This window comes from Dipodomys merriami, unplaced genomic scaffold (assembly GCF_024711535.1).
Source record: "Dipodomys merriami isolate MVZ:Mamm:240054 unplaced genomic scaffold, mDipMer1.0.p SCAF_932, whole genome shotgun sequence".
NCBI lineage: Eukaryota > Metazoa > Chordata > Mammalia > Rodentia > Heteromyidae > Dipodomys > Dipodomys merriami.
In genome coordinates, this window is record NW_027206549.1 from 78,143 (window position 1) to 222,321 (window position 144,179).

A 144,179-nucleotide genomic window follows, 5' to 3' on the forward strand; every position below is an offset into this window, starting at 1 on the left:
AGTGGGCGAAAGACTTAAAGAGAAGCTTCTCTGAAGAAGAAAGAAGGATGGCCAATAGACACATGAAGAAATGTTCAACATCCCTAGCCATAAAAGAAATGCAAATCAAAACAACATTGAGATATCACCTCACTCCAGTTAGAACAGCAAAAATCAAGAACTCTAACAACAACAGATGCTGGAGGGGATGTGGACAGAAAGGAACCCTACTTCATTGTTGGTGGGAATGTAAACTTGTTCAACCACTTTGGAAAGCAGTATGGAGGTTCCTCAAAAGACTTCACATAGATCTCCCCTATGATCCAGCAATCCCACTTTTGGGCATTTACCCAAATGTTTACAAACAAGACCACACTAAAGCTACCAGCACAACTATGTTTATTGCAGCATTATTTACCATAGCTAAGATATGGAACCAACCCAGATGCCCCTCAGTTGATGAATGGATCAAGAAAATGTGGTATATATACACAATGGAATTCTATGCCTCCATCAGAAAGAATGACATTTCCCCATTTGTTAGGAAATGGAAAGGTTTGGAAAAAATTATATTAAGTGAAGTAAGCCAGGCCCAAAGAAGCATAGGTCCCATGGTTTCCCTTATTTGCAATATCTAGTATAGGTATGAGTCAAGCGGAAAAGGTCAGATAATGTGATGTTAGGAAAATGAACCCTTAAATATGTATTTTAATGTTTTCGTTTCTTTCATGCATGTATTTCTAATGCATTTATAAGATTATTTCTTTGTTGCTTTGTATGTCCCTCCCCCACAGTGTAACCCCCGTTTTCACTATATTTGATGTCAATATAACATGTGGAGTAGATGGGGACAAACAAGTCGTTTAAGGATTCAGGTGGACCTGTTGCAACAATGAGAAGTACAAAATGTCATGTCAAAACCAGCTTTACAATGTCGGTGTGGGGGGGGGGAGGGGGGTATAATTGGGTGGGGGGAGGGGGGAGGCGGGGAAGGGAAGTGAAGGGTAAACAAAGGAGGAGGCTGCAATGCTTGGTAAGAAATGTATGCATTATCCTGCCCATGTAATTGTAGCCCCTTTGTACAGTATGTTCTCAAATAAAATAAAATACAATTAAAAAAAAAAAGAGTCTCAGAGCTTAGATTATAAAAAAGAACACAGTAAAAGACAGATTGCCCATGCAAGCCAATCCAAGATGGTACCCAATATTAGCACTTGTTCTTTGTTCATTTAACAGTGTCCTGTGGCAAACCTGGCAGCAGGGGGTGCTGTGCCCCTATGATTGATCTCTCCCTGTTTTAGGGCCTGATGTGAGGATGGACAGAAGAGATCAATCATAGTGATAGATGGTTGGTGATTCTAAGTGGTTCTGAAAGAATGTTAATTTTAGGTGCTGGATCTTGGTAAATGGAGTATTACAGAATGTGATCAAGTGACACTTGAGGGCTTTTGTGATATCATGTTCGAGATTTCCTCTGCCTGGCGTTTGCAGTGTAGAATTTTCTCTTGAGAGATTTCTTTAGTCTGATATCATTCCTGCAGATACCAACCAATGCTGCTTCAGATGAGTTTGGACTTCCTTGACATGTCTATCTTGAGTTGAAGAGTATCAACCTTGGTGCCCTGGTTTAATGAGTCAGATGACACTGGAATTCAAATGTGTGTGTTTTGATCAGGGAGCACATTATACCCATACAGTAACCATGACAGGATATAGCACTTCACTGCCAAATGCCTGTGCTTTAGAAGAACCATCCAGGCACAGATGAAGAATCTCCTCCTTACTGTCGGGGATTGAGGCTGGCATTCCAACCCCTCTAAGAAACTCCGAACCTGTCTTCTTCACATTAGGAAAAAAGCACTGGGGACAAATGCTGGCTTTGGTCCTTGCTCTGAGAAGTTCTGACAGGAGTGACTATGTGTCTTAATTTATTCCTCTGTAAATAAGATTCAGAGCTAGGCACTAGTGGCTCATATCTGTCATCCTACTTACTCAAGAGGCTTAGATCTGAGGATGCATGTTCAAAGCCAACCCTGGGCAAGAAAGTCTGCGAGACTCATCTCCAATGAACCACCAGAAAACCAGAAGTGGTGCTGTGGTTCAAAATAGTAGACCACTAGCCTTGAGCAAAAGAGCTCAGGGACAGCACCCAGGCCCTGAGTTCAAGCCCCTGACAAAAATATATTAAATATATAATAATAATTATTATAAATAAATATATAAATAATAAATACATAAGAACAAAATAAGGATTCAGGCGGACCAGTTGCAACAATGAGAAGTACAAGTTGTCATGTCCAAAACGAGCTTTACAACATCGGTTTGGGGGGGGAATGGGGGGGAAGGAGAAGGATTAGGATTGGGGGGAGGGGGGAGTCTGGGAAGGGATGTGAAGGGTAAACAAAGGAGGAGGCTGCAATGCTTGGTAAGAAATGTACACATTATCCTGCCCATGTAATTGTAACTCCTCTGTACAGTATGTTCACAAATAAAATAAAATTAAATTAAAAAATATTTCATTTCAAACCTGTGTTTGCAATATTTATTTTCCCCTATCACTAAGGAGCTGAGCTAGCTTTTTGGTAGGTAACAGGATTCATTTCTCTTTTTATTCTGTATCCATTAATGAGTTACACAGAGTATTCATTTTGGAATGAAGGCTTCTGTGGTACCTGAGGAGTATTTTAATGTCATGAAAGAGTGACACTTGAATACTGGAGTCTGACTCGAGGCTGTCATTTAATTTATGCACATACTTCACAATCCCAATTAAGTGTTCTCAGCCTTGGATTCCTTATTATGAATGAAGCAACTTGGTAAGACATTACACAAAACATGCAACCAGCACAGCAACCCAGGTAAAGAAAGATCACCTCTCATCCTAGCTACTCAGGAGGCTGAGATTTAAGGATTGAAGTTCAAAGCCAGCCCGGGGAAGGAATGTCTGTGAGATTCTTATCTCCAATAAACCACTAAAATAAAGTCAGAAATGGAGCTGTGTGGCTCAAGTAGCAGAATGCTAGCCTTGAGTAAAAAAACTCAGAGACGGTTGCCTAGGCCTTGAGTTCAAGCCCTAAGACTGGCACAGATAAAATAAAAAATAAAAAGCTGATCTCTGTGAAAGGATGAACAGAAAAATCCAAAGGAAAAGCTGGACATTTCAGACAGCTGCCAGTAATGTCTGCTACTTTCCGTGAGTTTAAATGTTTTCTAGAAGCTAGAGAGAACAAAGCAAGACCACCCTTTCCTCTGGTGCTTGGTAATGTCATTTTATGAGCTGCTACTAAAGCCCTTTTATTGAACCATGAATCATGAGTGGAGGTGTGGTTCAAGTGGTAGAGTGTCAACCTTGATCAAAAAAAAAACAGCTAAGCAAGAGCACAAGGCCCTCAATTCAAGTCTTTGTACCATCACACAAACACACACACAAACACATAGTACATGATTTCTGTGTGGGTGGGGTGGGGTGGGCAGGAGCTTGAACTCAGGGCCTGAATGCTGCCCTGAGATATATTTGGCTCAAGGCCAGCTCTCTAGCACTTGAGTCACAGCTCTTCTTCCGGTTTTCTGGTGGTTAATTGGAGATCAGAGTGTCACAGACTTTCCTGCCCAGGCTGGCTTTGAACTGTGATCTTCGAATCTCAGCCTCCTGAGTACTTAGGATGACAGGAATAAGGCACCAGAACCCAGAAATGGGCTCTCTCTTGTGTTTTTTTTTTTTTTTTTTGTAGAATCAAAGAAGTGTAGGAAGATGATAATAGAGACTGTGGCAGATGTATTCCAATACACCCATTTTCCTGATGCAAAACTGAGACCTGGTGAAGATGGTAGATGTGACCAAGATTTCCTAGTAGGATATGACAGGACCTGGGACTCAAGGCGAAGTTCTTTGGTTCCTGATCAGAAAGTACCAGAAATGTGCAACCAGTTTGGTGCACATCTGGTCTGAAGGGAACTAGTCTGCACAGGTGCAGGGCAGGCAGGGCTGGATAAGGCAGAACTGAAACTCGTGGGTTTGCTATATATAGGCAAAGGACCATGACTGTGGCAAACCGGGGCGGGGGACGGAGTGGAGGAAAGATGATGGGGGTGCTGAGTTGGGTGCTCCTCAGATGGACGGACCTGAATCATCCAATTAAAACTGAAGCTGATGCCCCACAGGCTGCACGCAACCCAACATTTGCATTGACTTGCAATAACATTTTATTAAAGAAAGAAAGACAGAAAGGAAGAGAGAAAGGAAGGGAGAAAGGAAGGAAAAGAAGGAAGGAAGGAAGAAAGAAAGAAAGAAAGAGAGAAAGAAAGAAAGAAGGGAAGAAAGAAAGAAAGAAAGAAAGAAGGGAAGAAAGAAAGAAAGAAAGAAAGAAGGAAAGAAAGAAAGAAAGAAAGAAAGAAAGAAAGAAAGAAAGAAAGAAAGAAAGAAAGAAAGAAAGAAAGAAAGAAAGAAAGAAAGAAAGAAAGAGAAAGAAAGTTTCAAATATAACAACCTTGTTACAGGCATCCTGACAGCTGTCTGTGGCTCTCCACTGCCCCCTAGTGGCCAGTGCTTTCAAGTGTCTAGAGCCTTGGTTTCTTCAGGGCTCTTTCACAAGCAGCCCAGCGGTTTCTTGTTAATGTCTTTAACAGTATTCAGGGGGACTAAAAAAAAAGTGATAGAGTCTACAACTTTGACCAGGGAGACACCACATATATTTCAAGGGCATGCTGCCACTAAGGACTATGAGATTGCTAATAAATACTGCTGAGCTGTAAGCTTAGCTTTTGTCCATGGCCTTATGGAACCCAAAGTATTTCTGAATCCATCTCACCCACTATCAGAGAAACATGCTCTCCCCAAGATATGTGCCTATGAGGATATCTCTAAGAACTGTACACATGTGTTCCAAAATTCTTCCAAATAGACACTTCCTTTGATCCAGAAGTGATATTGCCTCTAATTATTTAACTCAGGAAATCCGTGGAGAAAGAGTATAGCTCAAGAACATCCATCGTGGTGTTTTTGTTTTTGTTTTTGTTTTAAATAGGATAACAGACATGGAGGAATTCTTTCCCTTTCCAATAAAAGGAAACTCTCATTGTGTTATGATATTTCAGTCTGAGTGACTCAAATCCACCAAATAATGAAGTACTTAATCACATGAGAAAATATCCCAGTTATGCAGTGATTAGAAAAAAAAGTGATTTGCCTAACAACATTGTATATAATAGTACATGGGTTTCTGAACAAAGTTAGTGATTGGGGATTGGAAGGCTGTAGAAAGGGCAGGAGATGAGAGGCATGGAGGCTCATGTCTACTATGATCACTCAGGGTGGGTAGACGGATTCATCTGTCTTTGCCTGAGAGAGGATGGGCGCCATGTGTTTGAATGGTCTATGCTCTGCCTTGTCCCAGGTGAGCACATTCTCTGCACTCCTGAGCATGGTAGCTCCTTGGATCCATATGGAAGCTGAGAATTCCTCACTTACTCAGATCATTCAGCACAGGCTGGCTTCGCCAAGATCAAATTACACAATGTCTATGGGTGAATTGAACATGCAAATTAATTCTGTCTTGTGTTCAGGGGGAAATTAAAAAGAAGATCATCTGAGCTGAGAGGACACAAATGGAATCATCACTTCGGTTTACAGGGAAACAAGATGCCATTTCTGGAGAGCCCTAACTTCACCATTTGCTTTCAGTCTACTGATGCTTGATACTTCCCATCCCAGGATGAGGCTTTTGATCACAGGCCAAGCAGGTCATCTGATCACACCTCCTTTAAGAGTAAGTTCTCCCTAGAGGTTCCCAGGCCCTTCCCCACCAGTGTACAACCAGTGTGTGTATGTGTGTGTGTCTGTGTGTGTCTGTGTGTATGTGAGAGAGAGAGAGAGAAAGACAGAGAGAGAGACAGAGACAGAGAGAGAGACAGAGAGAGAGACAGAGAAAGAAAGAAAGAATATGCAAGTGTCCCTCTCTATCCTCACCCCCTCAAGTCTGTAGTCAGTGCACTGGTCCGGGTATATGCCAGACCTGAGGCACAGAAGAGCCTTGTTCCTATCCTGGCTTATAGGTTGCTGAGGTCCATGCTCCAGCGGAAGCAGGTGGTCCGGGGGAGGAGCATGTGTCTGGGGGAGGCTTGCTGCTTCTGTTCAGTCTGTGCTTTTACCTGATTGGACGAGGCTTATCCTGCCTAGGGAGCAAAGTATGCTTTGGAGAGTCTACAGAGTGTTAATCTCATCAAGAAACCTGGATGACAGAATGCTTGAACAAGTATTTGCATTCTCCAGGGCCTGGTCAAGTTAACCTAGCATTAGTCACCACACATGGATTATAGAATTTCTCCAGTGATATTGTGTAAGGTCCTTCCTTCCTTCCTTCCTTCCTTCCTTCCTTCCTTCCTTCCTTCCTTCCTTCCTTCCTTCCTTCCTTGCTTCCTTGCTTCCTTCCTTCCTTCCTTCCTTCCTCCCTCCTTCCCTCCCTTCCTTCCATTCCTCCTTCCATCATTCCTTCCTTCCTTGCCACTTCTGGGGTTTGAACTCAGAGTTTAGGTGTTATCCCTGTGCTTTTTTGCTTAGCACTTTACCACTTGAGCAACAGCACCGCTTCCAGCTTTTTGTTTGGTCTTGTGGCTTGAACTTTAGACCTGGGCACTGTCCCTGAGCTCTTTTGCTCATGGCTAGTGATCTACAACTTGAGCCACAACTCCACTTCCAGCTATTTTGGTGATTCATTAGACTTTCCTGTGCAGGCTGACTTTGAACACCAATACTCAGATCTCAGCCTCCTGAGTAGCTAGGGTTACAGACATGAGCCACCAGCCCCAGATTTCCACATTTGATTCTTCCCTGAGAATATTTGTTTTGCTTTGGTTTTTGTTTTTCTTAAGGCTAATGTTCCATCACTTCAGCTACAGCTCCACACCCAGTTTTTTTTTAATGATTCCATGGAAATAAGAGTCTCACAGCCTTTCTTGCCAAGGCTAGCTTCAAAGTCCAGCCTACTGGATGTAAAGAGTATCTCTCAGAACAAAATCAGTGAACCTGGTAGAGACGTTCTGAAAACGTGTCTTGGGCCATACAAGAGGCACCTGAGGAAAAAGAATCAGTTCAAAAAGTGTAGAGAGAAGAAAGATTCTCAGCCCCAAGATTCTGTGTGGTGGGATGAGGAGGCCAGCATAGCCAGAGCACGGGGAGATGAGGCTCTCAGGAGGAAGAGCACAGTGAAATCATGTCCTAAGGTTTGTCTTGAGGGTGTTGGACTGAGGTTCAAGTCATGTGATCAGACTTCATGGCCTGACCATCAGTAGTGACTTGTCTTAGAAATAAGACTCACATGTATCAACACTGCTTTTCAATTGCCTTCAATTCTCCAGGAGATCCTGTATACCATATTTCCCCTCCCCTTTACTCAGTTTCTTTTCTGGGTAGATCTTTCTAAAATAAATTCCTATCTGTAGAGGAAGTCTGAGTGCTAGTCATATGAAAAGCAAATAGACGCTCACGATTGACCACTGAAATATTTTTTTTCAGTTATAAGTGAATTCCTTAGAAATTTTATTATAAATAAATTCCTCATTCAGGGCACATCTGGCTATAGAAGAAATCCCAGGATAACAGCTCCATTAGGATGATGGTCTGCCTCTTAGCAGACCATCACTCAACTATTTAATGATCAGCCAAATAGATATTAGATAGTTGATTTAATTCTTTTTTCCAAAAGAGGCAATAAAGCTATTTCATTTTTTGCCATTTATTTTCCATTTAAATCTACAGGATGGAGGAGGTGGTAAAGATGAGAAAGTAAGTTTGCTGAAGATTCTTATAATTTGGATTGACTCAGCTGAGTGGAATGTAGAGATTTTTATTATTGTTAATTTGCTTTATTATTCTTTTAGAGGTGATGTACAGAGGGGTTACAATTACCTGAATCAGATAATGAGAACATTGCCTATCTTTTTTTCTTTCTTTTTTTTTTAGGGGGTCCGGTTGTGGGGCTTGAACTCTGGGCCTGGGCACTGTCCTTCAGCTCTTCAGCTCAAGGCTAGCGCTCTACCACTTGAGCCACAGGGCAACTTCTGGCTTCTTTCTTTTTGCTTATGTGTTGCTGAGGAATCAAACCCAGGTCTTCATGCATACAATGCAAGCACTCTACCACTGAGCCACCTTCCCAGCCCCAGAACATTGCCTTTCATAGAGTGTCTTCTGTTCCCTTTTTCTCTCCCAGGCCCTCCCTCTCATCTCCATCTGTGAATTGTATAGTTCACTTTCATCCGTGTCCAGTGAGTTCTATGGCTGCACTTTTCACCCCTTTTCTCTTGAATTTTGTACCCTCCCCCAACACTTACGAAGTTGTACACTTGAATCCACCATACATAAGATAAAGAATATAGAATCATCCATAATTAAAAACAAAAAATCCTTTTTTTCCAAGTCTTAGAGTTTGTTTTATTATGTATATTATTTTATATAAATATGGAAAGGCACTTATGCATTGTGCCTTTGAGTTTCTCTCCTAAGAGTAGCGTCTTTTGTTCTCCCTGTATGTGCGTCTCTAGAATCCTGTATAATTTGTCATATTCCAGTACATTTTAGGTCTAACTTCAGCATATCAGAGAGAACATGCAACTGTGTGTTGACTTACCTTATTAACATGATTTGCTCTAGATCCAAAAGACACCTTCACACCTATGTTCATTGCAGAGCTATTCACAGTGGCCAAAATATGGAAACAGCCCAGCTTCCCCACATTAAATGAGTAGATCAAAAAAAAAAAAACCCAATTGTACTTACACACAATGAAATTTTAAACAGGCCTTAGGAATTTCGAGATTTTTCTGTATGGCCCAGCCCTAGTAAAGAACCATCTGGATCTTGTGATAATAAACCTGTCCTCCATCTGTGGTAGCTTTTAGGCTAAAAAAGGACCAATGTTTACCATTTATAATCCATTGTAGTCAAATATTTTTGTTTGTTTTCTTGATCTCAAATTGAAAAGCCAAGTACTGATTATTTGGTGGTCCCATAAACAGATGGCCTTCCTTGTACTAGTGAATCTTTGGTGTTTGTTTGCTGTGATTTACCATGGCTCACAGGCCAAGACATCTCTCTCTGGCTTTGCTCCTTTAATAGGGACTATGCGTTGCTCTGAGCAGGACTTCTATAACTCTATATGAATCTGTTTCGAAGAGAAAGATCAAACATTTGCTTGTATATATTTGACACTCTGTAATATTTTATTATATAACTATATATACATATGTATGCATATAATTTATACATAGTAGATTAAATATGTCTGTATACATATATATGTATATATATGTGTGTGTATGTATGGTGTATGTGTGCTCGTAATAGGACTTAAACTCAAGGGCTATGTGCTTTCTTTTTTCTTTTTTGTTCAAGGCTGGCACTATTCCAATTGAGCCACAGCTCCACTTTTAGCTTTTTGGTTCTTAGTTGGAGATAAGAGCCTCATGGTCTATTCTACATGGTCTAGCTTGGAACTATGATCCTCATCTTTCAGGCTCTTAAATAGCTAGGTTTAAAGGCATGAACAACTAGCAGCAGTCCTATTATATTTGAATTGAAATACAAATGTAAAGAACAAACACTTGTAGTATTTTCAAATCAGTATTTTTTCTTTTCTTTTTTTAAAATTTTATTTTTTATTGTGAAAATATCGTACCCACGGTATAACCCCTGCTTTCACTGTATTTGATGTTGGTATAATTGGTGGAAGGGAAGGGCAAAAACAAATCGTTTAACTAGGGATACAGGTGGACCCATTGCAACAATGAGATGTACAAGTATCTTTTCATTTACACTAAAACACACTGCTTTTCAAATTGATTTGTTCTGTTATTCCAACTCACTTACCAAGGAAGGAAAGGAAATGGAAAAGGAAACATTGAATACCAATGAACCTCTGAATATACCAAGGCTCAGGCCTGCTAGCTATTATTTCTTTGCTAGGAAATATAACAGGATATAGTCTACAGGTAAAGCAGGAGAACAAGCTCTCCACTGAGGCTGCAGAAAGGCTGATGAGGATGGGGCAAACAACTTTATCTAGGAAGTTTTACAAAGTGTTGGATGTGGTAGGCTGACTCTGGTGGATGTGTAGTCAATGTTAGAGGACATCCATTGTAAAAGGCCATATAGAGATGAGGAGGATAACTGAAGGTGAATATGTGGTTAGAGAGGCTTGCTTTCTTGAATATAGATGTTTATATAGTAGGTTTTATACTGTTGAAAATGAGACAGTTAAGGAAGGGATGCTTATTTAATGTTTTAGTTCCAGGAATTGGAAATATTTAACATTATCTTTGAAAATTGATAGTGAGATAAGTGTATTTACAATTTCAATTCCAACATATAGTCTTTCCCAAAAAGTGGTTGTTCATTCTGAATCAGTTTAGAAATGAACCACCATAATATATTTGAACAAACAAAAATAATGACCTAACAACTTGCCATGCATGGAATTAAAAAATATGTAACAAGGCTCATGTCTGAAATCCCAGCTGCTCAGGAGGCTGAGATCTGAGGATAGCTGTTTGAAGCCAGCCCAGACAGAAAAAAAATTGTGAAACTCATATTACCAATTAGCCTCCAAAAAAAAAAGTAGGAGACTGATGTGTGGATCAAGTGGTAGAGTACAAGCCCTGAGTAATATGGTTCAGGGACAGCACCTGGGTCCTATTTCAACCCTCCGTATTCATGCAAAACAATAAATTATGTGAGTAAAGCATGTGGTGTATATTAGAGTTCTCATTTCTTATGCCATTCATAGTATATATAACACAAAATTCAGTTTTGTACAGGTATTAATTATAGTTACTATAGTAGTATCAATTATTATAAACATATTATACATATATTACTTATAGATTACATAACATTAATGATATTATAATATATTATTCCTACATTATTAATAGTAATTATAGTAATATCAGTAAAATAGATATATGTTTTAGAAAAGGGAGTAAGTTTTCTTTGGTATAATGAGGAAGTAACAGTCACAAAAATTTTTCCTTTTAGATTATATTTGTATAAATATTTCTTTTGCATTCAAGATGCTGAATGTTAAAAGCATGTTTTCTTCATATGCACTGGTGTCATTGGCATGGAGTTGTTCTCCTAAAGCATTTACTCCAGGCAGCATAAACAGTGGAAGCTTGAATGATGGTCATTCAGGAATTTCTTTAGAAAATTAACCAATCTTGATTTGATTACTAACAAATTTGTACCCAATACCTTTTTCATTTATAAATTATTTTCCTTCTATAGCAATTTCATAGCCATTAGAGCTATAATTAGAAAAATAATGTAGATTCTTCTGTTCCTTATCTCTTAAAAGGTAATGTGACATTCACAGAACATCCTCAGATAAGCATGATGGAAAACTGGATTTGAATTCTAGGTCTGCAACTGGTCAGTCTCAAGTATTTGGGAAATTTGGTTGGCTTTGCCTGCCTAGTTCTTTAGATAGAAAAATAGATTAGATAGATAGATAGATAGATAGATAGATAGATAGATAGATAGATAGATAGATAGAGCTATAGATATAATGAAGTATTTAATAAAAAGCACAGAATCTTTTCTCAAGTATGTATATTTACATTTTGAAAAAGTAATATAAAAAGGGTAGACATTATTAAATGTATTTCTTTAAAAAAACGAGTGCATGTCAGGAATAACTTCCCTTCAGCTCATATAAGAAGATGAGTAATTGTATCTTTTGTATGTTTGCCATATGGTATTGCATGAATTTTCAAAAATTCATGTGCATTTTAAATAATGGTATTTATTTCATAGTCACAAACCAAATAATTGGAGTGGATGACCCAAATGTCTTATTTCAGTTGCCTGAATCAGATTCACAAGAGTCTAAATTTCCTAGTTATGAACATTTCTCCATGCAAACTTAACAACATAGAATGGAGTGTGAAGGTAGAGCCTTTATATATATTAGAGTAACATGCACCTACACTTGTCTGCACTCATGAAACACTGATATATTACAATTGTGTTCATATCAGAAATATACTTTAGCTTAAAGTAAAATGAGATGGGATGTATACTCTCAACCAAAGAGCAATGATCACCCACTGCAATTTTTCTCAGTGGGAAAACCCTCCCATGCATTTTACTGACTTAACTTGTATTTTGTGCTTTACAATTATTGGAGAGGTCACCTTATGTCTACATACAATGCTGTAGCAGCCTTAGCTGACTTTCAGTTGTACCTCCATTCTTACGATCATGGTCAGCTCTGTAGCTGTAATCACATATTTAGTGGACATTTGATCTTGTCAAACCCTGATTTAAAATCCAGCTTTCACGTCTCATTGTCACAGTGTTAAAGATATCCCTCCTGTAGATTTATTTTATCTCCTTGTATTCCAGACACTGCCTTAGATGTTAGATTTTAAAGTAGAATTTTTGTACATTTTTTTGTAAAAATACTGTACAGAGAGGTCACAGTTAAATGACCAGGGTAATGAGTACATTTCCTATGGAGCATTGTTGCCTCGTCTTTTGTTTTTTCCCCTACGATCCCTTCCCTCCCACCTCCACAGCTACTCCCTCCCTCCCCCTCACCAGTTTTAAAGTTCATTTTCAATGGAGTGTCTTATACATCTCATTGTTACAAAAGGTCAACCTATATCCCTATTTAAGCATACTTAATATCATCTTATATGGTCATATATCCATAGATTTTGACCTTTTCTGCTTCTCCTAGAAAGAAGTAGAAATTTGACTTTGCATTTGATCTGTTGAGGTATAGTGATGCCTGATGAACTGCATATATATATATATATATATATATATATATATACATATATATACATATACATATATATATAAATAATGTTAATAATGTGATATTTTGACATATATTTGTTTAATTTTACAATTGAGGAAGTAAATACATATCACTTACAAAACTTTTCATGCTGGAAGTGGCACAGTAGCTCAAGTGGTAGAGTGCTCGCCTTGAGCAGAAGAGGTGAGGGACAGCGCCCAGGCCCAGAGTTCAAGCCCCACGACCGACAAAAAAAAAAAAAAGAAAAAAAAACTTTTCATGCACTTTCGTATTGTTTTATTTTACAATTGAGGAAGCAAATGTACATCATTTACAAAATTGCTTTCATGTACTTTGGTATTGCTTTGTTGTGAACTTCCTAAATGCCAGGCATGGCAGCACATATTCAAACTCCCATCACTTCTGTGGCTGAGACAAGGCTGGAAAGTTCCAGGCCATCTGGGACTACAGAGCAAAAAGAGAAAAAGAACCTTCCAAAAGTTTTATTACATACTTTTTACACTTAGCCATTATGACCACCATAATGGAACTCCACTTCTTCACTAAGGACTCACAGGATGACTGCTGATGATTGGTATCTTGCCAGGTGCTCATATATGTTTGTGTATCTTCTTTGATAAAGTGTGTTTCCACAGTTTGTATTGAGGAGCTCAGAATATCAGTTCTGTCCACAACTCTGGAACAGCAGAGATGAAGGGATACCTGGCCAATGAACTGAGAAATTACAGAGAGGGAAAGGAAAGAGGGACACCAGGGGACCCAAAGGCTCACCACCAGTTTTTGGTGGTCCTGCTTAACAAACTTTTTATCCAACTTAATATAGGGGTGTGGCTAAAGTTATTTGCACAAATTAGGTCATCAATCTATCTTGTGTTACAACCACTAACATGAGGTATACTTTGTATAAATAGTGACAATTAACTCTCTTACTGTTAGGGAGCAGAAGGGAGGAATACATATTTTAGCCATAAAATATCTTGTCTCATCTCCAAGATCTTACTATTTTAGTGTCCTGACAGCTGTATCTTAAACACACTTAAGGTAGTAACTTATAGCACTATCTTGCCTTGATGATTTGACTTTTCCAGGGTACATATCTCAGCCTTCTGAGTCTTGTTTAAGATGGCTTTCTAATCTTTTATCTCTTTCCAGATCTCACTGCTCAGCTCTAGAATCCCTCACAAGTAATCTTACAGTTGTATATTTTTGGAAAGGATTTTTTTTTCTAGGATAGGCTTCACTTTTTAAACTCTTAAGATTCCCTTTCTCTCCCTGTTCCTGTATCTTCCCCTTTGTGTGTGTGTTTGTGTGTAGGTTGTGACTGTGTGTGTGGGGTGTAGTAATGAGATTTGACTCGAGCCTTGAAGTTTTGGTGTTTACACTCATGCCTGATGCTATACCATGTGAGCCAATGTTCCACTAGGCCTTTGACTGATCAATGGAACATCAATGTCTCATGGATTTGGCTACCCCAGCAACCTGTGAGCCATGATCCTCCAATCTCAGCCTCCTGGGCATTTAGGAATAGGGATGAGCCACTGGTATCCAGATGTATTGCCAAGTGGTTTTTGGTTTTGTATTGTTGTTGTTGTGTTCATCCAAAATCTGTAAGGAAAACAAATCATTTATCATCAGGACTATTCACATAAAATATGCAGTGTTGAAAGATTAATTATGTTTGTCATCCTGTATGATTTTTATCAGTTTACAGATACAGTATGTAATTTGAATTTTTGAATTCTATTGTTGGAAACAGTTGAGTCACATATATAATTTCATTGTTCTTGATTTGGTTTTATAATGTGTTGTTTCAGAACAGAGTGTATTAAGGCTTAATTTTGCACTACTGAAACAAGACTTTTATGATTATTCAATGTCTTGTAAATTATAAGTTAATCATTTCTTGGCATCATGTGTGTGCCCGGTAGTTTCCTGTAGTCTTTCCAAGTGTTTTAGGACACAATGCCAGACACTTTTCTGAAAACATTTGAATTTACTGTTCTGACAAATATGTAAGATTGTACTTTATAATTCTCCTGGGATTTTCACTGTACTTCTCTGTACTCTCCAGTGATAAATTCATGTGACAGTTATGTTGATTTTCTCCCATGTTACATTCATCATTGCATCTTGGGAATTACTAGTATGCACTCCTGTTCTTCAGTCCATTCACGCCTTGGCCTGTATCCCTCTCACAGCAGAGAGCCATAGATTGGGAATATTTCCTTCGCTGTTTATCTTGGACATCTGTCTTTATTTTCTAGCAATATATTAATTGAATTCACTCTCTAAAGTCTAATAATGCCTTGAAAATACTGTATTTCCATGGCTTTTTTCTTGTTATTTGGCTTCAGGGAAGAATTTAGGTCAAGCAGATTGCAAACAAGTCTCAATAAATGTTATTCATTAGATAATGTTAACTTGATGGTCTGACTGCCTGCTTCCTTTTCATTGTTTATTTTTCAATGTAGCCGTTTATTGTAGAAAATATTTCTGTGCCTATTTAATATTAATTCCTACTGTATGCAGTAATTAATTTTATTTCAACATCAACTCACAGTACCCTGTGAATTTCTTCAGGGTATTTTTTTAGGGTACTTCACATTCTTGGATATCTTTTAACCATCAATGCCTCCAATGATAAAGGCATATTGCTTAAATCACCATTTTGATCACAAAAGGAAACCATACTGCAATCTCACTATATGGCAAGCAATTTTCTGGTTTTAAATTATTTTAGATTAAAATTGATGTTGCAAGAATGAACATTCTGTGTATAATTTTATTATATTTTCCTAATTATTTAGTGTTAGTATATGTTCCAATATAGAAGTATAAAGTTAAAGAATTACTATTACTTTGTTTAGATTAAAATTTCTAAAATGTTCAGAGGAAAATTTCTATTTATTCACAATTTTAAGTCAATAGAGTGTCCATTATGACTAATGGAGAGAGTTTAAAATTTTTGTGTTCCTTAAAGGAGTTGCTGGGTAATCAAATCCAGTGATTCATGTGTCAGTCTACTGTGTGCCTATGAGCCTGACGTGGCCTGTTGTTTTATTCTCACTCAATTAGAATAAAGAAAAATTTCAGTAGGAAGAAATTACTTGGTTAGTTTATCCAATATCTCTCATACATACAGAAATAGAATTAACTCTACACTGGCTGAAAATGGTGTTCTTGCATTATTTTTATTAGTAGTTGCTGTTTTTTTATAGCCTCTCCCTTCCCCCTTGAACTCCTGCCTCTATCCTATCCCCTCTCACAAGCTCAACTTGACCCACTTCCATTCAGCCCCTCTTTTGCAACCCTGTCCTGCTACACCTGAAATCCCACCCTCAATTAACCTACACCGTAGTAGCCCTGCTATAAACTTTCAAAGCTCTGTTTGCAACCAGCCTCCTTCCTCAAATCCCTGGTCTGCTACTTGGAAATCCCTCTTCCACTCCATCTACTCTTTTCTCTGCCCCAAAGAAACATATCTCCTCCCTCAATACCCAACTTGTTCTACCCAGAACTTCACTTCCATCCGGCTCCTCCCTTGAATCCCCACCCTTATTCTCTGGATGCCCTGCCCCTACCTAACCTAGTCCCTCCAAACCCACCCTTCCCTTTAAGCCTACCCTCAACCAGCCTTCTCCCTCAAGCTCCTTAGAGGCTCCAGGGAACATTTCTCCCCTTTGCCCTTCCCCCACCCCATAACTAGCCTACTCCTACAGCCCAGACAACCCTTTCAAAGCCCTTCCCTGAACTACACTCCTCCCATGAAGCCCTGTCCTGCTACATCAAAATCCATCCGCCACCCTATATTTGCCCTTGAAGCCCTGCTTTGTTTCACTAGAAGCTACTGGCACAGACCACCTCATCCTTGGAAAGCCCGAGTACTTCACCAGATACCTCCCTACCTTTCCATCTATTCTCTGTAAGTCCTGCCATTCTCCCCCAATAATCCAACCCTCAGCTGAGCTCCTCATCCAACCCCTAGTTGGGGTTCTCTGTGGAATCCACACTCCACTCCACAGGATACCCTGCATATAATTATCTTAAACCCTTGTAGCCTTACCACCTTCTGAAAGCCCCACCTCCAACTAGCCTCATGGCTCCAAGCCCTGCCCTTCTCCACCAGAAAATCCCACCATCCTTGCTCATTCTGGAAGGCCACATTGTTCCACTGGAAACCATTCCACCAGTTGGCCTCCTTCTGGAAGGCTTACCAGGCTTGACTGGAAGCACCTGTCCATCCCTATTCCCTTCTTTGAAGGTTTGTCTTGCCCTACTGGAAACCCTGCCCACAGTAGGCTTACTCCTTAGATATCCTGCCTCCTAACACTGAAGTCCCCACTCAATCTTACTCCATCTCTCCAAGTCTTGGCTGGCCTCACCGAAATCCCCACCCTAACTAGTCCTTTGGATCCTCAACGCCCTGTCCTGACAAGGCTCATTCGTCCATTGCTGCCCCCTCCTGCTCTGCCAGAAATCCTTCCATCTTACCACATGCCAGAAAGTATGGGGTTTTCCACCAGAAATGCTGTCCTTTACTAGCCCACTCCTTCATAACACTGCTTCCCTCTCAGAGCCACGCCCCTCAATAAGCCTCTCCCCGTCAGCCCAGCCTTCCTCCACCAGAAAGCCTGCATTCCATCAGCCTCTTCCCTCAAATTTCCCACCCTGCTCTACGGGAAATCCCATTTTACATATCCCATGCAGGCCCACAGCGTTCCACCAGTAACCCCTCCTCTAAGTAAACTCTGTGAGAGCTTGAGGGTCCGGGAAGTCCTGCCCCATGCTGATTCCATCTTCATGCACGCCAGGCCACTTGGGGGAGAGGGGTCAAAGGGTGGCTTGGGGGACAGGCCACCAGATGTAGCAACAGCGGTTTCTGGGGAGGGGATGGAAAGAAGGAGATGCCACAAGAGACACATGAGAAGAGACATGGCTCCTGGACCAGAGCTGTGCCCAGCTCTCCTCAGGCTTGAGGAGAATCTGGGATGGCCCGAGGAGGCTGGATCAAGGAGATATCTGGGAAATCCCAGGCTGTCAGAGAAGGCTGGAGGAAGTCCGGTCAGGCAGGGAGACCTGGGGAAGCCCTAGACAGCTGAGAGGACTGCACAGAGTTGAGAGGCCTGTGAGGAGCAGGGAGGCCTGCAGAGAGCTGAGAGGCCTGTGAAATGCGGAGAGGACTACAGAGAGCCCAGAGGTTTGTGAAGAGGTGGAGAGGCCTGTGGAGAGGCAGAGAGGCTTGCAAAGTGGCCAATGGAGAGTGGAGAGGCAAGGCTTGCAAGGAGGAGGAAAAAGGAAAACAACTTGCCCCCTGGAGGTTGCAGTTGTTCCTAATTCTAGTAACCTAGGGCAGGGTTGCAGACACATTAGTAAAACACCTTTGACATCTTTAACTGTGCTTATGTGTATTTTCTCGCTCACAGGTCATTACATCTCCTCGCTTGCAGCCCCATTCTTCTCTTAGCTGGGACTGAAAACAACATCTTCCCTGGTAATCCTGCCGTTTTCCTCTGAACATGGCTATCTCTGAGCCTCCTTCCTAAAGCCTTGTCCTGTTCCACTGGAAACCCCGCCCTACAAACCCAATACTTCCTACCTCCTTCCAAATGTCTCAAAGCCCTACCCAGACTGGCCTCCACTCTCAAAACCCTGCCCTGCTCTACCACAGAGGCTGTGGCAAAGCAAGCTCCTTCCTGGAAAACTCAAGAGGGGTTGACTGGAAACCCCACACCACCTCAACCACGAAGGTCTTACCTAGTAACTGTTTTATTTCAAATGTGATTTTAAGTTGGTATACAATTCATATTACTCAACACGATAAAACAGTTTTACAAAAAGGGAACATCCAACTGTGATAGCTATTAGATGCCTTAGTCTAGTTTGGGGTTATGGTACCAGACAGATACATATTGTGTGAAAGAATTATCTTATATTGTAAAGCTTTCTTTGCAGGTATTATTAATGTTTCATAAGTGATCATTTTATTTCTAGAAAATTTATGCACATTTGTGCCCATTAACTTTAAGAATATTAGTTATTTTGGTTGAGGAAAGAGTATTAGAGTGCAAAATCTGACTTTCACCTCATCTGTTTAATGAATAATTTCAGAGTTCCATTCCATACTATGTACTGGAGTTTTAATAACAGAAGTTCTCTAAATTCCAGAATGAACTTTCAGATTCTTCCTTCCACTAAGGTTCCCTTTGGGAAAAAATGAATTGGGATTATACAGCTAAAATGTTAGAAATAAAAAAGTATAATTATATAATTATATAGTTATATAATTATAACAGGTGAAGAACCACCCAATGTGTCTTTCATTTTCTAACAAAAGGAACTTAAGGATATTTAACTATAGACCTTCTGAAGGCTAAAATACAAAAATATAAGATATGCCCTGTGTATTTCTGAAAACAAAACCAAAACAAGGAAAGACAATAATGAAGCAGAAGGGAATTAGGAACGTTGTATGTGTGATATATAACTGGAGACTGTAAGAAATACAATGAATCAGGTAAAAATACCTTTGGTCAGAATGTCTGTTTCATTGTAAATCTTACTTTTGTTAACCTCTGACTGAATATTTGTTTCAGCAGTGATATGCCCAGGAGCTGTGTGGTTAGGCAGTTTCATCATTGCAAGATCATCAGAATGCTGGTCTCCCACACACTTTACCATACCTCCTAGATATGCAATCCTGTTGGTCCAACACTTTAAGCCAGTCCTGTGTTTTATCAAAGTATGTATGTTATTGGTTTATTTAGGCTTTATTTTTGTTTATTTAGATGTCCTCTGGTCCAGGAGGAGGCATCAATAACAGTTTGTTAGTGGTGAACACATGTATGTATCCTTGGCTGAAATCTGCTCTTGTTTTATCTAGGCTGCTCCTAGAAATAAATAATGACAATTATATCTAACATGGTATAGTGTCACTATTAACATCTATCACATGCTGACTATATGTTTTTTATATTTCTTTTTACCACTCTCTCTCTCTTTCTCCCTTCTTACTTCTTTCTTCCTTCCTTCCTTATCTCCTTTACTTCCTTCCTTCTTTTTTCTTTCTTTCTTTCTTCCTTCCTTCTTTCCTTCCTTATCTCCTTCACTTCTTTCCTTCTTTTTTCTTTCTTTTTTTCTTTCTTTCTTTCTTTCTTTCTTTCTTTCTTTCTTTCTTTCTTTCTTTCTTTCTTTCTTTCTTTCTCTCTCTCTCTTTCTTTCTTTCTTTCTTTCATTCTTTCTTTCTTTCTTTCATTCTTTCTTTCTTTCTTTCTTTCTTTCTTTCTTTCTTTCTTTCTTTCTTTCTTCCTTTCTCTTTTAATTTTAATTTAGATATGTTGTTTGTTAGACAGATATTCTACAAATAAGGACACATCAACAATCTTTTTTATTTACTGACTTTGCTCATACATTATCAGTTTTGTTGATGGCAAAACAGAGACTAGGCTAAGCTCATTCTTACCTTGGTCTGCCAATTAGCTGGGATCACAGAATGCATTTCAACCTGCCTGGCTTTAGGGAGATATGGAAATCTTATTACCTCCCTTCCCAGACTGATTCTGAATTGTGATCCTCTCAAATTTTACTTCTTCAGTTAACTATGTGACCTTCAATAGCCTGCCCTCTCTATAGGTGATCCAAATGAATGGTTAAAGGTAATAATAGTCTCTTTGTGCCAGTCTTGGGGGTTGAACTCTGGGTCTAGTCAATGTCTCTATGATCTTTTGGCTTGACACTTGATCCACAGTGACACTTCAGGTGTTTTTCTGTGATTAATTTTGGAGATAAGAATCACACAGTCTTTCCTGCCCTTGCAGGCTTTGAACCATGATCCTGGGGTCTCTGCACCCTAAGTAACTCGGATAACAGGGGCAAACCACAGTTGCATGCCTGCAATTTGAGTTTAATCACTGGCATAAATATTAAATGTAGGGTAAGATTGAAAATATAATTACAATAGTCAAATATTTTAGAAAGTAATTTTGTTTCTCATTAGTAGCTCATCTTTACCAGAACTAAGGGATTATTTTTCTGTTTGTCATCTTGTATGTCATTTGGAAAATTAAACTTCATGTCTTCAAAGTGGGATAAAGGATTATGAATGGCCTTATGTACCAGTTCACATCTATGATCACTATCAGAAATCAGAGATCAAGAGTATCACACTTTGGACATAATCTGGACAAAAGCTTACAAGTCCCAATCTGCACAAATAAGTGAAGCATGGTGACTCATGCCATTAATCTCAGCAACACAAGAGACATAGGTAGGAGTATCATGGTCCATGCATTGTCCACACAACAAAGAGATTTTAAGATAACCTAAAATCACAAAAGGCAAGAGGTACCAAAAGATTAGAGTTATAAACAATAAATACATGTAAAATTAAATGCATATTTAAAATCATTAATTTTAATTGGAAATTTGATTTCATACCTATTTCTCCACCATTTTTGTTATTTATGGGCCTGAATTCTAGGCCTAGGTGCTGTCCCTCAGCCCTTCAGCTCAAAGCACCTGCTCTACCACTCGAGCCACAGCGCCATTTTCTTTTTTTTTTTCTGCTAATGTGCTGCTAAGGAATCGAACCCGTGGCTTCATGAATGCAAGGCAAGTGCTCCACCACTGAACCACCTTACCAGACCCTATTTCTACACCTTTTATGTCTTCATTAGTTTGCCTTTCTGCTCTTGATTTCACTTCCACATATGATTACTCGATTCCTGGTGTTTATTTTATTGGACTATAAGTTAGTTTTCCTAATAAATTATATAATTTAATTTCTAATATGAATCTATCATATTTCACTCCTTACAATTATGTGCCCCAAGTTTACCCAATTGTCTATTGTATATTTATAGATTAATTCTGTCTTCCTCAGGTGAGAGCAAACACACATTCTTAGTTTCTTTTGGCTTAACTTAATCTAGTTTTCACCAGGTCTTACCATTTCTTAAAATGATGCAATATCATCCTTTCTAATAGATAAGTAAAATTCCATTTTGTATATATTCCACCTTATCCTGGTTTATTTTTCAACTGAGTGAAAATGTCTAAATGTCATTTCTTGTATTTGGTGTGATCCATCTCTCAATGTAGCATTTAAATTTGCATAACTTTTGTCTTTTTGTGTTTCCATGTGTTTAATGTTTTGCTTTTTATGCTTTATGCCATTTCTGGCATTTGCATTAAGGGACTTGCACTCTCCTTTGACATTTTGCACTCAAAGCTGGCATTCTACTACTTGAGCCAAAGTTCCGTTTCTGGATTATTGCTGGTTAATTGGAGATGAGAGTCTTATGAACTTTCTGTCCAGCCTTGCTTCACACATCAGTTCTCAGATATGCATTCAGAATATCTAGGATTATACACAAATGTCAGCCTAACCAGGGAGATTCTCTGTGTTTTACGTTATTCCTGTTATCTTACTGATATTAAGTAAATGGCAGCAACTTGTTATTATTTCCTTAATATTGTGCATGCAATCTATTCTATAACAAAAACTGCCTTTATTCATTCCTTGGCCTGATGGCTTACATTTTTATATATGTCATTATATAAACCATTAGTTCAATATGATATATAAATCTGCTTTTTTCTGTCTGTTGTGGGTCTCTCTCATGGACTTTCCTGCTTGGACTGGCTTTGAATTGCGGTCCTCAAATCACAGCCTCCAATATTATAGGTGTAAGCCACCAGTGCCTGGCTTAGAAGGACTTCTTTTTTTTTTTTTTTTTTTTTTTTTTACTCTCATTTTACTTTCTTTTTTTTTTAATTTAATTTAATTTTATTTGAGAACATACTGTACAGAGGGGTTACAATTACATGGGCAGGATAATGCATACATTTCTTACCAAGCATTGCATCCTCCTCCTTTGTTTACCCTTCACCTCCCTTCCCAGCCTCCCCCCTCCCCCCCACCCAATCATACCCCCCTCCCCCCCCCACACCGACATTTTAAAGCTTGCTTTGACATGACATTTTATAGTTCTCCTTGTTGCAACAGGTCCACCTGAATCCTTAAACGACTTGTTTGTCCGCCTCTCCTCCACATGTGATACTGACATCAAATAAAGTGAAAGCGGGGGTTACACTGTGGGGGAGGGACATACAAAGCAACAAAGAAATAATCTTATAAATGCGTTAGAAACACATGCATGAAAGAAACGAAAACATTAAAATACATATTTAAGGGTTCATTTTCCTAACATCACATTATCTGACCTTTTCCGCTTGACTCATACCTATACTAGATATTGCAAATAAGGGAAACCATGGGACCTATGCTTCTTTGGGCCTGGCTTACTTCACTTAATATAATTTTTTCCAAACCTTTCCATTTCCTAACAAATGGGGAAATGTCATTCTTTCTGATGGAGGCATAGAATTTCATTGTGTATATATACCACATTTTCTTGATCCATTTATCTACTGAGGGGCTTCTGGGTTGGTTCCATATCTTAGCTATGGTAAATAATGCTGCAATAAACATAGTTGTGCTGGTAGCGTTAGTGTGGTCTTGTTTGTATACATTTGGGTAAATGCCCAAAAGTGCGATTGCTGGATCATAGGGGAGATCTATGTGAAGTCTTTTGAGGAACCTCCATACTGCTTTCCAAAGTGGTTGAACAAGATTACATTCCCACCAACAATGAAGTAAGCTTCCTTTCTGTCCACATCCCCTCCAGCATCTGTTGTTGTTAGAGTTCTTGATTTTTGCTGTTCTAACTGGAGTGAGGTGATATCTCAATGTTGTTTTGATTTGTATTTCTTTTATGGCTAGGGATGTTGAACATTTCTTCATGTGTCTATTGGCCATCCTTCCTTCTTCTTCAGAGAAGCTTCTCTTTAAGTCTTTCGCCCACTTATTTATTGGGCAGTTGTTTCTTTGAGGATTTGTTGTTGGGTGGTTTAATTTTTTGAGTTCCAAGTATATTTTAGATATGAGACCCTTGTCTGTTGTATGGCTAGTAAAGATCTTCTCCCAATCGGTGGGCTTTCTATTGATCTTGCTAGCTATGTCATTTGCCCTGCAGAAGCTCTGCAACCTTATGCAATCCCATTTGTCCAACCTTTCTTTGATTTGTTGTGTTTCCGGGTCTCTATTCAGAAAATTTCGGCCTGAGCCAAGTAGACCTAGGGTTTCTCCTATTCCATCCTGTAATGTTTTCAGAGTGTCTGCTTTGAGTTCAAGGTCTTTGATCCATTTGGAGTTGATTCTGGTGCAGGGTGATATATAAGGATCTAGCCTTAGTTTTCTACATGTAGTTAACCAATTTTGCCAGCACCATTTACTGAAGAGGCTGTCTTTCTTCCATTCTATTGTTTTAGCTTCAGAAGGACTTCTTAAGAACTAAAAAGAACATGAAGGCCTATGAAGAGTGATTTTCTTTATTGAAATTCCAGGGTCTGAATGTCCCCAGACTTTTGCGTTCAGCTGTTTGTGAGTGTCCAGACCCCACACTGGTCACACATTAGTCAGACAGATGTGTGGAAAATGAGCCAAAGAAACTGGGCCTCCCTTTCCATTGCTCTTTTGAGATATAGTGGTCATTTTGCCTCTGTCATGAGAGTCTCATTAAGTCTGGTTCTTCAGATAAGCTGTATGTATAGTTCATTTTCAACATGGTTTCTACTGAGTACCACTGCTGCATTGGTTCACTCCATGTCTCTCCATATTATTTCCCAATCGACAGATCTCTTGGAACCATCTCTTCACTGTGATGGTAATTATGTACTGAAAGTGTGGATTCTTTCGCTGAAGTTGATTACGATGAGATTTGTTACTTTTTATTTGTTCTGAATATTTCAATTTGAGTTTCCCAAATGTTTGTTGATAGATTTCTAAAACCTTTGTTCAAAATAGCTTTCTTTTTTTTAAATTTTATTTTATTTTATTTGAGAACATACTGTACAGAGGGCTTACAATTACATGGGCAGGATAATGCATACATTTCTTACCAAGCATTGCAGCCTCCTCCTTTGTTTTCCCTTCACCTCCCTTCCCAGCCACCCCCCTCCCCCCCACACAATCATACCCCCCTCCCTCCCCCACACCGACATTGTAAAGCTGGTTTTGACATGACATTTTGTACTTCTCATTGTTGCAACAGGTCCACCTGAATCCTTAAACGACTTGTTTGTCCCCATCTCCTCCACATGTTATACTGACATCAAATAAAGTGAAAGCGGGGGTTACATTGTGGGGGAGGGACATACAAAGCAACAAAGAAATAATCTTATAAATGCGTTAGAAACACATGCATGAAAGAAACGAAAACATTAAAATACATATTTAAGGGTTCATTTTCCTAACATCACATTATCTGACCTTTTCCGCTTGACTCATACCCTATACTAGATATTGCAAATAAGGGAAACCATGGGACCTATGTTTCTTTGGGCCTGGCTTAGTTCACTTAATATAATTTTTTCCAAACCTTTCCATTACCTAACAAATGGGGAAATGTCATTCTTTCTGATGGAGGCATAGAATTCCATTGTGTATATATACCACATTTTCGTGATCCATTCATCTACTGAGGGGCATCTGGGTTGGTTCCATATCTTAGCTATGGTAAATAATGCTGCAATAAACATAGTTGTGCTGGTAGCATTTTTCGCAGCCCCCAAGAAGGTGGATAACATGGCAGGAACTCCCAAATACCTCTCAGTCCTATCTCTTAAGGTTAACGGACTGAACTCTCCAATTAAGCGACATAGACTGTCTAGTTGGATTAAAAAACAAGACCCTTCTATCTGCTGCCTGCAGGAGTCACATCTTGCCCGTAAAAACAAACACATTTTCAATGTTAAAGGCTGGAACAAATCTACCAAGCAAACGGCCTTCATAAACAGGCGGGAGTTGCAATCCTAATATCAGATAAAATAGACTTCAAATTAAAATTTGTGAGAAGAGATAAAGAAGGTCAAAATAGCTTCAAAGGACATGACCCTGTGCTCATTTCCAATCTGTATTGTATAAACTTTTTTGTCACAAGTCACAGTTTAATCTCCAGCTTTATGACTTGCTTACAAACAAATTATGAGAAAATTTTAAACAAATGCATAAGTAAAGTTGGCCAGGCGCTAGTGGCTCACTCCTGTAATCCTAGCTACTGAGGAGGTGGAGATCTGAGGACCGCGGTTCAAACCCAGCCCAGGCAGGAAAGGCCATGAGACATATATCTCCAATAAACCACCAGAAAATTGGAAGTGGCACAGTGGCTCAAGTGGTAGAGCACTAGCCTTTAGATGAAGAGTGGAGGGACAGTGCCCAGGCCCAGAGTTCAAGCCTCATGACAGACAAAAAAGAAAGAGGAGGAGGGCTGGGAAGGTAGCTCAGTGGTAGAGTGGTATCCTTGCATGCATGAGGCCCTGGTTTCAATTTCTCTGCACCACATAAGCAGAAAAAGCCAGAAGTGGCACTGTGCCTCAAGTGGTAGGGTGCTAGCCTTGAGTTGAAGAGCTGAGGGACAGCACCCAGGCCCAGAGTTCAGGCCCCATGAGCGCCAAAAAAAAAAGTAGATAGTTGTCTCACCCCCAAGTTAAATCATTACTTACCTTCAATGATAATAAGCTTATCTTGTTTCATTTATAATATACCTCACCTACTCTTCTCCCTCCTTCCCAGTATTATTTTAGAGAAAGTATATGACCATTTTATTCATTAATACTTCAAAATATAGATGTAAAACAATATTACCAAGTGTTGTTTCTCCAGTTTTTTTTATTGCTCAGTTTTTAGATACTGTCATGTTACTCAGACTAAGTAGTGGAGTAGAAGGGTGCTTTAAGTATTTACAAGTACTCTGTTAGCAAATGGAATATTGTCCCAATTCTTTGCATTCACCAGGTAGCTGATTGACTAATTTGTACTTCATCCTACACAAAAAAGTAGAGGGCATATGGCTTCTTGAATAACACTAGTGACTATTAATAGATCAACGCTGTGTCATTTGTTTTTATCATCCCTTCAGAAAGCTATGGTGAAGGTTTTTGTTTTCCTTCTTATTCTAATGAATTGAACTTCACTAATATTTTACCTGACTAAGCCATTCTTTGTCCAGCATCCTTATGTTCATGTGACCCACGTCCCTGTCTCCCTTACTGTCTCTGTCATGTTGGGTCTTCTTTTTTTTTTTTGTCTTTGGTTGGTCGTGGGTCCTGAACTCTGGGCCTGTGCACTGTCCCTCAGCTCTTCAGCTCAAGGCTAGTGCTCTACCACTTGAGCCACACCCATTTCTGGCTTTTTCTGTGTATTGGTGATGAGGAATTGAACCCATGGCCTCATGCATACAAGGGAAGCACTCTACTACCACTTAGCCACCTTCCCAGCCTTCCTGTTGGGTCTTCTTGAACCCTCCAACAAATGCCTTGCACAGCATTAACTATTTGGTACATTTATTTTAAAACAGTAAGTTTCTTCAAAATTAACTCCATAACCCTGTCTGGAGGCCTGAATCCTATGTTTGAAAGCATAGTCTGTAAATCTACATTATAAAGGGAAATCTTTAACATTGTTTAAGCAACAGAAAGCTCACAAAAAATTCTCTATCCCTGCCTTTGTCTCTTCATCTGATAGTGCATATCTTTTAGAAGTCAGCTTCTTCAACTGTTGGGTCAAACCTTCCAGAAGGAAAACTTGCAGATATTACTTTTGGGCATAATCTAAACTTATCTGCCAGTTTTGTTTAAGTAGTAGGTTCTTCCCTCTCCTGATACTGGACAAGGGTTTAGTTCACTGCCACAAAGTGGTCTGCTGAATCTGCTCTTCTCATACTTGGGACAAGTATGTGATGTTATTTCATGGTACCATATGTCTGTGGAGTGTCATGAAGTAAATTTTCTAAATGTCCTTTTCCTGGCTTTCTAGAAGAATATCACTGAGAAAGATCATAAGCAGTCCCTGCAGCTCACATTCCATTCACTGTGCACATATTTTAGGTAAGTTTGATTCTCCTCGATTATTGAATAATTCTAACCTCTGTAGTTATTTTTCTTTAATTAGTCCTTCCTTCTGTGCTTTTGGAGTAGTGCTTCTTCTACCCAGAATTTAGAGAGTTTCTCGAGTTCCTACTAGGCATGAGAATGACTAAAATAGTGATAGACTGATACTCTTCTCAAGACCTTAATCCAAGGCCCTTATAAGACAAGGTAGTATTGAACCCAGTGAAAACTTCTTCAGACCTTCAGTCTCTAATTAAATATCAAAGACAAAAACTAAAACCAAAAGAGTTTGGGGTCCTCAGTCTTCCATTACAACAACTGAAAATGCAGAGTAGTAATGTGTAGAAAGAAACATTCCAGGAAGAGAGTATATGGAGACTTACAGTCCCATCAGAAAAGCAGATGGGACTGCAGAGTTCCTTAATTGAGGCACAGACTCTTGAAAGAGGGAGGGAACTGAGCATCTGCTTACAAGTTGGACTATCTGGTCTGGATGACAGATTTAGGGCTATTTGTATAAAATGCTTTCAGAATCAGTTAACGAAGATGATATGATAGGTCCTGGAGGTGTTGCATGAAGAACATTTGAAGATACAGGGATTGTTAGCCTGGATTGTTGAGTTACCAGTCATGATATCAGATATATTGAACACTGATATCAATGTAATTTATGTGCCTGTGCTTTTGGAAGGATATATGGACAGACAGTGGCATATTCCTAGTTGTAACTACCATTTGTCTTCCTGACCCAGACCCCTCTATTTCATAGAACTGATGCTGACACCTCTCTGTGTTCTTTATTTGAACCTGACCAGGAAAAGCCTCTTCCTACAATCAGGTGTGAGTTTGTGTCCTTTCAGTGATAAAGATCCAGGTGGCCTTCTACTTATACCTGAGAAAAGTGACCTTGCTGGCATGAACATTGGTGAAGTCCTAGCTGTCATGAATACCCTCCTTTGTGTGGCTGCTCGAGAGGTACATCCTGTTTTCTTCTCCATTCTTTACCTCATGCTTCTTTAAGAGTATTTGATAAGACATTTATTGTAGGGGTTTTTTGGAGGGTGGGTGGGATTGATGGTACTGAGTTTGAAATCACTGCCTCATTCCTGCTAAGCAAGTGCTCTACCACCTGAGCTGTGCCTCCTAGCCCTTTTTACTCCTGTCATTTTGAGGATAGTGTCTCAGTTTTTGCATGGTCTGGACTGAGATCCTCCTGGTGCTGGTCTCCAAAGTAACTATAGTGGCAAGAGGTACACCCAAAGCTATCCTTTAAGGTAAGATGTAGTGAACTTTTTCTGAGTGTTCCTTGAACTACAGCTGCGATTATAGCATGATCTACCATACCTGGCTACAGTCTTAACTTTTTTAGTATTGTTTTTGCCATCACATCAGTTTTCTCTCATATGTCTAGACTATTCTGCCCATCTCTGTGTCCTCCTTAAAATTCTCACTACAAGATCATTGATATGTGCTGTCTTTCCAGTTCACCACGGATCATTCTGATCTCCATTTTTATTTCTGCCATTTTCTATAATTTCTCTTTCTCTTGTAGCACATCTAAATCCTGCATATTCTTCAATCTCTAAAAACTTCTTCAAGCTCTTACCATTCTCAGTCAAAGCCACTGGGCGAACACTTCAGGGTTCTCACAAGTTGATAGAGACAGGAGCTCAACATGCTGGAACAAAACTGAAACCTGGCTCTTCAACTGGGCCATTCAACTCTGAAATCTCACTGACTGTCCAAGAGAGTTTCCCATAATCCCTTACCACTGGGACATCAAGTACTTGACCTTTCTTCCCTTTCTCTCATCTGTGATACAGAGGACATTGCATATACAATTAAACTTTCTAGGCCAGAGATTATTGCAGCCACTGAATTATCTTCTTGTAAAAGCAAGCATTTATGGTTATAGGGAGGGAGATAGAGTTACATTAGGAGAAAAAAAAGTAAAAATGGTCTAAATTACAGCAAGTCTGAGCTTTTTGCTCATGTCTGTTAGTTCAACAATGCCTACCCAATGCCTGTTGTGTTGGAGGCCCCACGTTAGATACAGAGGATACAATGATAGAGGAACCCAAACAAATGTGTGATTACATAGTTTTGTACATAATTCAGGCTGTCAAAGGATGAGCACAGGTCTAGGGACAGGGAATGCAACTAGGGAAAAGCATTTTGGAAAAGAATTGCTGAGCTCAGGGAAGGACTTTGAATAGGCTTAAACAAGCAAAGAGGAAGTTAGAGACATTTCAAATGGAGGGAGGTACACCTACAATGGGCCTGTGATAAATGGGAAGGAACAGGTTACTAAAAAGGGGATGATAATGGGTAGATTCTGAACACGAGGTATTCATGGTTTTATTGGCCTTAAGGTGGTAAGACCTAGTTGCTCTCTCAATATAGAAATTGTGGCTAAATTGAGCTGCAGAGTTGAGGGATAGCGCCCAGGCCTAGAGTTCAAGCCCCACAACCAGACCCAAAAAAAAAGAAAGAAAGAAATTGTGGCTAAAGATTTGTAACCAGTAACGAACAGGAAGTCATGATTGGGGACTGCCTCACATCAGTCATGGGCATCTTGAGCAAATCTACAAGGAAGGTAACCAGTACAGTAGGAAGGAGTATCAGGAAGAAATTCTGGCAGAGAAAGGGAAAGAACTAAAAAAAAAAAAAAAGAAAGGGAAAGAACTTAAAGAGGGCCAGAGTTTGCAGAGCCTGAGTTTCAGTGGAGGGGCTTTGCTCTCCAAGTGGTAACTGGGGAGTGATCCAATAGAGACAGTAGAATGGGACTGAAGGAAAAGCAAAGCCACAGCATGAAGGGACCATTTCAAAATGTGGTTCACATACAAAAGAATAGATATGGAGGGACAATAAGTGAAAACAACTCTCTGTAGTATCATTCTTAAGTGTGTGTTCACAGGTTCCTTGTTTTCCCTTCTAGTTATCCCTGTACAATGTGTTGGTTATTGCTTGGTTTTTTTTTTCACCTTGATAGCATACAATCTTCTGTGAAATATTTGATTTGTTTAACAATGTTTTGGAGTTTCATTCATGTGTTGTCACTTGTATTCACTGGTGTACCACAATAGTCTCTTTATGGCATACCATAATTATCTGCTTAACTTGGCGAGGCATATGGGTTGATTCTAGTTTAGAGGAATTAATTACAGACAGTGCTAATATTAGCATATTTCATAGTTTTTTGTTTTGTTTTGTTTTATTGGTTGTGGGGCTTGAACTCTGGGCTTGGGTGCTGTCCCTCAGCTCTTCAACTCAAGGCTAGCACTCTAACATGTGAGCCACAGTGCCACTTCTGGTTTTCTGGTGGTTTATTGGAGATAAGAGTCTCACAGCCTTTCCTGCCTGGCCTGGCTTTGAACCACAATTCTCAGATCTCAGCCTCCTGAGTAGGTAGGGTTATAGGTGTAAGCCACCAGCATTTGGCACTTCATAGTTCTTCTTTTTCTTCTTTTTCTTTTTTTGGTGGTCGTGGGGCTTGAACTCTGGGCTTGGGCACTGTCCCTGTGATCTTCAGCTCAAGGGGAGCACTACCACTTGAGCCACAGTGCCACTTCTGGTTTTCTGATGATTTATTGGAGATAAGAGTCTAACGACTTTTCTGCCCAGGCTGGCTTTGAATTGCGATCTTCAGATCTCATCCTCCTCAGTATCTAGGATTATAGGCCTGAGCCACTGATGCCCGGCTACTTATAATTCTTCTTCTTCTTCTTTATTTTTTTTGTATGTCGTTCATAGGGCCTGAACTCTGGGTCTGGGTGCTGACACTCAGCTCTTCAGCTGTAGACTAGCACTCTACCACTTGAGTCTCAGCCCTACTTCCAGATTTTTCTGCTTATGTGGTGCTGAGGAATCGAACTGAGGGCCTCAAGCATGCAAGGCAAGCACTCTACCACTGAGCCACCTTCCCAGTTCCAACTTCATAATTCTTATGTGACAGACCCTCTGGAGGTTAGATGCCCCTTCAGAGAAAGTCCAAAGAACAAAGATGACAAAGAGTTACAAAAAGATCATGAATTATTTTCAAGTAGGTTTTTAAAATAAAATAAAAAAGTGAGAAAATCCCATCTTCCCTTCCAATATATAGGCACAATTTTTTTTTCAGGTACACAAAAAATCAGACACAAATTGAATGGACATTTCTAAAGTTTGGGCTCATTAGTATACAGGTTCATCTTCAACAGACATTTTTAAGCATTTTCAATGGTAGGAAGATTACAAGCTACTTGGCTACTTCTTTCATTTAGAAATTCTAAATTCTGTAGTCATTTAGTCAATTCTCCTAACTTAAAATATTATGTTTTCTAAAAACATCCTTCTTATAGAGAGATTCCACACAGTGGTCCAATTTCAATCCTTTGTAAATTACGCTTTTAAAAATTAAAGGTTGGGCTGGGAATGTGGCTTTGTGCTAGAGTGCTTGCCTAGCATCCAGGAAGCCTGCGATTTGATTCCTCATTACCACATATATAGAAAAAGCCAGAAATGGTGGTGTGGCTCAAGTGGTAGAGTGCTAGCCATGAGCAAAAGAAGCTGTGGGACAGTGCCCAGGTCCTGAGTTCAAGCCCCAGGACTGGCAAAAGTAAAAATTTTTAAAAAAATTAAAGGTTTCACCAGGTGCTAGATTACAGCTAATCAGATAGCTGAGATCCAAGCCAGTATGGGCAGGAAAGAATATAATAATTTTTTTTTTTGGATCCGGTCATGGGGCCTGAACTCTGGGCCTGGGTGCTGTCCCTCAGCTCTTCAACTGAAGACTAGCGCTCTACCACTTGAGCCACAGTGCCACTCCCGGCTTTTTTCTTTTTGCTTATGTGGTGCTGAGGAATCGAACTCAGGGACTCATGCATGCAAGGCAAACGCTCTACCACTGAGCCACCTTCCCAGCCCAGAATATAATAATTTTTTTTATCTCCAATTAACCACATCTTTTCCCCCCACTCCCCAGAAACGCCAGAAGTGGAGATGTGGTTCAAGTAGTAGCCTCAAGCAAAAAAGCTGAGGGACAGCACTCAGGTCTTTAGCTCATGCTCCAGAACTGCCACCAAAAGAACAAATAAATGCTTCTATTCTTTTTAGTGATATATATTTACCATTTAAAAACAATATGTAGCTCCTAGTTCTTCAAGTACCTTGACACTGGTCTTTAGCCTGAAATTAGACATACTTTTCCAAAAATGAAGAGCTAACATTTAGTGAGATCACTGCCCCCAGTCACACAATATCAGTGATATCACAAGCAATGCTGTTTTTGTTGTTGTTATTGTTGTTTAAACCTAATAAAGAGGTCACATGACTATAGCATAACAATTTTTGATGTTCGAATTTATATTTTCATTTTCAAATGAATTGCTCGAAAATGTGATTTTCCTATTGTCCTTTAATGATGGATTATCTTTATTTTTTCCATATTTTATTATCAATTTATGGTACATGGTAGATTTATTTTGACATGTCCATATACTCATACAATGTGGGGGCTGGGAAGGTGGCTCAGTGGTAGATTGCTTGCGTTGCATGCATGAGGCCCTGGATTTGATTCCTCAGCACCACATAAGCAGAAAAAGCCAGATGTGGCGTTGTGGCACAAGAAGTAGAGAGCTAGCCTTGAGCTGAAGAGCTGAGGAACAGCGCCCAGGCCCAGAGTGCAGGCCCTATGACTGACAAAAACAAAACAAAATAAAACTCATGCAATGTACCTTGATCAAACTCACACCTTCTTTTCAACTCTCCCTCAACTCTGCTAGCGAGAGATTTGATTGAAGACTCAGGAGAAGGGCCCAGAGACAGAAGATTCATTACGAGAAAGAGATGAACAATAGGGTGGGCGTCTTGGGGTGCAGAAGATGTCTTGTGGAGCAAAAAGAATATTTATAGGTTCCACAAAACTGCAGAGCAATAGGGAAGTTTTCCTAACACCATTTTTCTTGGTTCAATTCTGGATTGAAAGCTCTTTCATAACTTTGCCCCATACACATAGTATTTTTTTGTTTTTGCTTTGCCAGTGACCACTGCTTCTATAGAGATATTTCCTGCCCAAGTTCGGGGAACACCTTATTTGGACATTTCCTGTTTGTCTGTTTCTTTGTAGTGTGAGCTGATGATGCTCAGTGAGGCACCAGGGGAAGTTGTCTCTGTGCTTTTTTCTGTTCTGATCTGTGCAAAGTAGCCTGTTCTCCTGGTGCTATCTGCAACTGAAGAGCAAAGATCTGGAGCCAAAGATCTTACTGTGGACATTATAGAAAAAATGTGAGTATCAATACACAATCCATGAAAACAGATAATTATAACTCATGCATCAAGGATGTATATGGCTAATTTCAGTTCAGATCTATAGTTATTTCTGCTTTTGTTTTTGTTATTTGGAAGGTTTTGTTTTGTTGAGACCATATCTCACTATGTAGCTGATGAATGTCCTGAACTTGTGACTCTCTTGCCTCAGCCTCTCAAGTGCTGAAATTACATGCCTGTGTCACCACCTTGTTCAGCTTATTTTTGTCTTTTTTTGTGCCATTTCTGGGTCTTGAACCTAGGGCCTGATTGCTGAACTTTATTACCTAAGGCTAGTGCTCTACTTGAGCCACAGCACCCCTTCCAGGTCTTTTGCTTGTTAATTGGAGATGAGAGTCAAGTTGGCATAGAACCCCAGTCCTCATATCTCAGTCTCCTGAGTATCTAGGATTACATGCATTAGTCACCAGTGCCTAGCCTTCTTATCTTTTTTTTTTTGTGGGGGGAGGGAGGTGCCAGTACTTGAACTTAGGGCCTAGGCACTTTCCCTTAGCTTTTTTGCTCAAGATGAGGACTCTGACACTTGACACAGTTCCACTTCTGGCTTTTTGCTTGTTAGCTAGAGATAGAGTCTCATGGACTTTCCTGCCTGGGCTGCCTTCAAACTTTGATCCTCAGATCTTAGCCTGCTGAGTAGCTAGGATTACAGTTATGAGCCATTAGCACTAGTGTTTTTATTTAGAATTTGGTCCTTCTACTGCCTAGTCATTCTCTTTGCAATCATACAGCACTCTTAAATGATATTATTCCATGTCAGGGGAGTCTTCCATCTCTGTTAATCATCACCCAGAAAAGAAAGTATTGAGTCTTTAAAATCTATGACTTTTATAAGTCACTGAAAATATTGATACTTGTTTCCTGTAAATCGACCGAAAATTGTATGAAATCCAACAGATGGTGAGAAATTGACTGTTCACTTCTGCCAAATTTGGTCTCAGCAATTATGACAAAATGCTTAGAGTTCTGGATCAGGCCACTTAGGCCTTGGCTTTAGATCAAAACCCTTGATTCATGGACACATTGTAAACTAAAGGAAAGGGAAGGGTAAGAGCTGACTCATTTGGTCATTTTTTCTTATTTTTCCCTTTTCCTTCCCCCCTCCCTTTTCTTTTCCCCTTTTCCTTTTCCCTTACCCTCTCCCTTTCTCTTTCACTCCTTCACAGTACTGGTATTTGAATTCAGGGCTTTGTGTTTGCTAAGCATGTATAAGTCAGCCACACCCCTTTTTTTACTTAACTTATTTTTCAAATAGAGTATTACATTTATGTCTGTGCCAGCTTGGACGGCAATTTTCCTATTTGTACTTCCCAAATATCTGGAACTACAAATATATAATCATATGTTCAGATTTTTATTGGTTGAAATGTGGTTGCTCAAGATGAGTTCTCTGAAACTTCTTGTCTAGGCTGACCTTAAACTGGAGTCCTCCCAAGTAGCTAGGACTACAGGCAGCACCACTTCTTTTTAGATAAGTTTTCACTGTGTAGCCCATACTGGCCTTGAACTTGCTGTCTACCCAGACTGCGCTTGAATTCTCAGTTCTTCCTCAGCCTTCTGTGTGCTGGGATCAGATATAACTTAGAGTGATATCTCCACTTCATTGAAAAGCAACACAAAAAATCACCTTAAACTTAACTATCACTCATACCAACTACTGAAGTTTTCACTGCTTTTCCCTTTCAGAGGTAATTAGATTGACATTGTTCATTAGGATGATGCTTAATGTTCTTGTGATCTGCTGTTCCCTTCTCCCTGTTTTGGTAGTCAGCTTCTATAGCCCTCCCTAGCTTTGCCCTTGGTAATAATGTAGTAAATGATGTTTTTACCATATAAAATATTAACTACTTTATGTTTTGATAGATATGTGACAGTTTCTGGTAAGCATGAGAGTGATTTTGGAATCCCTTTTGTCACAGTATAGTGGAAAAAACATAGTAGAAAAACTGTGTAAGGCTGGGAAGGTGGCTCAGTGGTAGAGCACTTGCCTTGCATGCATGAGGCCATGGGTTCGATTACTCAGCACCACATAAGCAAAAAGAAAAAAATAGCCAGAAGTGGCGCTGTGTCTCAAGTGGTAGAGTGTTAGCCTTGAGCTGAAGAGCTGAGGGACAGAGCCCAGGCCCAGAGTTCAGGCCCCACGACCAGACTCCCCCCCCCAAAAAAAGAAAAACTGTGTAATTCAGTGTTTTCCATGGCAGCTCATGAACTGGTAAGGAGAAGTGGCTATTTTCAATAACCAGGAGGGGGCTGGTGGAAATACCAGCATGTGCAGTGAATACTGAGTACTTCCTTCATCTTCCTTTAGGTCATCTTTCTCCTAGACTTCTGTTCTTTGGACATTTCACAATGTACTCTCTTGAGAGAGTTCAGTACCTTAACAGAGCTGTTGAAGAAGCTCTACAATGACCCTGAAGGAGGACTGAGCAAGGTAACTTCAGTTGGCCCTGAACCTATTTTGCTTCCTCTCTTCAGAGAGATATGACTCTACCATATAAAACCTACTGGACTACAGATATATACAAATAAATTGCCTCTAGAAGCTTTATTGGTATTTTTGCCAACAGGGATAGTAAATATCATCTTGATTTGTCATTAGCACAAGAAAGGAGGCCAAAAAGCTGTATATCCAATCATTTTATCCAATCATTTATCCAATCATTTTAGGTTATATTAAGTTACATAAAATCTATGTAAATAAAGGCTGAAACTTTTGTCTAGCCAGGTGCTTGTAGCTCATACCTGTAATACTAACTACTCAGGAGTTGAGATCTGAGGATTTCAATTTGAAGCCAGTGCAGGCAGGAAAGCCTGTGAGATTCTTATTTCCAAATAACCAGTTGGGGGGGAGGGGGGCTAATGAGGAGGGGTAGGCTTGAGCTGTGGCTGAAGTGGTGGAGTGCTAGTCTTGAATGAAAAAGCTCAGGGAGAGCACCAAGACCCTGAGTTCAAGCCCCATGGCAGGCACACACACACAAAAAATGAAGTCTAAAAAAGAAAATGTACATGGAAAGACAAATAAAAAGGTTTAGTATTTAAAAGAATTATCTCCCACACTTAATTTTTATTATATAAGATTTTTTCACAGTCTTTTTGAGTTTCATAACTGCCTGATGGTAATAGAAAGGGCATGTACATTTAGCAGATCTTTTTTATTTTCTCATTTTGTTTTTTGGTGTAAGACTGGAACTCAAACTTAGTACCTGTTGCTTTGGCTCATTGGGTAGTGCACTACCAACCAACTAATCCATGCCTCCAACCCTGATGTTTTTGTTGGTTGTGGGGCTTAAACTGAGCCTGGGCACTGTTCCTGAGCTTTTCAGCTCAAAGCCAGTGCTCTACCACTTGAGCCACAGCATCCAATCTTAATCGTTTTTTTTTGCCAGTATTGGGGCTTGAATTCTGAGCCAGGGCACTATCCCTTAGCTCCTTTTTCTCAAGACTAGCATTCTACCACTTGACCTATTTCTGGCTTTTAATTACAGATAAGACTTTCCTGACAAAGCTGACTTCAAACTGCAATCCTCAGATCTCAGTCTCCTGGGTAACTAGGATTAGAATCATGAGCTAAAAAGAAAACTTTATTTTTTAGAGGAAAAAAAGAGTGGTCTTAGACATGCCAAGGTCCTAAGTAAAAATGTGAGCTGTTTAAACTTTTAATTCAGTGTTTTTCTCCAGTGGAATTCATACTAATACTTATTTTTAAAAATAGTTGTGTCACTGCTAAAAGATAAAAGCATGAGTCCCTAAAGTATAATCCTAATGCACTTCTGCTGAGTGATAGATGTCTATTGATCTCTGCGTAGACAGGAAAATCAGATTAGCCTGTATAAAATTTCATCAGGGCTGTCAAAGCCTGTGATCTACAGCACTGATAGTTTATTTTGACAGTTGGTTGTGTAGTAATATCTGGAATTTTCTCTTACTCATTTGTCTGCCTAGCTGGATGTTGAGACCTGGCAGCAGGAACAGCCTGTGGTATTACATATATGGTCCAAGAAATCTGCCCATAACTATGAAAATAACTGCCATGAAGTATCTGTCTTTGTTAGCCCAAGGGCAACCTATTTTGAAGTGGAATTTGATGAGAGGTGTGAAACCGAAAAGCGCTAAGACTCACATGTTTTTTCTTCCAAGCAATAGTGGATCAAAAACAAGAGAAAGAATATAATAGAGATTATGCCTTCACAGGTATGATTATCTGGAATTTACAGACTCTAGAGGTGGGAAGACACACTGACACAAAGTTGGTACTTATAAGTGGCCTAAGGTAAGTCATATTCCCCAAACAAGGTAAATAAGTACTTCTGTAGCAATTCTTGTCCTTTTTCCAACTTTAGAGCAATAATGGTATGGTGTGTAGAAAGAGAAGGACTAGCTAGGCTCTGGTGGCTCATGGTCATATTGTTCAAAATCCTAGCTACTCAGCAGGTTGATATTTGAGGAATAGGATTTAAAGCTAGCCTAGGTAGACAAATCTAAGAGAGCCCTATCTCAACCAGCAAAAAGCCAGAGTGGAGACATGGCTTGAATGGTACAATGACAGCCATGAGCAAAATAGCTGAAAAATACTCAAAGCTCTAAGTACAAACCTTAATACTGGCACATTTCTAGAATGTAACCACACCCATATTTCTAAGGGTTGCTTTTATACTCTACTTGTAGAAAGGAACAGTTACACTAGAGATTATGTAGCCCACAAAAGCTAAAAATTTAACTATCTGGCTCTTCATAGGAAATTTGCTAATACCAATGTTGTCCAGAATAAATTAAAGAGCTGTTAATCTCTGAGTTCAGAAGGGCCAGTGGATCCAAGAGAAAGACTTAAACCATGGTGAAAGCTAGGAGCCCGGCTGACAGATCTGTTTAATATCTGGGCTGCAGCCTGCTTCAGACTGTTTACTTCTCTCTCCTATCAAGGGTCTTGGTTGAGAACAAAGAACTGAGCCAGTGATCACTGGTTGAGCAGATAGTCACTTGAGTTTTAGAAAGCTGAGCAGCAGTTTTCTACTAATTCTGCTTTCTAAATGTAGTTGTGAGTTTTGTGTTTTGGTATCATCTGTGTACATTTCTCTCTTAATCATTTTGAACTTATAGAAATGGAGACCGCTTTTAAGATTTTTTTGAGTCACAAAGAATATACTTAACTGCTGAGTTGTTGCCTCCTTCCATCTTGTTGACCACATGACTTTTTTTTCTCTCTAGAACGTGACGTTTAAGGATGGTGCTCTTTCATTCTGACAGCAGTAATAATGAATGGGGCTACAAATTCACCGTCACTGCCTATGGCCTGCCTGATGTTGCCGTGTCTTGTGGGTTAGACTTGCAACTCCTTGTTTCTCGACTAATGGTCCGCCTTGACTCCCAGTGCATGGCACTCAACTCTGTGCATCGTAAGTTCACAGTCTTGTCCCTTCCTTTTTCATTACAACTGTGTTGAAGAGCAAGGTAGGAACTCTTTCTCATAGGTGGTCTCCACATCACGAAAGAGCAAGGTATTAATAATGTTTCTTTTTAGTTTTCTTTAAACCAAATCAAAACAGTTTACCCACTGGGCACCATTGGGAAGTTTCTTGACTCAGGCTTTGGCCCTATCACAAAGTACGCTGTGGATGCCCTCTGTGGAGGACAATTGGGGAATTGCTGTTTATAGCAGCAGCATAGTCATTTTTAGAGATTTAAGTATACTCCAAGTAGATGGTAGAAATATAGTCATTTAATTGTTGTTTAAGTGAAATTTATGTGAACATAAATAGGTATGTGAATATATGTATTATCGTAAATTACATTAATCAACTTCGTATCATTTGTTCCAAGGGATAGATTCATAGAATAAATCTTTTGGAGTGTTTTATATCTATATAATTTTTTAAACATTTTTCTGATTGTAAAATCAAATATCATTCATCCTAAATGGTCATTTTCTGTTAGGATTTTAAAAAGAGTTAGCTAAGGAAGAACAGCAGCATGTACGTGGTATTCAGGTAAGGAGTAGGTTTATTCATCATTCCAGCTGACACCAGACCATCTTGGTCCTCAACGTGGTGGGGAAAGGCCTGGGAAAGAGAGCTTGAAGAGCTGAGAAAGAGAGAGAAAAGAGCTAGAAAAGAGCTAGAAAAGAGCTAGAATAGAGAGCATCTGGGAAAGGTGGGAAAGAGAGAGCGAGGAAAGAGAAGAGACCTGGGAAAGAGAAGAGAAGGAAAGAGATGAGAAAGAGCTATAAAAGAGCAGAGAAAGGTCATCTGGGCCTGAGCTAGACCTTATCTAAATTATGGGCGGAGAAATTTGTGGCCACATCAAATTCAGATGTCACCTCAGCAGATGCAGATGTGACCTCTTCCATTTGTGCCAGTTGCCTAGATAACGCAAGTACTGGGTACAAAATTTGCTGCGAGGAGGGTGGAGTCTGCTTGCCATCTAGGAGCAGACCTTACACTTTCCAAAGCTTGTGTGTCTAATTTCCCTTAGTTTCTTTTTTAAAAAATTTTATTGTGAAAATACTGTACAGAGGAGTTAAAATTACATTGGCAAGGCAATTAGTACATTTCTTATCAAGCATTGCTGCTACCTCCTTTGTTTCCCCTTCCCATCCTTCTACCTTCCCTACCCTGCCAAAGTTGGAAAGTTCGTTTTTCAACATAAGGATTTGTCCAACTCTTGTTGTAATAGGTCCACCTATATCAGTATTTAAATGGTTTGTTTTTGCCCTTCCACTCCACAAATTATAAAAACATCAAATACAATGAAAGCAGGGATTATACCGTGGGGGACAGACATACAAAGCAACAAAGAAATCATGTTATAAATATGTTAAATACAATTGCAAGAAAGAAAAAAAACATTTGACTACTTATCTTGGGGTTCATTTCATCTAGCATCAACTTATCTGACCTTTTCTTCTTGTCTCAGACATAAACTAGTAGTTCATAAACTGACAAATAAATGTAAGGAAGCCAACAAAAAAAATCAGTTCCTCTCATCTGATGATGCCTCTACAACAATGAGGAAAGAGTTCATCCTGCTAAGGAACTATGATAGGATATCAAAAAGAGAATTCATTCTTCTAGGTCTTCCCTATTTTTTCAATGTAACTTAAATGATGTAAAACACAATATACCGCTCATCAGTTTTGCACATTTTTATATGGACTTCACCTCAGTCTACAACATTCCTTCATTATTCTATTCCTGATATTTTTACACTACCAAGACATAAGAACATTTTCATACAATTTTTATTATAAAAAAAACTGTACAGAGGTGTCACATTTATGGGAGCAAATAATGAGTACATTTCTTAACAAGCATTGTTCCCTCTTCCCACCATCCCTTCCCTCCCACCTCCACAAATACGCTCCCCTCCCCCCTCCCCCTGACTAAATTGTAAAGTTCATTTTTCAACAGAGTGTCTTGTGCATCTCATTGTTACAATGAGTTAACCTGTATCCCTATTTAACCATTTTGTATTTCCCTTCCCCTCACCAAATTAGAGAAACATATACACAGGATGTAGGTGTACCAACTTCAAATACAATGAAAACAGGGGTTATAGGGTGGGGGAGGAACATATACAGAAAGAAAAAAAATCACATTGCACATCATAAGTACGTTAGAAACAATAACAAGAAAGAAAAAACATACTTGTGTCCCTGTCTTAGGGTTCATTTCCCTTAATATCATCTTATCTGCTCATATGCACATAGCTTTTGACTTATTCTGCTTATCTCAGACATATATTAGTTATTGAAAATAAGAGAAACCACGGGACCTATGTTTCTTTGGACTTGGCTTACTTCACTTAATAAATTTTTTTCCAAGACTTTCCAATTCCTAACAAATTGGGTGATACTATTCTTTCTGATGGAGGCATAGCATTCCATTGTTTATATACACCCACATTTTCTTGATCCATTCATCTACTGAGGGGCATCAGGGTTGGCTCTATATCAGCTATTGTAAATAATGCTGCAGTAAACATAGCTGTGCTGGTAGTTTTAGTATGGTCTTGTTTGTGATCATTCGGGTAAATGCCCATAAGTGGGATTGCTGGGTCATAGGAAAGCTTCATATGGAGTCTTTTGAAGAGCCTCCATACTGCTTTCCAAAGTGCTTGAACAAGTTTACACACACACCAAGAATGCAGTAGAGTTCCCTGTGGACAGATGCTCTCCATCATCTGTTGTTGCAAAAATATGGAACATTTCACTAATTTGCATGTCAACCTTGCTCAGGGGCCATGCTAATCTTCTCTGTATTGTTCCAATTTTAGCGTATTTGCTGCCTAATTGAGCACAGAACATTTTTTATATATAAAGTGTAATTTATTTTCTTAAACTAGACAATTCAAAAAAAAGTAAGTTCAAAAGAATTCTTGTGAAATTTTAGAAGCATGTATTTCTTTTTTTTTTTTTTTTGTTAGCAATACAACAAACTGTTAGTACCATGCATTTCTTACATAAGCACACATTTAAGAATAAAGTCAAGACTGGCATGTCAAAAACAAAATAATTCCAGATATTTGTTGTTCAAGAGATGTGTAGGAGGAGGAATTCAATTGTTCTATACAAGGCACCTGTCATAATGAACACTGCAGCAAGTGTTAAGGTTGTTAAAAGTTTTAAATTTTAAATGTATTTAATTTTGGGAATTTGCATATATATGCCAAAATTAGGACTGTTTGGCAGGTCATAAACTTTTCTATAAAGTATTTAAGGTTTATGGTATTTTAGCGTATTTGCTGCCTAATTGAGCACAGAACATTTTTTATATATAAAGTGTAATTTATTTTCTTAAACTAGACAATTCAAAAAAAAGTAAGTTCAAAAGAATTCTTGTGAAATTTTAGAAGCATGTATTTCTTTTTTTTTTTTTGTTAGCAATACAACAAACTGTTAGTACCATGCATTTCTTACATAAGCACACATTTAAGAATAAAGTCAAGACTGGCATGTCAAAAACAAAATAATTCCAGGTATTTGTTGTTCAAGAGATGTGTAGGAGGAGGAATTCAATTGTTCTATACAAGGCACCTGTCATAATGAACACTGCAGCAAGTGTTAAGGTTGTTAAAAGTTTTAAATTTTAAATGTATTTAATTTTGGGAATTTGCATATATATGCCAAAATTAGGACTGTTTGGCAGGTCATAAACTTTTCTATAAAGTATTTAAGGTTTATGGTAGCAGACATATGGTACTAATTATGTACATTTCAGAGTTTATAGAAACATTACCAATAAGAAGTTGCAAAGTCTTTGCGTAAAGAAGCAGAGTGAAGAGTTAAGACTTTGTTAACTATATAGTTTCTGTTTAATTTTTAGGGCTTCCTTACTTTACATGTTAGTGAGGAACAAATGATGATATAAGCCATATACAAATGATGAGATGAGCCATAAAAAGTAATCTTAGTGAGTAATTTTAAAGACTACTCATAGCCTATAAAACTCTTTTTAAGGGGCTGGGAAGGTGGCTCAGTGGTAAAGCGCTTGTCTTGCATGCTTGAGACCCTGGGTTCGATTCCTCAACACCCATAAACAAAAAACAAGCTGGAAGTGGTGATGTGGCTCAAGTGGTAGAGTGCTAGCCGTGAGCTGAAGAGCTGAGGTGCAGCACCCAGGCTCAGAGTCCAGGGCCACGACCGGATCCAAAATAAAAACCAAAACAAAATCCTCTTTTTAAACATCATAATCTTAGCCAGTTTTAAATGTACAGGAATATGAGAAAGTAGTAAAATCTAATATGTAGAACACTGGTAATTGTTTGTTTTTTTATTTGATTAATCATTAATATTTAATTGTCCGTTTTCTTTATTTGTTGCATTGTTTTCCTTTTTGTAATATAATACAACTTTTTATAAGTCGTCCTCAGGAGGTACTTTGAGAAGCTTACTGGGATGGCCAAAGCATTTTTTATAGGTGCATGTGAGTTTACAAAGAAGAAAATTAAGACAAATTATTTATTAAAAAAATTATCAAGTACAGTCTGAATTAGAAGGGATGATAAAGGTCCACACCCAAAATCTTAGCCTTCGTCTGAAGCTGCGGTATTACAGAGTTGAGACCACAAAAGTGAGAGACTGTTTTTGTGTTTTTTGTTTTTGTCAGTCTTGAGGCTTGAACTCTGGGCCAGAGCGCTCTCCCTGCACTCTTCAGCTCAAGGCTGGCACGCTATCCCTTGAGCCACAGCACCACTTCTGGTTTTCTAGTGGTTTATTAGAGATAAGATTCTCACGGACTTTCCTGCCTGGGCTGGCTTTCAACCGGGATCCTCAGAACTCAGCCTCCTGCATAGCTACGGTTACAGTCCTGAGCCACCAGCACCCAGCATTGTTTTGTTGATTTTTATTTTGTTGGTCATGGGGCTTGAACTCTGGGTCCTGGGTGCTGTCCCTCAGCTCAAGGCTAGCGCTACCATTTGAGCCTTCGTCTTTTTCTACTTCTGTAGTGCTGAGGAATCAAACCCAGGGCCCCATGCATGCAAGGCAAGCACTCTCCCATTGAGCCACCTTCCCAGCTCCAGAAAGACTGTGCTTTAAAAAATCATCTAAACAATATTTGCTTTCTGCTTTGGGTTATATAATGAAATATATGAATATCTTTTTATATTTTTGTGAATTGTCATACTTCTAAATTTATGCTAACTTGAGCCACTTTATCCTTTTCAAAGTCATGAAATATCTCTGAGAGTGTTCTTCTGGGAAGATTATATTTGCACTTATAATTTCTTCTGAGTCATTTTTATTTTTTTATTGTGAAAAAACTGTACAGAGGGATTACAATTACATGGGCAAGATAATGAGTATATTTCTTATCAAGCATTGTAGCCTCCTCCTTTATTTCCCCTTCCCATCCATTCCAAGCCTCCCCCCCACCCAATCCTCCCCCCACCACCCACCAAAGTTGTAAAGTTCGTTTTCGACATGACAACTTGTACTTCTTATTGTTGCAACGGGTCCACCTGTATCCTTATTTAAACGACTTGTTTTTCCCCTTCCCTTCCACAAATTATAACAACATCAAATACAGTGAAAGCAGGGGTTATAATGTGGGAGAGAGACATACAAAGCAACAAGGAAATAATCATATAAATGCGTTAGAAACAAATGAATGAAAGAAAAAAACATTTAAATACGTATCTTAGGGTTCATTTTCCTAACATCACCTTATCTGACCTTTTCTGCTTGACTCATACATATACTAACTATTGCAAATGAGGGAAACCATGGGACCTATGTTACTTTGGGCTTGGCTTACTTCACTTAATATAATTTTTTCGAAGTCTTTCCAGGCCCATATCAAGCATTGAAATAGAAACAGCAATAAGAGACCTTCCATCTAAGAAAAGTCCAGGACCAGATGGTTTTGCAGCGGAATTCTACAAGGCCATCAAAGCAGAGCTCACACCAATACTCCTCCAACTCTTCAATGAAATTGAAAGAGAAAGTTCACTACTGAACACATTCTATGAAGCCATCATAATCCTCATCCTAAAACCAGGCAGGGAATCATCATTTTTATTTTTTATCAAAATCATTTTATATGTTATATTGATGGGTTATCATACATCAGATACCTTCAAATGTACATGAAGAGTCTAAAGATAGCAGTATGAATATTCTCATACAGCTCTTGTTTATCTGTTATGTACTTTCAGTATTATTGTACTTCTCTCTTTCACCCTTTTTCATTCATGGTCTTTCTCTTTCAGGCTCCATGTCTGCTACTTAGAATTTCAGCTGGTCTATTATCCCTCAGGATCCACTGGTTTTGTGGGAACATGATAGGGACCAACAGTTTCCCTTGCAGTTTTTAACAATTATAAGATTGACGTGATATTATTCTTTGCCATTCTAAATGGCAAAACAACAGATCTAGGAATTCCTTTTCACTTTTCTTCTGTTATAAATTTTATCTCATAGGAATCATTGGGATAGGTAAGATATTTTGACTTGAGACCTAAAAGTTCTTTTTCTTTTACAAATAACCTTTGTCTTTGATTATCAGTAAGTAACTACATGTAATGAAAACAAAACTATCCTATTGTAAGCAGACCGAAGTTGTTCACAGGGATGAAAAACAAGGTAATGGGGCAAGTGAGAACAAAGGATACCCATCATAGAGCACAGCTCCTCAGAGCAGTTTAACATGTACACTTTGTGAGAATGACAATGTGCTGGGAACTATTGATTAAATCACTGAACACTGATTTATATATATGTACATATATTTGCATATGTATATTTATTTATATATGCATATATGTATGTATATGCCCTTATATATGTACACATGTATGTTACTATACACACAAATTCACACATACATATACACATGTATACATGCACACATGGAGAAAGACACATATTTACAGCCAACACAAGTTTCATTAGTTGTTGACTATGCCTTAGATGGAATGCTTGGAACAAAATATGTTGAAAATATATTTGTCTCCATGAGTTCTTTTACCACTCCTCTTATCTCTTAAAACTGGTAGGTTTTGACAGATTCGACTTGCAAAATGCAGTACAAGTCACTTAGGAATCTCAGTAAGTAAAGAACATATGGTGTCTCCCAGCTCCCTACAGAATGCTTGCTCTTATAGACACTCTTAACAACCAAAGTAGCAGGAAAATATCCTTGTAAAGAATAAAGTTATACATCTCATTGTTGCAATAGGTCCACCTATATCCCTAGTTAAATGATTTTTTCCCTTCCCCTCCACAAATTATACCTACATCAATACAGTGAAAGCAGGGGTTATACCGTGGGGGAGGAACATGCAAAGCAACATAGAAATCATCTAATAAAAATGTTAAAAACAATTTCATGAAAGGCAAAAAAACATTTGAATACTTATCTTGGGCTTCATTCCCCTAACATCAAGTTATCTGACCTTTTCTGCTTGACTCAGACATATACTAGTTATTGCAAATAAGGAAAACCATGAGACCTATGTTTCTTTGGGCCTGGCTTACTTCACTTAATATAATTTTTTCCAAGGCTTACCATTTCCTAACAAATGGGGCAATGTCATCCTTTCTGATGGAGGCATAGAATTCCATTGTGTATATATACATTTTCTTGATCCATTCATCTATTGAGTGGCATCTGGGTTGGTTCCATATCTTAGCTGTAGTAAATAGGGGTGCAATAAACATAGTCGTGCTGGTAGCTTTAGTATGGTCTTGTTTGTGATCACGTGGGTAAATGCTCAAAGTCGGATTTCTGGGTCATAGGGGAGCTCTATGTGGAGTCTTTTGAGGAACCTCCATACTGCTTTCCAAAGTGGTTGAACAAGTTTACACTCCCACCAACAATGTAGAAAGGTTCACTTCTGTCCAAATCCCCTCCAGCATCTGTTGTTATTAGAGTTCTTTATTATAACCATTCTAACTGGTGTGAGGTGGAATTTCAATGTTGTTTTGTCGAAAAACGAACTTTACAACTTTGGTGGGTGGGGGGATGACCGGGTGTAGGGGGAAGATGGGAAGAGATGGGAAGAGGAAAGAAAGAGTAGCCAACAATGCTTGATAAGAAATGTACTCGTTATGTTGCCCATGTAATTGTAACTCCTCTGTACAGTATTCTCACAATAAAAAAAATAAAGTTATAAGGCGCTAAATAGCATCCTTCCTTGAGCTCTTTTCCAAAAGACAGCATCAATTCCTAAGCAGATGAGTGAGTCCTCAGAAGACTGGCCCTCAGACCAACATTTAACCAACCCATGTGAAAAGTCCTATGAGAGAAATGCTGACTGAGGTCTGGCTGATTTCCTGGCCAAGAAAATAAGAAAAGAAGAAAGTATTTTTAATGTATTAAAGTTTGAGAATAATTTGTAAACTGTCAATAATTGTGTAGAAAACAACTATACCAACTGACAAAAAATGATGTGCTCTTGGACTTGGTGAGTGATTTTACATGTGTCTACACAAGTAGAATCAGCATAAATCAAGCCAGTATTTCTTCATTTAAGATATGAGGAAAAGATACAGGTTGACCCATTGTAACAATGAGATGTACAAGACACTCTATCAAAGAGGGGGTGGAGGGATGAGTTGGGGAGGTGTGAAGAGAAGGGATGGTAGGGGCAAAACAAAGGAGAGGGTGCTCAATAAGATATATACTCATGCTGGGCGCAGGTGGCTCAGGCCTCTAATCCTAGCTACTCAGGATGCTGAGATCTGAGGATCTCGATTTAAAGCCAGACCGGGAAGGAATTCCAAGAAATTCCAGCTTTTTTCTTTTTGCTTATGTGGTGCTGAGGAATCGAACCCAGGGCCTCATGCATGCAAGGCAAGCACTCTACCACTGAGCCACCTTCCCAGCCCCTGAGAAATTCTTATCTCCAATAAACCACCCAAAGACAGGAAGTGGCACTGTAGGTCAAGTGGTAGAGTGCTAGCCTTGAGCTGAAGAGCTGAGGACAGCGTTCAGGCCCAGAGTTCAAGCCTCATGAACGACAATAGAGAAAAAAAATAAAATGTACTCATTACCTTACTTATGTATCTGTATCCCCTCCATACAGTATTTTTACAATAAAAATATATATTAAAAAGATACAATGAAAACTTCTGTACTTATAGGAAGTTGTATTTGTCACTCAATATCAGTAAGGTATTGGTTTTAGGACCACAGGCATATTAAACTTTGGATACTCAAATTCTCTACGTGAACACAGTATATTATTTACATTAGAATCTGCCCACAAACTAGTGCAGAGTAATTGCTATGAAAATTTTTACTACATTCTATATTTGTAATGAAAAATAAAAGTATATGCACTATCAACAGATACAATTTTTTCAGATAATTTTTGTCCACATTTTGTGGATGGAATTGGGAGAGCAATTTTGAAAAGCACAAATTTCATCACCAAGACCGGTCTGCAAAACAAGGAGCTAATACAGCATCACTGAATAGTATGGAACGCCAAGGAGAAGTACTTGAATTGAGACAGTATCAGAAAGTGTAAGCACACAAGGACTTTTTAGAAATGCAGCTGCTAGATTTCTCATGGAGAGCTTTCATAACACTTTGTGAAACACAAGTCAGAACCTTACTGAAGTGTAGATAGTTTTCCCTCAAATTTCTCTCATGCTCGGTCATTATCAATCAACATATAGCTAATCATGAATAATCCTCTAATAACAAAATATTGATGGAGTATTTATATGCAGAAAACCTGGGAAGGCTAACTTTTTTCAATTAGGACAGTTGTATTCTATGATCCAGCAGAGAGGAAACTAGGTAAGCATCCATTTACAGTCTTCTGAATAATTCTGCTTCTGACAACATCAGTTATTTATCCATACCTGTGCCGGAGTGAGAGGCTTTTAAAAGACTTTAATGATTTTAAATTTAAATTTAAATGTGGAATGAAATTAGTTCCAATAGTGCATTACATTAAGATATTTAGAAACAACTGAGAAACCTAGAGATCTATAAGATTTTTTTGGAAGTGAAGGGATATTGGAATTTGGTTCTTTATATTTTAAGCAATTTGCAAAAAGAATTGGCAAATAAAATTTACATTTGCAGCAGACTTGACACTTATTAAATTTTGTATTGAAAAGAGCGCAGCCTCAACAATATATTAATGCTATCCTCTTATTTATCTTTAAAGGTTTATGCTTCTGGTCTCTTAATATTAAAACAAAACTTTTTTTTAATCTTTAGCTAGTAGTCCAAAAGGGTTTTGCTTCATCATGTCAGTGTTGAATAGAGTGTATTTATGTATGTACGTATGTTGAATAGAGTGTATGTTCATTTCAATGTACAATACATCTGGATCATTGTCAAACTTTCCACTTTTCTTCCTTCCCTTACGCCAACCCAACCTGTTTTCTACTTATATTCTCACATATATACTGAAGTATGCCCTGACAGGGACTCCAGCTGGTACAGCTTCTTTCCTGGCTTTGCCTTTGTTTTAGGGATTTTAGAGAAAAAAACCCTCTAAACAAGGTTAACTCGACCTTCCAACCAGCCCATTTCTTGCAATGGAAAGAATGCCTCTATGCTCCTCTCCCCTTAACAACCTTACCCACCTTGATTGTTCAGTTAAGGACTGACCCATAAAACAGATAGGTTGTAATCTGGCTCCAGCTGGTGACACCACATGCTTTATGATAAACCCTGCCTTTTGCACATGCTTACAGTAAACTCCACCTATTAGCCAACTGTGTGTGGTCTGGTATGGCCGTACAATCCTTTGTGTGTGTTACGATCCCATTGGTCACCTGCGCGTGACAAGGCTTGACCTCATGGATTTTGTCTTTAAAAAACAAAGAATGGGGGCTGCTCCAGGTTGTAGTATCAGCTCCCGAGCCTGTGCTGAGGCCCTGGCTGGTCAGTGTAGGAACCTCAATAAAGTTGATTCCTTATAAACATCTTTGTTGCAGTGGAATCTGTCACTCCAGAAGATTAGGTGGGCTTGCCTGCCCTGAGTAGGGGGTCTTCCTACTACATTTAATGAGGGCTTGTCCAGGATAGAGCTCTTAGCCACTCCAACCTGAGGGGGATTGAAGTCCCTGGCTGGTAGGACAGTGTGTGAGCACTTGGCTGTTGGAGAGAAGTTCCGAGAAAAGCCTCGAGGTAAGCGGGGTCGACCTAGGTAGAGAAGGCGCCAGAGTGAGGCCAAAAGTAGGGTGAGGCTGGACGCAGCAGAGTCCCCTATGGCTGAGGAAGTCCAGGGACACCTCGACCCCTCAATTCTACCTGTCCTAGCAGTCCTAGTTGGACGGGAGCTTGCTTAAATATTTGTCAATTATGAAACTGCCACTGACCACCTGCAAGTGGCTCCAGTTAGATCTCAGCCTCAGGCCTTGCTCAGGGGGTCTGAGCATAGGGGAGAACTTGTCAGTCTTAGGGACCACTGCTAAGGACATTTTTTCCTTGCCTGAAGATGACTGGGAATTCTTCTCCACCTTGGAATGCCCCTAGGTCAACTTTTGCAAGAATCTAAAAGAAAAATCCTCCAGAGGTGAGTGGAGGGGGGTGGGGTTAGAGTCCTCTTTTTAGTGAATGGTGGTGAGATGTTGTCCCATTCACTGAGAATTGATTTTGTTTTTGTGGCCACTTGTCTGCCTTGTTTACTTCAGTGTGTTTTCTGTTCTATGTTTTCTGAGGTAGGGAAGTTCTGGGTGAGCATGATAGGCTCATTCAGCAGACTCTGCATTCAGCTTGCTGAGTGAGAAGAGGGCAGAATTCTGGTAGGGATGTACTGGGGACCCGTTAGTCCCCAACTCATCCTTTGGTTGTTGTCTACTTTTGTTTTAAAATTGGGACCAGTTTTAAGTGTGGATCCTTCGTTTTTGTGTTTATTTGTGTTTTTGTTATTATTTGAAGAAGAATGGCCAATAGACACATGGAGAAATGCTCTAGCCATAAAATAAATGCAAATCAAAATAACATTGAGATACCACCTCACCCCAGTTAGAATGGCTATAATCAAGAACTCTAATAACAACTGATGCTGGAGGAGATGTGGCCAAAAGGGAACCCTACTGTATTGTTGGTGGGAGTATAAACTTGTTCAATCACTTTGGAAAATTGTATGGAGTTTCCTCAAAAGACTGCACATAGATCTCCCCTATGACCCAGAAATCCCACTTTTGGGCATTTACCCAAATGAACACAAACAACACCATACTAAATCTACCAGCACTACTGTTTATTACAGCATTATTTACCATGGCTAAGATATGGAACCAACCCAGATGCCCCTCAGTAGATAAATGGATCAAGAAAATGTGATACACACACACACAATACACATATATGTATATATATATATATATATATATATATATATATATATATATATATATATACATATATACATATATAATGGAATTCTATACCTCCATCAGAAAGAATGGCATTGCCCCATTTTTTAAGAAATGGAAAGACAAAAAAAATATAATAAGTGAAGTATGCCAGACCCAAAGAAACATAGGCCTTACGGTTTCCCTAGTTATTTGCAATAACTAGTATATGTCTGGGACACGTAGAAAAGGTCAAAAGCTATATACATATTACCAGTTAAGATGACATTAAGCAAAATGAACCCCAAGATAGGGACATAAGTAATTTTTTTCTTTCTTTCTATTTTTTTCTAATATATTTATAAGGTACCTTGTGATGTTTTTTGTTGTTTTGTATGTCCATTCCCCACTGTAGAACCCCTGTTTTTACTGTGTTTAATGCTGGTATAATTTCAGAATGGGAAGGGAAAAACAAAATGTTTAAATAGGAATATAGGTTGACCCATTGCAACAATTAGATGTAGAAGACACTATGTTGAAATATGAACTTTACAATTTCAGCAGGGGGGTTGTGGGGTGAGATGGAGGGGAGTTGGACGAGGAGTTGTGAGTGTAGTTGTTGAAGTAGGAGGGAAAGATGGTAGGGGGAAAAAAGGAGGAGGCAACAATTATTGATAAGAAATGTACTCATTACCTTGCTCATGTAACTGTAACCCCTTTGTACAGTATTTTCACAATAAAACTTATTAAAATAATAAAAAAAAGAACGGCTTTTGCAGAACTCTGCCAGGTGTTTCAATAAATCATCATTCCTCAGTTGACTGGGGACTGATGATAAACTGACTCTGGGCTCTTCTCCTTGTGATTCTCTCTTCTATTCATCTTTTCTCTCTTTTCCTCTCCTGAAGTAGCACGTGACATTCTATGTTTCATCTTTTGATTTCTGTCCTTATAAAATGATAAACATTGGATTATGCTACACCCCAATGGGCAGTATAAATCCTGGCTGTAGCTCATAAATTTGTAGTGGAGACAGACACACCAGCCAATTACACTAATGCAATGTGAGGTTTTTGTTTATTCTTGCCAAATTTTGATGTTTCTGTTTATTAAATCTTTTTCAGGTATTTAGTTGATTCTGGTATAGGTCTATTGGATTAGAAAGATATGGACCTTGCAGTTCTGAATGGTACAAAGGTAGTCACAGGCCTGTGAGGGTGTTGTTCAATGTGCCTTTACACAGGGAGCTGTGTGCTAACATTCATGGACTAGGAGAGAGTGCACTTCATGTGAGAAGCATCTTGTGGACAGAAGACTCACAGCACAAGAGTGAAAGTCACTCTGGAGAGTCCATGTGCAGGTAAATTATTAGAGAACCATGGAGAAACAAGAAACCACAGCTTAGGGCTGGGAATTTGCTTTCCCAGACCCTATTCTGTGATTAATAAATGTGTCAAAGCAATTCTCACACAAGTAAGTGAAATATTTGCATAAAATTTCCAGCCAGAAGAAAGCCACAAATAACATCAAACCAAATGTGCACAAAAAATGTCCAGACAAATTGCAAGTCAAAAACTTCTTCAGCAGGTTGCAGGGCTCACATCTATAATCCTAGCTATTCAAGGGACTGAGATCTGTGGATCTTAGTTCAAAATCAACACAAGCAGGATAGTTGGTAAGACTCTTATCTCCAATAAACTACTCAGAAAAAAAAACAGAAGTGGCACTTTGGCTTAAGTGGTAGAGTGCTAATCTTGAACAAAAAGAGCTCGGGAACAGTGCCCAGACCCAGAGCTCAAGCCCCATGCCTTACAAAAAACAGAAAAGAAAAAATCCCCACAACTATTCCATTGAATTTCTCATTGAGGTGAGACACTGGAACAATGAAATACTTCGAGATTTAAACAAAGGCATGCACCTTCCAGGAGAAATGGGGATTGAACACCTACTTACCAAATGTGAGACTTGCCAGATACCATTACGAAAAATTGTGTCAAGACTTGTAAATAAATGGGCAAATACAGAATGTAAGCAAGCAGGGGAGCACAGGGGAACATGAAGATCCTGAAGCTTGCACTAAGTGAGGAATTTATACTTGTTTGCTTCCTGTCACTCTGGTGTCAGCAAGTGACAGAGGTCAGTGCATGCTGACAGAGTTGTGACTCCAGGCTTAGATCCTTCTCCAGAAAACTTTTCTTTTTGTGGGGCTTGAACTCTGGGCCTGAACACTGTCCTTCAGCTCTTCAGCTCAAGGCACAAAAACATGTACAAGAGAAGAAAGTTAGGAAGTTAGGAAGTTGGAAAGAGGGAAGGAAAACTCTCAAAAGAAGATCAATCACCTAAACAAAGGAGGAGGCTGCAATGCTTGGTAAAAAATGTATGCATTATCCTGCCCATGTAATTGTAGCCCCTCTGTACAGTATGTTCTCAAATAAAATAAAATAAAATTAAAAAAAAAGAAGATCAATCATACAGTACCTTAGAATGCTCATACAAAATAATTGCGGCAGAAGTGGGGAAGATCGCGACGGGGCAGTAGGGAAACGCCACAGCTCTCTCCAACCAAAAAGAGAGTTCAAGTTCCAACGCTTAATCTCCCCAAGAGACCGACAACAACAAAAAGATGAACACTCAGAGAAAAACCAGAGGCAGAGAATAACAAAAAAAGAAAGAGAGGAAAAGAAGAATTTCAGAACAGAGAAAAGCAAAGACTCCTCCCAAAACCTTTACTGGCCGCGCAGCAGTGTGCCAAGCCGCCAGCCAGCCTGCCCGGCGGGGGCTGCCGGAGCCCGAGACACACAGGGGGCCACTTGCAGATCACCAGGTACTGGTTTGCAGAACAGCGGATCGCCAGGAACAGAGAGTCTCCGGGAGTCTCCACGAGGATCCCACCCCCACCCCTCACTCTCCACCGGAGCAGAGAGGCTCCATCCCACCAAAGCCGCTCGGCACCAGCAGTGCGACAAAGGGACCTGTCGACAGACCACCTGCCCGATCACAATCGCAACGACCTGGCGGGGCCGCCCGGGCCCCAGAGGCACCGCGAAGAAGCTGCCTGAGCATGGACACTTTTGACCCGACAGCTTCGACAGAGGCAGAGACAGAAAAGAATCACACAGAGCCACCACCACCCAACCCAGCCTGCAACCACCCCAACTGAACTCGGATTGCAACAACAACTGACGACGTACACCACACAGAAACAACCAGCTCCAGGGTGAGTATCCCACAGGGGAAGTGTATCCCTCAAGGGAGACCAGAGCTGGAGGGAATCCCCAGACCCTGACCTAGACTCCCTACCCCAACACCCAGACCACAGGACCCACTAAAACTGGGAACTATTTGAGAGCTCCACCAGCCCATGGAGCACACTCAGCTGGCCAGGCTAGAGCAAGAGTGCCCTGGAAGGGAACTTAAATGCCCAAGCCAGGAACAGGGCCCCTGGGTCAAGACTACCAACAGTAGAAGAAATTTGAACTGTGTCCCCCAGGCTGTATAACCTAGGTGGTATACACATCAGCACAGGCCTAACAAGTGCGCTCCAGGCTGCATAACCTAGGTGGTATACACATCAGCACAGGGCTAACGAGCATGCTCCAGGCTGGGGCCGGAACCAGGCCCCGGGATCCGGCGCCTGAACAACACGACCAACTCCTCCCAACTGAAGTAAAAAGCTGAGCATATGCCTCAACAGAGGGGAGAAAACCAGGAAACAACACTCCCCGGGAAGCACGCCTGTGACAACAAAAGACCTTGAGGCCCAGGACAAGAGAAGCCCAAACCCCACCAAAACTCCACCCATATACCCTAGACTGGGAATTGGGCAACACAGGCTGCGAGCACCTAATAGTAAGCAGGAGGTCAGACTGTTAAGGTGGCTCAGCAATAGAGTGATAGTCTTGGATGTATGAGGCCCTGGATCTGATTCCTCAGCATCACAAAAGCAAAAAGGGTCAGAAGTGGTGCTGTGGCTCAAATGGGAGGGTGCCAGCCTTGAGCTGAAGAGCTGAGGGACAGCACCCAAACCTAGAGTTCAAGCCCACAACCTGCCCAAAACAAACAAACAAAAACGCATCAGGAGCCCATAGCAGACTCCAGTATTTGGGAGAGTGCATCCAGAGCATCTGTTCTTCACAAGAGCACCCGTAGGAGCAAACACAAGCAGTGTAGGCTGCTCAACCCTTCCAAAGGCGGGAACTGCCAGCAATCTACAGCGGAGAGCTGAGAATCCTAAGTAAGTCAGAATAGCAGCTGGAAATAGGCTCCCAACAGAACCCAGATCAGGCATAGACTCTCTCTACCAATACAGAATCAGCAACCAAGCAAAGACAGACACACCAAAACAAAATTGAAGAGTAGTCTCCTGAACCTCCATGCGAAAATCACAGAGAAATATCACAAGGTTTACCACCACCCAGGACAGCAAGCTAACCTCAAATGCCAGCAGCCACGCAGGGGAGAGCCCCAGTGGGAGCAAAGCATGAATGGAAGACAAAAGCTACATCCAAGGGTTGCTGGAGGCAATGACTCAAGAAATAAAGCGAGAAATTGATCAGAAATTGAAAGAGCACATGGATGAACTAACAAAAGAGATACAGGGTATCAAACAAGAGATGCATGCAAAAATAGAAGCTGCACAAACCTCAGTAAGAAGTGAGATAAACGCCAAATTAGAGGTAATGCATACCTCATTGAGAGGTGAGATCAGTACTCTGAGAACCAACATTGAATCCATAAAGGGATCCATTTCCTCCATGCAAACCACAATCGAATGAACAGAGTGAATGAAATGGAAGGTAGAGTGTCAGATACAGAAGACAGAATACACCAAATGGACCAAAGAGTGACAGATATGGCAAAATCACTCAAATTAAACCAAAGGGAAATTCAAGAGCAAGCAGATAATGCTAAAACATTTAACCTTCGCATAATCAGAGTGGACGAAGGTGAGGAATCCCAGAGCAAGGGAATGCAACACCTATTTAACAAGATAATCAATGAAAATTTTCCCCACCTCAAAAACGACCATCTTAACTACATCACAAAAACTTATCGAACACCCAACAAGCAAGACCCCAGGAGAAACACTTCTAGACACATTATAGTAAAAATGATAGATCTGAATAATAAGGAAACAATCCTGCATGCAGCAAAAATGAAGAAGGAGCTATACTACAACGGGAAAAAAGTTAGAATCACTGCAGATCTCTCCACACAAACAATGAATGCAAGAAAAGCCTGGGAAAGCACCATACGAGCCCTGAGAGCCAATAACTGCCAACCCAGACTAATATACCCGGCAAAGCTAGCATTCACATTCGATGGAGAACTGAAAATTTTAATAGCAAAGAAAAACTAAATGAATACATAAACATTAAGCCAGCATTACAAAGAATTCTAAGAGGGGGGATACAACCTGAAGAAAGCAACCAGGAACTGGGGCCTGCCCCAAACAGGCGTTACTCAAAGTCTAACTGAGCAAGCACAGGAGGAAAGGAAAGAAGAAAAACGTAGGAAAACGGAATGGCAGGGACAACAATGCATCTCTCTATACTTTCTCTTAATATAAATGGGCTGAATTCGCCAATTAAAAGAAAACGAACTGAGGACTGGATCAGAAAACAAGACCCATCCATCTGTTGCCTTCAGGAGACCCACCTCTCAGCCAAACATACAAACTCAGAGTGAAAGGGTGGAAAAGGATCTACCAATCAAACGCCCCCAGTAAGAAAGCAGGTGTAGCTATCCTGATATCTGACAAAATAAACTTTTCATTAAAATCAGTACAGAAAGACAAGGACGGACACTACATATTAATAAAGGGAACAATCCAAGAGGAGGATATAACCATCATCAACTTATATGCCCCAAATTTTGGTGCACCCAGATATGTCAAAAAAATGCTCTCAAACTTACAGAATAAAATAGATCCCAATACAATAATACTAGGAGACTTTAACACACCACTCTCACCAAAGGACAGGTCTACCAACCAGAGGATTGGCAAAGAAGCTACCGAATTAAGAGAGGCCATACTCCAAGCGGAATTAACTGACATCTACCGAGTAGTTCACCCTAAAACAACACAGTACACATTCTTTTCAGCAGCACACGGAACTTTCTCCAAAATAGACCATATCATAGTTCATGCAAGGAACTTAAGCAAATACAAAGGGATCGACATAATCCCCTGTATCCTATCTGACCACAGTGGAATCAAGCTAGCTCTCAATAACAAAGCATACCGCAGAAATTTCTCTAATACATGGAAATTGAACAGCACACTCCTTAACAATGCCTGGATAACAGAAGAGATCAGAGAAGAAATAAAGTATTTCCTACAACTCAATGAAAATGAAAACACCTCACAAAGAAACTTGTGGGACACAGCAAAAGCAGTCCTGAGGGGCAAATTTATTGCCCTCAGTGCCCACATCAAGAGAATGGAGACAGACCAAGTAAATAATCTCATGTTGCAATTAAAACAGCTAGAAAAACAAGAAAAAATGGGACCTAAAGCTACTAGACGAAGCCAGATAACCAAATTAAAAGCAGAGATTAACAATTAGAAAATCAGAAAACCATAACCAAAATAAACCAAACAAAAAGCTGGTTCTTTCAAAAAATAAACAAAATTGATGGCCCATTGGCTAGATTAATTAAAAAAAGAAGAGAGGAAACCCATATTAATAGGATTAGGGATGCCACGGGAAACATCACAACACATACCCAAGATATCCAAACAATTCTAACAGACTACTTTCAAAAGCTATACTCTCTAAAGGAAGAAAATTGGGCGGAAATGGATGCATTTTTAGAGAAATACAAGTTGCCCAAACTGAGCAAAGAAGAAGTTAACCAATTAAATAAGCCAATATCCTATAATGAGATACAGGAAGCTATCAAAAGTCTTCCAACAAAAAAAAGCCCAGGACCAGATGGATTCACAGCAGAATTCTATAAGACTTTTAAAGAAGAACTAATACCCATACTCCTCAAGCTCTTCAGAGAAACAGAGAAGGAGGGAGCTATCCCAAACTCATTCTACGAAGCCAATATCACACTCATCCCCAAACCAGGCAAAGACCCAACCAAAAAGGAGAATTACAGGCCAATCTCCTTGATGAACACAGATGCAAAGATCCTTAACAAGATTTTAGCTAACAGAATCCAGAAACACATAAACAAAATAATTCACTATGACCAGGTAGGCTTCATCCCAGAGACACAGGGATGGTTTAACATATGTAAGTCAAGAAATGTAATCCAACATATCAACAAGAATCATGTCAAGAATCACATGATTATCGCCACAGATGCAGAAAAGGCCTTTGACAAAATTCAACATTCATTCATGCTAAAAGCTCTGGAGAAAATAGGAATAGAAGGAACATTTCTAAAAACAATAAAAGCCATTTATGACAGACCAATAGCCAATATTATACTTAATGGGGAAAAGCTACAACCAATTCTCCTAAAATCAGGAACAAGGCAAGGGTGTCCACTGTCTCCACTCCTCTTCAATATAGTCCTAGAACCCTTAGCCAGGGCAATAAGGCAAGAAAAAGACATTAAAGGGATCTGCATAGGGAAAGAGGAAGTTAAACTATCACTTTTTGCAGACGACATGATACTATACCTCCACGATCTCAAAAACTCTATCCCCAAACTCTTAGAAATCATAAATCACTTTGGCAAAATAGCAGGATACAAAATAAACCCACAAAAATCAGTTGCCTTCTTATACACTGATAATGTACAGGAAGAGAGGGAAATAAAGGGAGCAACCCCATTCACAATAACCTCCCCAAAAATAAAATATTTAGGAATTAACCTAACCAAAGATGTAAAAGAACTATTTAATGAGAACAATAAAAAGTTAAAGAAAGAAATTGCAGAAGACACTAGGAAATGGAAAGACCTCCCATGCTCCTGGATAGGGCGACTTAATATAGTAAAGATGGTAATACTTCCAAAACTAATATTCAAATTCAATGCAATTCATATTAAAATCCCAATGACGTACATCACTGAAATACAGAAAACAGTCCAAAAATTCATATGGAACAACAAAAGACCTAGAATAGCCAAAACAATTCTAGGGGATAAAGACAATATTGGAGGGCTATCCATGCCGAACTTCAAACTCTACTACAGAGCTATAATAACAAAGACAGCATGGTACTGGCACAAAAACAGACCTGAAGACCAATGGAACAGAATCAAAGATCCAGAAATAAATCCACAGGCCTACACCCAGCTGATATTCGACAAAGGAGCCAAAGACATACAATGGAAGAAACACAGCCTCTTCAACCGTTGGTGCTGGGAAAACTGGGCAGCCACATGCAGAAATCTAAAAGTGGACCCCAGCCTATCACCATGCACCAACATCAACTCAAAATGTATTAAAGACCTTAACATTAAACCTGAATCTCTGAAAGTACTGCAGGACAGAGTAGGAGATACACTTGAACTAATAGGCACAGGAAGGAACTTCCTGAACAGAGTCGCAGGGTCACAACAAGTTGGAGAGAGACTAGACAAATGGGACTACCTTAAAATAAAAAGCTTCTGCACAGATAAAGCTATCGCAACCAAGCTAGAAAGACAACCAACTAATTGGGAAAAAATATTTACCAGCAATATATCAGACAAGGGGTTAACATCCTGTATATACAGGGAACTCAAGAAACTAATCCCTCCCAAACCAAACAAACCAATTACTAAATGGGCAAGGGAACTAAAGAGGGACTTCTCAATTGAAGAAATAAAAATGGCAAAGAAACACATGAGGAAATGTTCATCGTCCCTGGTGGTGAAGGAAATGCAAATAAAGACAACCCTGAGATACCACCTTACCCCAGTCAGAATGTCCCACATCCACAAATCAGCCAACGACAAATGCTGGAGGGGATGTGGAGAACAAGGAACGCTATTGCACTGCTGGTGGGAATGTACACTTATACAACCACTTTGGAAAGCAGTCTGGAGGGTCCTTAGAAAGCTAAAGATTGACCTCCCTTATGACCCAGTCATACCACTTCTAGGCATCTACCCTGAACAACAGGAACCAATATACAAGGACACGTGCACCTCCATGTTTATTGCAGCATTGTTCGCAATAGCTAGGATATGGAAACAACCTAGATGCCCCACCACAGATGAATGGATCCAAAAATTGTGGTATCTATACACAATGGAATAATATGCAGCCATTAGAAATGACAAAATAATGGCATTTGCAGGGAAATGGATGGAGCTAGAAGGAATCATGTTGAGTGAGGTAAGCCAAAAATGAAGAGACAAACAGTACATGGTCTCCCTGATAAGTGGATGCTAAATCCAAAATGTTAGGTGATATGACAAAACTAACAGGACTTAAGAAACAAAGAACTCCCACTCATCTGGTTGAACCACTACCAAATATCCCCATGCTGCTGATCACATATATGGTATATAACATGTGAGCACCGTTATATATTACAGACTGTGATAGACAATTTGCTCCAGGAAAGTTAGAATGAACTAGTGACTTTAAATGAGCATCATTATTCCACAATACTGTGAATTTCCGGAAATTATGTAATCACTTAATCACAATCAAAAAAAAAAAAAAAAGAACCTCGGGGAAGGGAGGAAGGGAGGGGATAGTAGGGGGAAAACAATGGAGGGGGTAACAATGTTCAAGAGGAAGTGTACTCATTACCTCACTCATGTAACTGTAACCCTCTGTATAGTATCTTTACAATAAAAAAATAAAAAAAAGAAAAAAATTAATTGCAAAAATAGCAGGATACATCACCAAGAGCCGTAAAAAAGTCCTCTCTGTTAATAATTTATTAGTCTGTAATTGCACAGATTGTGTTTTCAAATAATCCGCTTTTCAAATATAATGCAGCCACAGAGGGCCATGACTTCATTTTTTTAAGACTAAAACGTCTCATTCCTGTATAATGTCCCATTCATAAATGAGTGGAATCAAAGTCTCTAGTGCCCCTGACGATGAGGCCCTCCCTTGCCAACCACTGGGAAAAATAAATACTACAAAATTCAGTAGGAAGCCACCTTGTTTGGCCAGCTTCACTCTTCCTAGCTCTAAATTTCCCAGGATTTTCCATTTCATGAATCTCGTATTTTCTCCCATAAGCCCAGCCAAGATGGTTACACTTTCTCAATTCTCTTTGCTCACATCCTTATAAAAACAAGTCATTTAAGGATACAGGTGGACCCGTTGCAACAATGAGAAGTACAAGTTTTCATGTTGAAAACGAACTTTATAATTTTGGTGGGAGGGAGGATTGGGTGGGGGGCAGAGGGAGACTGGGAAGGGATGTGAAGGGTAAACAAAGGAGGAGGCTGCAAGGCTTGATAAGAAATGTACTCATTATCTTGCCCATGTAATTGTAACTCCTCTGCACAGTGTGTTCACAATAAAAAAAAAATGATTTTTAGCATAGGTTTCCCTGAAGTATCTACATCATAGGAAATCTATGTGTGTGTTTGTGTGTGTGTGTGTGTGTGTGTGAGAGAGAGAGAGAGAGAGAGAGAGAGAGAGAGAGAGAGAGAGAGAGAGAGAGAGAGAGAGAGAGAGAGAGAGAGAGAGAGAGAGAGAGAGAGAGAGAGAGAGAGAGAGAGAGAGAGAGCACCATTCCAGCATTAAAAATCAGTCATACATCCTGGGTGCCAAAGGCTCATACCTGTACTCCTAGCTAATCAGGAGGCTGAGATGTGAGGGCCACAGTAAGAAGCCAGCCCAGGCAAGCAAGTCCATGAGGCTCTCCAATAAACTACTCAGAGAAGGCCAGAAGTGGCACTATGGATTAGGTGGTAGAATGCTAGCCTTGAACACAAAGAAACTCAGGGACAGTGCCCAGGCCCTGAGTTCAAACCCCACAACTTGCAAAATATGTCATACAAAAGTCAAACAAATTCAGTAGTCATACAAATTCACTGAACACTATGTTGAAAATGAACTATACAATTTGTTGGTGAGATGGGAGAGAAAAACAGAGAAAGTAAGGGAAGGGGAGATATTGTCCAAAAAATGTATCCATTATCTGACTTATACATCTGTAACTTTTCTGTACATCACCATTATAATGATAATTTTAAAAAGGCATAGACCTAAAGATATAGAACTTATGTCTCAGTTAAATAGAATCAATAACTTCTGGCATCAATGAGAACATATAAAATCCATATTACAGTTTCACAAACTGTTTTTTTAATGGGGGAGAGCCAGACTCCTTGTAGAAATGACTAGGTCTAGGGCTGGGACAACACACACACACACACACACACACACACACACACACACACACACACACACACACACACGATCTTAGCAAAATAATAGAAAACTCCAGGAAGTCAGTGGGACACAGGACCCAATATGCAGACTTGCTACTGACGAATAGACAGAATTTTCTAGTGATAAATAAAAAAGACAGCAATGTCAGGTTATAACCCACAGCATATCCAATACATAGGTAAAAATACAGAGAAATAAGTAATGGCATAGGTAAGTAATGAGGGAGAAAAACATATCTACATATAGAAGAATCCCTCCTAGCTCTGCACCTTGAGTAGTGGGATTACAGTTATGCCCCACCACGCCAACTCCCTGGGTTCATGATACAATGGATTCTGAAAATAAGTATTGCTGTGACTTTTTTACCCAACACACAAACTCAATCAAATTGTAACAAGAATATTTGATAAATTCTAATTGAGGGCAGTGCTATAAAACCCATGACAAATATGCCTCCGAACTGTCAAAGTTACCAAAAGCAAGGAAAGTCTAGGAGACTGTCAAATAAAGAAAGCACGATGCTGAACATAATGTAGTCACCTAGATGGGTGCTGGAGTGGAAAAGAATCAAAGAAAATGTGAAGTATGGAACTTAGTTAATTAATAAAATAGGTTTTCAGCATTCTGGTTCTTCAGCCAAAGACACAGAAGCATTTTCTAACTAAAAACATTTCAAGATACTGTGATATAAATCACCAAGATGGCATGTGTGTGTGTTTTGTACTAACATCGTTAGGTGAGACAGCCCAAGAGTGCACTGTTAACTTGGAGGGAGATTCAGACACTCACCCTCTTCCAGAAAGCTTCAAAAATCATTTCTCAAGTGATTTGCCTTTGCACTTCTGTGCTTTATTACCTTTTAGTGCAAAGTACCTTTCAAAGTTTGAACATTACATTTCTTAATAGTTTCTGCACATTGAGATATTTATTTCACCCAAAGTGAGCAAGCTAATTACTCCCTGTTCCAGCAATGCTATGGCTAGTGCAGAAACATTAATGCAGGCAACAATGTGCAGGAGACAGCAGGAAAGATTAACTGACAATCTTCAGTTGGAACAACAAACATGTTTGCATATACATCTATAAATATGCATATATAATGACATGTATGTGAAAACACAGGAATATATAACCGAACCACAATCATGGTGATGCATTCACTCACATGGTAGGTATGTGAGCATAATAATAATTTATACACACAAACGCATATAAATACTGACACACAACCATGTATGAACCATGAATGAGCCACACATATACAAATTCATACTCTCACACAATGTATACATAGTCCTATGGGTCATGTGTGCATCACTTGTGTCATGTAGGTCTGAAACAGACAAGCCTTGAAGATACTTTGTCAATGTACTAAGCTTGAGTTACTGTATGATTTCACTCACATATGGTAACTAGCATTGAAAAATTCTTAGAAAGTGAAATGGTAACTGTCAAGGGCTGGGGAAAGGGCAGGAGGTATCATTATTTAGTGAATTTTGATTTTCTGTTTAGGGGTAGAGGAGAAGATGGGAAGGGAGGAGAGAGGGAGAAGAAGAAAAAGAAGGGAACAGTAAAGAAAGGTAGCGGAAGGAAGAGAAAGAAAAGGTCAGGGCAGCACAGGGCAGGGGAGGGAAGGGAAGCAGAAAGCCAACATCTGGGAAGTCCACTGGCGTGGATCCCTAGCCTTTCTTCATGGAACATACCAAGTTCCAGACTCCAGAGGAAAGTAAGCTTCCTCATGGCCACATTCTTTGGACATTCAATTAAAAACATGGTGAGCTATGCTACAAGCAAATGACTACTAGGAAGACATAGTTCCCTGGAGAATTGGACAAAGCTCTTCCAAGATCCAGGATCCCAGATTATAGCCAATGCTGAGCCTGCAGTAGGCCTGCTTTGTTAGCTCTTCCTTGCTGGCAGCAGCCTTGCTAAAAGGCTCCACTATTTCTCTGAAGCTCACTTCATACCAGAGAGAGGTGTGATCTATAGATTTGGTCGGCAGAAGGGTAATGCTTGGTGCATCCTGTAGAGGTGGGACCTCGATGGACTGTTAACCATCAGTTCACCTGCACACACCTTGCCAATCACAGGTGGCATAAGTACAAAAATATCTACAAGCAAAGGTAATGTTGAAGGGGATAATGCTGTATAACCTGATGAGTATCCCTGCTAGTAATTAATCAGAAATTTATGTTGTAATTAAGGCCCAAACTGACTTGAATAAGCAATCATTACATTATTACATGAAAAATCATTACATTAGACACAATGAAAAACCGCTTCCAGATCATTTGCCTAATTGAGAAATGATTTGCTCTGTGTGTCTATTCCCTATGGATGGCCAATTATCATCCAGTGTGGTGGCTGGTTACACTGAACACAATCCAGGAGTGCCAGGTTTGTGTCTCTGGTGCCGCCTTCATTCCACCTGCCTCATTCAGTCCAGCAGAGGCCTGTAGTGTTCACTGGGTTCCTAGGCAGGCAACATGGAGGGAAATGGTTTCCATTTTGCATAGACCAGGCCTTTCCACTCAGTGAGCAGACAGATGGAAAAGGCCTGCCACTGATTAGGCAGAGAGGAATGGCTATCCCCTAGAGGAAAGATCATGGTTCTCTTTAGAGATAACAAATAATAAAGAAGGCCAGAAAGAATATGCCTGGGATTAGGAGTAGACAAGAAGGAGCTTTAGGCAGAGTAGCGTGGGTCCCTACAGGTCTGAGCCACTCAATTATAATAGGGGCAGAAGAGCAGAGAGAAGTTGGGGCAGGCCTCTTGCCCGCGGTGGAGCACACACTGGGAGAAGATCCCCCAAAACCCAAGGACAGAAGGACACTAGACAGTTTAGGAGGTATCCCTTGCCCTATGGGGTCCCACTGGAACCAACCTCAGCTACCCATGTTCGTCTTAACCTCACCTTTAGCTTGCTCCTTTTGCTCCTTCTGTCTGCTTGGAGGCTCTAGCAGAGCTCTTCAGGGATGTGTCTAACACAACGTGGGCAGCTATTGCTCCTCCCATGCCCCTCCCTGCCTGATCCCATCCATCTTTTCTCCAGCTCCTCCAGGTAACCTATCAGGATCAGGGAGGACAGCAACAAATCCATTTCATTGTTACATGCATGATGCACCACGTGAACTGAGGCAATAGATTTGTATTTTACCCTAGTTAAGTAAATCAAGTGATTTTCAGCTTTTCAATTCCAGACAACTTGAGTAGGTATGTGAGGTTAGGAGATTGTGGGAGAAGCCAGCCTGTAAAGACACAGAATCCACCAAAGCCAGCACCAGGAAATTTTGTACACAAACTTGCAAGAACCTGTGCTAATGTCCAATAAAAATGGCAAAGGAGGGCTTGACCTTTACACAGCATGGTTTCCTGGCAGACAGTTGGCACTGTGCTTCCAAAAGTTCTACATATATATGTATAAAGCGTATATAAAGTATATAAATAAATCTGTATAAAATGTGTATATATTATATATATGTAAAATATATAGTACATCTGAAACATTTTAATATATATTTTATAATATATAACTAGTGTAATAAAATATATGTTATATAATATATAAATATATTTTCTACTATTTATTTTTCTAAATTTTTTATTGTAAAAATGCACAGAAGGGTTACAGTTACATGAGTAGGGTACAGAAGGGTTACAGTTACATGAGTAGGGTAATGAGCACTTTTCATAGTAAGCATTGTTACCTCCTCCTTTATTTTCCCCCTGCTATTACTTCCCTCCCCGCCTTCCCAACTCATCCAGCCCCCCCACCCTGATCTTGTAATGTTCATTTTCAGTATAGTGTCCTATACATCTCATTGTCACAATGGGTCAGCCTGCATCCCCATTTTAAGCGGTTCTGCAATATCCCTTCCCCTCCCCAAATTACAAAAATGTTTATACAAGGTGCAGAACACCAGCATAAAATCCAGTGGAAACAGGGTTTATACCATCGGGGAAGGACGGACAATAGAAACAAAAGAATCACATAATGCATTGTAAGTACATTAATAACACTTGCAAGAAAGGAAAACAAACCTCTTGACCCTGTCTTAGGGTTCATTTTGCTTAACATTATCTCATGTGGTCTTATGTATATAGCCTTTGATTTTCTCTGCTTGTCCTAGATATGTACTAGTCACTGCAAATAAGGGAAACCTTGGGATGTATATTTCTTTGGGCCTAGCTTACTTCAGTTAATACAATTTTTTTCAAGTCTTTCCATTTCCTAATGAAAGAGGCAATGTTATTCTTTCTGACTGAGACATAGAATAACATTTTATATAATTATATCTATATATATGTATGTATCTATCTATCTATATCTATCTATGTATGTATCTATCTATCAGGTAGATAGATACATACATAGATAGATATAGATCTATCTATATAGATAGATAGATACATACATAGATAGATATAGATAGATAGATCTATATCTATATATAGATAGATATATAGATAGAGATATATCACATTTTTATTGTGAAAATGCCATACAGAGGTGTTACAATTACTTGGGCAAGATAATGAGTACATTTCTTATCAAGCATTGTTGCCTCCTCCTTTGTTTACCCTTCCCATCCCTTTCCATACCCCACCAACCCCCATACCAGATCCTGCCCCCACCCCCGACCAAAATTTTAAAATTCGTTTTTCGACATAATGACTTGTACATCTCATTGTTGCAATGGGTCTACCTGTATCCCTAGTTAAACGATTTATTTTTCCCCTTACCCTCTACAAATTAAACCAACATCAAATACAGTGAAAGCAGGGGTTATACCGTGAGGGAGGTACATACAAAGCAACAAAGAAATCATCTTATAAATATGTTAGAAACAATCACATTAAAAAAACTTTTGAATACTTATTTTGGGGTTCATTTCCCTAATATCAACTTGTCTGACCTTTTCTTATTGACACAGACATATACTAGATATTGCAAATAAGGGAAACAATGGGACCTATGTTTCTTTGGGCCTGGCTTACTTCACTTAATATAATTTTTCCCAAGTCTTTCTATTTCCTAACAAATGGGACAATATCATTCTTTTTTTCTTGATCAATTCATCTACTGAAGGGCATCTGTGTTGGTTCCATATCTATGGTGATTAATGCTGCAATAAACATGGCTGTGCTGGTAGCTTTGGTATGACCTTGTCTTTGATCGTTTGGGTTAATGCCCAAAAGTGGGATTACTGGGTCATAAGGGAGCTGTATGTGGAGTCTTTTGAGGAACCTCCATACTACTTTCCAGAGTGGTTGAACAAGTTTACTCTCCCACCATCAATGCAGTAGGGTTCCCTGTTATTACAAGATTTCTTGATTATAGTCATTCTAGCTGGGGTGGATGGAATCTTAGCATTGTCTTGATTGGCATTTCTTTAATGGCTAGAAAGGTTGAGTATTTCTTGATGTCTATTGGCCATTCGTATTTCCTCTTCAGAGAAGTCTCTCTTTATGTCTGTAGCCCATTTGTTAATCAGACAGTTGTTTCTTTGAGGATTTGTTGTTGGGGGATTTAGTTTTTTGAGTTCTATGTATATTTCATATATGAGACCCTTGTCCTTTGTATAGCTAGTGAAAATATTCTCCCAGTCCTTGGGCTTTCTGTTGATCTTGCTAGCTATGTCCTTTGCCTTGCAGAAGCTCTGCAGTTTCATGCTATCCCATTTGTCCAAACTTTTTTTGATTTGTTGTGTTTCTGGATCTCTATTAAGAAAATTCTGGCCTGTGCCAAGGAACCCTACAGTTTCTCCTATTCCTTCCAGTAATGTTTTCAGGGAGTCTGCTTTTATTTTGAGATATTTGATCCATTTTGGAGTTGATTCTGGTGCGGGTGATATATATGGATCTAGTTTTAGTTTTCTACAAGTGTTTAACCAATTTTGCAAGCACCATTTACTGAGAAGGTTATCTTTTTTCCAATATAGTTCTTTAGCTCAATTACTGAAAATTAGGTGGCTATAGGTCTGTGGGATCATTTCTGGGTCTTCAGTCCTATTCCATTGGTCCTCAGGTTGGTTCTTGTGCCAGTACAAGCTGTTTGGATTTCTATGGTAGAGTAGAATTTGAGTAGAGTAGAGTTTGAGTAGAGGAGAGTTTTCTATGGTAGTTGAGTTTGAATTTTGGTATTGATCTTCCTCCAGCACTGCTCTTTCTACTCAGGATTTTTTTTTTTTTTTTTGCTATTCGGGGTCTTTTATTCTTTTTTTATATTTTTATTTTTTTATTGTGAAAATAGTGTACAGAGGGATTACCATTACATGGGCAAGATAGTGAGTACATTTCTTATCAAGCGTTGTAGCCTCCTCCTTTCTTTACCATTCCTATCCCTTCCCAGCCTCCCCCGCTCCCCCACCCAAACCTCCCCCCCCACCAAAGTTGTAAAGTTCGTTTTCGACATGAGAATGTGTACTTCTCATTGTTGCAACGGGTCCACCTGTATCCTTATTTAAATTACTTGTTTTTCCCCTTCCCCTCCACAAATTATACTGACATCGGGGTCTTTTATTGTTCCATATGAATTTTTGGATTGCCTGTTCTATTTCATTGGAGAATGAGGTTGGAATATTCATAGGTATCTCATTTAATTTATACTTAGCCTTTGACAGTATTGTCATTTTCACGATGTTAATCCTCCCAATCCAGGAGCATGGGAGGTTTTTCCCTTTGCTTAGTTCTGCTTTAATTTCCTTTCTCAGGTTTTAAAGATTTTGTCATAGAGTTCCTGTGAAGGTGACTCTTTTGTTAAGTTCACTCCTAGTATTTTATTTTTTGTGGAACTATTACAAAAGGGGGTGCTTTCCTAATTTCAGCCGTGCTCTTCTCTTACTGCTGTAGCTAGGCATTCTAATACTAGTTTAAAGAGGAGTGGGGAGAGTGGACACCCTTGTCTCATTCCTGAATTTAGAGGAAATGGCTTTAACTTTTCACCATTAAGTATAATGCTGGCTGCAGGTTTGTCATATATAGCCTTTATTATATTGATGAATGTTCCATGGATTCCTAGTTTTCCAAAGCCTTCATCATAAAGGGGTGTTGGATCTTGTCAAATGTTTCTTTTTTTGCATCTATTGAGATAACTATGTTGTTCTCATCCTTGCTCTTGTTAATGTGATGAATTATATTGTTTTGCATATATTGAACCAGCTTTGCATCCCTGAAATGAATCCTGTTTGATCATGGTGTATGATTCTTTTCATGACTTGTTGAAGTCGATTGGCCAACATTTTGTTGAGAAGTTTTCTGTCAATAATCATCAAAAAATAGGTCTATAGTTCTCTTTTTTGATGACTCTCTGCCTGGTTTGGGGATGAGGGTTATGCTGGTTTCATAAAAAGAGTGTGATAGTGAATTTTTGCTCTGCATTTCATTAAAGAGATGGAGAAGTATTGGTGTCAGTTTTGCTTTGAAGGCCTTGTAGAATTGAGCTGTAAAACCATCCAGTCCTGGACTTTTCTTGTGTGGGAGGTCTCTTATTGCTGCTCTATTTCGATGCTTCATATGGGTCTGTTGTTTTAAATCATCTTGGTTAAGTTTGGGCATGTCAATATTTGCTAGAAACTAGTCCGTATCTTTTAGATTCTCAAACTTATTAGTATAAAGGTTTGAGAAGTATCCTTTTATATATTATGAATCTTGGTTGTTTCTGTAGTTATATTTCCATTGTACGCTCTTGAGTTTGTTTATGTGGGTGTGTTCTCTTTTTTCCATTCCATAGGATTTGTTAAGGGTCTGTCTATTTTATTTTTTTGAAGAGCCATCTCTTTGTTTTGTTAATTCTTTCTATAGTTTTTTTTTTTTGGACTCTAATTCATTTAGTTCGGATTTAATTTTATTTGCTTCCATCTACTGGATTGGGGTTTGGCTTGTTGTTCTTTTTTCAAAAAGCTTTAGTTGCCTCATTAAATTGTTGGTTTCAGATCTTTCCAATTTGATAATGTGCAAACTCAGAGCTATAAACTTGCCTGTGAGTACTGCCTTTTCTGTGTCCTAGAGGAGCTGGTAATTTGTGTGAACATTTTTGTTGAATATCATGAACATTTGATTTTCCTTTCTAATATCTTCCATGACCCACTGGTGGTTCAAAATTGTGTTGTTCAGCCTCTATGTGTTACAGTATTTACTTTGGTGGCTTTTGGTATTGAATTATAATTTTTTTCCCTTCTGGTCTGAGAGAATGCAGGGTATAATTTCAATGTTTCTGAATTTGGACAGATTTTCTTTGTGGCCTAGAATATGGTCTAATTTGGAGAATGTTCCATGTGCTACTGAGAAGAAGGTGTAATCTGATGGGGCTGGGTCAAATATTCGGTAGATGTTGGTTAAGACTAGTTGATCTATGCAAATTTTAAGATCCGAAGTTTCTCTGGTGACTTTTTGCTGGGTGGATCTATTTAGTGGGGATAGTAGTGTATTAAAGTCTCCCACAATTAATTGTCTTTGGATCTATGTGAGATTTGAGAGAAAGTAGCATTTCTTGTATAAATTCTGGTGCTCCATTATTTGGTGAGTAGATGTTTTAAATCATAATATCCACCTGAAGGAGAGTTCCCTTAATTAGAATGCAGTGACCTTCTTTGTCAGTTCTCATTGATTTTAATTTAAAGTCTATTTTATCTGACATTAGTATAGTAACTCCCATCTCTTTATGGAGGCCATTTGTTTGATATATTTTATTCCAGCCTTTCACTTTCAGAATGTTTATTTTTGTGGGTAAGTTGTGTCTTTTGAAGAAAGCAGATAAAAGGATCTTGCTTTTTAATCCAACTGGACAATCTATGATGCTTAACTGGAGAGTTAAAACCATTAAAATTGTGAGTTAGGACTGAGAGGTGTTTGTCTGTCCCTGCCTTCTTATAAATTTTTTGGGGGAGAAGCTGTGTCTTGGCTGTTCTTGTTGTGATTACGTACGTGTTTTGTACTATTTATAATGTGTGTATATCATACATAATGTATGTAATACATACTATATCTATAAACATATATAAGAAATATATATATATATATATATATATATATATATATATATATATATATATGAGGAATTTTGCTGAGTGGCTTCATTCAAATGGAAAAACCGTTAGTGCATTTCATGTGTGCAGCAGCTTGATGAGAGCTGATTTCATTTTACAAATCATTGAGAAGCCAAGGAACCTCCTCTATGCACACAGAATAATAAACAGTAGGGCCAGTTTTCAAGCCCAGAGGCTGGATCCTCAACTATTATACCATCTTGTCAACCAATGCCAATCTAAGCAAAGGAGTGGAAAGAAGGGTGCAGCTGTAAGGGATGCAGCTGTTGCTTAATGCAGGTATAAATCAAGATGTAGACTAAATATGATGCCCTTTTCCACTGTGTTTCTCCTCCCACCAACTCCTACTTCTCAGGAATTAGGTAGTGATTCTTGCATTCAAACCTGCTCTGGAACTGGAGCAAGTGTCAGGCTTGACCACATGCCCAGGAAAAGAATAAAGACTGGACTTTTTTCCCACGCCGCCATCCCCACCCCCTTGCCCTCTGGCTATTACCTTACATACAGGTAATTTCTGTATGAAAGGTAATTCCTGTATGGATAATTCTCAGCAGCAACGCTAGAGGACAGTCAAGTTCCTTCTGGCAAACCACCAATGGGCATGTATAGCTTTGAAGCCTCTGCCTGACAAAGAGGTTATGTTTTAGCTTCATGACAAAAATCAGCATGTTAACATTTTGAAGTGTTTGACATTGAGGAAGCACTTACTCCTGTTTAACCCGACGCTTCCCAAAATTATTTGAACACAACACACTCATTTTGTGATTCTTCCTGAATTGGACAGGATTATTCAGGACAGCCTAAGTGGAATGCCTGAGGAACCCATACTTCCTGCTTCCTGGTGGCCATCCAATGGAATTCCTGGAATTCTGAAGCAGAGAAGCCTCCATTGTGTAATGGACAAACCCTACAGACCCAGCCCACCTCAAGAAAGCAGGTGATCTCCTTTGGTTGACCCTATATCTAGTAACTGGCTCCAAGATGGGCCTCCCCTCCTTCCACCCCACTCTTCCTTTCTTTTTTTATATTTTAAAAGTGCCAAAATACACAGATTATCAATTCAGAACCCACCCATATCCTCCCATATCTAAAGAAGTTAAAATGCTCCATATTATATAAATGCTTCACAAGTAGTATTTTTATTGTTTAGGAAACCCTGAGAAAAAGAAATGCATGTGCAGTTTCCTGACAGATCAAATCACTCTCTTAAATAATTGTGATCCAAAGTGAGTTGAATTCATGGATATAGAACTTGTACATGAAGTAGCTAAATGTTTTATCAGAATATTAAAGTCAGATTTATTTTCTATGTATTTGAAACTTATAATGGGACTGTAAGCTGAGTACATCTGACAAATTATACACACCAGGAAAATAAACAGTCTCACAAGAACTACATGACACTGCAATAGCTGACACCTGAGATTTGCAGAATCAAAGTCTGCAACTTAAATGGCAAGAAATCTTAAAGTTAATTAATTTTCAAAGGTGAGTTTTAGAAGAGAGATTGGAAATGCTTAGCTATGTCCGAGTTCAATATTGAAAGAAGCAAATTCAAAGAGGCACCACCTCTTTCTCATGAGTCATTCAAAAGAAAAGACATATTCAGTTTACAAAATGCAAAAAAAATCTATTAAAATGATATAGAATTGTTTGTAATGTCCAGCACACTTGACGATATAAAGAAAATTATTTTAATTCTATAAAGACAGGAGTTCTTATATTAAGCCTAGTGATAAACTCCTGAACTATTAAAGGACTATGATAACTAAATCCAGAGACATTTAAAATGGGCATAATCATATTGCTATTGCTTTCATCAAGAGGAAAGTAAGTCATCTTGAAAACATACATGTGAATTTCTGAAAATTATTTTCCTTTCACATTTTTACACACTGCCAAACTTTCCATAATCTGTGTGTGTGTGTGTGTGTGTGTGTGTGTGTGTGTGTGTGTGTGTGTGTGTGTACAGAGACTCGAATGCAAAAACACAAGGCCTAAGGTTATCTATTGACTTTTCCCCTCAAGATTGGCACTCTACCCACTTGAGCCACATCTCCACTTCTGGCTTTTTGCTGGTTAACTGTAGAAAAGATTCTCAGATTTTCCTTTCCAGGCTGACTGAATCTAAATCCTCTGACCATAGCCTCCTTCATAGTTAAGATTAAAGACATGAGCCACTCGTGCCTTGCCATAATCTTTTTATACACAGACACTGAGACATTTGAAATTGTTGAGTAAGAAACTTTACCACAAGGCACTACTTTTCTTGTAACTTTTAAAACTGTAAATGTATCTTGCTGGATTGATTTTTGTTTGAACCTGATATTTTTTACACATTTCACATTGCTTTTGTCAGGGTGAAATAGGAAATAGGCTTGATTAGATACATAAAAAAGTCTTAAAAATCTTATGATCTTTCCTGCCCACCCTGGCTTTGAACCATGATCCTCAGTTCTCAGCCTCCTGAGTAGCTAGGATTACAGGCATGAGCCACTAGCACCCAGCTGAAAATTACTGCTTTAAAAAAATGGCAAAACTATTCTTGACAAATATAATGAACAAATGTGGCCCCATTGGGAAAAAGCCCCTTTGCCTCCAACCATTGTCCCATTCGTTGTAAGTGGATCCAACTACAGTATTGAAACCCACCTATGTAGACTAGACTGAAGTGCACAATAATTGCTGTTACTCTAATCAACCATTTTGGGATGCCACAGTCACTCTGCTCTGCCCAGTGCCTTTCCGTTCCCTTCACTCTATATCCTGGGTTTAGGCCCCAGGTCCATTCTTCTCAAAAAGTCATGGGCTCTTGTTAAATTAATCATTACAAGGGATTTCATGCTTTGCTGGCTTTATACTTCATGCCTGGAAAATACACCAATGGTGTATTTGTGGGTGGTCACCTGAATCAAAATTGGAGTACTGTTTCTGTGAGAGGTAATAGCAAAATCAACAGTTACCAGAACTTTTCTGCACCCCTCTTCCGGTACCTGATGGAGAACCAAGGCTTCCTCTAACCATCTGGTACTCTTTGGTCTTCAAGATGCTTAAGCAGCCCTCCAGTGCTCCTCCTCTGATTTCCCAATAGATGTAACAACCATTCTTAGGACTGGAAATGTCTAATGATGAGTATGCCACCACCTACCCCAAGTGGTATATCCCAAAGCTAAAGGTTTTAAGTCTTGATGTAACTTATTTTCATGTATGGAAACAGAACAATGAAAACTGCTGAATTTTTTGGAAGACAAGGGAATTGATTCTCATGGAATGAGAGTTATATGAGAGAGAGAGAGAGAGAGAGAGAGAGAGAGAGAGAGAGAGAGAGAGAGAGAGAGAGAGAGAGAGAGAGAGAGAGAGAGAGAGAGAGAGAGAGAGAGAGAGAGAAGAGAGAGAGAGAGAGAGAGAGCTCGGCTAGATGAGGAAGCAAAGGCAAGAAAGGGCAAGGCTCGGATTTCAAAAACTGGTATTTGTGGGGGTGCAAAGAGCTATTTTTGGAGCTGCAAGAATTGTATGCATTGGGTATCATTTCAAATCCAATTCATAATTTAAAAGTTATATTTTATCCAGTATTATGAGCTGTTTTACCTTGTGGGATCAACTTGCAACAAGAAAGTGTGATCTCTCATCTTCTATTTATTTGACTGTCTGCCTAGATGTCAGCTACATATTTTGCAACCACTTAAACTAAGAACATGAACTCATGTTCTTTAGGATTTGTTTGCTTGCTCACAGCTGACACTCTTCCAACTGAATCAGGCCTCCATTCTGTACTATGATTAGTTAACTACAGATGGAGTTTTGTGGACTTGTTTTTAGGAGTTTCTTCAAATCATGATTCTCCAGTTCTCATCCTTCTGAGGTAAGATTATAGGAATGGGACAATGGTGGAAAGCAAAGGGGCTTCTTTCTGATGAGGCCACAGTTGTTTACTTGTCAATAATATTTGCTATGTTTAAAAACCCCAGTAATTTCCAGCTGGATGCCAGTGGCTCATGCCTGTAATCCTAGCTACTCAGAAGGCTGAGAACTGAGGATCACGGTTCAAAGCCAGTCTGTGCAGGAAAGTCCGTGAGACTCTTATCTCCATTAAACCGCCAGAAAACAGGTGCTGTGGCTCAAGGGACAGAATGCTAATTTTGAGCTGAAGAACTGAGGGACAATGTCAACCTAGAGTTCAAGCCCTATGACAAACAAACATTAATTTTCAAATGCAAGATTATAGTGATGGAGAACTAGTCTTGAAAAGAAAATTCAGGACAGCACCTTGGACCTCAGTTCAAACCTCAGGACATACAAACAGGGACACACAGGCATAACTTAAAAGTCATAAACACTATGCAACCCATCTCAGGACACAAGGCTCTTTTACATAGCTGCTCACTGTTCCTCTCATATACAAGCATCCAAAGAAATTATTTTCTTTTATTTACAGTCTTGGCGGTTTCTTTGAATAATCAATTCAAGGTTGGAAACCATACAACATAGAAGATAAACAGATGGATACACACCTGTAATACTTTCATTCAGGTGTTGGTAGGAAGCTTGGAGGTATGACTCAACTGTGGCTGGCACAGCAAGACCTATGGCAGAACAACACTGAAACATCAAAAATGAATGACTGAATGAATGAATACATTTATTGTCATAGTCTGAAACCTTATGGCCCTCACAATTGTCCTGATCATGATAAGCATCAAAGAAAGTGTTTTTGTTATGGCACACAATGAAACTAGTATACTGATAGCAAAGAGCCTAGCATGGCTGACCTGAGACTGAGCAATCTGAAATAAGCCCTGCAGGAACATTCTGGTGACAAACCAAACCAGTCATTGTTCAAAGTAGCTTGGCCTTTAGCTTCTGTAAGCACACTTACCTTGCTGGGCCATTTCCTTCACAGCCTGCAATTGCTGAGAAACTGTCACAAATCTCTAATTTTCTTAGGTTGTTCACTTCACTGAACATGCCCTTTGCAGAATTACTTCTTCCTAGAAATTTATTCCATACCACTATCTCTCTCCCCATCTAAATTTGCTTACAAATACCATGTACAAGTCTACATTTGGTGATTAGACTCTAGAGGGGGATGCCTCTGTGTAAGAATATTTTACTGTCAATAGCTATATACACAACAACACATCCACATGTGTCTTTCCTCATGGCTATTTCTACTTCCTGTGCAAACCACATGTTTGGGACCAGCCTAGGCAGAAATGTTTGCAAGACCTCAGCTGAGAAATGAGCACATTTGGAAGAATTACTCTAGTGGAGGAACACTAGGAGCACAAGGCCCTGAGTTCTGTCTCCAATATCACACACACAAAAAGGCAGAGGTTTGTTTGGTTTTTTTTTTTAGAAAATCGAGGAAATACAGGCTTAAATGAGAATATTAAAGAACTGCTATTAACTTAATAGAAAAGATGAAGAATAGTAAACTTATAAAGAAAACGTCCTTATTTCTTGGAGACTTATACTGAAGTGTTAGGAGTGAATTCTTTAATTAAATTTAATTAAATTCTTTAATAGCAACAGTAAAGTGGATAAGAAAGAAAAAAATAAAATTTGCACAATTTTTAAATGTGCCTGCTGATAGGTAAATATTCCTTATATAATTTTTCTCTACTTCTGCTCGGCTAAATTTTTTTTATAATATGTATGCAAACATCTCTAAACATCCAGGAAAGCCAGAGAACACACCAAGAATATTCTTGGTGCAGAGGCACAACACCAAGAATGAGTCTCCACATCTGCAGAACTGGTGTCAAGAAGCAACCGATTGCACAGTGCCAGGGGCAGACACCTCAGCTGGAGCTGCCACCCTCATCTGCCATGGTAGCCATCATTAGGAACACTGCCCATTGTCACTGCTGATATCTTTGCCAGGCAAGAGTCTAAATGATCCCTTCCTGAACTCTGATTCAAAGGAAAACTGAAAAGCCTTTACCTGACATTTCAATTGTGTAGAAAACGAAACAGGCACAGATTTGTTGATGTTAAAATTAAAGTGTATCTTTATCATCAAACACTTTCCAGAGAGCAAAATGCCAAACCATGATTTAAAAGAATGACCATAAAACATATTTAACTAGTACTGGTATAAGCAATGAAAACATAGATCTAGAAATATAAAACAAAGAATTTAAAAATCCATGTTTGAGAGTAGATTCCTTATATAAGTGCTGAGCTTCTTTGAGAGTGTTATACAACTTGATATATAGCATTATTGGTCAAGATTTAAATTTTACTATTTGAAACAGAACATAAGGACTAACATGTGGATACTATTTTATAGCTTATCAAATACTTCTTAAGGTATTAATATTAATCCTTTAATCCCTTTACACAAGTTTAAATAAGAGGTGTGAATCTTCAACAGTTTTTTGTAAAAGATATAAGAAGATAGCTAAGTGACTAGATATGCTAATCATTAACATTAATAAAATGGCTTTTATCTTAAATAGGTACTGCTTTAAAATGTTGATCTTCTCTAAGAATAGGGGACTTGAAAAGCCAAAAAGAATGGCAAATGTAAGACATATATGTACAACAAACACAGACAATTTAGTGACATTGAGCCCTCTGTGGTCTAATTCTTGCTACTAATAGCCAGGACACAGTCTGCTATAGAACCCACACTCCAAAATGTTACCCCAGTAGTTAAACACTGAGCTGAAGAACAAAATGGCTTCTGACATAGAGTCTCATCATTTTGACCTAGTAAACTCAGACTTCATTCAGAGAAGCTTCCTAGCAATAAGCCACTAAGGACAAGAGAGTCTTGAGCTGAACTAAATAGAAAAGAATGGGAAAAGAAAGAAAAGGGAACAAGAGTGAGATATACCTAAAATGATCATGTGTTCCTGTTCTCTGAGTCCAACCAACTTGTGCCATTGTCCCAGAATAATTATTAATAGGGTCCAATTTTCAGTATTTAAGTAATTCTGATTGGGACAATGAATACCGTGGAGAAAGCCTAGAAACAATGAGAGTCTGAAGATGTGTGCATGTGTGTGCGTGAGTGTGTGTGAGTGTGTGTGTGTGTGTGTGCACGCGCACGCGTGCGTGTGTGTGTGTGTGTGTGTGTGTGTGTGTGTGTGTGTGTGTGTGTGTGTGAGTGTGTATGTAAAGGCTAACCTTAGCCAAACCGGGCCCAGAAGCCACAGGGAAGAAATTTACTTCATCCCGTGTGTATAAGGGCTCATTGACAATTCATAAGCTCAATAATCACAGGAGTAGGAAATAGTATTTTATAGCTTGTCTTTAAGCAATAAGACAGAAAATGTGAGGAGAACAGGAAAGAATTCAGGTGTCAAAAGGTGTTCTGTCACAGGACTACCAAAGGCAACAGTATCAGATGTAGAGTGAAGGATTGACTCCCACCCTATTGTCCCAGGTCCATACAGATGCCAGACAAATTCCCAGGTATGTTTGTTTGATGTGCCTGAACCCAGCTGTGAACATCCCACATGAGCTCATTTGAAAGGCACAATTCACTAGACTAGGCCCTTTCATTCATCTCTGCCTCCTTGCTCAGATGAAAAGCCCAGCTCCTACCCACAACCTCCAAACTGTAGGAAGGTCTGTGCCCCTTGGTGTTCCTCAATAAACAGTCCTCACCTATTGACAATTGAGTCAAGCCTATCCCCTTTCAGTCCTCCTCCCTTTTCCCAATATTGAAGGTCTTAATAAGAGCCCATAGAGGGTCCAATGAGAAGGAAGTTGTACAAACAAGTGACTGGGAGTCACCTCTTTGTAAACCAAGTCTGCTGCACTCCTGATTAACTGTACTACTGAGTACTTACATGTTAAGACTTGACATTGAGAGAAGAAAGACAAAAAGCCAACATAACAAAACACTCAGAAAGTGCTCAGAATTGTATGAACATAATCCTGCCCTTAGGAAACTTACAAAATTCACTCCAAAGATTCCCTCAGTGGGTTTATAAGGCACATCTCTAATAACAAGAGGTCTTTGAAGGTAGTTGTTCTTCATAATTACGGGACTGTATCCATTTTGAAGGCTATGGATTATTTTGCTTTTGAGACCTCAATTTATATGCAACATTGATCAGTGACTGACAACAATTTGAACAGAGAAGAATGAGATCATTAGGAAAAATGAATGTAATACTTTCAGCTTATCACCAGAAGTATGTTGTTAGATCACAGAAAGTTTGTTTATTCACCCATTTATTTATCGAAGACCACTCTAAAGTCCCAGTAAAATCAAAGGAAATGCATAACAGAATTACCTATTTTGTAATTTCTAAGAAAGGAGAGAATTCAAAATTTCAGAAATCCTAGAAACAGGAGACCTGAATGAAATAATTTAGAGTCTGTGGTAAGCTGAAATGCTGAAGATTCTGAGCTTCTAAAACCTGCCAGGAAATATGCATATCCAGATTGTCATAGATAAGCATTTATTCAAAAAGAATATGGATGGTCTCTCTAAGATATAGCTCTTATTCCTTCAGTAGACATTAATATCCTTTGTTGAAAAGCAGAAACTTTTAACTCCACCCAAGGAAAAGCTAAGCAAAAAAAAATCAGACCAATATTAAACACCTACACACAGGTGAAAATGAAATACTACCCATTTGTTCATTCCCCCTTAAAAATGTCTGCTGACACCTGGACACTGATGGTTCATGCATATAATCCTAGTTACTCAGGTGGCTGAAACGTGAGGATCATGGTTCAAAGCTAGCATTGACAAAAAAGTCCATGAGAATCTTATCTTCAATTAACCACCAATAATCCAGAAGTGGGGGTATGGCTCAAGTGGTAGAGTACTAGCCTAGAACAAAAAAGTTCATGGATAGTACTCAGGTCCTGAGTTCTACCCCAAGACTGCCACACACAAAAAAGTTTGCTGACATCTTACATGAACCTAACCAGAGAACAAAATGAATAACATCTCTATTCATTAAGAAAGAGGCACGGTGGGGGAAAATGCCCCCAGAAACAGACAATAAACACATAAAATGAAGTTTTTCAAAGCCAAGGATGGGATGGTGCATGTCTGTCCCCCCAAATCCCAGCTACTCAGAAGGTGGAGATCAAGATGATCAAAGTTGGAGGCCATCTTGCACAAAAAATTGAAACATCATCTCAATAAACTGGGGATGATTGTGCATGTATCCCATCTCAAACTCCAGGAAGCTGTGGACAGGAGGATGTTGGTTCTGCCTAGTTAAGACAAAAAACATGAGGTCCTATATAAAATATAACTGAAGCTAAAAAGAGTAGAGATGTGTCTCAAGTGGCTGTGTGAGCATGTGCCCAGCAAACTAGTCTTGAGTTCAAACGTAAACAAGATAAACAAGCAAACAAATATGCAGATGGGAAACACATAAAATATTAAATGATTACCTGCTGTAGCATTTGGGAGAAAAACTATCTTCACACTCAGAAGACAAACATGAAGTAAACACAGATTACAAGGCAAGAGTTTCTATAAGGTCAAAAACAAGAAAGAAAGGAAGGAAGGAAGAAGATAGGGAGAGAGAGAAAGAGAGAGAGGAAGGAAGGAAGGAAAGAAAGAGAGGTAGCGAGGGAAGGGGAAAGAGGGAGGGAGGCAGGAAGGAAGGTAGACAAGACTGGGAGCTGGTCACCTCAGCTGTGGAATAAAAAGGTTGGCTCTACCATAGCATGGGGTGTGTTTCTGAATGGTTGCTTGAAGTCCTAGGGATTGAACTCAGAGCTCTATGATTGCTGGAAGGCCACTCTAACACTTGACTCATGCCTCCCTATAATCTTAATATGCTTCCCAATTAATGGGATGACAGGCATAATACAAAATTATGAGGTGATCACTGCACACAGCTGAATGTTCTGCCAGCTTCATCATGGGGTGGCCACAAAGTCTGTAACACATGGGCCTTTAGGGAACATTTCAGACTCAAACTTCAAAGATATACCGCTTGGTATCACAATAGCTGAATATCACCAGCATTAAACAAATTAATCATTACTTCTTTTCTATCAGAGAAGTAAAAGGACACAGGGAAAATCCTGTTCCTTTTTATGACACTGGAAGTATCTGGGTATATGCCAGTTATTGGCAAAGTAGCTGAGCCTCACATTTCCTGCCCAAGTCCTGCCGGGGAGAGGTGAGGTGAGCCACAGACTCTCATGCCTTTAACTTGTCAAGATGAACAGGTGGTACCTGGGTCTTGGACTCCAACTAAGAATGGAGTCCTCGGCAGACTTCAAGAACACACTCATCTCCCCCTTCTGGAGTGGCTGGATGTGAGAACCTGGACACTGAGCAAATATTCTTTTGTAGCAGCAACAAGATGGAACTTTTTGACACTCATTATGAGAGGCAAAGAGAAAAAAACTCTAGGTTTTCTTAAAATCAGGAGAAGACACAATTTTTTCTGGTCCCTTCTTGTGTAATTTTACTTCCCCACACTGACAAGAAGGTCCACAGAGCCAAGCATTTCCCATGCTATTTCCCAAATACTGCATGTTCTGATGAAACTGTTTCTATAAACATCACTGGAGCCATCTGCAAGCAGTGAAAAGCATCTTCAATGACCCACAAAGTGACAAGTGACAGAGCTGGAGACATAGCACAACTCAGTCCTGACTGTCCTAAAAACTTAGGGTAAGCCATAAAGGGGCCTATCCAATAGCATTCCACCAAGGACTCAGAGAAACCTGGTATTTCCTAAGTGACAGAGCCATTCCAACTCCTGTCCTGGGACTACTTAGAAACCCTACTCTAAGTGCCACAGAGCTGTAACTCCTGTGATAACCTCACCCCCACAAGTTATGTGCTCTTAGTAAGGCTAAGAATATTTCTTATTGGAAGGGTGATGACAACAGATCAGCTAAGACTATGGGAGAGTTGTCAAGTAAATGGGCAACCTGGTGAACCAGAGAGAGACAGTGGCTGTGATGAAAATAAAAAGAAAATACACTTTTAATGCCCTTCTTTTAAAAGTGTTAGTAGGTCTATGCTAAAGGTAAGATAGACACACATGCTTAGAGACATTTAAAACATTGTACATTAAGGTGTTGGTAGTGTTCCATTCTTTCTGCTGAGATATGGAATTAGTTTTTTTTTGGGTTTTTTTTTTTGCATTTTCTTTTTTTTTTAAATTTAATTTTTTTTTTATTTGAGAACATACTGTACAGAGGGGTTACAATTACATGAGCAGGATAATGCATACATTTCTTACGAAGCATTGCAGCCTCCTCCTTTGTTTACCCTTCACCTCCCTTCCCAGCCTCCCCCCTCCCCCCACCCAATTATACCCCCCTCCCCCCCACACACCGACATTGTAAAGTTGGTTTTCACATGACATTTTGTACTTCTCATTGTTGCAACAGGTCCACCTGAATCCTTAAACGACTTGTTTGTCCCCATCTCCTCCACATGTTATACTGACATCAAATAAAGTGAAAGCGGGGGTTACACTGTGGGGGAGGGACATACAAAGCAACAAAGAAATAATCTTATAAATGCGTTAGAAACACATGCATGAAAGAAACGAAAACATTGAAATACATATTTAAGGGTTCATTTTCCTAACATCACATTATCTGACCTTTTCCGCTTGACTCATACCTATACTAGATATTGCAAATAAGGGAAACCATGGGACCTATGCTTCTTTGGGCCTGGCTTACTTCACTTAATATAATTTTTTCCAAACCCTTCCATTTCCTAACAAATGGGGAAATGTCATTCTTTCTGATGGAGGCATAGAATTCCATTGTGTATATATACCACATTTTCTTGATCCATTCATCTACGGAGGGGCAACTGGGTTGGTTCCATATCTTAGCTATGGTAAATAATGCTGCAATAAACATAGTTATGCTGGTAGCTTTAGTGTGGTCTTGTTTGTATAAATTTGGGTAAATGCCCAAAAGTGCGATTGCTGGATCATAGGGGAGATCTATGTGAAGACTTTTGAGGAACCTCCATACTGCTTTCCAAAGTGGTTGAACAAGTTTACATTCCCACCAACAATGAAGTAAGGTTCCTTTCTGTCCACATCCCCTCCAGCATCTGTTGTTGTTAGAGTTCTTGATTTTTGCTGTTCTAACTGGAGTGAGGTGATATCTCAATGTTGTTTTGATTTGCATTTCTTTTATGGCTAGGGATGTTGAACATTTCTTCATGTGTCTATTGGCCATCCTTCTTTCTTCTTCAGAGAAGCTTCTCTTTAAGTCTTTCGCCACTTATTTATTGGGCAGTTGTTTCTTTGAGGATTTATTGTTGGGTAGTTTAATTTTTTGAGTTCCAAGTATATTTTAGATATGAGACCCTTGTCTGTTGTATGGCTAGTAAAGATCTTCTCCCAAACGGTGGGCTTTCTATAAGGATCTAGCTTTAGTTTTCTACATGTAGTTAACCAATTTTGCCAGCACCATTTACTGAAGAGGCTGTCTTTCTTCCATTCTATTGTTTTAGCTTCCTTATCGAAGATTAGATGGCTATAGGTCTGTAGGTTCATTTCTGGGTTTTCAATTCTATTCCATTGGTCCTGAGGTCTGTTCTTATGCCAATACCAAGCTGTTTTGATTACTATGGCTTCATAGTAGAGTTTGAAATTTGGTATTGATATTCCTCCAGCAGTGTTCTTTCCGTTGAGGAGCGTTTTTGCTATTCGGGGTCTTCTATTGTTCCATACGAATTTTGGGATTGCCTCTTCTATTTCCTTGAAGAATGAGGGTGGAATTTTGATAGGTATCCCGTTGAATTTGTAGATAGCCTTGGGAAGTATTGCCATTTTCACGATGTTAATCTTGCCAATCCAGGAGCATGAGAGGTTTTGCCATTTTTAAGTTCTGTGTTGATTTCCTTTTTCAAGATTTTAAAGTTTTCATCATAGAGGTCCTTCACTTCTTTGGTTAAGTTAATTCCTAAGTATTTTATTTTTTGTGGGGCTATTAAAAATGGAGTTGCTTTCCTAATTTCAGCCACACTTTTCTCATTGTTGGCATATAGAAAAGCCATTGATTTTGGGGGGTTAATTTTATAACCTGCTACTTTGCCAAAGTTTTGAATCAGCTTGAGTAATTTGGGAGTGGAGTCTATGGGATTCTTTAAATACAAGATCATGTCATCTGCAAAGAGGGAGAGTTTTATTTCTTCTTTCCCTATTTGGATCCCCTTTATGTCTGCATCTTGTCTTATTGCTGTAGTTAGGCATTCTAATACTAGATTGAAGAGAAGTGGAGAGAGTGGGCATCCTTGTCTTGTTCCTTAGTTAAGAGGAAATGGCTTTAGTTTTTCAACATTGAGTATAATGCTGGCTGTAGGTTTGTCATATACAGCCTTTATTGTATTGAGGAATGATCCATGGATTCCTAATTTTTCCAGAACCTTCATCATAAAGGGGTGTTGGATCTTGTCAAATGCTTTTTCTGCATCTATTGAGATAACCATGTGGTTCTTATTCTTGCTCCTGTTGATGTGATGAATAATATTAATTGATTTGCGTATATTGAACCAGCTTTGCATCCCTGAAATGAATCCTGTTTGATCATGGTGTATGATTTTTTGGATGAATTGTTGAAGTCGATTGGCCAAAATTTTGTTGACAAGTTTTGCATCAATATTCATCAAAGAAATGGGTCTATAGTTCTCTTTCTTTGATGAGTCCCTGCCTGGTTTTGGGATGAGGGTTATGATGGCTTCATAGAATGTGTTCGGTAGTGAGCTTTCTCTTTCAATTTCATTGAAGAGTTGGAGGAGTATTGGTGTGAGCTCTGCTTTGAAGGCCTTGTAAAATTCCGCTGTAAAACCATCTGGTCCTGGACTTTTCTTAGCTGGGAGGTCTCTTATTGCTGTTTCTATTTCAATGCTTGATATGGGCCTGTTAAGCTGGTTTAACTCATCTTGGTTTAGTTTTGGCATGTCAATATTTGCTAGGAAAAGTCCATTTCTGTCAAGTTCTCAAAGTTATTAGCATAAAGTTTTGAGAAGTATTCCCTTATAATGTTCTGAATCTTGGTTGTTTCCGTGGTGATGTTTCCATTCTCATCTCTGAGTTTATTAATTTGGGTGTGTTCTCTCCTTTTTCTGATAAGGTTTGCTAAGGGTCTGTCAATTTTGTTAAGTTTTTCGAAGAACCAACTCTTTGTTTTGTTGATTTTTTCTATAGTTTTTTTGGATTCTAATTCATTTAATTCTGATTTAATTTTGATTATTTCTTTCCGTCTACTGGATTGGGGTTTATCTTGCTGCTCTTTTTCAAGGAGGTTTAGATGTGTCATTAAATTGTTAGTTTCAGATCTCTCCAATTTGTTGATGTAGGAGCTCAGAGCTATAAACTTGCCTCTGAATACTGCCTTTGCTGTGTCCCAGAGGAGCTGGTAATTTGTGTGTTCATTTTTGTTGAATAGCATGAACATTTGAATTTCCTTTCTAATCTCTTCCATGACCCACTCATGATTCAGCAGTGTGTTGTTCAGCCTCCATGTGATACCGGACTTTCTTTGGTGGCTTTTGGTGTTGGGTTGTTATTTTATTCCATTGTGGTCAGAGAGAATGCAAGGTATAAGTTCAATGTTTCTGAATTTAGAGAAGTTTGCTTTGTGGCCTAAAATGTGGTGTATTTTAGAAAACGTTCCATGTGCTGCTGAGAAGAACGTGTATTCTGATGCTGCTGGGTGAAATGTTCGGTAAATGTCTGTTAAGTCTAGTTGATCTATGTAGCTGTTTAGATCTGCGGTTTCTCTGTTGAGTTTTTGCCGAGTTGATCTATCTAGTGGGGAGAGTGGTGTGTTAAAATCCCCAACAATTAATGTCTTTGGATCTATATGGAATTTGAGGGAAAGTAGTGTTTCTTTGATAAATTTGGGTGCTCCATTGTTTGGCGAATAGATATTTAGAATTGTAATATCCTCCTGAAGGAGAGATCCTTTAATTAGTATGTAGCGACCTTCTTTATCTCTTCTCACGAATTTTAATTTGAAGTCTGTTTTATCTGATATTAGGATTGCAACTCCCGCCTGTTTATGAGGGCCGTTTGCTTGGTAGATTTTGTTCCAGCCTTTAACATTGAAAATGTGTTTGTTTTTATGGGCAAGATGTGACTCCTGCAGGCAGCAGATAGAAGGGTCGTGTTTTTAAATCCAACAAGACAGTCTATGTCGCTTAATTGGAGAGTTCAGTCCGTTAACATTAAGAGATAGGACTGAGAGGTATTTGGGAGTTCCTGCCATGTTATCCACCTTCTTGGGGGCTGTGAAAACTGGGTTCTTCCTAAGGTTCTTGGATTCTCATTTTTGGTGCAGTTTCTTGGCCTTTGTTGGGGTCTTGTTGGTTTTCTATGTGTAGGACATCTTTAAGAATCTTTTGTAGGGCTGGTTTGGTGGAGATGTATTGTTTCAATTTTTCTTTGCTGTGGAAGTTTTTTTATTTGGCCTTCAGTTATGAAGGAGAGTTTAGCTGGGTACAGTATTCTTCGTTGATAGTTGTTTGTTTTTAGGGCATGGCATACGTCATTCCAGGCTCTTCTTGCTTTGATTGTCTCTGCTGAGAAATCTGAGGTAATTCTAATTGGTTTCCCTTTATAGGTGATTAACCTTTTCTCCTTGACAGCTTTAAGGATCTTTTCCTTGGTCTGGGTTGATCCTGTGTGGATTATAATGTGACGGTGGGATGTCCTATTCTGGTCTGGTCTATTTGGGGTTCTAAAAGCTTCTTGTATCTGAATATTCCTATCTTTTTGTATGTTTGGGAAGTTCTCTGCTAGGATCCTGTTAAACAAATTTCCTAGACCATTAACTTCTGTTTCTAGGTGCTCCTCTACACCCATTATCCTTAGATTGGGCCTTCTGATGGTGTCTTCCAGGTGTTGGATAGACCTATCATATTTCTTGGACTTGTCTTGGATGGTTGTATGTTCTTTCTCTATAATATCTAGGCTGTCTTCAATCCCTGACATTCGATCTTCTGCATGGTCTAACCTGCTGTCAAGACTCTCTACTTTGTTTTTTATCTCTTTTCCTTCTAATTGGTCAGCTTTGATGGCTTCAAGTTCTTTGTTGAAGCTCTGTTTTAGGTCTTGTATGAATTTCTTTACTTCCTTAATTTGGTGTTCAGTGTTTGTTCTCAAATCACTTAGTTGATTGGTTATGGTTTCTTTGGACTCCCATTCCTTCTGTTGGGTTCCATTCAGCATTCCCTTTGTGGTCTCCCTGACTTCCTTCAGCTCTTTGTTAATGGATTCCATGAATGCCTTTAGTGATCTTTGTGTATTCTCTACCTGGTCTCTCAATTCCTGAATTACTCTTTGATTAGCTTCCTCCCGTCTGTGGGATTCCTGCAGTTCTCTTTCTTCCCGTTCGTGGGATTCCTGCAGTTCTCTTTGGGTGTTCTCTGCCTGCTCACGCCATTCCTCCCTTTCTCTTTGAGTATTCTCAAGTTGTTCACGCAAATCCTGTATCAGTTTTTGAGTAGCTTCCTCACGCTTGTGATATTCCTGTATAAACTTCTGGGATGCCTCCTCTCTCTCCCTATCACGCTCATACAGAGTCCTTTGTACATTGTCAAACTTCTCATTTATCATGTTTGCTATTAGTGTTTGTAGAGCTATTTGGGAACTCTCCTCTGGATTATTCTTTATCTGTTCTAATCCCTGATTATCAAGATTGGGAATTGAGATACCCGAATTTGCCATTTTTCTTGTGTTTTTCCGGCTTACTCGGCCCATTTGAGATGAAGATTGCACCAGTTTTGTGCTAGAACACTATCTTAAGGCAACCATCAACCAAAGTTTGCGTTTGTACAGTCAATAGTCTACAGATACAATCTAGTTCAACAGATACATCTATTCAACATCAAACAACTATAAGTTAAAGGACTTCGAACCACAGAAAAGAATTTGGAAAACCAGAAATTATTAGGATTAGGGAGAGATGTGGGTAAAAAATAGGAATAGATTGGTGTGGGGAGGCACAGGGAGAGTTAACTATGTCCTAATCACAATGCAGGAAATGGGTTGGGTAGGATGCAAGTAGAGAGAGAGAGAAAAAGAAGAGACGGAAAGGGGAATGAAGAGAGACCAGAAAAAAAATAGAAACGTAAAAATTAATGTTATTATAGAGGTTAAAAGACCGTCTATTTAGAGAGGAATGTGAATATGTTCAGAGAAGGGGAGGGACATAGAGGAGATGTGAAAAACTTTAAGGATGGGAAAGGGAGAAGAAAAGATCAGAAGTTCAGTAGAGCTAGACAAAAAACAAAAAGATAATTAAGAAAGAAAGAAAAAGAGAAAGAAGACAAGAAAAGAAAGGAAAACGCTCATTCACATATTCCTAAAATAAAAATTATAAGATGAGAAAAAAAAAAGTTACTGGAAAACAATTATTTTTTCAGAAGAGGCAAAAATTAAAGATTAATAAAAGTTTTAGAAGGGAAAAAATTTATATATATATATATATATATATATATATATATATATATATATATATATGGTAACAAAAAACAAAAAACAAGCAAAAAAAAGAAAAGAAGAAGAAGAAAAAAAAAAGAAAAAAAAGTCTTTTGATTTTTTTTTGGGGGGGGGGAGGAGTGGGAAGAATCCTGTATCTCCCTTTTGTCTGTAACCAGTCTCTTGTTGGAGTTTCTGGTCAGCTTGAGGTCCTGTGGCTTGATTGGTTTCTTAATTTGGTTGGTTGGAAGAGGCAGAATAATGCTCTGCTTTACCCAAGATTTTGAGATCCCCCTCCCAGGTTAGTTTTCTGGGAGGGTGATCTGCTTTGAGAATCACAAAAGAGGGGGATGAGGTGATGAGGCTAGGTTCTGGGTAGAGTTGAGGCCTTTCAACAAACAGTAGCTTTTCCCTGGGGCTATTTTGTGATAAAGCTCACAGCGCCCAGCCTGGAGCCATTCTCAGGGTTTCTGTTTTTCAATTGATTGTTGAGACTGCTAGAGGGAGGGGCAGCCTCTGGCTCTGGTTACCCAGTGAGGCAAGGCACTCCAATGGCTGGTGCTTGAGCTGGGTGACTTTTCCCTGGATGGAGCTGAGTCTGGCAGGTCACTTCGCCGTTAAGTTCTTGTGACCTGCTAAATGACTCGTTTTATTCCAAGGCCTGAGCTGGAGCTAGCAGCTCCTCCGCGCTTTGTCGGTATCCAAGATGGAGATCACCGGTGCTGGGGGGGGGAGGGGTGGCCTTCCCTCCTCTGCTCCCTGAGAAGGAGTGAGGACGTCGGGTTTGTACTCACGCCGAGTCTTGGATCCTGGGTCGTCTCTGGTCTGCAAACAGCAGGATGAAGATTTCCGCTCCTTGTCGGTTCTTGTTGGTGTTGAGTAGAATCCGCTCGTCTGCTGCGTCTGGCTCCTTCATCCCGGACTCTCTGTGTCTCAGGTATGACTCCGCTGAGGTGGTCGCCGCCGCGACCCTGCCGCCGCAGCGGCAGCTGATGTGTTTCCTTGGCTTCCCCTCTCTTGTCTAACTCTCTGTCCTGTGATGGCACACTTGGTGTGATTCTCTGGCTTAGGACTGTTCACTGGAACTCTAAAACTGCTTTCTATGCGAGAGCTTGTTCAGATTCCAGCTTCTCCTCCGCCATCTTCCCGGAACCCCTGGAATTAGTTTTTCATCATTCTTTATCTCTATTACACACATTTTCTACAATGCACAAATTGTATTTATTCTGAGGAATGTACTACTGATTTACTTATATGAATACAAAAAAGACTCATATCTATGGAAACACTCTCAAGAGTTTGTGCCCTATTTGTAAAGTCTTTGTAGCAGTTTTGATTAAACCCATCACACCCACAGCTAGCTCTGTTTTAGAGCCCCATGGGAACAGTGATCCTTCAGAACTAGAGAAGACAATGAGCCATTATTCCTCCTTTCCGGCCAATACTGTGGCTTCAAAACTGCTATATATCCCTTTATGAGTAAGCAAAGAAAACAGGCTTCATAAATAATTTGATGTTTCAGCACTTTCTTCCACGACAAGCATGCAGGCTTCACACAAAAGACATATTTACTAACTAACTCAAAGAGCTCGGCTAACTGAACAAGGAGCTTTTGATGCTGGAACTCAAATTGCACTCGTATAATAGGATCTGATTGGAGCTAACAGGAACCGTTTAGTATTAGACAGGCAATTTGGCACCAAGGAACCAAATAGAATAGTGCACAGCTTGCCAGGGCCTCAGACTCTTCCCAGAGACCACCAAAGAATATCTCATCCCCCAATATTCAGAACCAATATCACCTTCCTGTGAAGACCTAAATATTTCTCATCTATTTTTGGTATGAACTCAAGCTAACCAATCCTTCTTCCATGTGCCCTCTTAACTCACTTATGAATCACCTACAGTAATTGAGCACTATGTCTACTACTGTGAGTACACAGAGCAGTTCTGTACTGGGCGCCATTAGGTACTCACTGAGTACTCACTCTGAAGTCCTCAATGCTCCAGGGTAACAAGGAAGCTGGACTTGTAGGCTCCAGGCACCACATCAACAAGTATGCACAAATGAGCACTAAAGGGCTGATGAGTTTGTCAGGCACCCTAATGCAGCAGCTGTGTGCATGCTATGCTCAGGCTTTAGTTCCCTAGTAAATCAAATGCCCAGAGGGGTGACTGGTCTGGAGCTTCTTGGAGATAAGTTTACCCCCAAGTGAGATAGGGTTCTCAGCCGTCAATCAGGATGCCGGGTTAGTATACCAACACACAAGAGACAAGGAACATTCAAGCCGAGCCCATACTCTCTGCAACCAAGGGTGCCATCCAGTAAAGCCAGAGGCAGGTAGCAGAGGCTCTGACACAAAGCCAGATTGGAAGCACTATCTACCACATAGTCAGACCTCCTTAGGACAAGCTTAGAGAAGGATTCTGTTTCTCACACTCTCTTCTCTTCCTCCTGCCTTCCTTGCCCAGATGAGGGAATCACAGCATCACCTTCTCAGCAAGATTTCCAAGTGGATCTCATAGACACAAAGCAAGACCATCATGAAAGAAAACCATCCCAATTTCTCAGAGGAGGAAATGCAGGCTGAGGCCTGGACATGTTTAAAGGAGACACATCTGGTACCTGATGTTGTCCCTGCCTTCAATGCCAATATTCATTGCCCTGCACTGCACTGTAGAAGCTATAGGAGTCTTCTACAATTACAAGGAACATCTGGGATTCTGGCACATGACCTGAGCCACTCCTGCTTGACCTACAGCTTCATATCTCCCCTATTTTCCATCCATCCATTCAAAGCAAGACCTGGGAACTGGGAGACGTTAGCTCTGTCTTCTATTCTGCCTAGGCTTTAAGAGCTACTGAAATATCAAATCCCCCATGAGGGCTGGGTGCTTCATAGATAAAGTCACAAGAGAGCCAGGCCTCCAGAAAGGACATATCTAGGTGGGCCAGGGGTATGCATATCAGGAGCACAATGTGTCTCAAGCAATGCAGATCTCTCCTGAGACCTTCCTAGAGCTAGTTACTCACAGAAGACCAGGGACCTACACTTTGGGGTCACCCAATGCCTTTTAATGGTCCCTAAACACTTCCTTACAACTCTATACATCCACCATCTCATTTGCACTCCAAAACTCCACACGCAACCTCATTAAGAGTCAGTAATTGGTGAGAAATATTGATACTTCAAATTAATTGTGTTATTAATACTATAACCAATCATAGGGTCCTAAAATAACTCTATTTTCTCTATATAAACTATACTATTAGTGCCATTAAAAAACAATTGCAAATAGACTTGTACTATATGTGGGCAAAAAAAGCAATTAAGTGAAACTCTTGAAAACTAAATGTATAACCAACAGCATATTATCAACATTTACATAATTCACATTAAAATAATGACATCCTAAAATATATTACTTTTTTTGAGGGGGGTCCCATCGTGGGGCCTGAACTCTGGGCCTAGGCGCTGTCCCTCAGCTCTTCAGCTCAAGGCTGGCGCTCTACCACTTGAGCCACAGTGCCACTTCTGGCTTTTTTCTTTTTGCTTATATGGTGCTGAGGAATCAAACCCATGGCCTCAGGCATGCAAGGCAAGCGCTCTACCACTGAGCCACCTTCCCAGCCCCAAAATATATTCATTTTAAGGGATAGACTTATCAATAAAATATTACATACCAGGCTGGGAAGATGGCTCAGTGGTAGAGCGTTTGCCTTGCAGGCCCTGGGTTAGATTCCTCAGGATCCCATAAGCAAAAATAAAAAAGCTAGAAGTGGCGCTGTGGCTCAAGTGGTAGAGCACAAGCTTTGAGCTGAAGAGCTGAGGGACAGTGCTCAGGCCCAGGTTCAGGCCCCTCGATGGGACCCCCCCAAATATATATATATATATATATATATATATATATATATATATATATATATATTACATTCCTTTTAATACTCTGCTACAGTATCTCAGGGAAATAAAATGTAGGTCTATTCATCAACTAAATACACAATCCTTTCCCATTAGCTTTTATTAATAAAGGAACTACAATTCAGTCATAAATAGGCAAATTATTACATGATTTGAGGATTAGGATGAAAAATTTGATACATAGCAAAGGTATATGATGCAGTAAAACCAGCTGGTTTATATTTTGGTCATGTGTGAACTGCCCATAGAGTAAAAGGAAGAACTTTTAGTGATGGAAGTTAAAATAAACTCTATTTTGGAACTTATTTTTCAAGAGGAAAAAGGGAAAGTATTTCAACAGAATTAAAGAGTACCAGACCCAATGAAAGGCTCCTTAAATCATGGAGGCTCTATGTTTGCTGTGTAGAAACCTCACGCCTACCATAACAAAGACCTGATACCTGCAAACTTTCCCATAATCCCTCTTCCTAGAAATGATTCAAGAATTCATAGTACTTTTCCAACTCTCTCTTTTCCAGCTCTCTCTTTCCCAACTCTCTGTCTTTCCCAGCTCTCTCTTTCCCAGCTCTCTCTCTTTTCCAGCTCTCTTTCCCAGCGATCTTTCTCAGTTCTCTTTCCCAGCTCTTTCCCAGGTCTTTCCCGGCCTTTCCCAGCTGCGTGGAGGGCCAAGATGGCCTGGTGCCAGCCAGAACAATGACTAAACCTACCCCTTACCTGAATACCAAGTGTGTGGTGCTCTTCTTACTCAGCTACCTCTTTTTAAAAATCTAACCTAAATGGTGTCGTGACTCGGATAAAGGGCTTAAATTCAGGATAGGTGGGATTCCTCTCTGTTTTTTTCCTCTTTTTTTCTTTTTTTGCTTGTTTTTCCCTTTTTGCTCTGAGGAATACCCACAGTTCTGATGGCCTTTTGCGAATTGGTCTGTCTGCTGTGGACACATCACACCGATACCATTGCTGGCCTTCTTCTCCACATCCACACCACTTCTCTACTCTGGTGAGTGAAACTACTCTCTACAATTCTCAGTTGCTCAGTCTCTGTCCAGACATGGCACCATGCCAGAGAGCTCCTACAGCCTTTAGCTGAAAAAGGCCACTCACCTCTGAAGCCTAGGATGCTTGGTTTTGGGACTTGGCCTTTTTTCTCTAGAGGGCTCTTGGGGAAGTGGGGAAGCCACACATGGTGGGTTAAGGGTTTGGCCCCATCTGACCCTTCAACTTCCACCAAGCTTACTACTCCATCCATCTATTCTAAGGTATCTTGCTAACAAGTTGCTCTTTTTCAGGCCCTGGTAAGTGAGGCCCAACCATCTGATGTGCTTTGTTACCAAAGATGTCTACGCACTGTTGTCAATGCTTGATAGGAAATGTACTCGGTATCTTGCCCATGTAATTGTAACCCCTCTGTACAGTATTTTCACAATTAAAAAAAATTCAGGTTTTGAGTTTTGCCTTTTTTGTTTTATGTTGTGTATTCTACTACTAACTACGTGGTTTTAAAATACTGAGCCTATCTGTGCTAAAATTTTCATCACATCTAACAAGTTTAGTCATTGCAGAATATTTGTTGGTCAATTCTTGATAAGGACCAGGTAAGCTCTATTCTCTATTCTATTTGATCTCCTTGTTGATTTATTGGAAATAATAAAGGGCCTTTGTGGCAAAGATTGCAGTTCAAAGGCAGCCTGGGCTGAAAAATCCCTAAGACTCCATCTCCCAACTAACCTGAAAAGAGCCAGGTTGGAAGCACGGCTCAAGACTCTTATCTCTAACCAGCCAAACACTGGAAATGGTACTTTAACTCAATGTGATAGAGCATTAGCCTTGAGTAGAAGTGCTCAGGGATAGTGCCCAGGCCTTGAGTTCAAACCTCCTTGAATACCAACTGGGACAACCATCCCAGCAACGAGCACCTAGACTCAGCCAGTCTGGGGAACAAGGGACCATGGATAGGTGTAAGAGGAGAAGTCAAACAGCTACTTTGTGCCTGCCCTTTCAAAATTAACCACAGTTGGGAGGTCAATAGAAGTAAGAAGCCTGCCCATCCAATGTCTATACCTGTCTACCTATTAACTGAACAGGAATTTATATTCTTGTCTTTGTCACTTGACTTATCCTCTACCTAGTTGCCAGATATCATAAGTAGCTAGAGACATTTCAACCAACATTTTCAGTCCTTCCTCTTGCCATTTATTTGCTCTCTAGTATTTTTTCCAGCCCTTCAATGCCTCATGATACCTCTCCAGAGTTCATCTAAGGACTCACACCACCAAGGGACAGCAGCTGCTCAATGCCTTCTCTGGGAGGGGACCAAATTTCAGACTTTTATCCCTAATGTCAATGCCCCTGTTCAGCAGGAAGTAGCCAGAGAGAATCCGTGCCCCATTTCATGATTATTAAAAGACTGGAATGTAAGGTCTGCTCCTGGATGGAGAGCAAAGTCTCCACTGAGTACCTGCATTACCTAGGTGCCTGGAACGCCTGGAAGAGGTCACATCTGCATCCACTGAGGTCACATCTGAATTTGATGTGGCCACACCTTTTTCCACCCATACCCCAGATAAGGCCTAACCCAGGCCCAGATGCTCTCTTTCCCAACTCTCTCTCTTTCCCAGCTCTCTCTTTCCCAGTTCTCTTTCCCAGCTCTTTCCCAACTCTTTCCCAGGCCTTTCCCAGGCCTTTCCCAGCCTTGTGGAGGGCCAAGATGGCCTGGTGCCATCTTGAATAAACCTACCCTTTACCTGAATACCAAAAAAAAAGAATTCATAGTAGTTCTTAAAATCTAAAAACATATGGACACGTTTCTCAGCAGAGGAAGCAGGAAAACCCAGACAGCCCTTCCAATATTCCCATGTGGTGTTTCAAAAATCACTAATGATGAAGGAAATGGTGGCCTTGAATTTCATGAAGGCCATTCAGTGGGCATGAGGGGTTTATTTAGATTCATTCTCTTAATTTGTGTACTTTTGGCATTATTGGCATCTGACTCAGTGTTTCATTCTTGATAATCAAGTGCTCTACCACTGTAGCCATGCCACATCCCTTTGTGTGATGCTTTATGCCAAGACCAGACATTCTGGGATCCTCCTACTTGCATGTCATGCCACACTTGGATGCCAGATGCATGCCACCATCCTCAGCTTTTCAATTTTTTTCCCCATGCTATCCTGAAAGGTCAATGCTCCTGATTTTAGCCCTTCCCTGTAGCTGGGATGAAATTTTTATTAAAAACAAAATTAAGAGCCTAAATTTGGTTTTTAAAAAGTTCAATACATGTGTTACAATTTTCTCCCAAAACATAAAATCCTGTGCTTCTAACTTTAAAATACTTAGCCAGCTAAGGGGTATTATGCATTTTGAATGTCTAACAACCACCCCAAAGTGGGCTGGCTACACACATTCCCATCACATCTATGTTCATGATTTGCCCAATAGTGACTGCTCTGACCCTGAGCCCCTTCACTTTCTCACAGTCCATCTCTAAGCAACTCTCAATAAAATCTGCATGTCAAGTACCCCATTTCCCAAACCCTACCTGCATCATGACATATAGAATCCACCTCACCTGAGAACCTGAAATCGTTCTCACCAAATACCTGGCAAACTCATCTATGAAACCACGAGCCTGGTTTGGTCATTCACTTACATAACAACGTGACAGCTTCCTGGCTTTGTGGAGGGAAGCTACACTGAATCAATGTGAAATAGCAGTCAAAACCGTGAAATCAACAACAGATACATGCTTTGTATCTGGTGAAAGACTGTGCTCAGGGAAGACTCAAAACAGTCCCTCCAAACAGACAATTCAATGTGACAAGTGTAGTGACCATTGGATTCACAATCCTGTGTGCACATACTGAGTTGGAATCTCCTTCTCTACAGGCTTGATAGGAAAATAGTCACTACACCCCCTAATATGGTGACACCTTCTCTGAAACCATTTGAGGCCTGAGCGACATGGGAAGGATTGGACATGAATCAATGGAAGCCACTGCACAGCCCAAAGTTCCTCAGGGTTCTGGAAAGGGACCTCTCCTGATGGTGAAGGATATCAAGGCCTTTCTTTCAGGAGCCAAGGCAAGATAACCCTAACTTCCCTGCAGGTGCAGACACTTACTTTGAGATACTCTTGCTGAATGACACCACCACACAAGCGGAAGAGTGAGGTCTCCAGAGAACGCACTTAGGGAAGAACAGTTGCAAATCGCACCATAGGTTGGATCTGACAGGAGCCTGCTGTTCACTGGCACCAATGTGACAGGATAGCATCCCATTTTCCAGGCCCTATGGTAGCACAGGAGGGGGCTCTGCCTTGGAATGCTCTGTCCCCCATACGTTATTGGTTCAACAGAGGTGAAATCCACGAATAGAATTCCTCAGAACCTTCTTGAAGGCCCTTGGTGCCTTTCTCATCCAATCGCTGCCTCCAACAGTGACTGGAAGTAGCCTCAGCTTCTGAAGGACCCCCCAGCTTCTGTCTGACTGGTGGCTTCCAGTCAAGCACACAGGCACTGGCCCTCTTCTTGAATTAGATGGGCCTCACTTGTCTCATCTGAGGGCAAGCCACAGAATTATGGCTTGAGTCTGAAGAAGGTCTAGTCACTGCCACCTTTGAGCTCCTGCAGTTATGAGCTGCCATGTGTTGAGGCCACCAGAGACCATGTATACACGACAGTCTCTGAGGACTCCACACACAGATGCCCAGTCATTCTAGCATTTCAGGTGCCCTGCCAAACACTTAAGGGAATGGCTACAGGAAAAGCAGACCAACTCAACAGAACCAGCTTAGACTAATTTGTGATATTTCAAGATCATGATGCTTCCTTTGCTCTAGACACAAGATAATTATGCCAATTGCAAAAACAGAGCAACTGCTATCCTGTCACAACTAAAAGTGTGGTGTTCCCACTATCTGTTTCACTGGTGCTGTCCTGGGACTGGTTGCTCTGCCACAAATTGGGTGTCTCATGCAGTCCCTGACATCTGCTCAGGAGGTGGGAAAATACAACCACCTACAAAAAAGGGAAACAAATCACACTACTTTGGCTGAATTTGAACCATGATCCCTCACATCTCAGCTTTCTGAGCAGCTAAGATTATAGCAATGAACCCCAGCTCACAAGAAAACACCGAGTGTTTATTCTTAATAGCGAAGTGTATGCCCTTAGAGCAAGGCATGCAGGCTGGTGGTGAGGGCCTGGCTTTGAATCCTGGCTTGTTTGATCTCATTGTTAGAATATGGTGGTAATGGGATTACCTTCCTTAGCTGGGTACTGAGGGGGAACTGTGGGAAACTTAACATATTAAGGACATTTGGGACAATGACCAATGTCAATGGTCAATAGACAATGGCCAATAGACAATGGCCAGGGCATGTGGGCATGATCAGTTTGAAGGGCAAACATTCTGCAAACAATTCTTATTGCAAACACATTGCCTTCAAAGCCATTGCATGATTTATTAAAAAGGGAGTAAGGGATGCTAGTCTGGTTCTGGAAACAGATATAACCCAAATTGCTGCCAATTCCTCAGTGAGACCTGGGAACGCATGATCAATAGGCAGAAAGTGGACCACAATATGTGGGTATGGACAAAGTTTGTTGACATATCACATGCTGATTTACAGCATACAGACCTAAAAGTAGCTCTTCAGACAAAGAGAAGAAAGTTAACTTTACAGAATTTCATACGAACACAGACAATTAGAGGTAATTTTAAGTCAGTAAGCAGGAAGAATTAAACCTTGTCAACAAATGTGAAGTAGCTCCAGTGATCAGAGTTTGCAAAGAGTAAGCAAGGCACAGGTGAGCTTCCTTAGACACACAAAGAGAGTCTCTGGGCATTGTTCTATAGAATTAACAGGGGAGAATAATCGCACTTCCTGCAAACCTTCACCTGAGTCTGGCAGCTGGGCATCAGGCCTTTGCCCTGACATGGAGAAAGGGGAGTCCCTCTTATTTCCCCCAGAGGGAATACATGCAGGCATGTGCACACTCATGGCACGTAAGACTTCAGATGGGGTCATGAGAATCAATGCCCCCAACTAACTTGCCTACTTGGTTCCTACAGCTGTAGAGCTCCATCTTCCTCACACCAACATTTTGTCCTTGTGACTGCCCAGAGACAAGAAAGTTTCCAAACAACTGGAAAGGGTTGCCTTCCTGGAGAGCTCTGATTGGAGAAGAGGCTTGGTCATGAGGACTTCCCATTGGTGGGTTCCAGTGCTGATGTTCTGTGACCTTCCCAAAAATCTTACACCTTCCCTCCCCTACCTTTCAGAATGACAGCACAAAAGCCATTATAAACACCTGTCTCTACTTTACCCTAACCCACTTTCTTATTTCAAAGGGTAGGGGTTGGGGGCATAAGTTTGCATCAGGAAGCTAAGCTAACAAACAACAAAATAACTTGAGTTTAAAAAGATCTTAACCCCAGGAATACCTCCCTGAGAAGGAGGAGAAATGCTTTTATGGACTTCTTCAGAACTGTGGTATTCAAAATGGAATGCTACAGACAAACCAATGGGGTTAAGAAGTAAGATGCAGGCTGAGCATCTCTAATCTGAGGATCTTGTGTTGTGATGCTGTCTCAAGTGAGAAGATTCCACATTGGGCTTCCTGTGACTGTGGCCATCAAAATAGGAGCACGCTGCTATGGGCTCATGCCTGTAATGCTAGCTGAGATATAAGGATGTCTACAGTTCAGAGCCAGTGTAGGTAGAAAAGTCTCTGAGATTCTGATCCCCAATTAACCACAAAAATGTAGACATGGAGCTGTGTCTCAAGTAGTAGAGCACTAGCCTTGAGCAAAAAGCTCAAGGTAAGTGCTCAGTTCCTTAGATCAAGCCTCAGGTACAACACAAAAGGAAATGAAAACAAAAAACATCAAGGCACACTAAAAGTATATAAAGTTATCTTCAGTCTAGGTATATAAGTAATGAATGCATTTTATGTTTAGAATTAATCCCAGCACGAAGTTACCTTATCACATATATGCAAATGTTCCAATATCTGAAATTCAAAATATCTCCTTTCTCAAGTATTTTGTAGGAAGGACAGTCAATGTGTTTTAAATTTTCTATTATTAAACCATTCTTTAAATTTTTCCACATTCTATATGTCATATAATTCTTAACATTACTTAAATAGAAATAAGCAAACATCTAACTGCAGACGACATGTGCCTATTGTGCTTTCCATGCTACCAAATTCCTTAATCCTTGTCCACAGTACTAAGAAATGGGTACTACTGAAGAAGAGATTAAAAACATTTCTCTATTTCAGGTGGTGTACAGTCTGAGTATTCAAAGGTAAGTCAGGATATGTCGTATTTCTTAAAGCTATACCCTTAAAAAGCAGACATCAGAATACAACACAGGAGGTACTTCCTAAGTACTCATTGGATGAGTAAGTGATAGGCACTCAAGACTGCTAGATTCTCTTTCCATAGAAGGGATTATTATGTTATATTAAAAGATAAGAAGTGAAGAACAGAACACATGGGAGAACTTTTGCAGCCATGCTCCTTTTTAACCTCATCTCCATATACAGTACTGAAGATCCCTTCAGATGTTAAAAGGGAAGGCAGAGGAAAAGAGAACAATCACCTGGAGATTACAGAGTTTCATCCAGTCAGGACTTAATCTGTTTTATGTCCCAAGTTCTATCTGGAGGCTGATGAATATCAGTCCCAGATGAATGTCAATCAAAATGTAGCTCTCAATTACAACTCCCCAAAGAACTTTCAAAATTATGCCAATTGTATTATTCTATACTCTGTAGAAACTAACCCAAATGTCACCTTTCCCAGGTCAGAAAGTATGTGCCCAATGGCCAAGTTCACCAAACTCCATGCTAGACAGGCCTTGTTTATATTGCTCTTAGAAACATGTACATCCTGAATTACCAGAAAGAAACAAGAAAAATGATTCAGAAACCAGCCTGTTGGCATAAACTGCATCACATCAACACCTAAGTAGTTTCTTTATGTGGCTCCATTCTCTGCCCTTCCCAGGGCTTTACCCAGGGACTCTGAGCTAAATTTTTAATATATACATACACATACATATGTATGTACTTATGCATATATGCATATATATGTATGTACATGCATTTAAACACATATATAAATACAAATACACACAAATTATCATAACAAATAACACTGACTGCCTCCCCATAAAAGAAGTAAGGTTTCCTGAAGCTGAATTCCAGGTCTAATAAACAGAACAAGAAAACTTCTAGATGTAAAGTGAAGGCTCTCAACCTGTAGAGATATTTTTCTATGAAACCAATCAAAATAAGAATCATACCCTTCCAGTCTTCAAAGACAGTTCTTTTTACAGGAATTATGCATAGAGATGCAAAACATAAAGTTGTCTTTTGTCTTAGCTCATGAAGGTAAACTCCCTCTAGAATAAACTACTGAGCCTAGATCATACATTGTATGTTGAAGAATTTAAATACTCAATGCATATTATTGAAATTAATTCATAGTCATGCCTAAGAAATTAATTTACCTCTGCCCTGTTTTCTTTATGTATAATGTACCATGAAATCAAAGAAATAATAGTACAAGTTAAAAAAATACCTATTCCAATGTGGGCAATATGAAAAAAAATTACTAAGGAAAATAGAGATACTCAAAAGTAACAATCAGTATGGAAATAAATCAATAGTCAAACTTGTGAGTAGCTGTCAATTGCTTAAAACATTACACCCAGACGTAAACCATTTTATCTTTTCAGAAGTTTCACCATCTCTATAGTAAAATAACCATTTACTCCAATATCCCCCAGCATTTTTGAGGACATGAAGGTTAACAATACATTTTAGAGCTAATTGTCTCTCTGGAGCATTTTTCTCATCAGAGGACTTTTCCATTTTCTACTCAGCACAACCCGCTCTGTGCCCTGCTTGTCAAAGGCAGGCTCCAATCCCACAGGCATGCCCATGCCTGGAAAGTCCATCGCTAATCCCCAATGGCTGAGCTCACACTCAACACTCTCCATTTCATCTGCAGTTTCTATTGTAACCAAAGGAAAAAGCCAAAGAGCAAGACACAAACAGACCAGAACAGCAGCCACAGACAGTGCTGAAGTCTGAAATGGGACTTAATATTTATGAAAAAAAAACATTCCTTAGGTTGAATCAATAGCTCCAAGTTCCCAGCTGCACCTGGGCATGGGCAACCCCTCCTGCTGCACAGCATGCCCTCTTCATTCATTGGTTCAGCATCTTGCATCATGGTTGAATCAGTCTTACCCAAGGAAAGGAAGAAAAGGAATGACATCTGCTCTGTTCTCTGCAATTTATCAGCTCTAGTTTTCTCATCCAAGAAACACATATGTCCAGTCCCTTCCTCACACACAGTCTTTGTTCTAGCACTGCAGAACTGCAATTCTGGGGGAAGAGAGAGTCATACAGTGTTATCTTAGCTCTTGCTTGTTTATGAAGTGTTCTAAACCCAAGGAAGAAACATTTAGATTGGAGACATGTAAAAAAAAGATTTCTGTTCTAACTAATTTGTTTCAAATTTTAAGGATACAGTGAATTTGGAAGCCTGCTAGCAGAGACATGGTTTTTTGCAGTTTGCTCTCTACCTTTTGAGTCCCCCTGTATCCTGGTTAGAAAGACCAGAGAATTCATATAATCCATTCTATCGCTTGTGTCAAAATAGCCCATTTTTAATTAGTTTTTTTTATTGTGAAAATACTGTACAGAGGGGTTACAATTACATGGACAAGATAATAAGTACATTTCTTATCAAGCATTGTAACCTCCTCCTCTGTTTAACCTTCCCATTCCTTCTCATTTTCCCGCCCCCTCCACCAAATCCCCCTGCACCCCCAACAAAGTTGTAAAGTTCGTTTTCGACAAAACACTTGTACATCTCATTGTTGCAATGGGTCCACCTGTATCCCTATTTAAACGATTTGTTTTTCCCCTTCCCCTCCACAAATTATACCGACATCAAATACAGTGAAAGCAGGGGTTATACTGTGGGGAAGGGACATACATAGCAACAAAGAAATAATCTTATAAATGTTAGAAACAATCGCATGAAAGAAAAAAAAACATTTGAATATATATTTTAGGTTTCATTTCCCTAACATCACCTTATCTGACGTTTACTGCTTAACTCAGACATATACTAGATATTGCAAATAAGGGAAGCCATGGGACCTATGTTTCTCTGGGCCTGGATTACTTCACTTAATATAATTTTTTCCAAGCCTTTCCATTTCCTAACAAATGGGGGCAATGCCATTCTTTCTGATGGAGGCATAGAATTCCATTGCGTGTGTGTGTGTGTGTGTGTGTGTGTGTGTGTGTGTGTGTGTGTGTGTGTGTGTGTGTGTGTGTGTGTGTATACCACATTTTCTTGATCCATTCATCTACTGAGGGGCATCGGGCTTGGTTCCATATCTTAGCTATAGTAAATAATATTGCAATAAACATAGTCATGCTGGTAACTTTAGTGTGGTCTTGTTTGTAAACATTTGGGTAAATGCCCAAAAGTGGGATTGCTGGGTCATAGGGGAGCTCTATGTGGAGTCTTTTGAGGAACCTCCACACTACTTGCCAAAGTGGTTGAACAAGTTTACATTCCCACCAACAATGCAGTAAGATTCCCTTCTGTCCGCATCCCCTCCAGCATCTGTTGTTATTAGAGTTCGTGATTTTAGCCATTCTAACTGGAGTGAGGTGGTATCTAAGTGTTGCTTTGATTTGCATTTCTTTTATGGAGAGGAATGTTGAGCATTTCTTCATGTGTCTATTGGCCATCCTTCTTTCCTCTTCAGAGAAGTTTCTCTTTAAGTCTTTAGCCCACTTATTTCTTGTGCAGTTGTTTCTTTGATGATTTGTTGTTGGGGGATTTAATTTTTTGAGTTCCAAGTATATTTTAGATATGAGACCCTTGTCCGTTGTATGGCTAGTTTATCTTCTCCCAATCCATGGGCTTAAAAATAGCCCATCTTGAAGGCCAAATCACCTTCAATACTTTGCAGGGAAAAGGAATGATATCCCTTATCCATTCTCTTGTTGAGAGTTAACATAATGTGGCAAATTCCTCCCATCCTTAGCCTCATTTTCCTTAGTCCAGAATTTCTGTTTAGCAGACCACTGTTAGTCTCACTTCCAGCTTCATGAAAGATACTCTCCTTACAGGCCATCTAAGTCAATGTTAACACCTCCTTCTTTAGGACAATAGTCTAGATTATTGGGATTGGAATTCAAATTCAGGAACGCTATTTCCAAAATGGAACATCTGGTTTACTCACGCTCCTGAGACCTACACCAAGTCTTAGCATTGAACCTTAGCTCAGTCCCCTGCAATAGCTGATCATATTCCTCATCCTACCAATGGCTGGTCACTTTTGGTGGGAGGATCATTCAAGCCCAGGAGTTGAAGGACATCCTGGTTAACACACACAGGAAGATTCAGTCTCAAAGAAACAGGTGCAGAACTTCTCTAACAGAGGCTCTGCTTTTAATCCCAAGTACTAAAAAAACAATACTAACCTAATGCATAACAACTTTTTACTAATAATCAATCTCTTTTAATGCACAAATTATAAGTATTCTTTTTAAGCATCAAACTTTAATCTGCAAGTTTATAAAGATTCCAGATTACTGTAGAAGAAAGGCATGCTTAGGTTCCTCGCTCAGTGAAGTAAGCTTAGAAGTAGGAAGCAATTTCAAGTCATTTCTTACCTTAATACAAGGACATCAAAGACATGTTACTAACACTCATTAACTTTGCTATGCCTGTCATCCACCTTGAAAGCTTTTGTGTTGCTGCTGAAGATTTTCCACTATTCACTCATTTGCTTCAATGGGGACTTCTTTTCACATAACAGGATTATTTCCTCCATGCAGTCCTGGAAAGGTATGAAAACAGGAAGCTCCATTATTACTCGACCTCGCTGTTTTCTTTTTTTTTGTGCTTGTATGAGAACTTGAACTCAGGGCCTGGGTACTATCCTCTAGTTTTATCTGTCAAGATTGGTGTTCAATCCCTTGAGCTAAGGCTATATTACCACAGTTTTGATGGCTAAATGGAGATAATTGTGTGGAATGGCTTTCAAATTCAGTCTTCAGATAGCAACCTTCTGAGTAGGATTAGAGAGGTGAGACTATAGTGCCCAGCCCCCAGAAGCATTTCTTCCTTAGAAGTGGTGCTGTGGTTGAAGAGGTAAAGCACCAGCCTCGAGAACACAAAGGGCCAGGGCCAGTGGCCAGGCTCTGAGTTCAAGCCCCACCACTGAGAAAAAAAACACTTAAATGAAATGAAACTATTATTTTAGATATGAGACCCTTGTCCATTGTATGGCTAGTGAAGATCTTCTCCCAATCCCTGGGCTTTCTATTGATTTTGCTAGCTATGTCCTTTGCCATGGAGAAACTCTGCAATTTCATGAAAGCATATTTGAACAAACTTTCTTTGATTTGTTGTGTTTCTGGATATCTATTAAGAAAATTTTGGCATACACTAAGGAAACCCAGGGTTTCTCCTATTCTGTCCTGTAATGTTTTCAGGGTGTCTGCTTTGACTCTGAGGTCTTTGGTCCATTTGGAGTTGATTCTGGTGCTGGGTGATATATAAGGATTTAGCTTTAGTTTTCCACAAGTAGGTAACCAGCTTTGCCAGCACTATTTACTGAAGAGGTTGTCTTTCTTCAATTCTATTTTTGAGTTCCCTTATCGAAGATTAGATGGGTTCATTTCTGGGGTTTCAATTCTATTCCATTGGTCCTGAGGTCTGTTTTTGCGCCAGTAACCACCTGTTTTGATTACTATGGCTTTGTAGTAGAGTTTGAAATTTGGTACTGATATTCCTCCAACATTGTTCTTTCTGATAAGGATCATTTTTGTTGCTGCTTAGTGGATAGTGAAGTTAAAGAATTACTTGAAATTTAATTATCTTATATTTATAAGGTTATACAAAGTGAAACCTCATTTTAAACTGAGAAATGCATTCTTGCTAAAGTAGTCATTGCATAATCATTTCTCTTCTACTGGAGTTATTGTTTGGCTTTTTATTTTTATTTTTATTTTTGTTGTCCATGAAGCTTGAACTTTGGGCCTGGCCCCTGTACCTGTGCTTCTTTGAGCTCAAGGCTAGCTCTCTATCACTTGAGCCATAAGGCCACTTCCACTTATTTTTGAGTAGCTTATTGAAGAGTCTCAAGAACCACTATCCTCAATTCTCAAGTTCCTGAGTAGTTAGTATTACAGGCATGAGCCAAGCCACTAGCACCTGCCTTGGGCTAACTTTCTAAATGAAATTGTGTAAGAAAAAAAATGTCTGTTAGTAAGGATCAGTAAAAATTTCCCTCTGACTTTGGAAACATTTTTTCTTGGTTTGTGTATTTTTCTTGCTGGTGGCAATCAAATTCAGAATTTCATGCAAACTAGGCATACTATCACTAGCCATACCTGGAGTTATTCTGTGTTCTATTTATTTTAATTTTGAGGGCTGATTCTGGGACTTGAACTCTGGGTCTGGGCACTGTCCCTAAGCATTTTTGCTTAAGGTTACTACTATGCCACTAAAGCTACAGCTGTGTTTCCAACTTTTTGGTTGTTAATTGGAGATAAGACACATAGATTTTTCTCCCTTGGGTCAGCTTTGAACAGAGATTCTTAAACTTCAGCCTCTTGACTGGCTAGGATTATAGACTTGAGCCACTAGCATACACTTATGTCTTTAAAATATATCCATTAGTAACAATAATAAATGACTTATTATTACTACAGGATCACACCTACAATGCTACCTACTTGAGAGGCTGAGATCTGTAGATCATCGTGTAAATACATCATGGTTATACAATTCAAAGTTCATTAATTTTTGTATGTGCTGGCCCTAAGGATTGAGGGCTTCAATTCAAAGCTTGAGCACTATTTTTGAGCTATAGTACCACTTCCAGGTTTTTCATAGTAGTTTTTCAAAGTAGTTCATAGGACTACTGGACTTTTCTGCCCAGGCTGGCTTTGAACTGCCATTTGTATCCTCCTGAGTAGGATTTAACCAGAAAAGCCACACTGAAGGTGTACACATGCTCAAATGGTAAATGCTAACCTTGGCTGGAAAAAGTTAAGAGGATTCAAGCCCCAGTATTGGCACATATACACTTATATGCATGCATGTGCATACACACACACACACACACACACACACACACACACACACACACACACACACACACACACACACACACACACACACACAACCAGACTCCTATACTCAGTTCCCCAGGATGAAAAAAAGGTAAAAATAACAAATTATAAGATGGATGATTATTTTAAGTAGCTTCAATAGTTACTAACATGGCTATATTGTGGCTTAGGTGGTAGAATGCTTTCCTCCCATACACCAGTTCAATTCCCCATGTTGTTCAAACCAAACCACACAAACAAAAACACACAAAGAAGCATATCATACAAAAGATATATAATACTATGTAACAAACATTAATCATTAAAAAATAACTGAAAAACAGCAAAATACAGCCATGTCAAAATCATGCATGGGGGGCTGAGAAGGTGGCTCAGTGGTAGAGTGCTTGTCTTGCATGCTTGAGGCCCTGGGTTCGATTCCCCAGCATCACATAAGCAAAAAGAAAAAAGCCAGAAGTGGCGCTGTGGCTCAAGTGGCAGAGCACTAGCCTTGAGCTGAAGAGCTGAGGGACAGTGCCCAGGCCCAGAGTTTAGGCCCCATGACCGGACCTCCAAAAAAAATTCATTCATGGGAATACTCAATATCTAAAGAATGTATTGTTTTCTATCAAATCAATCTATAAATTGAATGGAATTTTATGAGAAGTCTTATCAGGACTTTTTATAGTTTCAGGCTGCATAGCTTAGAAAAAATGAGACCTGGAAAATGACATCTAGGAACTCTGATAGAAATAATACATTTAGAATAATACATGCACTATCTTCTTTGCTTCTAACTCAGGATGCATTCATCATCTTAAGGATAAGCATCTGTTCTATGGCAAAAATATATGCATTCTTTCCTGTAAGAAATTCACTAAAGGGGCTGCGAAGGTGGCTCAGTGTTAGAGTACTTGCCTTGCATGCATGAGGCCCTGGGTTCGATTCCTCAGCAACACATAAGAAAAAAGAAAAAAGCCAGAAGTGGCGCTGGGGCTCAAGTGGTAGAACACTAGCCTTGAGCTGAAGAGCTGAGGGACAGTGCCCAGGCCCAGAGTTCAGGCCCCATGACTGGACCCTCCCCCCCAAAAAAAGAAATACACTAAAGACTGAATCACCAAATAACCAAGAACTCAGGTGGTATAACCCCAGAGTGATTAAGAGCAAAGATAAACACCTATATATATGGCTTTATGACAGGACTTGCTTTTATTATATAAATGCCACTGATGTCAAAGAGCTCTTTGCGCCTACTGTTAAGAGCACTCATACTCTGAGTGTGCCTCTGTCTTCCTGTTTATCTGCTTATCTGTTTGTTTGCTTGCTAACTCAATAAAGTATTGCCAAGTTTTCTTACCATGGTGACTACTCTGCAAATTTTTATTCTGTGACCAAGGACCCTAAGTCAAGAGTTCCTACTGATAGAGGGAAACTTCCCCAAACCTCACCTGGACCCAGTGACTGTTGTTCCTCAAAGTTATGAGGTGAGTTGCTGAGTGGTAGAGTGCTTGCCTTAAATGCAAGAGACTCGGTGTTTGGTCCCCGCTAACAGAGGAGGGGAAGGATTTCTAAAGATCAAAAGACACAAAGAATATGAAAGAACAATTTTGGGGACACACCATAACTCAAAATGAGGATTTGTTATACTAAAGCCTAGTAATCAAGACAATCTGGTATTACAGCTGAAGAAAAAGAATTACACAGGGTAGAGAATTGAGTACAAGCCCATGTAGAATCCTGAGATTTGACATTAGACTATTCAACAAATAGCTACTTGGATGAGCTATCTATTTATATGGAATAAGATACAAAATAGACCTTAACTTAAAGCCGTAGCAAACAATTCCTAAAAACAAAGAGGCAAAGGTAGAAAGCAACACTTAAAAGCTTTAAGAATGAAATAAGAGTACATTTTAAGAATGGAGATTTTCCCCAAGGAAATGAATACAAAGGTCGGAAAATATCAATAAGTTTACATTACAGCAACACCTTTGGTTGAGTAAGTAATATCAAGAAAAATATAAACATCCTCTCTTAAGGCTGAAGACATTTAAATAGTATGTATTCAACAAAGGAACATTTCAATCAAGAAGATGACAGATAGGATACATGATATTGAATAAAATATCTGAGCATGCAATTCACAAGAAAAGGCATATGTGATGTGGCAATATTTATGAAAAATATTCTATCAGGAACAATAAAGAGATATCACACTTGTCAGACGAGGGAAACGTTAAAAATATACTGGACAATACCAAATGATTGGAGAAGGATTATATAAGAATATATGTGGATATTGATACCAACTTTATCATTATGCAAACTGCATATAGAGGAGTAAAAGTTATCAAACACCACTGACTAAAATTCATGAAGAAAATTTTCATACATAATATGAAGTACATCACAATTAATATGCACTGTCATAAGTATTTGTGATGATTTTTAGTACACTGGAAAATTTTTCAAGGAAGAAAAAAGGGGGTAAGAAGCCTTAATAAGGACCCTCACTTGTGAAATAACTTCAAGTACCCCACTACTTACTAGTTCGTAATGTTTTCTTTTTTGTTTTGCAATTCAGTTCCCACAGGGCAAGGGCAGGAGAGGAACAGCTTCCTTTGAATTGGGGTCATCTGCAAATGGTACCTGCATCTAGGACAACACAAATCATGAAGCTAGAGGTTTGCAAGATTAAGAAAAACAGGCTACTGGGCATGACCTGTTTGTGGAAGGGGAAGCACTGGATGGGGTGAGCAACAGTATCCCCTGCTCAGGGCTCATAATCCCAGTATATAGGCTATAGTTGGGAAGGGTGGTGGACATACTCCAAGCTCCAATGTGCCATCTCTTCTGCCCTCTAGAGCCCACCCTTAGTCCAACTGGCACCACATAGACACAATCATGTGTCCACATTCCATGAATGGGTTCCCATAGAATGGCAGGGTGGGAGCAATCTTTACATGAAAATGGATATATCTCAGATGGCACTGTCTCTGAGGCTGACAAATCATGAATAAAGAGTTCCTTTACATGAACAAGAAGAGGTCCTCACTATGAAGTCACTGTACCAGGTAAACGACTAGTTAGGGAGGTAGCAACATACCCAGATCTAAGTTAATAACCCCAGGCTACAAAGGAATTACAGGGGTATGGACACAGGACCAGGCCCAATATGCCCACAATCAGGCCTATCTGGCATCATGTATGTGCCCTCTTATGAAAGTGTGTACTGGCGCATAGGCCTATCAGAAGGGACCAGCAAGACAGTAGTCCACATGGTGAAGAGCAAGCTACCAGGCACGACCTCTCTTTAGCAGGAGTAAGCACATTTAGGAAGGTAGGCAGCACCCCAAGTCCCAGGCATATAAGCCCGGCTCCACAGGCCTGTGAAAGGGATGTTTTACAGTCTCCAACCCCATCCTTTTTCTCTTGGGTCCAAAAACACCTAGGACCTATCTAATTTAAAAATAGGTTAAGTGCTTTCATGGGAACATGTGTATACACATGCACAAAATCCCTGACCCATGATTTCATTTTCACAGGACAGAGGAGGGAATGGAATCACTTACTTTGAATTGAAGGCCTCCCAAGGCTACACTGAAATTAGCCAGCTAAGGAAAAAGGACAAGCTATGGCTTCCCTTCTTCTGGATCCAATATATTGTACAACAAGGCCACTCTGGCACCACATTTGTGCCCTCCTGTGAATGTGTATACACACATGCACAACACATATCACAACTGGATTCCCACAGTTCCAACCGGGAGTGGAACCACTTACTGAGAAGGACATAGGCACATATAGCTGCACATGGGCTGACTCATACCAGAAAGCCAGAGGTCCCAAAGTGAAGAAAAACTGGCCGCCTTGTATGGCTTCCCTGTAACAGGATAAGCCCTGGTTAGAAAGTGCAGCACCATGCCAAACTCCAGCCCCGTAATCCCAAGCAGCACAGGCCATACTCTGCAAGGGAGACATGAAAGACCTACTCTCTATGCTTTTCTTCCCTTGGGCTGGCATCAGCACCCAAGTGGGAAAATCTTGCCACAGGTCCTTGTGTTCCACAAACTGGTGTATACACAAGCACAATGATATACTCACTCAACCCCACACAAATATTCAGTTACCACAAAGGAAGAGTGGTCCTATTTGCCTAGAAACTAGGGCATCTGGAATGGCACTGTCACCTCGGTCTTCAGAGAAGGACCTGCAAGATGTTAGTCCAAGAGGGAAAGAACAGGGTTTTGGGTATGCTCTCCCTGTAGGAGGAGGATCACTGGTTGTGGAAGGTGGACGCATGCCCACTTCGAATCCCACAACCCTGGGCTATACAGGACACAGCTAAATAGCAAAACAGGACAGCTCATAGTCAAGGAATCTCCAAGTCTTCTTTCACTTTGGTACTATAATATATAGTATACAACCAGTCAAATCTGACACTATGTACATGCCTTAGTGTGAATGTGTGTACATACATGCACAACTGCTCACCAGTGATTTGGTTCCCACAGTGTGGCAGGAGATGTCTAACATAAAATGAAATGGGGGGCATGTGGGATGGCATCTGTTGTGGCCTGGCACAGATCAGGAATTTAGATTTCCTTAAGGTAAACAAGAGGCTCTCAATCATTTATTCACTTTAGCAGGTGAAGCACTAGTTAGGGAATATGTTGGAAGCATCCCCTGCTCCAGACCAATAATCCTAGGATACACAGGCATATGCTGGGTAGGTATGTGGGGCCACTGGAGCACCGTGTATGTACATTACTTCAAATGTCTGCAAACCCTCTCACACTTGACTCTTTTGGCATAGAGGATGAGTAGAATGAACTTACTTCAAATCACATGTATCCAGGATGGCACCCCCAACTGGGTCCACAGGACCACGAAGAGGTCATGAAGCTGCAGTTGAAGGAGCCCTTGGGTATGACTGCCCTGTTAAGAGGTGAAACACTGGTTGAGAAGGGTATCAGCATCTGCAGCTCCAAGCCCATAACCTCAGCCTACACAAGTCATAGCCTGGGAGGCATGAAAAACCATGCCTCGACTGAACATTAGATGCTACATGAATGAGAAAATTTCCATCCATCATAAGCACAGCCATGTAATGTATATTATCTAACTATTTGAAGTAGGTGGAACATGGGTTTTTCTTGTAATTTTCAAAAATATAAAAATTAAGATCTTTTTTGTTTTTGGTTTGTTTCTTTTTATCTTTTGATTTGTTTTGTTTTTGTGCCTGTCTTGGCACTTCAAATCAAGATCAAAATGCTGTTCCAAAACCTCTCTGTGCTGAAGGTTAGCCCTGTACAACTTGAGCCACAGCACTATTTCCAGCCTTCTCTGAGTACTTTGTTGGAGATAAGAGTCTCATGAACTTTTCTGCCATGGCTGGCTTCAAACCACAATCCTCATTTCACAGCCTCCTGAGTAATTAGAATTACAGGCCTCATGGATAGTTTTTTTAAACAGTTGTACAATGTATCAATTGGTTTTTACAATGCCTCTTAGACTTTGTCATAGTGTCCATCGACTCTTCTAGTCTATAAAAACCCCACCCATCCCCTTTCTTTCCTAGTTCCATTTTCACATATGTGCATTGAATCTTATGTTGTATTTTCCAAGCCATCTACTCCCTATTACTTTGCCTCTTTCCATGTCTCCTTTAACACCTACCCAAGGACAAGATATGCTTCATCTTTTTACTGTTTGCATATGATACTGTTATGTCAGAGAGGTTAGAACATAAAATTGAGTCATTATGTCGAAAATGAACTTTAAAACTTTGGTGCAGAGGGGTGGTCGCCGGGGAGGATTGGGGGGGGGGGCGGGGGAGGATGGGAAGGGATGGGAAGGGGACAAAAAGAAGGAGGCTACAATGCTTGATAAGAAATGTACTCATTATCTTGCCCATGTAATTGTAACCCCTCTGTACAATACTTTCACAAAAAATTAATTCAACATAAAATTTTACTGCTTTCTGTACTATATAGTCTGAACTCATATATAATTAATGGACATGTGTTTTACTTTTTTCAAATTTCATGGTCATATTTTAGATCTAATATACATATGAAAGGACTTACACTCCATTTCTCTTTCTGAGTCTTTCAACATCCCTTGCACATGAGCATGCGTGTGCGTGTATGTGTAAGTGTGTGTGTGTGTGTGTGTGTGTGTGTGCGCGCGCACACACACACACATGCTAGTTCAGGTTGACAAACTCAGAGCCTTATTCACTTTTTGCTTTTTTCCTCAAGGCTAGTACTTTACCACTTAAACTACAAATTATTCCCTGCGTTTTGATGGGTACTTAGAGATAATTTTCCTTAGTAACTGGTATTATTATGTATGAACCACACAGTTCAACATATTATCACACTCTAAAGTCATTTTCAACTTCCCAATTTTTAAAGGAAATTATTGATAGGGCTTAAAAATCCAAATAAACCAGTAATCTACTGTAACTTTTGCATTCCCTTTTTCAAGCCAATTAGATTATAAGTAGCCTATTATCTTTGAATGCATAGTCTTTGATATCACAAAAATTATGTTCCTAAATACACCTTTTTCCTATCATACCTTTTCCTTTTTGGCTGTCATTTATGTGGCATTTATTATTATTTGTACCTGGAAGAAACATTGCATACATGTACTTTTTTTTCCCAAAAGTTTAAAATATTTGTCTAAAATATTTGTAAGTCAAATACAACTGAGTTATTTCTAACTGCCTTTGGAATATAAAGAAAACTTCATTGTATGTATGTTTATATATGTATATATAGTATGTATGTATGTATATGTATATATGTATATATATATATATCACATTTTCTTGATCCATTCATCTATTGAAGTACATATGGTTTGGTTCAATATCTTAGCTATGTTAAATAATGCTGTTATAATCATAGTTGTGCTGGTAGCCTGAGTATGGCCTTGTTTGTGATCCTTTTGTAAATGCCCCAAAGTGGGATTTCTGGTTCATAGGGGAGCTGAAATGTACTCATTACCTTGCTCATGAACTGTAACCCCTCTATACAGCATTTTTAGAATTAAAAAAGTACAAAAAAGACAGAAGCAAAGCCAAGAATGTGCTGAACCTGACTGTCACTCATGAATGCTCACAGATGGCTAGGAGAAGGGCCAGGGTAGTGCTACTATGACAGGCTTGGCTTTGGCTTCTTCTTCAAAATGAGAAGTGAACAATAGGAGACTATTTTGTAACTAATCAACACTCAATTAACTAGGGGTAGAAAACAAAACAATAACAAAAAAGAAATATAAAGAAAACTAAAATATAAAGAAATCTGTGTTTAAGAGCATAGGGAGTTTTAGGCTCATGATTTGGGTATGATGTCAACTTAGCTCATCTCAGAGAAAACAAATGTAAAAACCCAATGAATTTTTTTAACATACCTCTTAATTTTTCTATCCCCAATTTTCTTGTCTTCTGTTCTTGATTCTTGAACAGATAACCATTTGAGGGGATGTCGTGCATAGATGGGTATGGAGGAAGCATCAGCAAACATGGAATAGCAAATCCGGCCATACCTATATAGACTGTCCATCCAAACTGTTCGGCCATTTATGCATAGATAAATCCAACTATTGCAGAAAAAAGAATAAGTCCTTGAAACATCTGTTCAGCTAGCTTCTTCCCCTTGTAAACCTGGTTGTAACCCGGCGTCCAGCCCATGAGGGCTGTGGAAGTGGTTGAGTCAAGGCATTGCATACTCCTGAATGGTTCGCTTTCAGGGTAACCGGGGGCAAGGAGCCACGGTTGGGATCTGGTAAATTGTTCTAAGCCTTGCTTTTGAGGGTTAATTGATGCCCATACTGGCTGCGTCTCCATGGCGACTGCATTTTCTCAGCCTCTTTTCATTCTTTTCTAACACCTGAAACGGCACCAATTTAGACATTTTAAGATATTACTTCACTCGTCCCACTTTCACCTATGCAATCTTGTAGAGGTCCAGTAGTGTCCCAATCTGGGCAGATTTTAATCCTGGTGGTCTTGTAAATGCTGCCATAGTCTTACAGTTTCTCATACAAGACTGGTTAAGGATCTCGTACTTCCTAAAGAGGCAAATGAAGGGATTTTTAAATGCTGTCCAACTTCCATATTGAACCACATAAATATCAAATCCCAAGGTCAAGTTATAGTTTTTTTTCATTTCTTCAACAGAAAAAGCCAATCCCAAAACGAATTATAGTTCTTGAAAATCAAGCTGCATAATGAGCAGCTTGAAATTTAGGGAGTTTTTCAAAACTTAAGATTTTGATTGTTTGAATGCTTACTTCTCTGCCAATGAATATGTTAAAATATTATCTCCAATCAGGATAAATTGCAAATATTATACTTATGTTTGTAAATAGGAATAAGTAAGGACATGAAGGGAATTTGTCATGCATGAGATTCAGAAACTTACTTAAGCTCTGAGACAGCTTACTTTATGCCCACTTTCACATGCACCACAGCACAAACTTGTCCCTTAAATATGAAATAGACTCTCATAAGACATCAAGTATTCAGTTGTCTTTTTCTTGGGGTAACAATTTCCATATGTGTGTGAAAATACTTTTGTTTTGCTGGGCACCAGTGATTCACACTTGTAATCCTGGTTACTCAGGAGTCTGAGATCTGACTACCATAGTTAGAATCCAGCACTGGCAGGAAAGTCTCCATGGAATATTAATCTCCAATTAACCACTCAAAATTCGGAAGTGATGCTTTGTTTCAAGTGGTAAAATGCTAGCTTTCAGTACAAAGCTGCTCAGGTACAACTCCACGGCCCCAAATTCAAGCCAGGGAATTGAAAATAAAATTAAAATTTGTGTTCGAGTCACCCAGTTTAGGTTATGTGTTTATATGGGAAGTCAGGCTAACTAACAAATATTTCAATTTAAGAACATCTTTCAGAAGCAAAGTGTCATTTAGAGAAGATTCCATAGTAAGCTCTGCTCACACACCCAACATTGTGAACAACACGTCCTGCAATATCAATCAGAACAAGAGCTCAAATATCAGGTGAGGGAATTTTATTTTCATTCATGTAGCACAAAGGGATTCATTCAACTCTAAGGAAATCATTCTGAACAGAGGAACATCAAACATGGGGGAAGAGGAATGAATTGTGAGCAAACTCTACATTGAAATTCCAATTCCAAGGCCAGTAGGACAAAAAGGAGTAATCACTATTATATTCACAATATTTTTAGATTAAAATTGTGGATAGGAAAGAAAACAGGAGTAAAAAGGATTAAAGTACATTTCTTTCTTTGTGTACACTTTTGATATATGTATGTGTGCACATTTTAAGGAAATTAATATAAGGAAGTAAAAACGAATTGTTCAAAGGAGTAAACAATGGTAGCAACATGGAAATTCAAATGAGAATATTAACTTTTTCAACATATGGTATAATATATATATATACATATTTAAAATTTCTCAATTCATGCCTGTTAACTTAGTGATGTCTTCTAAATAGAAGAAAATAGTTACGTTGAAGGAAATCTAGTCGAGTACTAAACTGAAAGCAAGGATGAGGAGACATGTGAAAGAAGTTTTGTCAAAAGTTGACAACAGTATAAATAATAGTTAATATCAGTGTTTTGTGGATTTAGGAAATGATGAGGATGCTAACAAGTTAAAATGCTTGTTCTAATAAGTAATGACAGAATTTTAAATTCCTACATACACAAGAATAAGAATACATGATACCAACTAAAACATAAAATGTTAATCAAATTTTTGACAATAACATCTACACATATATGGCAAGCTATTGTATGATCAAGCTGTCAAAAGTGAATTTTTTATGGAAGATTCTCTAGCTTAGAAGAGAAATGGATCTAATACTTAGGTGTGTCTCTGTTTCTCTAACAGTTGAGTCCTAAATATAATACACAGATGCCAGCAGGGTTTGGCAGGAAGTCTTTACAGAACTGAAAAAAATGCATTCTATCTACCATGACAACGGTACTTTTCAAAGATATCTTTCACAAGAGAAAGATAAAGGACAAATGCACAAACATATTTCCAGACTGATGCAGTTAAGAGACTATACCTCCACCATACCTATTCTACAAAAATACTGAAGTCTTTTAGTCCAAAAGATACCTACATTAGTGAACAAGAAAATACACAAGAATGCACAAAATTTACTGGTAAGACAATAAACTGGTAATGGCAAAATTTAAAATTCTGGGTGGGTATCTGGATGAATGGCGATTAAGCCTGTCCATCCAGTGCCTGGGACCAGGAGTTTCCTTGATACTGCCCCCTGAAAAGACTACCTAGGCATGGGCCTGCTCAGGAGCCATTATGCTATGTCACGTATCTCCATGTTCATGTCCTGTTTTATGTCTCCTGGCTCTTCTCTAGTCATCATCTCATCCCAACTCAGCAATCCATTGGAGCTGAATTGGTTTGCTAGTATTGTTTTCCTTTGGTCTGTTTCCTGAGTTCAGTGTATTTGGTGGCTGCAGGTCTTTGTAATTGGTCATCTGCACATAACTAGCACTCCAATAAAGACTCCTTTGTCACCTCTGACTGAGCCTCCATAGCCAAGTTTATTTAAACTACAGAGTATACCCAGCACCAGAGTATCCCAGAAGGAAATGAAAATAGGAAAGGGATAACAAAATTTTCAGTCCCTAATCTCAATCCTAACACAGGGAGCTGTTGTGACTTCTTGGTCATGGAAGCAAGTTCTACCATTGCCCCTCAAGCATTTGTCTATCTCCTGGTGTAGGTAAACATATCCTACTACTATCAAATAGTATTATGTGTGGGCTGGGCTCCATTGAATATCAGGAACTCAATACGTGGTGAAGATGGAAAACTCTCCTGGCAGATGAGCATGAGTGGTTGCCTAGCTGTAGCTCTATTCCAGTGCTTGACTGTTCAGCTCTAATGGGAATGAAAAAGGTCCCATCTCTCTACTTTAATGTTTAATCTTTCAGAACCTGTCCAAACTTATGTACCTGTAACCCCTCTGTGTATCACCTTTATAATATCAATAAAAACATTTTTTTTCTTTTTTTATTGTGAAAATACTGTACAGAGGGGTTACAATAACATGGCAAGATAATGAGTACATTTCTTATCAAGAATTGTAGCCTCCTCCTTTGTTTCCCCTTCCCATCCCTTCCCATCCTCTCTCCACCCCCCCAATCCTCCCCTCCACCACACCCCCACACCAAAGTTGTAAAGTTCGTTTTCGACATAATGACTTGTACATCTCATTGTTGCAATGGGTCCACCTGTATCAATAAAAACATTTTTAAAGGAAAGTTGTCCTAGACAGAACAAGAGGACACAAGAGTAAGGGGAACTCTGACCCATCCTTAGCCTCACCATATATATTAATATGTGCCACTAGGTACAGAAAGCAAGACATAACGACTTATACATCTCATGGGTGGGGGTAGGCGGGTGGGAGGATTGGGGGGGGCAGGTGGAGGATGGGAAGGGATGGAAAGGGGAAACAAAGGAGGAGGCTACAATCCTTGATAAGAAATATACTCATTACCTTGCCCATGTAATTGTAGCCCCTCTGTATGGTATTTTCACAATTTAAAAAATGAAAGAAAGCAAGACAAGTTACGAGGCTTCTCCTTACTCATCTCGTAAGCTTCTCCTGACAGAACTGATGTTGGGTTTGTCTCAGATAATACAAAAAATTCGAATATCAGCTTTGCCAATCAAACAGGTACTGTGGGTGATTAGTACAATATATAGATTGCACAGTTTCTGCCTGTGGGCCAACACAAGGTGCTACAGCTGGCTCTGGCTTTAGATCTTAAACTAATGCTAGTGTTGCCACAAGAGTGGGCTCCAAAAAGAGTCAAAAACATTCTAAACGTCTCAAAGTGCCTAACAACCCCACAAAAATCTCACTTTGTGAATTGGTCCTAAGGTATGAAGTTCAAACTGGAGTTGGGAAGAATTTCATTGTGTCTAGAGCCCATGAGGACTTCACACCTACTGAACCTGTTTAGGATTTCTAGTGTTAATGACCAACTGTCCATTCCCTGGAGAGCAGCAGAGCTTGGGTTTTCCAGTGCCTGGGGGAATGCTGTTACACTGTAGGTGGTTCATATCTATGCAATGTATTAGAACAACGAGCTCTTTTCCAAATAATCCTGTTTGATTAAAGTCTCACAATCTGCTATAAGCTATCCTTGCTCTGTCTATATATAGGTTAGGGAAACTCCTTTCAGATAGAATCAGGTGCCCCCTTCATAAATATTAATTCTTATTCTCATGCATCAAATAGTTGAAGTTGGATTAAGAGAACATTTTTTCATTCAAAAGTAGAGGCACAAAAAAAGATTCCGAAGATTCCACAGCTGTAAACAGCACACTCTAAAGGGCCAGCCTAAGCCAGCATCTTCATGGCACATAAAACAGGGTGCTGAAAATAACCAGTGAGGGTGCTTCTCTGATCTGAGCACTCCATTTTCAGGCTCTATTTCCAATGCTTTTGATTCAGGTGGACCTGTTGCAACAATGAGAAGTACAAAATGTCATGTCAAAACCAGCTTTACAATGTCGGTGTGGGGGGGGGGAGGGGGGTATAATTGGGTGGGGGGAGGGGGGTAAAATTGGGTGGGGGGAGGGGGGAGGCGGGGAAGGGAAGTGAAGGGTAAACAAAGGAGGAGGCTGCAATGTTGGTAAGAAATGTATGCATTATCCTGCCCATGTAATTGTAGCCCCTCTGTACAGTATGTTCTCAAATAAAATAAAATACAATTAAAAAAAATAAAAAATTAAAAAAAAAAAGAAAGGTCCAGGAGGCACTAACTTGAGATTTATCACAATACTGCTGGCACACACGCTGAGCCACACCACACACACTCGACCATGCTCAGTATCAAAGTCCTTTCTCAGACTCTAAGCATTGCTTATGGCTTGTTTGTATGCTTCTTTCTGTTCCATTGCTAGTTTTTCCTGAGCAACAGCATGACAAACACTGAAATCAATTTACGAATCACCTACAACCCCTGCCATATATCTTTCTTCCCTATTAAAACTGAACACAACCGAGTATTGAATTTTTCTCACAGCCTTTGACAAAAAGCTTTAAATCTGGGTGAAATAGTAGATATACGCCCAACATAGGAGTCAAAGAATGTGGATTCCAGTCCAAGCTTTGCCACTAACTAGGTAAATGAACAAGGACACCCACAAGAAATGAACTCTTCAGAAAAAATCATAAAAAAAGAAATGAACTGTACAACTTCAGGGGGTGTGGGGAGGGGTGAAGGAGCTGGGGGAGGGAAGGGGTAGTGGGAAGGGGTAACAATGCTCGACAAGAAATGTACTCATTGCCTTACTCATGTAACTAGAACCCCTGTGTACAGCATTTTTATAATAAAATAAAATAAAAATGTTTAAAAACGAAAAAAAAAAGAGTTTCACATTATTAAAATTGGCACTCATATTTTGAACAGATAGTTCAGTGCCAGGTGGATGTTGGCAAACATCCAGTAGATGGTCAGCAGAGTTAGGCTGCATGTTTTGAAGAATTCACCAACTCTAACAAGTCTAAGTGTAGGATACCTTGTAAAAGACTCATCAAGTCACAATGTCTATATTTTACTCCATGATATCCTTATGGCATCAGGGATATGTAAAATTACTCTAGGGAGATATCTGTTAATCCAATAACAGGTAAAATCTTTCCTCCATTACTTATTGTGATCAGAAATGCATAAGGATTCCTATTAGTGTATGTGGACAATTTGTAAATTGTAGCTTTATTTAATATATTGTTGATTTTTTTTTGGTCCAGTTGTTGGGCCTGAGCTCTGGGCCTGGGCGCTGTCCCTCAGCTCTTCAGCTCAAGGCTAACGCTCTACCACTTGAGCCACAGCGCCACTTCTGGCTTTTTTCTTCTTGTTTATGTGGTGCTGAGGAATCGAACCCAAGGCCTCATCCATGCAAGGCAAGCGCTCTACCACTGAGCCACCTTCCCAGCCCTATATCGTTGATTCTTAAAAACATCAAATGGATATTTGATTCACTTCACAAGATTACTTTCTGAGTACTTGAAACAACTGCTGGCTTCAGGGAGACTTCTAGTCCATGAGACAAGCAGGATCGCTCTGGCTCCAAAGGTCCCACATGTGTACACAAGGGCAGCATTTGTGGTGAGTAAATATTTCCACTCACAGAGCTTCTCTCTCTCTGACCACAATTCCAGTCATCTTCTCCTGGACACTGTCTCCAGGTATTCCAGTATGCCTTAAGTTGTGAATGGTCCTTGTTTTTCTAGCCCATAAAAATTGAAGAGCTAAAATGTAAAATAAAACACTACACTACAGACAACATAAAAGAAGAAACATTTTATTTAGACAGTAAGCTACTGAATAAAACTTCAAATATCTCAGTAAATAAGAGCAAAATTTGACAAATGGGGTTACACTGAATTAAAAATGTGGCACAACACAATAAACAGTAACTAGGGTGAATAGATGGCTTACAGATTAGCTTAACATCAGCCAAGAACTTAATTATCAGAATATGAAGGAAGGGTAGAAATCTAAACTCTTAAGTAATGTCAATGAACACATTGGCAAGCAAATTTAAAGATATTCCTGACATCTGGAAGTATATGGGGCCAATTAAAATACAAAAATAGATGCTCAACATCCTTGGCATAAAGGAAATGCAAAGCCAAAGGACATTGAATTTTTCACACTTCAATGACAATGTCTATCACCAAGAACACAAATAAAAATGCTGGCAAAATAAAGTGATCACTTATACACAATTCATAGGAATATCATTTCATACTATGGAAATGTATGTAGTTTCTCACAAATTATAAAAAGCTGGATGCTTGTGGCTCACGCCTGTAATCCTAGCTACTCAGGAGACTGAGATCTAAGGAATGCGGTTCAAAGCCAGCCTGAGCAGGAAAATCTGTGAGACTCTATTTTTTGGGGGGGGTTCCTGTTGTGGGACCTGAACTCTGGGTCTGGGCGCTGTCCCTCAGCTCTTCAGCTCATGGCTAGAGCTCTACCACTTGAGCTACAGCTCCACTTCTGGCTTTTTTCTTTTTTCTTATGTGGTGCTGAGGACTCGAACCCAGGGCCTCATGCATGAAAGGCAAGTCCTCTACCATTGAGCCACCTTCCCAGCCCCTGTGAGATACTTATCTCCAAAAATCCACTAGAAAATCAGAAGTGGCACTCTGGCTCAATCTGTAGAGCACTCTTCTTGAGCTGAAGAGTACAGGGACAGCACCCAAACTCAGAGGTCAAGCCCCATGACTGACAAAAAAACCCCACAAAAATGATAAATAGATTGAAGATATGAACCAATACCATTACCTTATGAGATTGAGGTTCATTGCATATGTACATGTATGTGTATAAATAAACCCTCTATAGAATTAACATATGCTACTAAGAATGAAAAAGTAAGTGATATAATTATATAATATAAGGAGTATACAAGATTAAAGGGCCAGTGGAAATCTCATTAAAATTTTTTTCCTACATCAAATACAGTGAAAATGGGTTATACTTTGGGAGAGGGACATACAAAGCAACAAAGGAATCATCTTATGAATATGTTAGAAACAACCGCATGAAAGAAAAACCATTTGAATCCGTATCTAGAGGTTCATTCCTCCTAAAATAAACTTATCTGACCATTTCTGCTTGTCTCAGACATATACAAGTTATTGCAAATTATGTAATTGTAACCCATCTGTATGATATTTTCACAATAAATAAAAGTTTTTCCTTCTACAATCTATAGTACATTTGCTGATTTGTTTAAACAGCAATGCACATTTTCTGATACGTAGTACGTGATTATGGGCAAGTACATCATGTGCATGGAAGGTTGCGACATTTGCAGAGTGTGTACACATCTCTGAAGTAGCTCTGCTCTCAAGGGCCATTGGGGTCTCTGTGTGGTATTTGTGTCTAATATATTATGACAAGTAGAAAACATAGAGTCTGTACCGATATTGATTTAGGCTCATGGTAGAGAAGGAAGTCTTCTATTACCATATGTTCTCAAAAACATGTCCTGAAAAAAAAACTAGATTGTGAAAGCAGGTTGAGTAAAAATTACCTGTGTAAAGGTGAAAGTTCAGAATGCAAATGTGACATTCAATTTGGCATCAACCTTGATTTATTGAGACTAACTTACTGAGGATATTTTTATGATGTACTAATCTGTGAATTTATCAGAATATATTAGATATAAATTCTAGAGCCCTTAGTAACATTTTGTTGGTTTCAGCATCATCATTGCTTCCAGGGAGAAGTAAGCAGGTACATTTTTGGAAGCCTGTGCAAATGGAAATTTTATGGAACCCTGCCTAGATCAACCAGCAACGTTCTGTGGACATTGAATTTATGAACTGACCCATTGGGTCTGATGCCTTAATAACTTTGGTTGATATCCCACTACAATACATTTTTTTTTCTGTCCATTTCACCATGCACCTGACATGGGATCCTCTGATGCAATTCAATTGCATCATTCTGAATGACTTTTCGGCAAATAGACACAGATATTGGAGTAAACATATCAAAGTTAACTTCAACACTAGGGACTCACTGTCTGTGGTCTTGGAAGAAACAGTAGCACCCGAGATGAATAAGGAGAACCTGCAAGTGTGCTTTCCAACCTATGTTTTTCTTCTGGATGCAAGGCCACAGACGCAGAGCTCCAGGGAAGAATTTAATACATTCTTCCTGGGGATTCACAAGAGTTTTCCATGAAAGATGGACTATACTACACATGTTTGTGAATAAAAGGACTCATGTGCACATGTGCAAAGATATCTATATATATACACACGTGTGTGTGTGTGTGTGTGTGTGTGTGTGTCTGTGTGTCTGTGTGTCTGTGTGTGTGTGTATACCTAAAACTGTGGGCCTCAGTTTGAACCAGGATTTTAGCTTAGCAGATACTTCATGGATGTACCTTTCGACTTTCACATTCCTTTTCCTCCAGCTTCCACTCTTTGTTAGTCCTTGGCTGGCATTATGTGCTTTTCTACAATGAAGCACTGAGAACACGTGGATGGAGATGGGATGTTGCTGGTGTTTTGGCCCTCTACACTTTAGACAAAGATCGCAGTAACAGGCGATGTTTCCAAGGCGTTAAGAGAACAAGCCCTAAGTAACTCATTAATCTATTTCCATTTACTGTTTTGTTCTCAGGATAGGCAATGCCTGAGGGAAGTTTAGGTGCACAGATGAGTGTTCTCTTTCTTCTCTACCATGCCAACCCATCCTTATGCACCAGTGAAAAGCTCAGTTTCATACTTGTACCTTTCATCTATGGTTCAGTACATTTCTATCTACTAGTAGGAAATGAATTTGGTTTCCTCCCATATATAGCTTCTCTTTCTAGGCACTACACTTTACTCAACTATCTTCTTAATCCCAGAAGTCACTGCAGATTATGATGGGATGGCTGCTATTTCAAACATTTGAGTCAGTGTCACCAATTATGTAGTAAAAGGCTTCAGATACTCCCTTCCCTCCTATTATACACACACAAGCACACACACACACATGTGTGTGTGTGTGTATATATATATATATATATATATATATATATATATATATATATATGTCCTTATCTTATATGCCAGTAGTATGTTTGCTTATCTTTTTTTCTTTTGTGCTTGTACTAGAAATTCAGGGCATGTGCACTGTACTGAGCTTTCTTGCTCAAGACTAGTGCTTTACCACTTGAGCCACAGCTCTACATCTGATTCTTTTTGGTTGTTAAATAGAGAAATGAGTCTCACAGTCACCCCTGCCCAAGATAGCTTCAAAACATGATCACCACATCTCAGACCCCTATGTACCTAAGACTACAGGCATGATGCACCAGTCCCTAGCGTAGTTTATTTTTCTTATTCCGTAGTATTTATCCATGTTAAGCTAACTTTCCTTCTCTTAATTTCCCAAAACATGTTTGTGTACTTTTGTTTCTGTGCTAATATGAACACATTGAGAATTATAATCTCAGCAAATCTCATAACTACTGTGTTTGCATGGAGTGTGTGTGTGTGTGTGTGTGTGTGTGTGTGTGTGTGTGTGTGTGTGTGTGTGTGTGTTTGTGTGCGTGTTCATACCAGTCCGGAGATTAAACTCAGGTGCTGTCCCTGAGTTTTTTGCTCAAGGTAAGGCTTTACTACTTGAGGCACAGCTCTTTCAGCTTTTTGCTGGTTAAGTTGGAGAGGAGGGTTTCATGGAATTGTTGCCTATGCTGGCTCTGAACTGTTATCCTCAGATCTCAGCCTCCTGAATGACTAACATTACAGACATGAGACATTGGTTTCCATCATTGCATGTTATTTTTAATTTTTTGTACATTTTTATTGTAAGAATACTGTACAGAGGGGTGACAAGGTAATGAGTACATTTCCTATTGAGCATTGTTGCCTCTTCCTTTGTTTTTCCCCTACCATCCCTCCCCTCCTACCGCCACAATTACCCCCTCCCACCAAAGTTGTAAAGTTCATTTTCCACATAGTGTTTTGTACATGTCATTGTTATAGTGGGTCAACCTGTATCCTTATTTAAGTATTTTGTTTTTTCCCTTCCCCTCCCTGAATTACAGAAGTAAAACTGTTCCTTGCAGGCATTTAAACAATTAGCAAATTAGTTAATATATATGAAGCTACTTCATATATATTATTACAATACTGTGATCCTAGCATGCATCTCAGACCTCATCCCTGAGCTTTGGTATGCATGATATCATCATTTAAAAATACATTTCTTCTGCCCACAGTGCTATGCTCTCCTTTAACTTAAATGTCTCTTGCCCTAAAGATTATCTTGAGGTTTGCCATTTACTCATCACCCACATCCAATATTCAGTTACAATAACACTGCAAAATTTTGTGTGGCTTGATGCATAACTCATTGTAGTTTTTATTTTTATTGTATTGATTGCTAAAATGATTTAATGAGTTTCAACCAAATATTTGGCTGTCCCACTGTTTCTTTCAGTGTGCTGAACCTTTTCAATTTGATGCAAACAAAGCTGCTATAAATTTCCATTCTTGGGTAGAATTTAGGGCCTTGTAAATAAGAAAAATATTCTACCACCTAGTTGAGTTCACACTTAAATCTTTCTTTTTCTTTTTTTCTTTTTTTGGTCCAGAAGTGGGGCCTGAACTCTGGGCCTGGGCGCTGTCCCTCAGCTCTTCAGCTCAAGGCTAATTCTCTACCACTTGAGCCACAGAGCCACTTCTGGTCTTTTTTGTCTGCTTATGTGGTGCTGAGGAATTGAACCTAGGGCCTCATGCATGCAAGGCAAGCGCTCTACCACTGACCCACCTTCCGAGCCCCACACTTAAATCTTTCTATTATTTTATGACAGGTGTGAGATCTATTAAGGTTATCGTTATTTTATATTGACCCTCATTTTCACTACTACTTTCAATGTTCCAGTATCTATTTGAAAACTAATCAACTTTCATTTGAAAAAATTGTGTATTCAAGGATAGGCTTTAGTTTCAATGTTTGCTACATGGATAACCAATTTAACGGCTCCATGCCTTATTTTGGGTGCCATCTCTAGGCCATGTATTTTTTGTCAATTCTCCAAAAATCAGATATCTGTAGATGTTAAAAGTATTTCTGTCTTATTTTTCATTGATTTATGTGGTTTTTTGTTATTTGGCCCCATAGCATAAGAGAAAGGCAGTGATTTTTCAGTACTGTTCTTATGTCTTAACATCCTTCTGAATAAAGGATTTCCTTTTTCAGAAAATGTAGTCTGCCTGTTCTATTTCTGTCTAGGAAGGGATAGAAATTTTGATGGAGATTGAACTGAACTTGTATATGGTTTTCAGTAATATGGCTATTTTCACCATACTGATTCAGCCCATGCAGAATCATGGAGATATGGATTAATGTATGTCATTCTGTTGATTGCTGCTTTAGGATTTTTACTTCAGCCTTATAACCCTTCTGTTTTGCACAAACTCCTTTTTATTCATTGCTGATTGCCACTATGCTTTTGCTCCTGACATCGTTTCCTTCATTCTTTCTACTATTCTTGAGTTTCTCTTGTTCATTGACATGCAGTGCAAGTTATTTAGTTCATTATTCCTTCTCTTGGTTTAAGCAAAATTTGATAGTTCCTTTAAGTCCTGTTTTCTATAACTATGTGTTTCTGATGTTCTTTTCATTTTCATTTGTTCCTAGGACCAGATTATTTCATGAAATGTGCCCTGAAAAACAATTCACTTTATCATGAAGCAATTTTTTCAATGAATAATTTTAATGCAATTATTATTTAAGTAATAATGGTTAAAATGTAATTCATTTGATTTTCATATTATGTGCCCATATTCCTTGCTAATTTCTAGCATTACTACAGTGTAATCTACATGTGTGCTCAAGATAGTTGTAAAATGTTAAAACATGGCTGGTATTTGGCCCTACCCCATCATTTCTCCTGGAGAAAATTCATTACATTGATGAACAATGCTTTATTCAATAGAAGTTGGTTAAAATGTTCTTTGGCATATATAGGGCTCATGTGATCAAGGGTGAAATTAAATTCTAATGCCTGCCTGTTGATTCTGAATGGCAAATCTCTCCATAAAATCTTCACCTATTATTGTATTAAGGACTATCTCAAAGTCAGTTAGTATAGTTAATTGCTTAGAAGTGTGAAAATAAACACCTACAGTTACTATTTCACTTTGTTGATTTAATTCCTTTATCATGACATTAAAATCTTGTTACTTTTTGATCCTTTCATTAAAGTCTATTTGATGTGATGATGTTATACATGCTTGCGCATAGTTTTTTGTATTTCATTTGCATGTAATGTTTTATTCCACTTTTTTCAAGTTTTTGTTATTATTTTAAAGGTGATATACAGAGGGATTAGAGTTACATGTTGGATGAGTACTTTTCTTTTGGAATGGTGCAACCTCTGTCCTTTTCTCTCAGATTTGCCCTCCTAAGCCCCTTCCACACAAGTTGTATATTTCAGTTTCTGCCTAGTGTCTAGTATCACTGCTGCATTTGTTCACACTTTGTTCCACCATTTCTGTGTTCTCCCTTATCCTTACCAAAACAGATAAACTTATATAAAATCAGAAATCAAGAACAGTGACAAAGTCTTTCCATTTCCTTATGAAACTAGCAATATCATTTTTTCAGATGGGAGCATACAATGCCATTAGCTATGTAAACCACACATTCTTAATCCATCCACTGAGGGCCATCTGGGTTGATTCCATACCGTGGCTATGGTAAACAATGTTGCAATGAACATCATTGGGCTGGTGTCTTCACTGTGGTCTTTTTTGTGTTCTATTGGATGAATGAATAAGAATGTAATTGCTGGGTCATAGGGAAGCTCTATGTTTACTCTTTTGAGGAATGTCCATAATTCTTTTATGAGTGGTTGAAAACTTTACATTTGCATCAAAAGTTTAGTAAGCATTCTTTTTTTGGCCATATCCTTGGCAAAATCTGGTATTGTTAGTTTTCTTTATATTGGGCATTCTAACTGGGGTGAGGTGGAATCTCAATTTTGTTTTGATTTATATTTCTTTCATATAGAGAAATGTCAAATCTCTCTCTCTTGATGGATAAATTTACCATTCTACATCTTCTGCAGAGATAGCTCTCTTTCAGTCCTTAACTCATTTATTAATTGGGTTATTGTTTCTTTGAGGACTTGATTTTGGAAAGGTTTAATGTTTTGACCATTGAGTATATTTTAGATACGAGGCCTTTGTCTGATGCATACTTAATAAAGATCTTCCCCTAATCTGTGGGCTTTCAATTTATCTTGCTAGCTATGCCATTTGCATTGCAGAAACTCTTCATTTTGAGGCAATCCCATGCATCCAGACTTTCTTTGATTTGTTGTGATTCTGCATATTGACTTCAGACATTTTGAATTGTGTCAAGGATCGTTGGTGTTTCCCCACCTCTTCAGGGTATCAGGTCTTACACTGAGGTCTTAGTTTCTTGTATAATTGATTTAGGTGAAGGGTGATATATAAGGTTCTATAATATCTGTTCTAATCTCTTTGAAGTTTTCAGCACATGTTTACACAATTCTCTTTTGAAAACTTGTTGAAGATACTGTCTTCCTTCTCTCCTATTTTTTTCTCTCCTGATATATTATGTGGCTATAAGTATGTGGGTTCATTTCATGGTCTTCTATTCCATTGGTCCTCACCTCTGCTCTTTTTTTTTGGCAGTTGTGGGGCTTGAACTCTTTGCCTGGGTGCTGTTCCTGTGCTCTTCAGCTCAAGGCGAGCACCCTGGAGCCACAGTGCCACTTCCAGTATTCTAGTGGTTTACTGGAGATAAGAGTCTCACAGACTTTCCTGACTGGGCTGGATTTGAACCATGATCCTCAGATCTCAGCCTCCTCTGTAGCTAGGATTACAGGCATGAGCTGCTGTTGCTCTGCTTTCTGCCCTATTCTTGTACTATTATCAAACTGTTTATTACTATGACTTTATCACAGAGTTTGAAGTTGGGTATTGATATTTTTCTAGTACCAGTCTTCATGCTGAGGACTGTTCTTGTTGCTCTGGTCTTTGACTATTCCACAAGAATTTTCAGATTGCTTCTTCTATATCATTGAAGAATGTTTTTAAGATTTTTCTTAGTATTGCATTGAATTTGTAGATAGCTTGAGGCACTACTACCATTTTCATGATGATAATCCTTCCCAATCAGGACCATGGAAGCTTATTCCATTACCTTATAGTTGCTGTAGTCCATGGCTTCTTAGCTTCTCCAGAGCATTTTTCATAAAGAAGTGTTGAATCTTGTCAAATACTTTGTTTATAAGATTTTGTAGTTGCTGTCCTTGTTTCTGTTGATGTGTTGAATCTAATTTGATCATAGAATACAACTTCTTTGGATAGTTGTTAAATTAGGTTGGCTGGAATTTTATTTAGAAATTTTGCATTGATGTTCATCCAAGAAATGGATCTACAGATCTCTTTCATGATGAGTGTATGTGGTTTTTGGATGAGCGTTTTGCTGGTTTCATAAAAGAACTTTGGTAGTGATCTTTCCCTTTCTGTTTCATTGAAGATTTTTAAGAAATAATGGAGTGAGTTCTCTTTGAAGGCCTTATAGAATTCAGCTATATATTCATCAGGTCCTGGGCGTTCCTTAGATGGGAGGTCTTATATTGCCAGTTCAATTTCATTACTTGTTATGGGTCTATTGTCTTGGTTCCAATGTATTTTGTTTGTTGGAATATATCAACATTCTCTGGAAATTTCACCATTCCTCCCAATTCTCCAATTTGTCATGATAAATGTTTACAAATTATTCCCTTCTAATGTTCTAAAGCTTGATTGTATCTCTCTTGATTTTCCGATTTTTGCCTATAATTTTCTTTATGTGTGTACATACTCTTCTTTTGGGGATCAAATTTGCTAAGAGTATGCCAGTTTTATTAATTTTCTTAAAAGAACCAATATTTGTTAATGTTTTATGGTATTTTCTTCTCTACTTTATTTGATTTAATTTTTAGTGTTTCAACCTTTTACTTTGGCTTTTGGTTTATTCCTGTTCTTCAAGAACCTTGATTTTCATCATTAAACTACTGATTTGAGATTTCCCCAACTTGTTTTTGTAAGCACAGAGTTATAAATATTCCTCTGAGTACTGTCTTCATTGAGTCCTAGAGGATCTGTATTTTATGGGTTCATATATGTTGTTTAATAAATATTTGAATTCCCATTCTAATCTCTTCATTCTGTGATATATTATTCATTATCCACACTTTACAGAATTTTCTGTCATAGCATTATGTGTTGAGCTGTAATTTTATTCCATTTTGATATGTCAGGATGCAGGGGAATAATATCATATTTTTTTAATTTGCAAGATTTGTTTTGCGACTTAAAATATGATCTACTTGCTAGAGTGTTCATTAAGTTGTTGAGAGGAATTTATATTCTGATGCTCCTGTTTAAATATTCACTAGATATCTGGAAAAACTAGGTGGTCCATACAATCATATATGTATGAGTTTTCTTTGCAGAGCTTTTCCTGGATGATCCAGAGATGACAATGATGTGTTGATGTTACCAATTATCAATGTGTTTAGATCTATGTGCATTGTTAGATTAAAATGCATTGTTTAATAAAATTGGGTACTCCAGCATTTGGTGAATAGATATTTAGAATTGGTATATTACTCTGAGAAAGAATTCCCTTTATTAGTATGTAATGTCCTTCTGTGTTTATTCTCATTAATTTAATTTGATGTCTATTTCATCTGATATTAGGATTGCTACTCCACCCTATTTTTTGTGGGTTTGCTTTCTATTTGATAATTGTTTTTGGTTGGGACAGCAGGTGGATGTGTTTTATATCTTGATCCAATTACTCAATCTATGTCATTTAATTGTAGGGTCAAGTCCAATAAAATTGATATTTAGGACTGAGAATTATTTAGTAACTCCTAACATGTTACTCACCTTTCTTCTGTATCTTGATTATCTGCCCTATTGCTTGGTTATACTGTGTATGAAACTTTAATTGCCAGTTTCCTGTTCTTCTATGGATTCTATAAGTAATTCTTGAATTACTTATATTTTAATATTGCCTCAATTGTTAACTTTAAAGGTTTGTTGATTTCATTGCATTAATTTCTTTAGAATGTGCACACATGAATAACTTTATACACATAAACATGACAAAAGAGAATGAAAAGTACTTTGATCCTCTTTACTTTTTTATAGTCATTCTTTTCAACATCTCAATCTAAATATATTGGGAAGTGATTACTGCATTGTGCTACGGTGGCCTTGGAAATTGGATTTCAATGTAAAGCTTGCTGACATTCTCATCCCCATGTTGGAGGTTACTCTCTCCATAATAAGCACCTTGGAGTTGGATGACTCCCTTTACTATTGTTATATGAATAAGAAAGAAAATTCCATCACCTGATGGTTAAGCTCTTGTTTTGCTTGATATTGCATCAAGTGTTTTTTTTTTTTTTACTATGTTGGGTCTGTGAACATAACTTGCTATAGAATCTTCCTTAAATGACACTTAGCTTCTGAAAGACATTCTTACATGGAAGATTTGTTAGTTACTCTGACCTGCAATATAACCACATTACACAAACTAGGTGGCTTGAAATAAAACTTTTCTCATATGTGGAGATAGTTACCAAACATGAAAACAATAGAATATTTGTTGTCTCATGAAAGCCAGCCCCACATTTAATGGAAAATGATTGCTGTGGTTTATGTGGTAGTAGAGATAAAGCAAACTATCTTGTGCCTTAACTAACTTTTTAAATTTCATTCATGACAAATTTCCTTCATGTCTTTCACACATGAAACTATATTCACATTATATCCCAATTTAGGGTAATATTTTAACATATATATGGGCAAGAAAGTAAGCATTCTATACTTCAACATCCTAAGTTTGAAATTCTATGTTCATTATTCAGGTTGACATTCATGAACTACTAGTGTGTTTTTTGTGGTAGTTGCTATTAAAGAGCACAACAAATATCCTAGTCTTTTACATAACTTGACTCTGGGATTATATATATATAGATATAGATATAGATATAGATATAGATATAGATATAAATATAGATGTATGTATGTATATAATGTTCAATATGGAAATTCAACAGCATTTAAACATCCCTTCATTTGCATCTTGAGAAATTATAATATTCCAAACCACAATCATATGAGGGAAAAAAGTCCATAGCAGCATTTACAGGACCATCAGGAAGAATATCTGCCCAGATTGTTACATTTCTGAATCTTTACAGGTTCACAGATAAGAATAGGAAGGGTAGGCGATAGTAAAAATATCAAATTTGGGGCCATTTCAGCTGTTAGGAGAGTATGATAGGAGGAGATTGGATTTATGAACCTATCAAATTTTGTAATATCAAAGAGTAAGTACTCAAATATAATGGAATAGGATAGTCCCTTTGGTTTGAAAAGAGAAAAGTTAGATATGACAAGAGGGTTTTTTAAATTTTATTTTATTTTATTTGTGAACATACTGTACAGAGGGGTTACAATTGCATGGGCAGGATAATGCGTACATTGCTTACCAAGCATTGCAGCCTCCTCCTTTGTTTACCCTTCACATCAAAGAGGGTTTTTTTTAAGTTTTACCCTTACTAATTTTCTTTAAAAAATCAGGAAATGACTTGAAAGTGTAGAGATATGTTAAGCAGAGTGTGCAAGTAATCAGAAAACATTCTGAATCAACAAGAATTAAACAGGAATTAATGTGAGGTTCAAGTTGTTGATTGGTAGCTTTGAAAGGAGTAGTACATGAGTCCCTGAGTTTATATCCCTGTATTACCACACATATACATATGCTTCTGTGTAAGATATATTGAATGAAGAAAGTCAGGCTCAGAAAGTGAAAGTAGGGGGTGGAAAGGTGGCTCAGTGGTAGAGTGCTTGCTTTGCAAGCATGAGACCCTGGATTCCATTGCTCAGCAGAAAGATCTGGAAATGGTGCCATGGCTCAAGTGGTAGAGTGGTAGACTTGAGCTGAAGAGCTGAGAGACAGTGCCCAGGCCCAAAGTTCAGGCCCCACAATTGGCAGGAAAAAAAGAAAGTAAAAGTAGGTATGTGTTCTCTCATATGTAATATTAGATAAAAATTATGCTCATGAAATATTATAAAGTTATGGAGCCCACATATATTCACTTACATATATACATGATCAATCTGAATAAATTATAGTACATATCAATCTAACCTTTCTGAAAAATTAACAGACTATATAAAAAATGAGCCCCAGAAGCATATCTTCTTGGGGCGTTTTAAGGGGATGTGGAAAGATGTAAAGGAAAAAGAAGAATATGGTTGGGCAAATACAACATAATATTCAATGTACATATGTGAAAATGGAACTATTAAAGTCAGGGAATACCTGTGGTAGATACAAATGAGAGGAGTTGATGTGACAAAGACCAAAAGAGTTGATGTGACAAAGACAAAGACAGTGACAAAGACCAAAAGACATTGTACAAATTGATTTGTTTTATACTTAATTAAAAAGTTTTATTTTTTCTTTTCAAAAACTAAAAGAAAAACATGTCTAAATAAAATACAGTGAAAGCAGGGGTTATACCATGGGGGAGGTACATACACAGCAACAAAGAAAGCATCTTATAAATATGATGGAAATAATCGTGAGAAAGAAAAAAAAAACCCAGATGAATCCTTATCTTGGGGTTTATTTTGCCTAACATCAACTTGTTTAAGAGTTTCTGTTTGTCTCAGACATATACTAGTTATTGCAAATAAGAAAACCATAGGACCTATGTTTCGTTGGGCCTGGCTTACTTCACTTAATATAATTTTTTCCAGGTCTTTCAATTTCCTATCAAATGGAGGTGGTGGTGGTGGTGGTGGTGGTGGGATTGGGGGGGGATGGGGAGTTGGAGAGGGGAAGGGATGGGAAGGGGATACAAAGGAGGAGGCAACAATGCTTTATAAGCCCTGCTTTCACTGTATTTGATGTTGATATAATTTGTGGAGGGGAAGGGAAAAAGCAAACTGTTTAAACAGGGTTAGAGGTAGACCCATTACAACTACGAGATGTACAAGACGTTATGCCAAAAAATGAACTTTACAACTTTGGCGGGGTGAGGAGGTGGGGAGGGGGTAGGGTGGTTGTGGTAAGGGAGTGTGGGGGTGAGTGGGTGGGGAGGAGAAGGGATGGTATGGGGAAACTAAGGAGGAGGCAGCAATGTTTGATAGGAAATGTACTCACTATCTTACCCATGTAATTGTAACCCCTCTGTATGGTATTTTCAAAATAAAAAAAAAGTAATAAAAAGAGGTGATATCTCAATGTTGTTTTTTATTATTTTTTTATTTTGAAAATACCATAAAGAGGGGTTACAATTTCATGGGCAAGAAAAAAAGAAAAAAAGAAGAGGCAAAAAAAAAGAAAAAAGAAAAAAAAAACATGCCTTCCATTTTCTTCACATGGTTATATAACATATATGATGACTGGGATTGTCATAGATAGAAATGTTCTCATTCATGGAGCATCTTCTATTCCTTATCTTTAGTTTACCTTTGGGACTTTTGATCATGTACTGAGTGACCATAAAAAGTTTCCTTCTCTCTATTAGATGTCCCCAAAGAACACATCAGTAGCAACTGCCATGGTCTTATTACTACTTCACTTCAGCTGGAAATGGGTAGGACTGTTAACATTACAAGATGAAAATGTTTGCGGATTCTTCCTGCATTGAAAGAAGAGATGGCCAAGAATAATTTGATCTGGCAATAACAAACCAGTGATGTATATTTTAAAAATCATGGCACCCTATAACCATATAAGTAAATCATCAGCGTATGTCCTCATCCTATATGTCCATGATGAATTCCTACTATATTTAATGGTGTGTGTTGAGTAAATTTTAATAAAAGGAAAAGTTGTAGAATGGCATTTAACCATAAGAAAAATATTTTCTGCTTAGTTCATTACATGTACCTGTCATTTTTTTAACATCATCACCCAGATGTTTTTGGATTCACAAATTTTGTCAAAGTAGTTAACCGTTCCAAATACCCAGGAGACATTTTCCTTGGTGGGCTGTGGTTTCTCCTTTAATTGCTCAGGTTCTGATTCTGATTTGGTAATGGGGAGAAATTGCTCAGGTTCTGATTCTGATTTGGTAATGGGGAGAACTATCAACATGATGCCTCTTTGGCTTGGTTGCCTAGGCACATTTTTGACATGACTATGTCTGGAGACAGTTACAGTATATAGAATGCTGTATATTCTGTGGCCCAGGCTCTCCATGACACGCTTCTTCATCAAGCAGTATTATAAACAACGGAAAATAGAAAAGGTTCAGTGCCTTCACCTGCACAGGTAAGGACTTAAAGTTTTGGATGGTACAGTGAGGAACGTCATTTCCTAGACAGGTCTCTTACTGTATAACAGTTTGTAATTGAGGTCTCTTACACATGTGTGCTTGTGCTGTTAATTTAAAGCAGGTCAGTAAAAAGTGCAAAATATATTCCATTTTTCCATAAATTCATTTAGTTTCAAATAACCTCAACATGCTCATAGCTAATGTTTTGAAAATTAAAAATTCACCTTTTCCTGATGTGTTTCTTAATACTAGTAAAGATAATCTGCTAAACAGAATTATCCATATTTTTATAAGTAAATTAAATTTATTCAACTTTATGCATGAAAATTTACCATTCTCAAACTATAGATTTTTACAAACTTAGTTATGTGAAACTGTAGTGAGGAAATTGGGAATTGTCTCATTTATGAGTATTTGTATGGAACTGGTTTCTCTTGAAACAAAGACTTCTATTTCTTTGCTGAGTGACCAGGATGTCCAAAGATTATTTTGATGATTTTTTGTCCAATAGAATTTTTTATTTCTTCATTAGGTTTTTCTGCTCTTTTGGAATGCTGAATCTGAAATTTTAATCAGGAGCTTTACTCATTTCAGATTTTTTGTTTTAAGTCTGAGATGTACTTCATCATAAGATGATGTATCTTTTTTTAGGTGTACCCATTTTGTGAATAAAATACAATTTCATAATCCTCTTTGAGGCCAAGAGATTTTGATTGAGAAAAGGAAATTAGAAGAAGAGTATGACATTGTGAACATTTGGAATTTTCCAGAAGGTCTGACCTCAAGTGGAAGTAGGCCATTTTTCTCCACATAAACTACATGTTCACAAGCGTTTGAATAATAAAATATGGTAGAGTGGGCCATAGGAACTACAAAGGTGGGTGTGATCTAATTGTAATTTAATATAAATAAGCAGATTTCACCCTTAAAATGTATTCCTGGCTGGGGCCAGAAAAGTCACTCCTATAATACTAGATGTTTAGAAGTCAGAGATTTTAGTATCATGGTTTCAAATCAGTCCTAGCAGAAAAGCCTGTGAGACTGTTATCTTTATTTAAACACCCAAAAAACTGGAAGTAGAGCAGTGGATCAAGTGATACAGTGCTAACCTTAAGCAGCAAAGCTTAGATACAAAGCCCAGGCACTGAATTCAACAATAGTTCTGGCTCACACATATACTCTCACACACAGAAAAAAAAAAACACACAGACTTTATACTCTCTGTGCTTACTAACATTTAAGTATATCAAACTTAAGAAATTTTATTGATTGACTCTTGGATAGAAAAGAAACAGAATAAATTAATGGAGCTGAGCACTAGGGACTCATGACTGTAATCCTATCCTTCCAGATCTAAGATTACATATCAGTTTAAAGCTAAAATGGGAAGAAAATTTTGTGAGACTCTTATCTTGATTAACTACCAAGAAGATCAAGTGGAGCTATGGCTCCAGTGGTAGAGTGGTAACCTTGAGCAAAACAGCCTCAAGGACAGTGGCCAGATACAGATTTTTATCTCTAGGTTAAGCACCCAAAAAATAAAAAGTTAAAAGTGTGTTGTTCAATATTTATTTAGAATGTTATCATAGAATGTGAATTGTATTTTTCTTAGCTGGTTTCTATGCTGAGAGAAAGTATCAGAGGAAACATTTAATTTTTTTAAAGAGTTATTTTGCTCCCTTCTGTGGAGAATCCATTCAATGGTTTGTTGTCTTGCTACTTTAATGATCTGTGGAGAGAGCAAACAGTGAAAGAGCTTGTGTGAGCAGATTTTCAATGCATGGCACTGGATAGATGAAAAGAAGATTGGAAGGGCCTGGGCTTCATATAACCCTATAAAGATGAAGCCTGTGCTTTATCTTATAGCATACTTTTAAAGCATCAAGAGGATTCTTTCTCCTTCTCCCTCAACATGTCACAGATGAGAAGGAGACTACATAGGATATTATGAATTCAAGGAAATTCCAGAAGGCTGTCAACCAGGACCTACTTTCCCATCATTATCCTCTTTCTTTTAAAGGTCAGACACTTCTCAGTAGTTCAGGCTAGATAGAGACTAAGTATATACTACATAACACTTTTGATATATGATGTGGAATCTATAACTGCATTATTAGAGTTATGTTCATACAATTATATCCTTAATAATCCTATTCTTTAAATCAATGGACTTTTTAGTATTATGTAAAATTCTATACATTTACTGACAAATATCTTATTGTTCTCAGGCTCCTCACTCTGTCTGCAGTGAGATATGTCCTGGATTCAGGAAATCCCCTCAGGAAGGAAAGATTACCTGTTGCTTTGATTGTACTCTTTGCTCAGAGAAAGAGATAGCTAATAGGTAAGTGCATGACTTAGGAACAAATTTATGATTACTCCCTTGTGTTACCCAATCCCTGAAACACAAATGTTGTATAATAATTGCATACTCAAAGACTTCCTTCTTTCACCTTGTAAATTAATTGTGACACTGGATGACACTGCTCCTTGAAATAAAAAATACAGGCTCTGAATTACTTGTAAGATTATTTTTTTCTACTCATTTTACACATGATTATTCCACTCCTTAGCAATGTAAGTTTAATGTCTATCATATGAAGTGTGAAGCCTTTTTAAGTACATGGTCTCTATCTTCTTCAAGTTCACTTTAGGGTGCAAAAAAAAACAGACATCTTGTACACCTTTATTTCCTAGTGACCAGAAATGTTCTTTCAACAGAGTGTGCACTCTGTGTTGGGTTTGGTCGAAGAAGCAGGCAACAGTGTTTTGCAGAGGATGATTGTACAGCTTTTGTTCTCCACCACTTTATTGATGAGTCAGATGGACAAATATAATGTCTGCAAGGAATAGCTAATGGGTTCTTATTTATATTGCATAGAGACATTCAAGGAATTCCAAACATTTCTGTCCAGAATTTTGGATTAGTTGTTTGAGTAGTACACAAAAGACTGAGAATTAGTATGGCAGCATTTAACATGCAGAAACGTTCTTTTTATTTTGGTCTGTCAAGGGGCTTGAACTCTGAGCCTGGCTGCTGTCTCTAAGCTTCAGCTAATGGCAAACACTCTACAACTTGAGCTAAATCACCACTTCTGGTTTTCTGGTGGTTAACTGGAAATAAGAATCTCATGGGCTAGGAAGATGGCTCAATGGTAGAGTGCTTGCCTTGCATGCATGAGGCCCTGGGTTCTATTCCTCAGCACCACATAAGCAAAAAGAAAAAAGCCAGAAGTGGTGCTGTGGCTCAAGTGGTAGAGCACTAGCCTTAAGCTGAAGAGCTGAGGGACAGCGCCCAGGCCCAGAGGATAGGCCCCATGACCGCCCCCCCCCACAAAAAAAAATAAGGGTCTCATGGACTTTCCTGCCTGGGATGGCTTCGAACCATACTCTTCAGATATCATTAGCCACATGCTCCAGTATGTGCAAAAAATTTTTCATAGGCTTTTACAAATGGAAATAAATATTATGGGTGATAGTCACAGTATGTAAAAAAAAAGATTCAAACTGAAAAAGGAAAATGTAGGCAAGAGTGTGGGAACATGAAGAAGAAATAGAAATAGTACTGAACATATCAAGGAATAATTTATAATATTTTCTTTTGTTGCTAGTAAGTGTTGACATGTTAGTATTATCCCTATGTAGTGATTCCCAATATTCTTTTAAGTAGTGAAAAGTGACTATTGGTTATTTGACTTCCTCACTAGATATGGAGCAATGTGTAAAGTGTCCTGATCACCAGTATGCCAATGCAGAGAGTAACCAGTGACTTAAAGAGATGAAAGTTTCCTGGTTAATGGAGAGCTCTTGGGAATGGCCTTGACCTGCATGGCCATTTATTTATGTACACTAACAGGGAATTGTCCTTGGAGTCTTTGTGAACATCAGAACACCTCCACTGTCAAAGCTAGTGATCTCTCATTATCTTGCCCATGTAATTGCAACCCCTCTGTACAGCATTTTCACAATTAAAAAAAAAGCTAGTAGCCAGGCTCTCAGGTACATCCTGCTCATCTCCCTCATCTTCTGTTCTCACTTTCCTTTGCTCTTTAATGGCTGTTCCAACACAATCACCTGCATTCCACAGCAAACCACGTTTGGAGTTGCATTCACAGTATCTATTTCTGCTGTCTTGGCCAAAACTGTAAATGTGGATCTGGCCTTCAAGGTCACTTCTCTAGGGAGAAACATGAGGTGGCTGCTGCTATCAGGGGCTCCTAACGTCACCATTCCTATCTGTACTCTGATCTAGGTACCTCTCTGTGTACTCTGACTGGAGACTTCACCTTCCTACTCTTACACAGATATACACTCTAAATGTGGCCATGTGCTCATCCTGTGTAACAAGGGTTCCCTCACCACTTTTTACTGTGTCTTGGGATACTTGGGCTCCCCTGGCCCTGGCCAGCTTCATTATGTTTTTTCTGGCCTGGCACCTTCAATGAAGCCAAGTTCCTACCCTTCAGCATGCTGGTGTTCTGTAGTATCCGGTTCACATTCCTGCCTGTCTACCTCAGTGACAAAAGGAAAGTCAGGGTGGCTACAGAGGTTTTCTCCATCTTGGATTCCAGTAAGAGTTGCTGGGTGGCATCTTTGCCCCCAACTGCTACATCATTTTGTTAAGGCCAGATAGAAATTTTCTGCATGGCTTCCGGGACAAAACACATATTATGAAAAATAAGTCCTCTTATGATTGAACTTACATGGATGACCAAATGTGCAGATGGTCTACATTTTTTTTTCCATCAGATATTAGTTTATATTGTTGTAATGAATTCCATGAATAAGTGATTCGCACTCATTTTTCTAGTAATGGTTGAGTCACAAGTTGTAACCAAAGCCAGGTAAATTTGAATATCATTCTATTTTTTTATTTCTATTTACTGAGTACTTATCTAATCATCTCCACTAGTGTATTTTCATTGCTTCTAGTTTACAAATTATGCTTTCTTAAGCATTTGCCTAAATTTGTTTTTTTGCTGCTAGTCTGTCTGGGAATTGATCTTAAAGCCTGGTACAGTCCATTTATTTATTTATTTATTTATTTATTTATTTATTTATTTATTTATTTATTTATTTATTTATTGCATAAGGATAATGTTTCACCAATTGAACTCTAATTTTTGCTCTGTGATAGTTAACTGGAATTAATATTCTTTTTGATTTCCTGTCCAATTTAGCTTTTAACCTTGACCACCAGATCAAAACTTTCTATGTAGCTTAGTTTATACATATTTTCCTAATTTTTGAAATATAGTTTCTGCCTGCCTTTATATCACTATTCTTCTTAGTCACAATTCATTCATATTATGCACTTTTAAAAGTGCATGGTTTCATATACTCAGTTGAATGTATTTTGGTTCATTGTTATATATTTCCATTCACACATCTGCCTTTTTCCATATTCCTCAATCTATTTTGTCAGATCCATCTTCCCCATGTCCAATTTCATTCCCACTGTCTTTCCTTTCATTCCTTTTCTTCTTCCTCTTCTGTCTCTGCTTTCTCTGTGTTGTTTCAGAATTTCAAAAATGGATTTTATAAGCTACAAAAATACACTTCAATTGTATACCATAATGTATTGGCTTTATGAAGTAATAGCTAAAAAGTAAAGATTCATAGTAGGTTGTTTACCCATGGCTGGATGTATTTTTCAAGTAATTCTTTTTTTTATAGCCTTAAAAATATTATATATACAAAATTATATGCTTTTATTGTCGGTCTGTTGGGCTTGAAGTCTGGGCCTGAATCCTGTCCCTGCACTCTTCAGCTCAAGGCAAGCAGTCTACCACTTAAGCCAGAGCACCACTTCTGGTTTTCAAGTGGTTTATTGGAGATAAGAGTCACAGACTTTCCTGCCTGGGCTGGCTTTGAAAGTGATCTTCAGATCTCAGTCTCCTGAGTAGCTAGGATTACATGGGTGAGCAACTGTCAACTGACTTAAAATTATATACATTTTATCTGTCTATAAATACTTTTTCTTTTTATGTTTCCAATTGATGTGATAACAAATAATTTTTACATTTCTATTATTTTAATTTTATAAGAAATGCATTATTCGAAACAGATTGAACTATTGGGTTTTATACTATGTTTAAAGAAAGACATGACTATTTCTGACAAATGGTCACATAATGGCATGCCTTTCTGCCCTGTCCTTTGGTTTATTGCACCTTTCTGTCTTCTGGCATTTGTATTGCTTTATGTGAAAATCTATTTTTTAGTATATCTGAGTACTATAAATGTTTTCCTTCAACATGCAATTAATGAGTCCAATGATATTTAATTTCTACTAAGAGAATGATTATATACTAACAATGGACTTTAGTTTTGAATTGGAAGTATTGGCAAAATTCCACATTACTCTTTATTATCCTTTCATAAGGCATACTACTTTGCAAATATTTCTAAATTATTAGTATTTTATCAAGAGATGGTCAAAATTCATTAGTTTCTAGAAAGTTTACGTTATCTTTCTTCTTTATTTTAATAATTTCTTCAATACAATTGGATTATTATTGGTGAATTAAACACTGATTGCACATTAACACTCGTCGCGACACATGAGGTCCCCAACTATCCATTATGCAGAACTAAGTGCATTTAGGCCATCAGGAAGGAAAAAAAAGTTATAAATCTGAGAAAAAAAAGAGAAGAGATGATTCTTTACACAAACTGACAAGGTTATGCAAATAGTATGGCCAATTGTAGAGATGAAGTTCTGGTATTGACATTAGTAATAATAAAAATATGACATTCAGGGGCTGGGAAGGTGGCTCAGTGGTAGAGCACTTGCCTTGAATGCATGAGGCCCTGGGTTCAATTCCTCAGCACCACATAAGAGAAAAAGCCGGAAGAGACGCTTTGGCTCAAGTGGTAGTGCACTATCCTTGAGCTGAAGAGCTGAGGGACAGCACCCAGGCCCAGAGTTCAGGCCTCATGACCGCCCCCCCCCAAAATGACATTCAGTGGATAAATACCCACTTCAATAAGGAGTCATGAGCTAAGCAGGTCACACATAACTGATAGTAAATATCCCAGAGTAATACATATTAAATATACACATATAATACTTTATGTCCATATAATGGGTATTCAATGATGGGTCAAAGTGTGGGTGGTCTCAGTTCCCTCACAGCTCCATAAAGATGTCCCCACGCTTTGATTAGTTTATTTTGATTTGAAGCAAAAAAAAAAAACCAGTGAAACTCTGTTACCATCATAGGAAGGTGATGTCACATACTTTACTTTATAGTTCTTCATGGAAGGATACCGAAGGTCATATATTTTCATTCTTTATTTTTGGCATGCCTGGGTGGACACAGAGTTAATACTCCTTATAGAAAAACAAATTGAAGTGAGCCGGAAGTTTTAAGACATGTCTGATCAACCACAAACCACATTTACATACTGAAAATTATCATCCAAAAATATGCTGTAGAAGCAGAAATTCTTTTGTTACATGTAATGTCTTATAACATTTGACTTTGAAAATTACTTATAAATTTCTCTAAGATTGGATATATTTATATTTGAGTGTGATCATGGCATTATTTTGCTTTTGTTTTTGTGTCAACATTGGGGCTTAAATTCAGGGTCTGTAGTGATACCCTTTAG

The 144,179-nt window shown here is 39.0% G+C and overlaps 1 long non-coding RNA gene and 1 other non-coding gene across 2 annotated transcripts; both read right to left on the reverse strand.

Moving 5' to 3' along the window:
• Positions 1-14,350: 14,350 nt before the first annotated feature.
• LOC138821733 (uncharacterized) lies at positions 14,351-110,269 on the reverse strand. Its single transcript, XR_011370202.1, has 3 exons — positions 110,204-110,269; positions 105,209-105,375; positions 14,351-14,399 (listed from the first exon to the last, which is right to left on the reverse strand). It is a non-coding gene; the product is annotated as an uncharacterized lncRNA (long non-coding RNA).
• On the reverse strand, positions 42,229-42,335 carry LOC138821735 (U6 spliceosomal RNA). Its single transcript, XR_011370204.1, has one exon. It is a non-coding gene; the product is annotated as a U6 spliceosomal RNA (small nuclear RNA).
• Positions 110,270-144,179: the final 33,910 nt, after the last annotated feature.